A 144,179-nucleotide genomic window follows, 5' to 3' on the forward strand; every position below is an offset into this window, starting at 1 on the left:
ATGGGCTTATCAACATGAGTAGTGAATGGGGTCATCCTAGGGACAATGGGAATTATCATTAAAAACACCCTTGGGTCACTCTGGGGACTACGTAAATTTAACATTAACCACCCTGGGACAATGGAAATTTAACATGGGCAAAAAACCCTGGGTCACTCTAGGGACAATGGGAATTTAACATGGGGAATAGAGTTTGGGTCTGTCTAGGGACAAGGGGAATTGAACATGGGGAATAGAGTTTGGGTCTGTCTAGGGACAAGGGGAATTGAACATGGGAATAGAGTTTGGGCTTGTCTAGGGACAATGGGAATTGAACATGGGAATAGAGTTTGGGTTTGTCTAGGGACAAGGGGAATTGAACATGGGATTTGTTTTGTTTTTTTGTTTTAAAAAAAAATTTAAAAAGGGGTAGGCAATGGAAAGTCAATCTCTTTTCGAGAAATAGGAGTGGCCCTGAAAAGGGCCTTTGGTTTCATCATCATCTTCTTCTTTTATTTCCTCCACTTCTGTAGCCATCTTCTAACTTTTGCCATCATTCCTTTCTTCTTCTTTTCTGTTTCCGATATCCAGTCCGGGTGACCCATGGCTCGGAACTTGGCCTGTATCTTCATCCAGTTGTTATTCAATCTTTCAAACTCTAATTTCTTCTTCTTATTCTCTTCTTCCTTTCTCTCTTTGCTCCATTTTTCTTTTATCTTCATCACTTCTACTTTCATTACCTCTCTAATTAGTTCTTCTGCTTTTATCAACTGGTTACAACCCCACTTTACGTACCACCAGTCAGTCCAATGAAAGCTATTTTCTAGGAAGCTCCTGACTTCTGTGATATGATCCAAGGCTTCCTTTAAAGTACTTACTCTCACGTAAGGTGGGTCAATGAATCCTCTGATTCTTTCTACTTCTTCCTCAATCATTCCCCCTATTTGATCTTTTGCTACTCCAAGATTCTTCACATTGTTCAGGCTACATTCAAATCTTCCTTCCTTATTCAATCTTTCTACTACATAAGTTCCATCCATGATCCAAAAATAGCTATGTCTCAAATCGTTAAATAATTTTGTCACCTCCATCTTCTTTGTTTATTCCTTAGAATGGTTTGAACGACGAATACTGTGGGTTCTTATAGTGAAAGCGCGGACGTGAAGGAAAACATCCCCCTACTTTCTCATTTCATATAATATATTATCCACATAAGTGAAGCAACATTTAACAAACCCCAAATCTACTATTTACACACGCAAATCATTAAAACAAAATCCATAATCTACTATCCACACAATCGTACGTGAGCGGTTACAAAACCCAAACTATACTCTCCACATACGCTAAGAAATAATAAACAAACCCATAATCTACTATTCACACAAACTTACGTGAGCGCTTACAAACACAAACACACAAACACACACACTCACACTATAAAAAAGAGTCAGTGTTTATATTCACACTACTCTACCTACACACATTGGCAAATGGATTGTTATTTCTTTTCTAGAGTATTGGGTAGCCCTGAAAAGGGCTGTTTCTTTTTAACTCCAGATGCACCTATCTAATGCTGGCACCTTCCTGGCCTGGCGCCACACACACATCTTCTTCCCCAGTCTCTTTTCACTCTTTTTTGAGGGAGAGCAGAGGCGGGATAAGTGGCTTCAGAATCCCAATTTTCTGTCTCTGGGATTCTGAAATTTCTTCTCTCCTTTTCCTCCTCTTCTTTTTTTCTTCTTTCCTCCTCCTCTCTCATCCTTCCCTCTTCGACAATGGCCTCCGCGGCCAGTTCATTCAACAGGCGCCTGGCATATTCCAGGTGCATCTGGAGTTCTAGAAGCTTTACAATTCTGGTATTCATTCTCTTCATCAATCAACAAGGGTAGCTAGACTGCCCAGCGAGTTTCAATTTATAGTAAAAGCGCGGACGTGAAGGAAAACATCCCCTAAAACAAAATTGATCTTACCTAGATCATAACCAAAACGACGCGCGGACCTAAAAGAAACACTCACCTTTTTATACTACCCATCACTATTCTAAAAAAATTTCATTAATCACTTCAATATACTATTCACATACGCAAAGCAATCCAATCCATCCCCAAATTTACTCTCCCCACACCTCAAACAGCAAAAAAAATCATGATCTTAATCTACTATCCACACCAACGTACGTGAGCACTTACAAACACACAATCCTATACACAAACACATACCTTCACACTATAAAAAAGAGTCAGTGTTCATATTCACACTACTCTACCTACACACATTGGCAAATCGATTTCAAACTCGATGGGAGCTGAGGCTGTCAAAGAGGAGACGGGGTGAAATTCCACCCACTGGGATTCTTGCATGGTCATCATGGTGGGGGGCATGGCAAACAGATCCAGTTCCGACTTGGAACAAGCGCAAGATTCTCGGTGCATCATTTTGTTCTTTCTCAATAATCGAAAACGTCTAAGTCTCGAACGGTTCTTCTTTTCTTTGTCTTTCTAGCTTTAGACGTGTGAAGTCTGGTGAAAGGGTGTTTTCTTCGTCGTCTCTTTCTGCCTTGTTCTTGCTGAATGCTTGACTCGGTAGCGTGCAGGGCATTTATAGGTGTGTCTCGTCGGCCCAAAAGGTCTTTGCCCGTTTACAGCAAGACATTTTTGCCTGCCCTCATGAAGGCTTCTTTAGGGTTTTGTTTGTCGATGATGACATTTTGGAGAAATTCTTTGCCTTGTGTCAGTGCCGCATCTTCCAAGGCGTGCAATCCGCGTGTCACCATCGGTTTCAAGACTGGGGCCACAACCAACGAAAGGCCGATTTCAGCATATCTCCTAAACCGTGTCCTCGCTGTCGAGCAACCCCTCGGTACACTGGATACATGACTTACGAGTCGTGAGAGAACCGTTTTCGAAAATGGAGTTTCACCGTGACTTTTCCTTTGGTGAATGGAATATTTTGTCCCAGATCTCCTTTTATAGCAATGTTGACCGTGTCCAAATAAGACTTACTGACAGGCAAATAGTGAGGATGGACAAATTCGCGGTGAACGTGGTAAGTGTTTCCACCTTCCTCGTCAGCGTTCGTGGCAGAATCCACTTTGAAAGGAATGACACGCAGTAACGGTACAGAGGTGTGTCCCACCACGTTGTACTCCACCACATCGGAGTACACAAACATCAAATTCAGTCCTTGGTTCAGTTCTACCGGGGCACGAAATAATTTGCTAAAAGACTCGTTGTCGTAAACGATTGGTAATTCGTTTTTCTTGATCATGGCCATTCTCATGTCCATGTCTCCGCCCAACATGTCAAACAATTCAGGACAAAATAAAATGGACAGGATTTTACCCCCTTCAGAAAATTTCATCAAGAAGCAACGAGCTGTTTTGTGGTATTCCATGGTGACACTTTTTTTGACACTTTCCAAAGCTTTCAGAAACACGACATTAAACCTGGAGGTAATGGTGCTCACCAAATGTTGACCACTAAAATAATAGCCTGGGGGAATGAACAAGTGATAGGTGATATACTTTTGATTTCTTGTGCCAGGGGTTTTCTTGTCATATTTGCCATGGGTATCCAAGTACTGTTGCATTTGCTCGTCATAAACTTCCACATCAAAAAAGTTTTGATTGGGAAGGACATTGAGGACTTGGGTCGGGTGAATGATTTCCACTAAAGCCACTTCCCAATGGGCTTCGTGATCTAATGGGATGGCATGAGGTAATTTGGCCGTGTAACAGCACAACGTGTTGTTGGGAAACACCTCCATGGAACTGTCACTGGGTAAGATTAAGTAAAATTGGTTTTGGTGACTCATAATTCCAGAGTTCTGTGGCTGTCCGAGGGGTTACTGGACGTCAGAGGTGTGTCTCCGCCCAAAATGGGGTTCTGCTTGTGGTTGTTATTGGAGTGGTGACTGGCACTGGCACTGGACACAAGGTTCCCGTGGTTCCCGTTCGAGGAGAATTTCAGGGAGGGATTGGGAAGCAGGTAACCAATGCAACTGCTCAATAAAATGGTCCACAATTGTTTGTCTCCTTGTTGCAAACTCAAATTGGCGATGGCTGCCCCGATGACACAATACACCACGAAGATTTGGCAGAAAAAGACGATTTGCGTTTTAGGCACACGTTCTACACAACACACCCACAAGGGTTGTTTTTGTAAATCTTGCACAGAAGAACTGGGTGAAGGAGTGGTCGACGTAGCTGCGTCTGTGTGAAAGGGCATGATGGTCACTTCTTTTTATAGTCGATGACTTGCGAAGCGTCGATCCAAGAATCAAAACTGGATGGATATCCTTTCCAACGTACTTTGACTTCTTTGACACGTCGTTTGCCCACTTTACGGGTTCTGCGTTCGAGAATGCTTTCGATGTCGTACACGTCGTCTTCTTTTTTGGTGACACGTTGTAACTCGGGCAAATAAAACGTTCCTTTGAGCACTTCTCCGTTCATGTCTTCCAATTTATAGACGGCAGGATGACGGCCATGCACTCGTCCAGTGACACGAAACAATTCGGTCGTCCAGTTAGGTAAGTAACCTTTGTCGAAAGTGCGTTTGGTTTTGCCAATGCGCACCCAATCTCCTACGGTCAACTCTCCACTTTTCTTGGGGACAGCCCTCGTCGGGGACGTACCAAACATGCGCTCAAACACCAACACTTCGTTCTCGGGAGTCACTTCTTGCGGGACACGTCCGATGCTTCGATGGTAAGATTGGTTGTACGCTTGCACCAGGTGCGGTAAGATGTCGATGTACTTCAGAGTGTGGTGATGCGTAAAATATTTCCACATGCGTTCTTTCAAAGTGCGTTGAAAACGTTCCACGATGCTGGCTTTGGTTTCAGGATTCTCGGTGGTAAAAAAATGAATGTCACGTTTCTTTAATTCTTTTTGGAAAGCTTGGTTCAGAAATTCGGTGCCTTTGTCCGTTTGCCATCGAAGAGGGTGACGACCACTTTGTTTCAACACTCGTTGCAGGGCTCGCACTAACTCGCTGCTCGATTTGGAAGTCAAGGGCACGACCCAGGCAAATTTGGAAAAGACGCCGATGACACAAAACAAATATTTGTAGCCACGACTGTAGCTGGCCAAATGAGAGACATCGGCTAAATCGGCTTGCCATTGATGATCGATGCCTTCCACTCGGGTGCGACTTCTGGCAAACTTGCGTCGAATGGGTTTGTGTAAAGTGTAGGTAGCTTGGTCTTGTAACCATCGTTGCACTTGAGGTAAACGGAGACTTTTCAGTCGAGTTTTGGCAGCACGATACAATTTTTGAACTCCTGCGTAACCTGCAGGATGGGAGGGATCGTAGTAAATGCTGGCTAAGACTTTTTCCATTTTTTAAGTGTTTGTGTGTTAATAAGACACCCACTCTTGGAGGATGCTACTCTTTTTCTCTTGGGGTATTTTCTTGGATTGCAATGCTTTACGTGTGCGACCGGCAATAGGTGTTGAAGAGGAGGATGTCTGAGCGGGGGATATCGGTTCTTGTTCCACTTCTGTCTTCACTTCTGTCTTCACTTTCTTTTTCTCTTGTGATGAAGAAGGGGTGGCCATCATCTTTTAAATCCATCCAATTCTGGGGGTAGGTGGTGTTGTTAACTTGCGTACTTTTTCTGGTGGAGTTTGAAACCCTTCTTCTTCTTCTCCTTTTTCTGTCTTGGTCACTGGTAGTGGTGGTACTGGCACTGGTGATGGTGCTGAACTTTTCATCAAGGTCTTAAAATCTTTCAGAGTGGGTAGAGCTGTTTCGTCTAAAGCTTTCTGGTGAAAGAGTTGCAGTCGTTGCAAGAGCTGACCGTACTTTTGCGATTTTTCTGTTTCGGACAAATCTTGGCGATCCATCAAGGACTGCAATTCATGTTGTAACTGGGACATCTCGCTCAAATGGGGATTGGGAGGTAAATGCGGGGTGCGTTGTTCTTGCCAACGATGGTACTCCATCCATCGTTTGTAAGGCACTAAAGCTAGTTTTCGTCCTTCCATGGCGTTTTCAAGGGTCGATTCTGAGATCTTGGGACTTCCGAGGGCCTTTTTATCTTGCTCCCACCAGTCCTCCCAACATGTTTCCCAAGACTCCTTTCAGTAAGGGGCCTAACAAGAGGGGTAAAATGCCTCCACATTGGACCAACATCTTCTTCTTTTGACGAATGGGAATTTTCTTTTGAACCATTTGGCGAAGAACATGACGATGTTTGCCTAAGCATTGTTTCTGGTGTTTGGACAAAGGGATCGTGCCTTTCAAGACGTTCAAACAACATTCGCACACGGTATCGATGACCTCTTTGGAGGCTGACTGAATGAGTTTTTTTCGTAGAGGTGGAGAAGCTTTGGACAGGACAGATAACATGTCCCCATGTTTGACTAAACGTGGAGGTAGTCCTTTTCTTTTCTTTCCTTGGGGTTGCTTAGAAGAGGGATGTTTTCTGGAGGGTGACATCTTTGAGTCTTCAGGAGCACCAAAAACACTGATACCCCTACTTGGTCACAGGCCTTTTTTATACTGGAACGTGTCGCCACTGATTGTCTTTACGTCTTATCAGTTTGAGGACAGGCATGACACGTCGTGCAGGGGTACGTAACGGATTAAATCGAGCCAGTTCTTGCTTGGACAAATCCAGTAAACTTTGTAACATGCCCGATCTTTCTTGGACTTTGATTTTGGGAGAAGGTACTTTGTGAGAGGCAGCCACTGCCACTAAATTGGAGGGTCCTGCCACAGGGGAAGTTCTTCTTGGGGTCATCAACGGAGATGTTCTTGGTGTGATCAACGTCTCCAAGTACTCTTCAGTTCTTGGTGTCATCAACGGAGAAGTGGATGAACTTGAGGCTGCCGGAGACGCAGTCACCGCCGTGGCAGGTCGTGGTTTGCGAGTGTAAAGTTGCGTCCTGGCCGAAGTGCCTCTCTTGCGACTAGTTTTCTTCTGTGGACTTTTCTTTTTCTGCGGGCTTCTTTTCTTTTTCCGGGGTGGCGTCTGGTAAGAGGAGGGTCCCGCCACTGGAGAAGTTCTCCTTGGGGACCTGGTCTTTTTCTTCTTCTTGGAGCTTCGTTTGACTTTTTTCTTGGGGAGAAGTTTGCGGGTATTAGGATCCCATCTTAAGAGAGACCGAATGATGACCCCTCCTAGAGTACCGCTCCCTCCAGGTTTCAAAATGATTTGTATTTTGGTTTGAGTGTCGATGCGGGGATCGGCCAGTTCGGTCAAAGCGACCTTGTTTCGATCAAAAAAGCGTTTGGTTTGATGAGGAATCTGAATGATTCCTTGGAGTAATTGACGTGCCGTCACCGTGAACCATCGTAAGACTTCTTTGAGACTAGCTTCTAAGACACGAGCTCGTGTTTGTGGATTTTTTTCTCGACTGATGCCATACAAGGCACGAATCAATTTGACGGGAAGATGCGACTGAAGGGACGTCATGTTCAAAATGTGTGTGAGACAGACGAAAAGGGTCTGAGGTTTTTATAGATTTTTTTGTGGAGTGAAATTAAGTCGAGGACAGAGACGTGTACAGGACAGGCCCTCCGTCTTGGTCCCAGTGGTGAAACAAGTGGGTACGAAATCGCAAATCCTCGGGGGTCGTAGGTTTCAAATCGACGAGTAAATAGGCGTGTGGAGTTTGAGTGGCATCGTCGTACGCCTGAGTCAGCCAAGGTGTCCCTAACTGTTTGGCTAAGACTTGCACTTGCGATTTATCTCGAGGGCTTTTAAACAAGACCACGTAATGCGCATTGAGACTGATGGTGCGATGGGCTTTACTTTGTTGAAACAAAGGTTGGGTGATGTAAACGACACTGGCATTACGGTGATGCCCTTTGCGCGTGAACCACATTTTAATTTCTTCTTCGTATTCTCCTAACATGTCGTCAAAAATGACCAAATGGGTTTGACGGGAGTCAGAGACGATGCCGTCGTCTTATTTAGGAATGCCTTCCACAAACACGATGGAATCGCCTTGACTTTCTCGCAAGAGGCTGTACGCCGATTGCCACTCTTTGTAACACCACACAATCCGCTGAGGTGGTCGATCGATCAAATGATGTTTATGTTCGATCAAACGTTTGACGAATTCGGTTTTGCCTGAACCGCTAGGTCCGGCAATGAGCATGTTAAATGGATGACGAAGATACAAAGCCTCCCAACTGGCACGATCTAAGTGTTCGTCGATGACTTTGACAGTGGAGGAAGAGGGAGCAGAGACAGCAGAGGTAGCCATAGTGTTAGGAATGTCATTTGTGACACAAAAACAAACAAGACGAGAGTTTATATACTTTTTTTCAGAACACGTTTATTGAATGTTTAAAACATGAATACGAAAGACAAAAAAGTACATAAAAGCCAAAGGCTTAAGTACAACGATAAAATGCACATGATAACCATCAACGTGGAATAAACACAAGTGTCTGTACAACATGTTTTGGGTAATGTTCTGACCAGTTCTATGGAGGGGGGGGGTAAGGTCACACAAGTGTCCTCCCGAAAGGGTCTTTCAGGGATGTCCACGACAGTCCTGTCCTGGGTGACGGGTTCGTCTGGTACTGTCACTAACACAGGTTGAAAAGTCGCAAGGCTCACAATCGCATTCCACTTCAGAAGCCCCACACTTGAATTGTGCCTTTCTAAACTTGTTTTGTGTTTCTCTGAAAGTATTCATCTTGTTCACTTGGTCTTGGTAGTCACAATGAACTATAGATCTTGCCTAGGGTTCCTTTTTATATACAGACCAATACCGACGTGTCCATACGGTAAGGTGAAATGATTGGGAAGTCGAACTCGCTTCTGGTACACGATTTGATAGACTTTTTCCAAGGGTCGACTGACGATGTCGTGAGTGGGTAAACGTACAATTTTGGTCGGTTGATAGGTGGTCACTTTAAAGTGTTCATCCTCTCCGGATTGCAAGGCTTCTTTCAATACCCCAAAGTTGACCACACGACTGGTACGATAATTCAGAGTCAATCCTTTCACTTTGCACGTCGTGTGCACTTCTCCTTGTGGGTCCCGGTATTCGTAGCCATAATGTTTTGGACCGCCACTGACGAAACTTAGAATCTTGTCGTCGGGATGCTCGTCTGTCCAGGCTCCTAAACGGTCTCCGATGTCAGGGTGCTGTTGACTCGGGTGATGGATGTAAATGCAACTGTCCGTGTCAAAGTACAGGACACGTTCCCCTAACAGTTCTAAAGCTTCGTACAATTTTAAGCGAGCATGAGCTGTCACGTAAGCCGCAATGATGACATTTCCAAAGGGGTCGTCTTGTACAAAGTCCAGATCTTCTTCGTAATTGACCAAGATCAAATCCTCGCGAACGACGTCCACGTGTTTCATGTATTTGGTTTTGTCGTGAATCATCTGGAAGTAGCGGGAAGGTTCTGTCAAATATTCCGTCTTGGGTAAACACGATCGTTGTGCCATTTTACCCCACAAGCAATTTAACATCACTTTGGCAAACGATCGCCTGCCTTCGTTTTTCTCGATGTGGTCTAAAGAGATTCCTTCTTGTTCATAGTATTTCTCTTTGAATGTCTTTTCGTCTTCGGAAGTGTGACACCAGGAAGGATAGCCGCTGGCTTCTTGTTTCAGTTTCAAAAAGGCATCCACGTAGTCGGCGAAAATGCCTTTCTGCGTGGGGTCACCCTTGTGGTATTGTTGTGTCTTGGGAAAGTGGCAAATTTCGTACACTTCTAACAGTTGGTATCCCATGTCCAGAGCTTTGAACAATTCTACGCTGACCCACGTCCCCGTCAAGGCCCGTTCTTCCTGGGTGTGCTGACAAGGTTGGTCTTGGTTGCACGTTTCGGCACAAGTAAGGCACAAAGGAAACATCAGTTTGCCTTGGCAATGGTGAGGTAGCACGGGATGGTATAGGTTCGTGGGAGGCAAAACTTTACACTTGATCAAGCCTTCGTATTGTCGAATGTTGTTCAGGTCGATGTGTTCCGTCAGCAATTGCGGGTGCCCTGCAGGAAAGTGACAATATTTGCACACGTAGGGATACAGCGAACACACGTCCAAGTATTTGATTTCTTCTCCTTCTCCAGGTGGCATTGGTCCTTCCTCCGTACAAACTATCCCTCGGGTTCAGCGGGTCCATGAACTGGTAACTTTCCACGAGGCGTTTAAATTCGGGATCGGTTTTCATACGGTGATCGTACTCGTGTTCCCACATTTCCACCACTTGGTATCCTTCCTGTTCAAACTTTAGGCGTCGCTGACAAGTGGCCTGGTACAGGTCTTCCATGGTTCGTTGTAAAAACTGATTTTTAGTGCCACGGTCAGGATAACAGACGGGATATCCGTGAAATAAGCAACCGTTAAACTCGTACACGATCTTGGTGTTTTCTAAGTCCCAACCATCGACCGAATACGTTCCGATGATCTTTTCACCCCATCCGTTGCGGGCATGCTGAATCCACTTGTCTTCCTTGTCGCACAAGTAATGTAACCAACGTAGGGCTTTGACCGAGTATTGACGTTTGACAAAGTTGGTCGTTTGAGGACTGATGACAGCTACGGTGTTTTCAGGCATGAATCGTTGTCGATACACTAAGGAACACGCTTTGGCAATGGTGCAAGCTTCTTTCAAAGGATCGACCCCTCCGTGTTCCATGAACAGTTCTCGAAATTTTCCACAGCAACGTCGTAAAATGTCCACGTCGGAACGACAATACTTTAACATTTCTTCCTGAAAGTCGAAAGGGTCGGAGGCGTGAGCCTGGTACCAAGCGTAGAAAGCTTCTCGTTGTTCGGTACGCATGTTGTCGGGGTCGTAATAGTGAGCCTCAGGTAAATGGGGTAGAACGGCGTGTTGATTGGCTTCCGTATTGAAAAAGTGTGGAAAGTACCCTTTAGCCATTTCTGTCATTCCAAACGTTTTAGGCATTCGTCTCAAAGGCATGGCCAAATAGCTCATCGAATCTTTAAACTGCACTTGTCCCACTTGCATGAAAATGATTTTGGCTCCGTTCAAAGTGACGCTCGGTGCCTTGTTCCGTATAATACCTCAAAAGAAACTGTCCATCGTATCCGGAGAAATTGTGAGCCATCACTGTGGCATGACGATGACAATCTCCGTAACGTTCGATGTCCTCTTGGCTCCACGTCTTGTCGATGGGGTCTAAGACCCATTGGGCAAAATCGGCTAACGTGTTCGGTCCTCGAAAGACTTTTTCACGTCCTCCAGGAATCTTGCTGCAGTGAGGGCAATGACTGAAGATGGGTTCTTGAACGCACTTCTCGCACGCTCAATGAGCCACGCAGAAACTAGGAACGTGAATGCCAGTCTCTTGCATGCATTCGAAATCGAAAAAGATGAAATATGCCTTTCTTCTTGTGACCGTCCTCTTTCTCTGGTGGGGGTTGGCATTTTTGCACGTAGCATTGATGTTCCAAGTCCACGATGTGATGACAAATGTGACATTTTTTTTTCCTGAACATACGTGTGTCTTGGTACTGTTGGTACGTAGGCCTTGTCCACACGTAGGGCACAATCTCAGGAGTTGACAAGCACGTTTCTGCTGTGAACCTTGCGTCTTCAGATGTTGTTGGTAACAGGCAGGGCTGACAAACGTGCGCAGACAAGCAGGACAATGTACTCTTTCTTGTCCTTCGCTCAGACAGGGTGGAGAGGTCAAACATCCTGAGCATTTCCATCCACAATGTTTGTGTTGTTCTCGATTTTTATGGCCATGGTCACATTTCTCACAATAATAAACATATCCCAGGAATCCGGTGATACTGGTAATGGTATCGAAATGGTCATCATGATAATAGACATGAATGTATTTTCCATCCTTAAAGTCTTTCCCTCGAAACAACAGAGGTCCGCGCATTTCTTGAGGGTGCACTTTCAAGGTGTATCGTGCAGCTAGGGCATCTTGCAATTTTTGCATTTCAGGAATGCCACAGGGTGTGTCTTTGGACAGTCCGGCTTGTTGTAACAGGAGTTCTGCTTCATTTCGTTGTTTGGCTCGGTCCGATTTTCGAATATTCTCCCAGGCTCTTTTCCATTCTACCGTGTCGTTCTTGTTGGCATAGGTTCGTCCCACCACGATGGCTCGGGCTAAACACATCTGGTCTTGAGGGTTGTTAATTCGGACGAGACTTGTTTTGGTGTTGCGAAGGTCGTCCACCAATAAGACCTTTTTGCGTCCAGTCCCTTGAGGAGGAGAGACGTGGGCCATTGTCAGTGTGGCTTTACCATCGGTGATGTCAAACTGATCATTAGATTGTTGTACGTGTTGAATCTTGTCCATGACTTTGGAAGGGGTTAGTTCTGTGGGTCTGCTAAACTCGATCCAAACAGGGGATTTCAAGATGTCGTGATCTATGGATAGTGTCAAGCGATCGTCTTCTTTGGGTTGACATTGTCGCTTGAGTGCGGTGAGCAAAGAATCCCACATCTCGGTGATAAACCCTTCTGCTTTCTCCAATGGTACGTTGGACTTGAAATCTTTAAACTTCACTATGTAGGTGTAAGCCGTGGTTCTAAATTTTCTAGAGGAGCGCTTTTCCGTCTCTCGAATGGAATAGTACTTTTCAGGGTTGACTAAGGGTGGTGAACTTTGTTTAGAGGGTTCGGATTCTGGTTCACTCATGTCCTCTTCAAAATCACTCGCATGAATTTGTGCCAAGACTTCAGCTCTGGTACGAGGCGATAGATCACGTTTCTGCCTCTTACTTTCTTCTTCTTTCTTCTCGAATGAATAGGATCGTTTCATCTTGAGTGCAAAATGTCAAATGACTCAAGTTTAAACATCATAGACTAATTTATAGTCATGGCAAACCAGCGTATATAAAAGGGGGTGTGTCTTGTCCTTTCACTATTCATTTCACTCTCAAACCGAGCACAACGATGGAAGAGACTAGCCAAATCGAACGTTTCATCAGAGCTTTGCGAGGGGTCATTAGAAAATTCTCTTCAGACCTGCCGACGGACTACTCTCCTTCCTTTCGAGATAAAAGTCAAGATACTTGCTATATCTGTCAGAAGAAAGGGCATTGGTCTTCAGAGTGTCCAGACCGTCAAAAAAGAAAAAAAAACAGGGGCTAGAAAAGACAAAAGTCAAGATACCTGTTATTATTGTCAAGAAAAAGGACATTGGTCTCCAGATTGCCCAAAAAAGAAACAAGAGGAGTCAGAAGAAAAGAGGGATTCTTCAGAAGAAGAGAGAGATTCTTCAGAGGAAGAAAGCAGCCAGGTGAAGAAAAAGAAACAGGAGAAGAAAAGAAGAAGGGAAGAAAGTGAGGAGGAAGAGGAGGAAAAGACTGTGACGGTGAAGAAATTGAAGAAAAAGAGAGAGTAAAAAAAAAGAAACAGAAGAAGTGAATGTAATTTATAAAGTGTTCTGTTGTGATTTGTGAATTGGATTGTAACTATGGAGAAAAGAATACATTAATTATATAAGGTAAGTGTCTTTGAATTTTGATTTTAAATAAGAAGCTACACTCACGCACTCATACACAGACACGTACTATAAGGGTAAAATGTTTTTTTTTTTGTTGATTTTTGAGTTATTGGCAAATTGAAAGGCTATCTCTTTTCGAGAGAAGTGGGTGGCCCTGAAAAGGGCCTTTTTTTTGGTGTAGGGGTGAGTTTAAGCAATCAACTTTAACTGCCTTAAGCCTTTGCCACGGCCGAGGCCTACTTCTGATGATGATGATTGGATTGAAATCACTAAGGGTGGTACGGTAGGCTTAGTCACAGGGTTGGCGTGTTTAGCTCGGGAAGGTCGTATTCTCTTCGGTCGTGATAAAGAAGTCTGATACATTTGTTTCAGACTTCTTAACTCCGCTAAAATGTCCAACAGTACCGTGGCCGTTTGATTTTCACCCTCTTGTTTCTTTGCTGCTACTTCTTCTTCTTCTTGTTTTTTTTTTCTTATCTCTTCTTGTTGCTGTTGCTGTTGCTGTAGGAGAAAAGCTTGTTCCGCTTCCTTTTGTCGTTGTATAAATTTCTCCAATTCTTCTTTCTGTCTCTGTCTAAAATTCTCCACTTGCGGTAATGAAGAATGAGACGAAGGTTCCGGAACAAATTCTTGCGAGGTAAGAAAATCCACAAAATCCCAATGTACCTCTTCTGAAAGTAAGTCCGGGTTCCCTTGGGCAGTCTCCACTGCTGGTGCACCCCAGTGAATCGTTTTCTGAGTTTCCGTCATGTTGAATCACTGTCGCATAGATTGAGTGCACACAGGCGCTAGCGAATCTATATAGACCACGTGACGTCACAGACTGCTCTCTTCGGATTGGATGCGGGCTGACTGAATTTTGTCACGCGTGTTTGGATTGGTCAATGAACTCAATCCGTTTCAATCCTTCCTCTCCCTATAAATAAGCGCACTTCAGCGCAATCACTCACCTGTTCTCGGAGCCTCAAGATGTGGAAAGACGTTCAATCTTCCACCCTTGTGTCAGCAATGATGTTCAGGACGGACATACCCATGTATGTCCGGTCCAAGTGGACTGTTGTCGATAGGACAGATACTAGTCTATGGATGAGAAGAGTTTACATAGAAAGACAAGGATGCCTCAAGAGGGTACATGTGTATGGACCTGCAGTTAGAAGGAGTTTAAGAAGAAGAAGATGTGACAGATGGCGTCTATGTTAATATTAACATAAAACCAAAGGCCCTTTTCAGGGCCACTCCTATTTCTCGAAAAGAGATTGACTTTCCATTGCCTACCCCTTTTTTTTAAAAAAAAATTTAATAACAAAAAAAACAAATCCCATGTTCAATTCCCCTTGTCCCTAGAATAGATATTTTTTTCTAACATGTTCAATTCCCCTTGTCCCTAGACAAACCCAAACTCTATTCCCCATGTTCAATTCCCCTTGTCCCTAGACAGACCCAAACTCTATTCCCCATGTTATATTCCCCTTGTCCCTAGAGTGACCCAGGGTTTTTTGCCCATGTTAAATTTCCATTGTCCCTAGAGTGACCCAGGGTGGTTAATGTTAAATTTACATAGTCCCCAGAGTGACCCAAGGGTGTTTTTAATGGTAGTTCCCATTGTCCCTAGGGTGACCCCATTCACTACTAACATGAGTTGCAAGTGCCTAAAATCTTTTCTCTAAGTCTTACTGCTATGGTAGTAGTGATTGCAGCAGCTGCTGGCGTATCGGTAGTAGTCGATTTAGTAGCTGTCATGAAATATATAAAATTCCTTGGTTGTGAAAGTCTCGTTCTCTTGAGTTTTATCAAAAAGGATTCATACATTTTCTCAGGGTTTTTATTTTCAACTCACGTCATCCTGTTTATCCCTCATTCTTTTTATCTCTTGTTTGTTTTTCTTATCTTTTCGCCATCGCTAGAATATTACTGGCCACAGCAAGGTAACAATGCTGTCACTCAGGGTATACTTATTCACTGCCGGCCCATCCCAGCACAAAATATTCGCCATCAATTTAGCAATGTGTTCTGTATTTTCACTATTTTACACTTGTGAGTCATGGAAATGATCTTGGGCATATATATTGAAAGTGACTTTACACTTCCTGCAGCTTTCCAATTAGTGGAAGAAAATACGTCACCACTGAATGATATGACGCGTTCTGATTGATGGTAACTCAAAAGTCAGTTTCGATCTGGACCTAGCTTTTATATTAGGCACATTCAGCATTGTGTGGTCCATTCTCAAGACAACCAACAGGGATCAGTGTAAATGTAGATTAGTTCAGTTACCGTTTAATACGAAATAAATGTCGACAACCTTGTCATCCGGTTGAATTGGAGAGCAAATCGCTGACGTTAGCAAACTGGTTGGTATTTTGGCACGAACCTTATTTACACTTAGATTATTTCACTTGATTTTGGACAGGTCCACACGGATTGTAAAGTATTTAAACACAATCTGCAATATTAAGTAATGAACTCTTGGTGTCAAACTTCACCATTTATTAAGGTATTTGACACCCACAAACACTACACATACGCAAGATGGTATGTAGGTTGGTGCTGGTAGGCAGGTAGGGTTTAACGACATGTCAACACAACACTGGTTACATGGGTCGAATATAACTTGCTGACGCAACAGCGTCAATAGGTTATGAATGAACTGAATATCCATCACCATTGAGATATCATAACATACGACTTTTTAAGCATCAACATTGAGATATCATAACATACGACTTTTTAAGCATCAACATTGAGATATCATAACATACGACTTTTTAAGCATCAAAATTGAGAGGAGCCAGTAATAAATTTGTTTACACATCAACATCTTGAGGTCTTGTCGTATGACTTGTTTACACACACACTATGAGACAGCTGCATAAAATAGGTGTGCACTCACTCATTTATAAATTAATTAGCTTAAATCTTCGAGAAATAATAATAACATGATATTTTCTGTAAGGGATATATTTAATTAATATTTTCAGCCACATGATTTACAGATTTTTGTTTAGGCCATCCTAAGGCAGATCTTACAACATAGGCAAAACAAAATTTTAATGCCTTTTATTAAAGTTATCATATTGTCAAGAAAGTTCGGGCTTGCATGTATGACACAAAATTCAACACGATCAATTCTTAAGAATCTCCGAAATTCTGCAACTAAAATATTTCCGTATGTTACTCCACAAGCTTTAGAATGAAGGATATCCTCTAATGTCAGCTGTCCTCTTAATGTTGGTGTATAAACATGTATTTCCCCATCTAATATAAATAATGCGAGCACACACACACACACACACACACACACGGGTTTACCATATCCGTGATATTTGCATGCAGCTTCCGTTAACAATTTTAATAGGGGCCCCGAGTGGCCGAGTGGTCTAAAGCGCTCTCCGTTACGGATCACTGCCATCTCACCTCTGTCTGCGTGGGTTCGAGTCTCGGATTCAGCCAATGTGGGTATGTGAGAAAGCTTGCCAGTAGCTTCTCGTGGGTCGGTGGTTCTTTGCTGGGTTTTCCAGGGTTCTTCCTCCACCATTAATACAGGCCGCCATGTATAGCCAATCGTGTGCTGAAAAATGGCGTTAAATCCTACAACAACAACAACAACAATTCTAATCTATTTCATGTGATTTCTTCAAATGTGTTTACTAAATGCTGATTTAAACTAAGTTTCTACCGTTTTCGAAATCTTTTTTTTATCGTTTGGCTATTAATTATCATTTCCTTTACTTCCAAATGGACAGTAATTGACTAAATCATGAAAATATATTCCCGAATTAGAGAAAAAAATATCGTTTAATAAAGCGATTTAAGAAATGATAAACTAAAGGAATGTATGTCGTAAAATTAAGAACAATTTTTTTAATTACTTCATAATACAGTCTCCACTTTCCTCATAGACTCCCGCAGCATATAGCGTGGTCTTCGATACCTTATTATCGTCCTTAGGTTAGTTTTAGTCCGTGACAACATCGAACTCTAAGTTCTGCATAGTTAATATGATCCCTAGTTTCGATTCAACCAGAAACAACATGAGTAATGAAGACGAGTAACCCAATGTTGAATTTAGTCGGCTTTGATAAATTGATGACGTGGTATTGTTGTTCGTGAGTATAAAACTACAGTTGTCTTGTCTAAATCCTTTAGTACATGAAATGGAGTAGTACAGATCGTAATTTTGATTTTCATTAAAGCCTGAAGAAGAAAAAACCACAGCAAAAACGTACCGTATGACAGAAAGCTCCTATGATCTGTTCTGACACCGGACCATTTGGAAAGGGTATTAGAAACTGAAAAATTAATCCTCTGATAACGATTATGATCAGTGACACCGGACCCAGCATTTCATACTGTAAAAGAGACTCGGAACCGGTGTCAGAACGGGTCATCTGAGGAAATTTCGTCAAACGGTATGAACTTTTACCATCAGGCAGTTGTTCATCATTAAGTTTACGTCAGCCACTAGTCCTGCTCTGTAAGATGTATTACATGTTATTTATATTTTGGTCACCAAAACAAAACTATCAATTGATAAGTCTTGTGTTGTAGGACTACATCAGCCACCTGCATGGCACAGGAATGAAGAGTCACACCGGAGCTGGTTTACCATGCATGAAGTTCACTTGGTGATAAATTCGTAAAATAGTAATGATGATGAAGTTGACTTCATGTCATAGCTGTGGAGTTGCAGCTTTAGAACTGTTTTAAAAAGGATCAGTTTCATTCAGTCCGTTAATAGTAAATTAACATAGTCACTTTGATATGATTATTGATCATTAAAATGTAATACTAATGTTGTTCTAAAATTTAATACTAATGTAGTTTTACTAAAGTCTATTCATTCCTGAGTTTTTAATGCTCTGCATCTTTGTTGTTTTCACAGTATTTCTAGACAAAAGTTACTGATTGCTGTGAAATTTTACAGTGGCAGCCTGGCATTAATCTGGGTCAAGAAAAGCAACGTTGGGCTTAATCACTGTCAGCTCCATGGGTAGTACAATTTTTTCTCCCAAAATGCTTTACTTTTATCATGACATCATTTAATCCAGTTTACAGTGTGCCAGATCAGACTTTTCATCAATGTGGTTGGCCTCATAATAATATCCACATTCCTTAGCAATAGTTTTCTCATAAGCTTTTCCTGTATTGGTTATTGTCTTGCAAGGAATATTCATCGATGAGCAGCAAAGTTAACTGAATAATTGCCATTTAAAGTTATGGGTAATCAAATTTTCAACAATCTCATAAGGACAGCTATAGCTGAGGTAGTACTGCATACTTACACGACCTGTATGACTTATACATTAGAAGTTTTTGTTCTGATTTGAAAGATGGGCTTGTGCCCCATTATGTGAGGATATTCAAAATTTGGATAGTGGAGGGAGCTGTTTGCAATTTTACATATCCTTAAGGACAGAGACATGTACCTGCTACTTGAAAAGAGAGAATTTCAGAAAGATTCCTAGTTTCATCTGTATTATAATGCTTGTGTATCAAAAGTCTTTCAAGCAGATTTTTTGTTTTTGAGATACAGTGACTATTATAAGGAGAATAGGTCAGAAAGAAGACAGTTATTAAGTTGTAAAATTAACTATTAGTGTATAGGTAAGCTCAAAGGTTTTCTAAATAATTTATATTTGCTTATCTTTTCTTATATGTAACAGTGTTAGGTCATGTGCACACTAATTTTTGTTTCTCACTGAAAAGGAAGTTAAAAAGATTAAACATTCTAAATTAATTATTTTGTTTATTTCAGGCTGTCATGGCTGGTATAGAGAAGGTTATACAAGAGCTACTCCATGGACAGGCTGTAGTAATTAGGAATGTGGATGTCAACCTCAACAAAGACATAGGTAGGTGGTAATGTATGTTACAGTATTTTATTATAAATTTGTCCGAAGACCAGTTACCATATTATACAGATATTGCAAATACAGTTTATCCTCTGTAATCTAGGCACCAAAAATGTCATTTTCATTAGTACTTTAATTTTGGGATTTATTTCTGATAGGGAGGATGTTTTTTTTATGCTTTCTAAAAAGTGACATTTTCATGATCACTTTAGTAATGGTTGAGCCAGCCGTGGCAGAGCTCTACACCTTGACATCTGTCTGTCCTAGATTAAGCTGAATTTTAAATTTGTTTTGCTTCACAAAATGAGTTGATTTCAACAAAAAGGTGATTTCCTGTTTTATTTAGGTATCAACAATTTAATTTTTGAGCCTGAAATAGCTCTGATTTAAAGTGATTTAAAAACCTGTAATATCCATTAAATTAGTTCCAAAACAAATTATCTAGTGTTAAAAGAAATAAAAATTTCCCAGCTTGAAAGAAAATCCAAGCCTCCTCTCAGAAATTTAAATGGGTGGTCCCGTTTTAGGGATGATGCGTTCTTTGTGCTTTAATCTTTCTTTTTGCATGTTTAAATTCATGGCTTGTAGCAACCACAGAATAGTCAAAATTTGGTACTGAAATGCAAGCAATAATAAATTCACATTCCATTGCAGGTGTTGGGTAATTATTAAATGTTGAATTCATAATGAATCAGGTTGCAGCTAAAATGGTAGTATTTGTAACTAATTCAGAACTGGCAAGTGAATATGGTCAACTGGTTGCCCTCTGGTGACATTCAGAATCATAATATGATAATTAGAAAATGATCTCAGCACATTCTAATTACAAGTACAGTATATACTATGTTTTATGGTAAAGTATACTGGCAATTCAATATAATTCATATCTTAATTCATTTTTTATTGTGAGAGTACCGATTAAGTCACCGTCTTTATGTGTGACTTAGTCTGGCTTACACTAGTTAAAAATGTACAGTCTCCTGTATAATCTCAGACCTACCAAATATCCAGGTAAAAGCCAGATTCTCTGGCTTTTTAGCTCCATCTCAGGATTTTCAGATTCGTGTTTATTTAAAATCTTCAGTTTTCAGGCTCACAAGTTGTGAATAATTATATGGGTACAGATTACACATTAGATTCGTTGTTGAGGTTGAGCGCTTATCCACAAGCAGAAAACCAAAAACATAGCATGGATTTATGATAAAAATTTTATTGGATGAACATATTTTCATCAACCAATTTACACCCTAAATAGTTGTTTGGAGGTGAATTTGGATTTCCTGTTCACACAATTGGCCATTTTTGGGTTACTAAAAATGAAAACAGGAAATAATGATGATTGATTTATCGGCACTTCCATCTTACAAAATATTTTTACAGGCCTACCAAATCTCCAAATGCTAAATAAAAATATCAGAATTTCTGATTGAAAAGTTTTGGCAGACCTATAACCTTTACAGTCAACCTCAGTTAATGGTACAGATCTGGAAAATGCAGACACGGATAACAATTCAATTTATTATGCATTAAAATTACTGTTAAAAAACCTGCCATAACATAAATATGGTTATCATTATTGATATGAAGCTTAAAGTCATTTATCAGTGAATTTGAAGCCAGATTTAGAGAAATGGTTTAGATAACTCCAAATACTGAATTTTAATGACTGGCCTGAGGTCAAGCAGATGATGACTCTTGATAGTTTTGTCCGACAGAACTCGTTATATTATTAAAATAACCATTTGTTTGTTTATTAGTAGAGGCTCAAAATTAACAGTAGTCTGCTAGTCTGGGGCTCGTCAATTTCCTGTCGGGCTAGTAGTTTTCATGATTTCACTAGTCCAATGGCTAGTAAATCTTGACATTGTTTCATATGAAGGACTAATGAAGATTTAGCAGGACTAGTAAATTTCTAAATCTACTTGTCCTGGTGTCTAAAAAAAAAATCTCTTAATTAATTCTTTAATTTGCCTTGAACAAAGCCTTCACGTTTTGTCTTCGTCTACATTAATTTTCTAACCAATGGATGTCTGCTCTAAGTGTCGAAGATGACCAAATTATTAGAGCTTTACAACATAGAATTTGAAATTTTCCAAGCAGGTTGCATTGTGGCTTTAGCATAGTTTGATAGGTACTTAGAGAACTGGTTCAAACCAGAAATATCCAGATTGTGCAGGTTGAAAAAACCAGGATGAACATGGTGGTTTATAAATCACAACTATCCACAGAATAGTAAGATCATAATGTTGATTGCATCCCCACCTGAAAAATTCTTGTTAAGATTCTATACCATTCTCCAGTAGTATTTTTAAAATTTATGTTAATATCCATTAAAATTTACAGCAAATGTGTGAGATTTAAATTTAATACATGATTTATCAATTACAAGTCATAGCAATTCTTCTTATAAGGTTGACAAGTTTTTGTTTTTAAAGAAAATTATATTTTTTGTTTTCTTTGAGCTTAAATTATTTTCAGTCAAAGATTTTAGTGGACTCTCTTTATATAATTGTATTCTTTGTTCTTTTTTGCTTCTTCAGAAGTGAATTATGTGCCAATCACTAAGCAGACCATTTGCTACATTGTCATGGCTGTGGTGATAAATGATGAGGGGAAGGTGTTATTTATTCAGGAGGCCAAACGATCCTGCTATGGAAAGTGGTACCTTCCAGCTGGAAGAATGGAAAGTGGCGAGGACATTGTTGTCAGTATTAATTCTTTAATGTATTCTATACTTTTTACCAGTGGGCTGACAAGTCTTGATCTTTTTTGGCACATCAAATATGCATGTATAAAAATGCCATTTGTCACTGTTTCCATTTTATATATATGTTAACCATATTGTAGATCATATCTTTTAGTGTCATCCATCCATCTGTATGTTCATATGTTTGTCCATGTTTCCTTTATCATTTGCAGTAACTCAAGTTTTCCACAATCTACTGTTAGTAACCTTTTTAAGTTGCTTGCAATTTTGGACTTGAAAAAAACCCTGTTGATTTTGAGTTGCTTGCATTTTGGCCATGAAAAAACCTGTTGATTTTGGGTTGCTTGCATTTTGGCCATGAAAAAACCCTGTTGATTTTGAGTTGCTTGCAGTTTTGACCATGAAAAATCCCTGTCGATTTTGAGTTGCTTGCATTTTGGACATAAAAGCCTGTTGATTTTGAGTTGCTTGCATTTTGGACTTAAAAAAACCCTGTAGATTTTGAGTTGCATGCGTTTTGGCCATGAAAAAAACCTGTTGATTTTGAGTTGCTTGCATTTTGGCCATGAAAAAACCCTGTTGATTTTGAGTTGCTTGCAGTTTTGGCCATGAAAAAACCCTGTTGATTTTGAGTTGCTTGCATTTTGGCCATGAAAAAACCCTGTTGATTTTGAGTTACTTGCAGTTTTGGCCATGAAAAAACCCTGTTGATTTTGAGGTGCTTGCATTTTGGACATGAAAAAAACCCTGTTGATTTTGAGTTGCTTGCATTTTGGCCTTGAAAAAACCCTGTTGATTTTGAGTTGCTTGCATTTTGGCCTTGAAAAAACCCTGTTGATTTTGAGTTGCTTGCATTTTGGCCATGAAAAAACCCAGTTGATTTTGAGTTGCATGCATTTTGGCCATGAAAAACCCTGTTGATTTTGAGTTGCTTGCAGTTTTGACCATGAAAAAACCCTGTCGATTTTGAGTTGCTTGCATTTTGGACATAAAAGCCTGTTGATTTCGAGTTGCTTGCATTTTGAACTTAAAAAAACCCTGTAGATTTTGAGTTGCATGTGTTTTGGCCATGAAAAAAACCTGTTGATTTTGAGTTGCTTGCATTTTGGCCATGAAAAAACCCTGTTGATTTTGAGTTGCTTGCATTTTGGCCATGAAAAAACCCTGTTGATTTTGAGTTACTTGCAGTTTTGGCCATGAAAAAACCCTGTTGATTTTGAGGTGCTTGCATTTTGGACATGAAAAAAACCCTGTTGATTTTGAGTTGCTTGCATTTTGGCCTTGAAAAAACCCTGTTGATTTTGAGTTGCTTGCATTTTGGCCTTGAAAAAACCCTGTTGATTTTGAGTTGCTTGCATTTTGGCCATGAAAAAACCCAGTTGATTTTGAGTTGCATGCATTTTGGCCATGAAAAACCCTGTTGATTTTGAGTTGCTTGCAGTTTTGACCATGAAAAAACCCTGTCGATTTTGAGTTGCTTGCATTTTGGACATAAAAGCCTGTTGATTTCGAGTTGCTTGCATTTTGAACTTAAAAAAACCCTGTAGATTTTGAGTTGCATGTGTTTTGGCCATGAAAAAAACCTGTTGATTTTGAGTTGCTTGCATTTTGGCCATGAAAAAACCCTGTTGATTTTGAGTTGCTTGCAGTTTTGGCCATGAAAAAACCCTGTTGATTTTGAGTTGCTTGCATTTTGGCCATGAAAAAACCCTGTTGATTTTGAGTTACTTGCAGTTTTGGCCATGAAAAAACCCTGTTAATTTTGAGTTGCTTGCATTTTGGCCATGAAAAAACCCTGTTGATTTTGAGTTACTTGCAGTTTTGGCCATGAAAAAACCCTGCTGATTTTGAGGTGCTTGCATTTTGGACATGAAAAAAACCCTGTTGATTTTGAGTTGCTTGTATTTTGGCCTTGAAAAAACTCAGTTGATTTTGAGTTGCATGCATTTTGGCCATGAAAAACCCTGTTGATTCTGAGTTGCTTGCAGTTTTGACCATGAAAAAACCCTGTCGATTTTGAGTTGCTTGCATTTTGGACATAAAACCCTGTAGATTTTGAGTTGCATGTGTTTTGGCCATGAAAAAAACCTGTTGATTTTGAGTTGCTTGCATTTTGGCCATGAAAAAACCCTGTTGATTTTGAGTTGCTTGCATTTTGGCCATGAAAAAACCCTGTTGATTTTGAGTTACTTGCAGTTTTGGCCATGAAAAAACCCTGTTGATTTTGAGGTGCTTGCATTTTGGACATGAAAAAAACCCTGTTGATTTTGAGTTGCTTGCATTTTGGCCTTGAAAAAACCCTGTTGATTTTGAGTTGCTTGCATTTTGGCCTTGAAAAAACCCTGTTGATTTTGAGTTGCTTGCATTTTGGCCATGAAAAAACCCAGTTGATTTTGAGTTGCATGCATTTTGGCCATGAAAAACCCTGTTGATTTTGAGTTGCTTGCAGTTTTGACCATGAAAAAACCCTGTCGATTTTGAGTTGCTTGCATTTTGGACATAAAAGCCTGTTGATTTCGAGTTGCTTGCATTTTGAACTTAAAAAAACCCTGTAGATTTTGAGTTGCATGTGTTTTGGCCATGAAAAAAACCTGTTGATTTTGAGTTGCTTGCATTTTGGCCATGAAAAAACCCTGTTGATTTTGAGTTGCTGGCAGTTTTGGCCATGAAAAAACCCTGTTGATTTTGAGTTGCTTGCATTTTGGCCATGAAAAAACCCTGTTGATTTTGAGTTACTTGCAGTTTTGGCCATGAAAAAACCCTGTTAATTTTGAGTTGCTTGCATTTTGGCCATGAAAAAACCCTGTTGATTTTGAGTTACTTGCAGTTTTGGCCATGAAAAAACCCTGCTGATTTTGAGGTGCTTGCATTTTGGACATGAAAAAAACCCTGTTGATTTTGAGTTGCTTGTATTTTGGCCTTGAAAAAACTCAGTTGATTTTGAGTTGCATGCATTTTGGCCATGAAAAACCCTGTTGATTCTGAGTTGCTTGCAGTTTTGACCATGAAAAAACCCTGTCGATTTTGAGTTGCTTGCATTTTGGACATAAAACCCTGTAGATTTTGAGTTGCATGTGTTTTGGCCATGAAAAAAACCTGTTGATTTTGAGTTGCTTGCATTTTGGCCATGAAAAAACCCTGTTGATTTTGAGTTGCTTGCATTTTGGCCATGAAAAAACCCTGTTGATTTTGAGTTACTTGCAGTTTTGGCCATGAAAAAACCCTGTTGATTTTGAGGTGCTTGCATTTTGGACATGAAAAAAACCCTGTTGATTTTGAGTTGCTTGCATTTTGGCCTTGAAAAAACCCTGTTGATTTTGAGTTGCTTGCATTTTGGCCTTGAAAAAACCCTGTTGATTTTGAGTTGCTTGCATTTTGGCCATGAAAAAACCCAGTTGATTTTGAGTTGCATGCATTTTGGCCATGAAAAACCCTGTTGATTTTGAGTTGCTTGCAGTTTTGACCATGAAAAAACCCTGTCGATTTTGAGTTGCTTGCATTTTGGACATAAAAGCCTGTTGATTTCGAGTTGCTTGCATTTTGAACTTAAAAAAACCCTGTAGATTTTGAGTTGCATGTGTTTTGGCCATGAAAAAAACCTGTTGATTTTGAGTTGCTTGCATTTTGGCCATGAAAAAACCCTGTTGATTTTGAGTTGCTTGCAGTTTTGGCCATGAAAAAACCCTGTTGATTTTGAGTTGCTTGCATTTTGGCCATGAAAAAACCCTGTTGATTTTGAGTTACTTGCAGTTTTGGCCATGAAAAAACCCTGTTAATTTTGAGTTGCTTGCATTTTGGCCATGAAAAAACCCTGTTGATTTTGAGTTACTTGCAGTTTTGGCCATGAAAAAACCCTGCTGATTTTGAGGTGCTTGCATTTTGGACATGAAAAAAACCCTGTTGATTTTGAGTTGCTTGTATTTTGGCCTTGAAAAAACTCAGTTGATTTTGAGTTGCATGCATTTTGGCCATGAAAAACCCTGTTGATTCTGAGTTGCTTGCAGTTTTGACCATGAAAAAACCCTGTCGATTTTGAGTTGCTTGCATTTTGGACATAAAACCCTGTTGATTTCGAGTTGCTTGCATTTTGGACTTAAAAAAACCCTGTAGATTTTGAGTTGCATGCGTTTTGGCCATGAAAAAACCCTGTTGATTTTGAGGTGCTTGCATTTTGGACATGAAAAAAACCCTGTTGATTTTGAGTTGCTTGCATTTTGGCCTTGAAAAAACCCAGTTGATTTTGAGTTGCATGCATTTTGGCCATGAAAAACCCTGTTGATTTTGAGTTGCTTGCAGTTTTGGCCATGAAAAATCCTGGTTTTTTGGCCAATTAAAGGTAGATAAAGTGATTCAAGCATGAATATTAGCACTTGTCAGGCTTGTTTTAAAATGGAGAAAAAAAACACTTTTCCTGCAGTAGCACCTTCAAAAACCTTTCTCAGTGACATTTAGCTATGTGATTTGATCAGCCCTGCTTGCTCATGTTGACCAGACATAAAAAGTGACTTGCATATGTTGACCAACATTGAAAATGGCTTTCATTTGAGACAGCAAAGACACCTATTAATAATGGCTTCAAAAGTTCATAGGTCATGGTTACAGTGACTCTCATATGAAAAATTGTTTCTGCTTAATATCTTTAGTTCTTTATCATCTTCTTTGACCATACTTTTTTGTGTGACTTGATTTCACATGATAGGCCTTTGTGTCTCCCACGTATGAATATTGTTGCATATGGTGAGAAATTGCAGTCCAGATTTGGTATGGTTTGTTGTTACCTCTACTGGTCAAAGACCAGAGGAACTTATGCGATGGCATATTATATGTCACTAGCTCAAATTTGTTATTGCTGTCCTTCACAAACTACTTGGAGGATTGCCTTGAAACTTTGCACACACTTTCATTCCATGGTTTGGTTGATTCTAAATGACAATGGTGCCAGACATACTATATGGCCGCCACAGAGGCCATTTTGAAAATCTTGTCATTACATCTCCTTAATGAATAGTCATGTCAACATTAGGCTTTCATTAAAGGACTTATTATGATGTCTAGTTGGCCTGTAATGTTTGTGATATTGATCCATATGGTTGCCTTGGTAGCCATTTTGAAAATCTTTTTATTACTATCGTATCAAAATGGCATTTACATCAAACGTTTTCTTAATATATCTTGTTGGTCTTAAGTGAACATGATGTCAATCTTATGTCCATTTTGTCTGTAATAATGGTATCTGTTGCCTTTCATGATGATTTTTTTCTTCTAAACTACAGACTGAAGACACAAATAAGCCATTCAATTATAAATAAACCTGTTCTATGAACTAATAATAGTTCAATCTGCATGCGTGATGAAAGCATGGTATTAAGTGAAAGCTTTAATGGGTTACCAAAATAGCATGGTATTAAGTGAAAGTTTTAATGGGTTACCAAAAAGCATGGTATTAAGTGAAAGTTTTAATGGGTTACCAAAAAAGCATGGTGTTAAGTGAAAGTTTTAATGGGTTACCAAAAAAGCATGGTATTAAGTGAAAGCTTTAATGGGTTACCAAAAAAGCATGGTATTAAGTGAAAGTTTTAATGGGTTACCAAAAAGCATGGTATTAAGTGAAAATTTTAATGGTTTACCAAAAAAGCAGAGGTCTTACAATGCAGTGCATTGATTTGTAAGTTCAAAAATCAACTAGTTTCATTTTGTGAATTTAAATTATGATCAGAACAGTCAGATCAATGATGTCAGAGATAATTATGAATAAATTAATTAAAGATTCATATTCTTTATTCATATAGATTTTCTGATGAAATTGGAATTTGATTTAGCCTTAAAGCTCCAGTATCAATTTATTTTTAGCACAATTTTTTTTTAGTTTATCAAATCGCCTTTGTGGCTTGCAGGAATGTTTGACCTCCACTCTATCTCCAAGAAACTTATCATGCATAAGTATCACTTGCACTATTAAGGGTTAATACAAGGGAAGTTTATTTACGTAAAGATGGTTTATTTGTTATCCTGTGTTATGTTGTTTAGGCAAAAATTGTCACAAAAGGCAACATGTATTGGTACCATACAGTTCTTGTTTTCTACCTTGCGTTTTTTTATGTACAGTACATATCAGCATTTATATGGAAATTTCATACTGGCTTTTTGGCTTGTTTTTATATATGACTGCATTCTAGGGATCAGTACCAGAGTATTAAATATAACACCTTTACTTATGATGGATTAGCTGTTTTAGATTTACCTCACTCTTACAATGTTGGTAAGGGGAAACAACTCCTACAACTAAGTTTTATTGATTTGACTACCCCATCCACAAATGTCTGTGACCTTAAGACAGTGTTAATGAATAGCTTTAGTGAGACAAATTATACATTTGTTTTGGTAATTGACACAAACTATACATATTACAATGATGATTGACAGAAATTGTACATAATATATGCTGATTGACACAAATTATACATATTATATGATGATTTACACATATATATTACATGATGATTGACACATATATATTACATGATGATTGACACATATTATATATATTACATGATGATTGACACATATTATAAATGTTACATGCTGATTGACACAAATTATAAATATTACATGATGATTGACACAAATTATTACATGATTGACACAAATTATACATAATACATACATGCTGATTGACACAAATTATACACAATACATGATGATTGACACAAATTATTCAAAATACATGCTGATTGACACATATTATATATATTACTTGATGACTGACACATATTGTATATATTACATGCTGATTGACACAAATTATACATATTACATGATGATTGACACAAATTATACATATTACATGATGATTGACCCATATATTACATGATGATTGACACATATTATATATATTACATGCTGATTGACACAAATTATACATATTACATGCTGATTGACACAAATTATACATAATACATGCTGATTGACACAAATTATACATAATACATGCTGATTGACACAAATTATACATATTACATGATGATTGACACAAATTATACATATTACATGATGATTGACACAAATTATACATATTACATGAAGATTGACACAAATTATACATATTACATGATGATTGACACAAATTATACATATTACATGATGATTGACCCATATATTACATGATGATTGACACATATTATATATATTACATGCTGATTGACACAAATTATACATATTACATGATGATTGACACAAATTATACATATTACATGAAGATTGACACAGATTATACATATTACATGATGATTGACACAAATTATACATATTACATGATGATTGACACAAATTATACATACTATATGATGATTGACACAAATTATACATACTATATGATGATTGACACATATTATATATATTACAGGATGATTGACACAAATTATACATATTACATGATGATTGACACAAATTATACATATTACATGATGATTGACACAAATTATACATACTATATGATGATTGACACAAATTATACATACTATATGATGATTGACACAAATTATACATATTACATGATGATTGACATATTCTTAACACCAGTCTTTACTGCAGATTTGGTTTCCAAACTACTGTACCCCCATAACATAACTAGATACCCTCAGTTTCGACAGTTAAGAGATACATGTAATCCCAACTACAAAAGTGAGATGGAATGCTGGTTGTAGTCCATTAAGTCTTTTTTTTAGACATCAATAACAGTGATTAATGTGTTCTACTTAATGAGCATGGTGTCATTTTGTTGTTCAATTTTTCATTTTGTACAAATGATTGGTAGTTTACACTTAGGAACAAATAATAACTTCAGATACTGTTGGTAGTTGTTGAGCTTGTTGCCAACATAACCATGAAGCTTTCTCATTAAATGAAATAGAGAACCATTTCATGGCATTATATTTTAGACTTCAACATAATAAAAACAATGTGTGTGGCCATATCTATTTTGGTGGATAGTACATTTTGGCAGTATTTATTTTATATAATCATCTCAATTTTTCCATTGCAGAAATAGCCATCTGTTCTGTATTCATAATACTAAACCAAATTATGACTTAGTTCTAATCAACCAAGAATTAGAATTAACTGAAATAAGTAAAAATAATGAAATCATGGTAGCTTAATTGGATTTGTGAACCGAGGTCCATGCTGTGAGATGAACAGCAGCAGTACACTGAGAGACTTTGTTATATAAGGGACCACTGTACTTTGCAAATAATGGCTAAGGTACCACTGTACTTTGCAAATAATGACTAAGATACTACTTTGCAAATAATGACTAAGGTACCACTATACTTTGCAAATAATGATTAAGGTACCACTGTACCTAGCAAATAATGACTAAGGTACCACTCTACTTTACAAATAATGACTAAGGTACTACTTTGCAAATAATGACTAAGATACCACTATACTTTGCAAATAATGACTAAGGTACCATTGTACTTAGCAAATATTGGCTAAGGTACCACTGTACTTTGCAAATAATGACTAAGGTACCACTGTACTTTGCAAATAATGACTACGGGACCGCTGTACTTTGCAAATAATGGCTAAGGTACCACTGTACTTTGCAAACAGTGGCTAAGGTACCATTGTACTTTGAAAATAGTAGCTAAGGCACCACTGTACTGTTCAAATAATGGCTAAAGTACCACCATACTGTGCAAATATGGCTAAGGTACCACTGTACTTTGCAAATAATGGCTTGCTGACAATGTGATAATAATAATTGCTATAAATGTAGTAGAAAACAGAAATCAAATTTTCAAATCTCAGACTTAGAATATACTCAAATATTTGGACTGAAATATCAGAAAGGCTAACTCTAAGAATGTCACAGAATATTTAATTTTCTGAATATTCATGAAATACGAAATAGACAACTTTTGGAATGAAAGTATAATGCCAAAAAATGGAAAATTCAAGTTAGACACTGAAACATGTGCATGAAAAATTTGATTAGTTCCAGGCCTTATTTTATTTCAAAGACTTAATTTGCTGTTTGTTGTAGGGTGGAGTGAAGAGAGAGGTTCTAGAGGAGTCAGGACTGGAATTTGAACCAATCACTCTCATCTGTGTCGAAATGAATGGGGCCATGTGGCACAGATTCATCTTCACAGGAAAAGTTACAGGTGTTGTGTAAAATTAGACTACCAGAATTTAAATGTTGTATTGTCTTCACTATTTGTTTACACTTTTTCTTCATTATATTTTTTAGACGTACAAATAATTATGAGAATGAAATTGCCATCTTTGTACATACATGTATTTTGTGAAATTTTCATTAGAAAAGTTCTCTGTACAAAAATTTAGGAACACAAATTAATTATGATTATGGGGATCATTAGTGTGTCAGAGGTTAAAGTGTATGAAAACTCAAAAGGTGTTACAAATTAGAGAGTATGAAAGACAAGTGTAAAAAAATTGAGGATATGAAATACTAACTAGTACATGAAAAGTTGGTATGAAAACACCATTTAAAACCTGTTCTTTTTGCCAGCTCAAAAGAAATATTGTGTGCAGTTTAATGTATGTAGTCAGTGTATCATGAGTAATTGATGGTTCATATTCTCTCAGGATGTGGAACTCTTTTGAAAATTCATAAATGTCTGAGATATAAGAACAGAATGTTTTCAGAATTGGGGGGAAACAAAAATTATTCACAATACTTTTTTAAAGTAGCATTCCACTATTTGGAATAAACTAACTAATCTGGTATACTACCAGGAGTTTAGAGGAAATCTTACCCTGGATGCACATCTTTAATTATCAAAAGACAAAACAAGTTTATTCCAATCAAACCATTTTTGGTTTGCAAGCGTGTGTATTGTAGATGTTTAAATTCTTTTTTCCATGCCATATTTGTACATACTGTGATTCAATTTGGGACTTCATACTAATAATAACAATGGTAATTGCTGGTCCAATAGAGGACATTATTGCAAAGGAAAAAAATTAAAGAAAGCTGAGACTTTTGTTTTTGAAAAGTTGTACTTAATGGGATCAAAACTCTTGCCATGTAGCATTTCTCATGGGGGAGAAATTGATTAATCCTTGGCATCAGGTTGTCTAATTTGTACTGAAGACATAGTGTAAACATCTAAAATTTGAAACATAAAAATTCTCTGCTTTTTAATAATCACATCAACATGAACATCTGGTGTATATAGTAATCATGTCAGTTTGAACATGGGTACATGTACATTCAGTATTCTATTATATAGTAATCAAGCCATGTTGAACATCTGCTATGTAGTAATCAAGCCAGGTTGAACATGGGAACATGCAGATTCAGGAGTTCAAAATGAAGACGCAGCTGAGTTTCTGCCTTGCATTGTAACTCTTGCTGATTCAACTCCATAGTCAAACCAGCTAAACTCTTAATGCTTTATTAGTCTGTAACATTGAAAGGTCCATAATCTATTTCCAGGAAACGATATGTGTATAATAAAATTTATTCGGACTGTTTCAGGAGGAATACTGAAGACTGTGTTAGAGAAGGATACTGAGTCTTTACAAGCACAATGGTTCAGTCCCCAGCAGATAAAAGATCATGAAATGCCTCTCAGGTGAGCAGAGTTTTCAGCCTTGTATATTAGCCTACTCGAGAATCCAGAAATAGATTGTTGGGGTGGGGTGGTTGGGGTTGTAACAGAAATCCCCAAACACATGATTAGGTATTTAAAAAATCGGGTTAACACATTGAGTTGGGCACAAAATATTTTGTAGTGTAAAAACAGTACTCTTATTTTCAGAGTTTTTCAGCAAAACTGTAGTGTGTGTGTGTGTGGAAAGAGGTGGAAGAGAAGATGAAATCTGCCTTGCAGAATGATTTAGTCAGTTATTTCAACAAACACTAGTTGAGAGTTGATTTTAAACCTAGTATCAAAGAGTCTTTATGTCAGAAGTGGCAGGCATCATGGAATGATGCAGTGAATAATAAACTTCATGCAATCAAGCCAACCCTAGGAGAATGGACTCCTTCCTACAGAAGCATCCATAAAGAGGAGATAGTTATTGCAAGAATTCGAATTGGTCATACATATATAACCCACTCCCACATACTAAAAGGTGAAGACTAACCAGAGTGTCTCCTACAATGAACCATTCACTGTTAAGCACTTTATGATAGAGTGTTTCGTGCGATCATCATTGCAATGTGCATGACATGAAGGAACTTTTTGATACAATAAACATCACTTGTATTATAGAATTCCTGAAAGAAGTAAACATTTACTCTAAGCTATAATTTATGCCATCACCTTGAGCATTTTTATTTAATGTTTATACCATCCCTTAAGTTCAATAGCTTTTCATCTGTCTTTATTAACATACACTGTTTGCATTCCCCCCCCCCCAATGGGAAGCATTATCTATTACCCTTACAATCTTATCGTTTTACTTTCAACTATTTGGTTTTGATATTGCTGGTCAATATGAAACTTTTTATCATTCTTAAATAATCCTACATATAACCTTTTGTATGGCGCTAAATAGCCTAACAGTGCTGATGCGCTATAAAAATACAATCATGCATACATCATACATACATACATACAGTTTAGAGCCTGAATTATGCAGTGCAAATAAGCTTGCTGTACACCTCTTTGGTCCTAGACTAAATCTTGGACTGTGGAAGGCAAAGTGATTAGCTATCACATACTGGTGGTTTACTCCAGGTAATTGACTTATTCATTACCTCCACATATGACTAGTTAAAAGCACTTTGTATAGCTTCCTTGAACTCATGTTACATTGTTTCTAACAGAAAGCTCAAACTTTATATAAAATTACATTTACTGTTGCAGAGGCACTGACATCTTGCGGCCAATTAATATTGGAGTCAAGCGTCACAGCTCAAAAGGCACACATCCCAACTGCCTTCCAGCTATAGCACCTCACAAACATCTTATTCACAGACCTCTTATTGTCAGGGAAAGACAGGATGGGTAATGTACTGTTACTGATATCAAATTATTCTTTGTTCTTAATATCAATCTAATAACAGTTCAGCATAATCTGACTAGATGATGTCTTTTATTAGTTATAGGTATTTGATTTATTAGTCAAAATGGTTGTACAATGACATGTTGTAGTAGGTTTTTAACTACAGTTTGATCCATTGTAAATAATGTATGTAGGTCCATGAATAGAGGTACATGATTCTAAAGTAACCACGTTTCCGTCTGTCCATTTGTATGTCTGTCCATTGGCATCTTTGCAATGATTTCTCGGGAATTTTCAGACAGTGGAGGAATGTCCCCACAGACATTTTTGCAGGGGTGTGGGTGGATTTAAAAATTATTAGGTTGAGTGGGGCAGTCTTTGTATGAGAACAGAACCTATGAATATATTCCTTATAGTTTGATTCAATCTGGGTTAATTAAATAACTTCTGATGCATAAAGATAGACTTACAGTTGTTTTTCAGGGTCAACACAGTGGCATTGAATGTGTTGTTTGACACCATGTTATATGCATTAGAATTACAGTTAATTAGTGAGATATTACCACTAAATATCAGAACTGCATATCTGCCATTGTATAAACCTCATCAAGTGTGCTTGGTTTTTAAAAACAATAATATAATGAGAGTATCTCATTAACTTGCTCAATATGTGCTTGTTTTTTTGCTGTTGATTTACAAGTCAAGTAATTACATGATCAGATGAAACTTTGTTAATGAATGTTAAAGGTTTTTTGCATTCCACTCATGGAAACTGATCACATCATTTTCTCCTGCTCATTATTTAAGGAGGGAATTCATTAAATTTAGGGACAATTTATGCATTTAAGGTATCTGGTAAAAACACAGCTTTTACCTGAACAGCTTATCAAGCATCTGTTTCGATGTACACTGTGACCCTGCTATATCATGCTCCATTATAACACAGATTCAGATATAACATGGTCGTGGTGTGGCTCCCGAAATTTCATATACATGTATTTTTCTTGTACATGAAAAAAAAAGTCTTTCTTAAAAGTACGAGAAAAAGAATCGTAAATAGCTTATTATCAATTTGGGTGAAGAAGTCATGTATGAATATTACAAGACAATCGTAGCGTGGCTTCTGAAATTTTATATGTATTTTTCGCGTACACGAAAAATTATTTTTTTCTACTTAAAAGTACGAAAAATAACATATAAAAAGTTTATTCTGTGATCACATAGGGCTTCGCCAATGTCACAAACTTGTATTTTTTTCCTTATCAGCGGCAAAATATACCATCTGTCGATTTATTTTATTGACGACATTGTTGGCTGTTTAAACTTGTATATACAATAATTGGTTTGGAGTGGAGAAATTCAGAGTCCCCATGAAAGGAAGCCGGAAACTGGATATAAAATGCACTGAAATTTATCTATTGTTACATAAAAAAATTCTTTGTCCATATTGACAAACCATCTAAACGGTGCATTGTTATATCATAATCCGGTTATCTTGACATTTAGCATGAGTACTGTATGTTGTGAGATATCTGCTTTTTTCTTGTTGACATTTCTGGTAACAGTGATCAACCAGACGAGGCATTATCTCGTAATCTATCTTTCATTAGATTTTTGGCCAATCAGTAGTGATAAATATATTTACAAAGACTGACATTTGTATGTTTTATCATCATAGACAAAAATAGTAAGCGATATGGAAATGTGGTGTCAATAACCTAATCATAATAGTGATCTATTTCTTATAATTATTTCAATGCAGATATTAAAGTATGCAGCTTTCTGTTTATGACAGTTGTATCTTTTTGGTCATTATGACACAATTTTTTTTTTAATAGACTAAGTGTTTGGCATGTTTCTGTATGTGGTATATGATGTCTTTACAGCTACAGTTACTTTGACCACTTACAAGGTTTTACAGATTTCAGTTTCTGTACATGTAAATTTATAATTGGCCAATTTTTATATACAATTCTGGAGATTACCTAAATAAGTTGACATGTCAACCATGAAGAGGTGAAATTTAGTTAATGTTAATAAGCATTTTCTCATTATTCTTTAAAATCACATTGGTGAAAAATTCAAAACAATAGCAGAATCATGAAAACTTTCAAGGCAGGAACATTTTTCTGACCTAGTGTGAATGATGAGGCCACTAGTTGAAGAAAGCTATGCAGTCAGCTTCCTTTGATGTTGAGCACTCAAATGAAAACATGGCGAAAGTGATTAATCGTGACAGGTGTTTTATTTGTGCTCATAGAGATGGAAGTATTGTTTTAGTGTTGTTGGCTGCATCAGCTTTTTACTGATTGTGTTCATTATGCCGTAAGTTCGAGTCTCAGGCTCGGCTAACGTGGGTACATGAGAAAGCCTGCCAGTAGCTTCTCGAGGGTCAGTGGTTCTTTCTGGGGTTTTCCAGGGTTCTTCCTCCACCAATTATACTGGCCGCCATGTATAGCCTATCTTGTGCTGAAAAATGGCGTTAAACCCTACAACAACATCATTATGCCTCATTATCATTTATTGGTTGTGTTCATTATGCTTCAATATCATTTAGTGATTGTATTCATTATGCCTCAGTATCATTTACTAGTTGTTTTCATTATGCCATTAATATCATTTACTGGTTGTGTTCATTATGCCATTAATATCATTTACTAGTTGTGTTCATTATGCCATTAATATCATTTACTAGTTGTGTTCATTATGCCTTCAGTATCATTTGCTAGTTGTGTTCATTATGTTCTCAAAATCATTTACAGGTTGTGCTCATTATGCCCTCAATATCATTTACTGGTTGTGTTCATTATGCCTCAATATCATTTACTAGTTGTGTTCATTATGCCCTCAATATCATTTACTAGTTGTGTTCATTATGCCCTCAATATCATTTACTAGTTGTATTCATTATGCCCTCAATATCATTTACTAGTTGTGTTCATTATGCCCTCAATATCATTTACTGGCTGTATTCATTATGCCCTCAGTATCTTTTACTAGTTGTGTTCATTATGCCCTCAATATCATTTACTGCTTGTGTTCATTATGCTTCAATATCATTTACTAGTTGTGTTCATTATGCTTTAATATCATTTACTAGTTGTGTTCATTTTGCCCTCAATATCATTTACTGCTTGTGTTCATTATGCCCTTAGTATCATTTGCTGGTTGTGTTCATTTTGCCCTCAATATCATTTACTAGTTGTGTTCATTATGCCCTCAATATCATTTACTAGTTGTGTTCATTATGCCCTCAATATCATTTACTGGTTGTGTTCATTATGCCCTCAATATCATTTACTGGTTGTGTTCATTATGCCTCAATATCATTTACTAGTTGTGTTCATTATGCCCTCAATATCATTTACTAGTTGTGTTCATTATGCCCTCAATATCATTTACTAGTTGTATTCATTATGCCCTCAATATCATTTACTAGTTGTGTTCATTATGCCCTCAATATCATTTACTAGTTGTATTCATTATGCCCTCAATATCATTTACTAGTTGTGTTCATTATGCCCTCAATATCATTTACTGGCTGTATTCATTATGCCCTCAGTATCTTTTACTAGTTGTGTTCATTATGCCCTCAATATCATTTACTGCTTGTGTTCATTATGCCTCAATATCATTTACTAGTTGTGTTCATTATGCTTCAATATCATTTACTAGTTGTGTTCATTTTGCCCTCAATATCATTTACTGCTTGTGTTCATTATGCCCTCAGTATCATTTGCTGGTTGTGTTCATTATGCCCTCAATATCATTTACTAGTTGTGTTCATTATGCCCTCAATATCATTTACTAGTTGTGTTCATTATGCCATTAATATCATTTACTGCTTGTGTTCATTATGCCCTCAATATCATTTGCTGGTTGTGTTCATTATGCCCTCAATATCATTTACTGGCTGTGTTCGTTATGCCCTCAATATCATTTATTGATTGTGTTTATTATGCCCTCAATATCATTTACTGGTTGTGTTCATTATGCCCTCAATATCATTTACTGGCTGTGTTCGTTATGCCCTCAATATCATTTACTGGTTGTGTTCATTTTGCCCTCAATGTCATTTACTGGTTGTGTTCATTATGCCCACAATATCATTTACTGGTTGTGTTCATTATGCCCTCAGTATCATTTACTGGTTGTGTTCATTATGCCCTCAATATCATTTACTAGTTGTGTTCATTATGCCCTCAATATCATTTACTGGCTGTGTTCATTATGCCCTCAATATCATTTACTGGTTGTGTTCGTTATGCCCCCAGTATCATTTACTAGTTGTGTTCATTATGCCCTCAATATCATTTACTAGTTGTGTTCATTATACCCTCAGTATCATTTACTAGTTGTGTTCATTATGCCCTCAATTTCATTTACTGGTTGTGTTCATTATGCTTCAATATCATTTACTAGCTGTGTTCATTATGCCCTCAATATTGTTTGCTGGTTGTGTTCATTGTGCCCTCAATATCATTTACTAGTTGTGTTCATTATACCCTCAGTATCATTTACTAGTTGTGTTCATTATGCCCTCAATTTCATTTACTGGTTGTGTTCATTATGCTTCAATATCATTTACTAGCTGTGTTCATTATGCCCTCAATATCATTTACTGGTTGTGTTCATTATGCCCTCAATATGTTAGACACTGTCATCTGCACTTACAGAATTTAGTCTATGGATGCACCTCCATGAGAATTGCTCAATCATACCAAAAGTGGATCACTGACCTAATTTTCATGCTTGGGTGACATTTGTATATCTGCTCTTTGTTTGTTACAACCTTTGTGTCTTTAACCATATTAATTTAATAAAACTTTGGTTTGACTCTCACTGATGAAACATTGTATGTGTATACATCTTAATGCACTGATATTTCCTTTGTCCACACTTTTGCTCAGACATTAGCTTAGTCTCACAATAGGTAATAGAGTTTGAATCCAGCCCAGATCAGCATATCTAAACATATATATATAATGAATGATTCTTAAGGGCCCCAACTCATTTGTTATAGCAAATGTTATATGTTGTTAATATTATAATGAATCCATCATTACATTGCAGAACAATAGACGTGTTAGTTTATAAGGACCAAGAGCCGCATATACCTAGCTGTGTAATTGACAGTCATGACCACTCCCCACTTTTGGTCAGTGTGTTCAACATTCTGCAGGTAGCTATCATTTGTAAGTACAACATACACCTCTCACTTGATAATCTCGTGCACAAACGGGTTAAAAAACAAAGACCATGGCATAAACAAGTTACAGAAGGACCTTGGAAAAGTTATGAAAGGGATGGACTTTGCTGCCAGTAAGAAGTGTGTGTTTATGGGGGGGGGGAGACAGGTTAATTAGTGAATACTCATTTAATAATCATTTTTGGTATAATTGTCAATAAGTAGGTTTTTATAATGAAGTTCTTCACTTTTCTGTACAAGTTACCTTTATTTGCAATATATCCAGTCTCTGAAAGCTCATTTAAAACCTTACTCAAAGTGGTTTCAACACAGATCAGTTGTGTACTAGCAAAAGCATTATATATAATATTTCTGCTTTTGGCATCATAATTATCATTATTGTGATGCATGTTAACATCATTGTGATGCATTTTGTCATTATTGTCATTATTGTGATGCATTTCATCATTATTGTCATGCATTTCATCATTATTGTGATGCGTTTCATCATTATTGTGATGTTTGTCATTATTGTCATGCATTTCATCATTATTGTGATGCATGTCATCAGTATAGTCATGCATTTCATCATTATTGTGACGCATGTCATCATTATTGTGATGTGTTTCATCATTATTCTGATGCATTTCATCATTTTTGTGATGTATGTCATTATTGTCATGCATTTCATCATTATAACGATGTATGTCATCATTATTGTGATGCATGTCATCATTATTGTGATGTGTTTCATCATTATTCTGATGCATTTCATCATTATTGTGATGTATGTCATTATTGTCATGCATTTCATCATTATTACGATGTATGTCATCATTATTGTGATGCATGTCATCATTATTGTGATGCATGTCATCATTATTGTGATGCATTTCATCATTATTGTGATGTATGTCATTATTGTCATGCATTTCATCATTATTGTGATGTATGTCATTATTGTCATGCATTTCATCATTATTGTGATGTATGTCATTATTGTCATGCATTTCATTGTTATTGTGATGTGTTTCATCATTAGTGTGATGCATGTCATCATTATTGTGATGTGTTTCATCATTATTGTGATGCATGTCATCATTACTGTGATGAATGTCATCGTTATTGTGATACATGTCATCATTATTGTGATGCGTTTCATCATCATTGTGATGCTTGTCATCATTAGTGTGATGCATGTCATCATTATTGTGATGCATTCATCATTATTGTGATGCATGTCATCAATATTGTGATGCATGTCATCATTATTGTGATGCATGTAATCATCGGCCAATGTGGATATGTGAGAAAGCTTGCCAGTAGCTTCTCGTGAGTCGGTGATTCTTCCCAGGGTTTTCCCGGGTTCTTCCTCCACCATTAATACTGGCCGCTATGCATAGCCTATCGTGTGCTGAAAAATGGCGTGAAACCCCACAACAACAACAACAACATTTCATCATTATTGTGATGCATGTTAACATCATTGTGATGTATTTTGTCATCATCATGATGATGCATTTCATCATTATTGTGAAACGTCATCATGATTGTGATGCATTTCATCATTATTGTGATGCATGTCATCATTATTGTGATACATGTCATCATTATTGTGATGCATTTTATCATTAGTGTGATGCATTTCATCATTATAGTCATGCATGTCATCATTACTGTGATGTATGTCATTATTGTCATGCATTTCATCATTATTGTGTTGCATTTCATCATTATTTTGATGCATTTCATCATTATTGTGATGTATGTCATCATTATTGTCATGCATTTCATCATTAGTATGATGCATTTCATCATTAGTGTGAAACATGTCATCATTATTGTCATGCATTTCATCATTAGTGTGATGCATGTCATCATTATTGTCATGCATTTCATCATTATTGTGATGTATGTCATCATGAGTGTGATGTATGTCATCATTATTGTGAACATGTCATCATTATTGTCATGCATTTCATCATTATTGTGAAACATGTCATCATTATTGTCATGCATTTCATCATTAGTGTGATGCATGTCATCATGAGTGTCATGCATTTCATCATTATTGTGATGTATGTCATCATTATTATGATGCATTTCGTCATTAGTGTGATGCATGTCATCATTATTGTGAAACATGTCATCATTATTGTCATGCATTTCATCAATATTGTGATGTATGTGATCATTATTATGATGCATTTCATCATTATTGTGATGTATATCATCATTATTGTAATGTATGTCATCATTAGTGTGATGTATGTCATCATTAGTGTGATGTATGTCATCATTATTGTGATGCATTTCATCATTATTGTGATACATGTCATCATTATTGTGATGCATTTCATCATTATTGCAATACATGTCATCATTATTGTCATGCATTTCATCATTATTGTGATGTATGTCATTATTATGATGCATTTCATCATTAGTGTGATGCATGTCATCATTATTGTGATGTATGTCATCATTAGTGTGATGTATGTCATCATTAGTGTGATGCATTTCATCATTATTGTGATGCATTTCATCATTATTGTGATGTATGTCATCATTAGTGTGATGCATGTCATCATTATTGTGATGCATTTCATCATTATTGTAATGTATGTCATCATTAGTGTGATGTATGTCATCATTAGTGTCATGTATGTCATCATTAGTGTGATGTATGTCATCATTGCTGTGATGCATTTCATCATTAGTGTGATGCATTTCATCATTATTGTGATGTATGTCATCATTAATGTGATGTATGTCATCATTATTGTCATGCATTTCATCATAATTGTGATGCATTTCATCATTAGTGTGATGCATGTCATCATTATTGTGATGTATGTCATCATTAGTGTGATGTATGTCATCATTAGTGTGATGCATGTCATTAGTGTGATGCATTTCATGATTATTTTGATGTATGTCATCATTAGTGTGATGCATGTTAACATTAGTGTGATGTATGTCATCATCATTGTGATGTATGTCATCATTATTGTGATGCATGTCATTATTGTGATGTATTTCATCATTATTGTGACATATGTCATGATTAGTGGGATGCATGTCATCACTACTGTGATGCATTTCATCATTATTGTCATGCATTTCATCATCATTGTGATGTATGTCATCATTATTATGATGCATTTCGTCATTAGTGTGATGCATGTCATCATTATTGTAAAACACCTCATCATTATTGTCATGCATTTCATCAATATTGTGATGTATGTGATCATTATTATCATGCATTTCATCATTAGTGTGATGCATTTCATCATTATTGTGATACATGTCATCATTATTGTCATGCATTTCATCATTATTGTGATGTATGTCATCATTAGTGTGATGTATGTCATCATTAGTGTGATGTATGTGATCATTAGTGTGATGTATGTCATCATTAGTGTGATGTATGTCATCATTGCTGTGATGCATTTCATCATGTGTGTGATGCATTTCATCATTATTGTGATGTATGTCATCATTAGTGTGATGTATGTCATCATTATTGTCATGCATTTCATCATAATTGTGATGCATTTCATCATTAGTGTGATGTATGTCATCATTATTGTGATGTATGTCATCATTATTGTGATGCATATCATCATTATTGTGATGCATGTCATCATTATTGTGATGTATGTCATCATTAGTCTGATGCATGTCATTAGTCTGATGCATTTTATGATTGTTTTGATGTATGTCATCATTAGTGTGATGCATGTTAACATTAGTGTGATGTATGTCATCATTATTCTGATGCATTTCATCATTATTGTGATGCATGTCATTATTGTGATGTATTTCATCATTATTGTGACATATGTCATCATTAGTGGGATGCATGTCATCACTACTGTGATGCATTTCATCGTTATTGTGATGTATAACATCATTATTGTGATGCATTTCATCATTATTGTGATGCATTTCATCATCATTGTGATGTATGTCATCATTATTCTGATGAATTTCATCATTATGTGATGCATGTCATCATTAATGTCATGCATTTCATCATTAGTGTGATGTATGTCATCATTAGTGTGATGTATGTCATCATTAGTGTGATGCACGTCATCATTATTGTGATGCATGTCATCATTATTGTGATGTATGTCATTATTATTGTGATGTATGTCATCATTAGTGTGATGTATGTCGTCATTAGTGTGATGCATGTCATCATTATTGTGATGTATTTCATCATTATTGTGATGCATATCATCATTAGTGTGATGCATGTCATTAGTGTGATGCATTTCATGATTATTTTGATGTATGTCATCATTAGTGTGATGCATGTTAACATTAGTGTGATGTATGTCATCATCATTGTGATGTATGTAATCATTATTGTGACATGTCGTCATTAGTGGGATGAATGTCATTATTATTGTGATGCATTTCATCATCATTTTGATGCATTTCATCATTGTGATGTATGTCATCATTAGTGTGATGCATTTCATCATTAGTGGGATGCATGTCATCATTATTGTGATGCATTTCATCATCATTGTGATGCATTTCATCATTGTGATGTATGTCATCATTAGTGTGATGCATTTCATCATTATTGTGATGTATGTCATCATTATTGTGATGCATGTCATCATTTTTGTGATGCATTTCATCATTAGTGTGATGCATTTCATCATTAGTGTGATGTATGTCATCATGAGTGTGATGTATGTTATCATCATTGTGATGTATGTCATCATTATTGTGATGCATTTCATCATTATCGTGATGCATTTCATCATCATTGTTATGCATGTCATCATTAGTGTGATGTATGTCATCATTATTGTGATGTATGTCATCATTATTGTGATGCATTTCATCATTAGTGTGATGCATGTCATCATGAGTGTGATGTATGTTATCATCATTGTGATGCATGTCATTAGTGTGATGCATGTCATCACCATTTTGATGTACGTCATCATCGTGATGTATGTCATCATTATTGTGATGCATTTCATCATTATTGTGATGTATGTAAATAATGATGTATGTCATCATTATTGTGATGCATTTCATCATTATTGTGATGTGTTTCATCATTATTGTGATGTGTGTCATCATTATTGTTATGCATTTCATCATCATTGTGATGTATGTCATCATCAGTGTGATGCATTTCATCATTAGTGTGTAGCATTTCATTATTAGTGAGATGCATTACATCATTAGTGAGATGCATTTCATCATTAGTGAGATGCATTTCATCATTAGTGTGATGCATTTCATCATTAGTGTGATGCATTTCATCATTATTGTGATGTGTGTCATCATTATTGTGATGCATTTCATCATCATTGTGATGTATGTCACCATCAGTGTGATGCATTTCATCATTAGTGTGATGCATTTCATCATTAGTGTGATGCATTTCATCATTAGTGTGTAGCATTTCATCATTAGTGTGATGCATTTCATCATTAGTGTGATGCATTTCATCATTAGTGTGATGCATGTCATCATCAGTGTGATGCATGTCATCATTAATGTCATGCATTTCATCATTAGTGTGATGTATGTCATCATTATTGTGATGTATGTCATCATAATTGTGATGCATTTCATCATTATTGTGATGTATGTCATCATTATTGTGATGCATGTCATCATGAGAGTCATGCATTTCATCATTAGTGTCATGCATTTCATCATTAGTGTGATGCATGTCATCATTATTGTGATGCATTTCATCATTAGTGTCATGCATTTCATCATGAGTGTGATGTATGTTATCATCATTGTGATGTATGTCATTGTGATGCATTTCATCATTATTGTTATGATTTGATTGTCAACAGGTTTATTTTAAATGAAAGCTTGTCGCTGCATATCAGTGATTGTCTTAAATAGCTTAATCTGCATGCAGGCAAACATAAAATGTAATTTGCTGAAAAAAGGCATAATGATTATGCCGAAGCATAATGGTTGTATGGGTATGCATATTATTTAAACTTGTTTAATATCAAATGATTTTATTCATATTTATCTCACCCGACTCTAGACTGTATGACCCGTTATGCATCTTGTGTGTCATGTGTTTATCATTTATTTTCAATTTCTCTTAAACCACTAGGCCAATTTCAGCCAAACTTGGAAGAAAGCATCCTGATTTGAACGCCTTGAAAGTTTTACAAATGATACCTATTTACCATAAACTATGGTCACCATTCTAAAAGTAGAAAAACCCTTTAAATGATGTTTTCTAAAAAACCCATCAATAAAATTTGACCAAATTTGAAGAAAAAAAACATACTGGCACAAAATGTGACAGTGGCAATCACTGCATGATATTGTACATTATTTACCAAGTGACAGCATCTGTACATTACAAACCCTCACTTGGTCCTCTTGTATTTCTATTAGCTATAGCAATGGTGTTTGAGATCTCTGTTCTTTGAAATGTGCTTGAAGCATTGTACATTTCACAATTGACAACCGTGACTAATGATCAATCTTGATCATCAACAATTTGATGCATTTTAATAAACTATGGCTATTGAGTTCAAATAACACTGATAAGTGTTTGTATTGTACTTTACAGGATGCTTTTGGCAGAAGCTCAGAGTCTGTGAGTCCCACTATATGTGGATTACTTTCTCTTGAACACTATGGAATACCTGCAGAAGAACATGATGGAATGTGCTACACAACCCTTGTCCAAGTTGAGAAATCTGAACAGGGCTTTCTAGAGACACCTACAAATACAAACTATGAATGGTACAGTGTTCCCTCCGAACAGTTAAAGACAGATTTAAGAACTCGTCTAAAAGAAGGAATGACCGTACCTATATTGTGTTTCTAGATAAACTCTGGGTTCAAAATTTAAAAATGTGTGGAAGACAAAATAAACTGGTAATTATATATATTTAATATTTCTGTTTCAAACTTGTGAAAATGACAGGATATACAAAAACAGCTACGAAATGCAAGTTTTCCTGTTCTACGTTCTCAGTCAACATGCACCAAAAAATACATGATATTTATAACATCTGATGTAGTACAAAGGCGTCATCAAACAATAAAGTTCTTAGTGGCTGATCATGAAATTATTCCAAGCGGCTATGAACAGTATATTTCACAGCTTTATTAAAAATGGTAGCAGTTGTTAATGGCACATGCCTGATAGGCCATGTGCAGTTTGACAAGATTGCTCACAAGGAGATTTGTAATGGTATAACCTGCACACAAAAATATATATCCTTGCCACACATTGTATCTAATCTTGCCAAATGTGCATATTTAATATTTTGTCACCCTCATGCAAGGATGTCAACTTGTCATCTCAGAGTGTTTGGCTTAAGAGAGTCACATGTTCACAGCAACTTGTCATCTCAGATGTGTTGGCCTAAGAGATGCCTGAATTTTACAGCAGCAATGAGACTTATCAATCTTCTATGCTGTGATGATTTAGTATAGTCAGGAATATTGATACAGGGATGATGCATTACATGTGCATTGGTCACAATTTCTTCCTTTGCTTTGACTGCCAAAACTCTAAGAAGTGATAGTAATTCACAGTAAACAACATTAACATCATTAGTTTGCCAGTACAAATTACCTGCTTATGCTATTCCTCCTAGCTTTATTGGCATCATCCTAAGCCAGCTTAAGTCGAGTGTGAATGTTCAACTGCCATTACTGCGTTTTTGGCAATACGTCTTCATGGAAATTAGTAAATGTTCCCTTCATCAATATGAGCCACCCCTGGGGAAAGTAGGTCACAATGACTTTGTTAAGGTTTAACTTGCTTTACATCATTTTGAAATACTGTAAGGTGCTCTGGTGCTCTTATGTACTAATTAGGCATTTTTGCTGTAATGCTTTCTGTCCAAGGCACATAACTCGTATCTCCTTGGGATGACATAATGCCAGCAAGTACCAACCAGCATCAAATTTGGTTAAATGCTGTTGCAAAGTTTTGGGAAAGGCATGTAGTAAAAGTGGCTGTTTCTTTAATGCCAAAATTATACTTGAATAGCCATTATGCCGGAATGATTTTTTTTCAATCAGGTCACAGTTTGCTTCACAGTTATGAAGGAGCCATCATTTGTTTTTAAAAATTGTTCTAATTTGGTAATGTAAGTCATAATGAATAGTGGATCAAAATCATTTGTATAATTTTAAAAGGTCAGTATCATTCGTACATATCTGTTAGACATTTGCCAGGATTGCTATTTCAGATTCTTCTATGCACTTTTGCGATTAAGTCATTTTAAGGTCTTTCAGTTTTTAGTAATGCTTGCCAATATATTTGATGACAGACCAGCATCAATTGTACATAACTTGAATGACCATAACAGCAGGTTACTTTCTCTTAAATCTGGTATCCTGTAAAGTTGTTTTCAAAAGAACTCATTAAAAGTTTGTCTTGTTAGAAATTCTTGCTCTGGTGGATTGGCATAATTTTAATATTTTTAATGACCTTCATCCCAGGATGCTTCCTGTTAAATTCAGTCCACAGCTGACAAGTTTTTAAAAATAAGTTGGTAAATGGTTTTTCTGTGTTCAGTAACAGTTTGGATCAGTTTTACAATACTGAGTGGTTCATCAGATTTCATCAAATTTGAGTGGTTTTTGAGAAGATTGGTTGGCGTCATTGATATAAATTTGAAAAGCCTTCATTCCCAGGTTCTTCCTACTGAACTTAATCACATGCTGTTGAGTGATTGTTTGAGAAGTTGGTTTGTTATAGTTGTTGTTGTTATGGGTTTGATGCCGTTTTTTTTGACACATGATAGGCAATAACAAGGTGGCTAGTATATCTGGTGAAGGAAGACCCGTGAAAACCCTGGGAAGAACCACTGACCCACGGGAAGCTAGTGGCAAGCTTTCAATCCTACCCACATTTGCTGAGCCCAAGACTCAAAATCACAAGGAGGGGACATGTTAGAGATCTGCAAATGCATGCACTTTAGACAACTCATCCGCCCAAGCCCCAAGAGTTGGTTGAAAGGTTTCTATTTTTAGTAACAACAGTCAAATTTCGTTGTGGATCAGCATCGTCTGTTGAAGTTTGAAAGGCCTTGATCCCATAATGCATTCTGCCAAGTTTGGCTGAGCCAGTCCAGTGGAAAATAGCATGGCCTTGATCCCAGAATGCATTCTGCCACGTTTGGTTGAACCAGTCCAGTGGAAAATAGCAAGCAGCCGGGCTTATGCTAGAACTTAACTCTTTTGTAGAAACAAACTGAACTACAAAATCCTATTTCAAGTTTTATTTTGATATGTACTATAACAGTGTTATTAATAATATTGTAAATCAGGATTTTTGAAATAATAAAGCATTATGATACTTTTCTATCAGTTTCAGCTGCATTTCATTTTCACTTTAGATAAATAAACAACTTTAATTTTTATAGCTGAAATGTTTTAATTTCTTTTTTTTATAACTGATCAGGATTGATACACATGTCCAAGTTTGTAATTTACAACCATGAATCAGTCTCATCATATTAAACTGTAACATACAGCACAGTGATGCTTGCGTATAAAGGACAGTCAAGGAACATGACAAAAGTGATCCTTTATAGACAGGTATCATTAAATTAGAGGGCATGTACTCTATATGTGCTTTACAGCTGTGATTCTGAGAGTTGAATAAAATGCGAAAAGTTCTTAGTGATAATAGGATTTCTTCTGAGAAAATTTACTGCAAAATTACATTCAATAAGATAGCAAATTCAGTGCCAAAAAAGTCAGGATCCAGCAGCAGTAAAACTGTTAAAATTCAAAATAAGTTTTTTAACATTTTTTTAACAAGAACTGAATCAAAATGTAAATGCAATAGCATGCATTGGGACTTTTAATCCTGGTTGTTAACAAATAATCTTAAATTAAAATTACACAAACATCATTTTGTCATCCTTGTATGATTCCAAAACACAGGACTTGTAAGGTAAATTGACCTTGACTCAATAATGTAGATCAGCTCAAGTATGTTAGTGATTTTTAAATAAATTTTCTTTATTAAAGTCTGCATTTCACATTGTTGATATGATAAGGATTTATTTAACACATTAACCCCTAGCGATGACTTAACGGGGCAGGAGGTAGTAGCCTACTGCTGAGCTCTGTAGCGTCATGGTCATGCATGATACACTAAAGTGGGTGGTATTATAGAAAGGTAGACAGATGTAGCTCTACAGTGATACCAAACAATCTGGAATATCAAGTTGCACTACAAAATACAGATATAAAAAACCTCATTTTTTGGACCCGACTTTTTCTACCCAAAATATGCCTGTGGTTGGAATCCTATTGTGTGACCGGATTTTATACCTTTTGGTCTCAGATCTAAGGCAAACCAGTATGAACTGCAAACAGACAGATGAGCCTTTGCAAAAAGTAGGATAAGATGGGCATTTGGAATAAAGAGTGGTCTTGATACAAAAGTAATGGCTCCGTTTAGCAAAACAAAAAAAAAAGAACTCCAACTTTTACCCTTCTGCTCATGCACGAGTCAAATAGCCAATGAAAAATGATGTTTCTAACACAACTGGGCAATATGTTATTGAGAGATCACCGGGGATTTGGGGTTTTCGGATCTATTCAGAAATAGCTTTCAAAATGTGTTTCCTACTCGATTTTCAGGTGAAAATGACAAAATCCTTCAGGGGTTAAACATTAAATTCACACAATCAGTAGGAAACCTAGGTGTTACTCTGGACGGTACTCTCACATGGCACCAACATGTCATGAACATATGCAAGGCTGCATATCTTGAGCTAAGACGCATCAACTCAATTCGCAAATATCTTTCAGTTGATGCCACTAAAACACTTGTGTGTTCATTAGTACTTTCAAGACTGGACTATTGTAACTCAATTCTGTCTGGTTAATCTCAATACCTACTCCAGAAATTTCAAAAAGTTCAAAACACAGCTGCTTGGATCATACTTAGAGTACCACGATCAGAGCACACCTCCCCGCTGCTCTGTACCCTACACTAGCTATCTATTCGATCCAGAATCAAACACAAAATTTGTTCTCTGTGCTATGTTTCACTGTCGAACTCTATTCCAACATACCTATCCGACCTCACCCATGTGTACACACCAGCACGATACTTACTCTCCTCTTCTGACAATCGTATACTCATTATTCCCACTATGAAAACAAAGTCATATGGACAGCATTCTTTTGCATACCAGGGCCCAGCAACGTGGAATGAATTGCCAACTGAACTTAGACACAAAGACACAGTGATCCCATTCAAGAGTGCTCTCAAAACTCACTTATTTCGACTGCAAGAACAAACTTAAAGACCTAATAATGTTTCCTACCTGAAATATTCTCAGCATGTTTTTTATTTTTTAATGTTTTTCTAATTTCATGGTGTTTGTTTTTTGTAATAATATTATCATCTTTTTTATCTTACAGGTGTTGTCTAATGTTGTAAAGCACTTAGAGCTTCTAAAGATTAGGCGCTATACGAAGTCCTCATTATTATTATTATTATTATTGTGTTAAGAACACTATTAACATTATACCAAATCTGAGCCAGCTCTAGTAACCCTAATCATTTTTTAATTGTTTATAAAATATTTTGAGCCACCATTTTGTTTGTCAGTCAGGTGACCATCACCCAAGTTGTAATATTTTGATCTGATTGAAGAAAGATTATTATCAGTTATTAAAGCAGTGCAAAGTAAACTTGTGATGTGAAAAAAAATTCTCCTAGTAAAATAAGTTTCTTTGAGGATATTTATCCAATCATTATATCTTAGAAGAACTACTACTATCTTACAAATCCATCCCACCCAGATACTACTTTTAGGTAAAGTCTGCTAGCTATATTTTACTAAGAAAAATTGGTTTCTTCTTTAAATACATTACCCAATCATAATACCTGATGGCAATATTTTACTAGGAAAAATTGGTTTCTTTTTTTAAACACATTATCCTATCATAACACCTTAGGAGAATAGGTAAGAGGTGGAGGGAGGTCCATCCTCTTACCCAGGAAATACCAGCTCTGGTCCTCTAAAGTATGTGATTTCTAGGCTTCTAGGTAACCTGACTGGATGGGATTCCATCTGTTGGGGTGCAGCTTCAAACAAGGAAAAAATTTCCTTCCCACAAATCTAGCAGAAGTCGTTAAGCCACGTTCTTAAGAAGCTGTCAATCAAACTGGAAGATTGACCTATTCAGCTGCAGATATTGGTCCCACCAGATCAAATTGGGCAGTCGACGCTCTATCAATGGATTGTAACTTGTCTCCCTCTTGAACAGTATTTTCATTTAGGTCTGGTTTGTGGATTCATTGCTATTGTTCATCAAGATTGGATATACATGGTGGCCAGTATATTTGGCAGAGGAAGAACCCAGAAAAGCCCCAAGAAAAACCACTGACTTGTGGGAACTACTGGCAAGCTTTCTCACATGCCCATGTTTGCTGAACCAACACTCAAACCCATGCAGAAAGAGGTGAGATGCAAATGATTTTATAAAGGTGAGTCGTGTAGACAACATGGCCACGTGGAGCCTCTTATCATAAAAGACTTTCAGTGAAAACCCCATGCTGACATGGCCATTTGTTCGGGGAAAGTAATGAAAACAAGATTTTTAGATGAACATCCTGGCAACCATACTGTATGTTTGAGCAGCACCATTTTCATTTAGGACCAACTAAACCCCCCTGAGAAACCTTTAAGTAAAAACCTATGTTTATTTGACCATCCATTCAGGAGGAGTAGCAATAACAAGTTTCCCAAGATTGCCACTGTTGCAGCCATTTCGGATGTTTGAGCAGCACAATTTGCATTTTGGACCAAACAGACATTACAAGAATTCTGGTGAAAACTCCATTTCAGTGCAACTTTCTGTCCAGGAGGAATAGTAAGCACAAGATTTTCAATATGGCTGCCAAGGTGGCCATATTGGATGTTGAGTCATCACCATTTTCGTTAAGGACCAACTAGATCTCATGAAAAGTCTTTTCATGAAAAACCCAGGACGACCATACATTTATGATGAGTGGCAATAACAGGAATTTCAAGATGGCCACTGTGATGGCAATATTAGACATCAGATTGGCACCATTTTCATTTAGAACCAACATCATAAGTCTTCTGGTGAAAATACCATGTCAAAATTGCTTTTTATTTAGGAGTAATGACAAGATTTTCAAGATGGCTACCATGGTGGCCATATTGTACATCATATTGGCACCATTTTCATTTAATACCAACTTTATATAAAGTATTCCGTGAAATCCCCATGTCTATATGCCCATCCAATCTTGAGAAATAGCAAAAAGATTTTCAAGATAGCCACTGGTGACAGGAGTTAAATGTCCAAGCAGCACCATTTTCATTTAGGACCAACTAGAAAAAGAAATGATTGTGTATAAAGTATCATGGCAATACTTTAGGAAGAGTTTTTGATAGCAAAGGTGTACTAATTGCAGGCCAGAAAATGGATGTCAGACAATGGACCATCCCATAAGCTAAGTGTCCATTTTATAAAAATACATTTAAAGAAAAGTTTTATTAGGGATAGATTATGAACAGGCATTTGTTTCATGGAGGTGGGTTACACTATTTTACAGAAAACTATTTTGTTCTGGGGGTATACGATAATATGTGACACAAATATCTAATCAGTTGTCCCGCATAAAAATACTAGCAGAGCAAGTCATTACAGAAAACAAAAGACTTTACCTATATACAAATATGTTAGAAATATTTCAGTGTGTGTTGTGTGTGTGATTTGGATTTTTAACGTAGCTTTTAAAAAAAATCAGTCATATCGCTATGATGTCTGCAGTGCAGCAGTTTAAAGTGATGTCCAGCAATGTTGCATCATGCCGCAGACATTTAGTATGACACATTATCCTGACACCAGGCCGATCAGTCCTAACACAAACCTCTTGCTGAGTGCCAAGCGAGGCAGCTGTTAGTACCATTTTTATAAGTCTTTGGTATGACTTGGCAGGGGATCGAACCCACCATTAAATTTCTCTGCACAAAGAGATATACTGTTTCACCTAGAAAAATACAATGGTTGTTCCCATGTCTGTTTTAAAAAACCCAGTTGATACATGTATGATTAAAGTAAAAGGCCAAACAGCATAGCTCATGGTAATTAACTCAATGCAAAAACAAGATTCATTTTATGCTCTGGAATTATCATTATCATGTTAAATTTACATGCTTCAAGGAGTGTTGCAAATGATCTAAATCGATATCTAATTTGACAATTTATAACACTCACCAAACGATACAAGAGCTTGAACTCTTGGCTCACATTTTCCATGATTAACTCACATTAGTGAGTATGGTAGCATTAACCCAGAATGTTGATGGATGATAACAATGCATGCCAGAATCTGGCAAAAGCCAACTTGGATCATGGCCAGGCGAGCTGAAAACATTATTGACATGTTTTCCCCAGAAGTGCCCATCAGCTTTAACCTAATATGTTTGTAAACAGATATTTAAATTTTTTACAAAATGATAAATTTGTTTAATTTGTTTTTATACCTCTAAACTGACAAACATTTAAAGTTGTCATTTATTATTATGTCTGAAGAAAAATGTGAAATGAAAAGTAATTTAAGGCCAATGTGATTGTGTGTGTGTGATTTGGATATTTAACATAGCTTTAACAATTTTTCAGAGTTTCTATTGATGCCCTAAACTGAAGCAACATGCCGTAGACACGTAGCATGATGTCACACCCAGCCACATTATCCTGACCAGTCCTAACACTAGATCCTTAATGTCGAGTGCCTAGTGAGGCAGCTGCGTTTTTATAAGTCTTTGGTATGAGTTGGCTGGGTTCAAACCTGCAATGTTAATCGGGAAGCTTTATATATCACCCTTACCTTCTTATCATTTTGCTTTTAACTGTTTGGTTTTATTATGATTGGTTGACATGAAACCTTTAATCACTTTTAAATAATCTTACATAGAACCTTCTGCATGCGCTAAAAAGCCTAACTGTGCTGATGTGCCATAAAAATACAATAAATCAATCAATCAAACCTGCAACCTCCCACATCCAAGGTGGACACTCTGACCACTAGGCCACTGGAGTGGTCGGGGAGGTACTGATTTTCAGCACCATTGCAATTAGGAAAAATTACACGGATCAATTTGGTTCTGAATGTTATTTATTCCATATTTCACTGACATCTTTCCATTTTAATTCCTTTATACAAACTGACAGAGTAACAAATTAACATTCAATAAAAGATACAATTTTCATTTTCTTTCATGCAAGTTTGTTTTCAGAGCAGTGGCAATAAAGTAAAGCATTTTCTACAGAAGAAGTAATATAATAATATATCATTTACAATCATTTACTTGTATAGTAAAAACCATCAACTTCTTTTACTTGCGACACAAAATATTCATTGGTAAAATCTTTATCAATAATAAGAATATCCCTGAGTCAGCTTGTAAAATGTTTCTGATCGCCTTTCATTGCTACTTCAATCCTGTAAAAATACTCGCCAATGATTGAATCTGAATCCATCTTGCTCATGTGCTTTACTTTTGGGCCTATTCTTTACTGAATACTAGATGGAGACTCTAATCATTATATACCATATACATCCATAATTTATCTTCACCTTGACCTTGATCTCTGTCTGTACTTGTCCTTATAATCCTTGTATCCAGCAGAAGGAGACCTGCCTTTACCAGAATAACCATATCTATCTTCATTCCTATCTCCTGAATGTTTCTCCCTTTTGCTTGTTTTGTAATCCCTCTCTGATGGAGACCTTGACCTTTGTCCATGATCCCTCCTAACAGGGGACTTTGACCTCTTTCTTTGCTTCTCTTTGGAATCCTTGTATCTGGATGAAGTAGATCTGTCTTTATTTAAGTGATGCCTGTCTTCTTCCATCTCTGCTGAGTGTCTGTCTCTTTTGTCCTGTTTATAATCCCTGTCTGAAGGAGACCTTGACCTAATATCTTTTCGTACAGGCGACCTTGATCTTGATCTCTTTTTATACCTTTCCTGATGATCCTTGTGCCTGGGTGGCGAAGGAGAAATGCTACTGGATGATCTTTGTTGTCTTTTCTCCTTCTTCGCTTTCGGACTTGGTGATCTTTCTTTCTTGTGCTTCTTTTCACTTGTGGATGGCTGAAAACAAGAAAGTGTAATGTATCAAACATTTTGAATCATCTCAATTATTGTTGTTTGTTATGTCTTTTTTTGTGTTAATAGGGATTTATTTATTTGATGCGACTCTACTAAGCATCAAAAAATGATGCAAAAGATGTTAATAATATGACTTTATTTCTGTATATATCTTGAAATCTATTTTCATGTTTCTAAGGTCAAACAAAACTATATACTCACTGTCACTGCCCTGCACAGTCAACACCAGTGATTTGTCTTGTGTTGTTCATACATGGGGTGCAAGTTCAGCGTGTCTGTGTGTACGAGGATATGTCTATAAATTATCTGACAGCCCAAATTTTACTCTCACTAGTACTGATTTCCTGTAAGAACCTAATGTGCAATTTTCACTTGAAAAGAAAAAAAAAGAATTTTGAGTTCTTCATAAGAAGAGTGAATATTCTTTTCCAACCACTGACCTCTATAGTTCTGCAGTTTAAAATGTAATTCTCAGTGTATAAGCATGCATGTTATTTTCAGATGAGATATTTTTTGGTAGAGATAAATTCGAAATAAAAAAATCACTCATTCAGAAAGTTGGTCAGTTGAACATACACTACTGTTATACTATGCTCATTGTATTTTTTTGTGGAGCCCATGTTAGTGGGAAGAAAGACATGGCAATCACTTTTCTGACAGCAGTGTTAATGGCATCAACAGTGTTCCATCTGTGTGTATATTTTCTAAACATACCTTCAATATATTCTCATCGTACTTGATATGATTCATTATAAAGCTAAGACAATTCATTTTGTTACACACCCAGTCATTTCAGTGACTTAGGGTCAAGGTTAGAAAAAGAAAATATGCTTTGGTTCAAGTTCTTTCATTTCTTTATTTTGTCTAAATGCTCTGGTTGGATTCTTCATATTTTGGATGAATCAATATCAAGCCAAGACAATACATTTTATGCTACATGTGCTTGCCCATTTAACCTTTGGGTCAAGGTCACAGTTAAAGAGTTTTGATAAAATTATTTTCATTGACTTATATTTCCATAACACTTGATTTTAACAAGATGGCTATTGTGGCAGCCATAATAGGAGTCAAATTGGCACCATTTTCATTCAAGCCTAACTGGACATCGTAAGAATTCTGACCAATCAATTTAGAGATAATATGATTTTCAAGATTTCTGCTGCAGCAGGCATAATGAATGCCTGAACAGAACCAGTTTTATTCAGGACCAACTAAACAACATAAGAGTAAAACCCCATGATGTGTGTGTGTGATTTGGATTTTTAACGTAGCTTTAACAACTTTTCAGTCATATCACTACAATGTCTGCAATGTGGCAGTTTATAGTGATGTCTAGCACTAGGGCATTATGCCACAGACATGTAGCATCATGTCTCACACAGTCACATTATCCTGACACTAGGCCAACCAGCCCTAACACTAACCTCTTAATGCTAAGCGCCAAGCGAGGCAGCTGTTAGTACCATTGTTGTAAGTCTTTGGTATGACTCAGTCGGGGATTGAACCCATGACATCCCGCATCTGATGCAGACGCTCTAACCACTAGGCCACCGGAGCGGTTACCCGTGATGATACAACATTCATTCAGAAGGAGTAATAATAATATTTTCAAGATGTCCACTGTGGTGGCCAAACTATTAATTAGGTCAGTATCATTTTCATTTATGACCAACTAGATATCATATGAAGTCTTCTGGTGGAAACCTTATGGCAATATTACTTTTCATTCAGGAGTATAAATTAAGAGATTTTCAAGATGTCCACTGTGGAGGCCATACTGGAAATCAGATTGGCACCATTTTCATTTGTAACCAAATAGACAATGTAAGAATTCTTCTGCTGAAAAAAATTATGGTAATATTACTTTTTGTTCAGGAGAGCTAGTAATAACACAATATTCAACATAGTCACCATTTTAAGCCATCGACGGAAGAACTGCAATCTACCAACGCTGATGCATTATTTGTTAGTTTTTTTGTTGAACAGAATCTACCTTTATTATCAGCTGGAGACCATGCTAAACATTTGTTCCGACAAATGTTCCCGGACTCGAAGATTGCTTCCAAATTTTCCAATGGAAGAACCAAAAGTGCTGCACTAGTTAAAGTAATATCGGAGAACACCACAGAAAACTTGATCACCAAGATCAACCAGCAGGCAAGAAGCCTGAACTGTTTTGAAAACAAATTTACAATCAAGCAATTTAGGAAGTTCAAGTCTACCACGGTATCATGTCTTGGTAAATAACAATAAGAACAAGTGAAGTTTATGAATACCATAATAAATAGAAATGCCGATACAATTCTGCATATATGTAGTGTTTTATTTTTATTTTGCGATCTTGATATAGTGTAGTATTGACAGTCAGAGTGGATGGAGTTAATGTCGTGGTATTTTTCACTAATTCATGTCCAAATTCACTAAATTTTATCCCTATTTTCATTAATTGCAAACCTGGAAGGTTGGCAGCTATGATGTGTGTGTGTGTGTGTGTGTGTGTGTGTGTGTTCATGACAATCACCCAAGTACTTTAGTTGGATTAGAAATAACAAACTTTGTGCTAATGGCTGGACAGCTCATGGACAACAGACCATCTCATGTACATTTCTGGTATATGATCAGCATAATTATAAAAAGACCCCTGTCCCAAACCATAAAATTAAGTACCAAATAAACTATTATTTTCTCAAAACCATGGAAATTGATACTCCTGGAATTAAATTAATTCAGTTATGTCTTGCATGCCAACCACACTATGATTTACAATATATTTTTTCTGAAATCTTTAAGCTATAATCTTAAGATTGTCTATGCAAATGGTACTGCTGGAAATTAATACCTGCAACTTGCTACCCTTAACACAGATTAGACTCAGAGAATATGTAGTGGATAACAGTGAGACAAGGAAGTCGTAGTCAAGTAGTTACATTTTTTGGCTCTATCAACAAAAGACAAATAGTTTAGCTCAGAGACTGATCTTCTGGTCTTTGTGATAATCCAGACATTTTTCTCACCCTTAAATTATCATTCTATTTTATAAATTAGTCATATAAATTCATTTTGATTCTAAACTTAGTGCTCTTAACTGCTGAAATGCAAACATAATTTTCATGAGACTGGCATGATCAAGCTCTCAAGCCATAGGTTCTCAATAGCAAATAAGGCTCATTGCTCCAATTTATTAGACCTAAGCATGAGATGCGAGATAACCAATGCAAGAAAGAAAAGGGGCTGTAATTTCACAAAATTCTTTATGCTAATTGACCTTTCTCTCAGAGTCACTGTCACTGCTCTTCTGTCTGCGCTCCTTGTGTTTCTGCTTCTTCTTTTTCTTTTTCTTGGCAGGTTCCTCTTCACTCTCTCTTTCTTCCTCAAACACCAGCTCATAACCACTCAACCAGTTAAGGATAAATATGGACTGGTACTAAAATTGTTTTTGAATGTATCTTGCAAAGGACGATTATTCAATAAATAAAACTTGGAGATAAAAAATTCCACTGGTCTGCCTGACTTGATTTGTAGTCAGTAGGTTACAAAGAGTAATTTTTCTAGAAATAATAGCAATTAACTATAGTCACACAATAGCCTTTTGTACTGCAGGATGACTGGCATTTCAAACATTTTCCAAGGTCTAGTTAAATTTACTGGATATTTGTGTTGTACTAAGATGGATTTCTCATATTTACTTTATCCATTAACCTATGATGGACTAGTGTCCTGTCTGGTGGGGTGGAGGATTCATCTAAACAAGGCTAAAGTACCAACTATTAATGGACTAGTGTCCCATCTGGAGGGGTGGAGGATTCATGTAAACAATAGACTAATGTCCCACCTGGAGGGTGGGGAATTCATGTAAAAAAGGCGAAAGCACCAAATATTGAAGGGCTAGTGTCCCATCTTGAGGGGTGGGGGATTCATTTAAACAAGGCCAAACCACCAACTATTGATGGACTACTATCCCATCTGGAGGATTCAAGTAAACAATGGAATAATGTCCCATCTGGAGGGGTGGGGGATTCATTTAAACAAGGCCAAACCACCAACTATTGATGGACTACTGTACCATTTGGAGGATTCATGTAAACAATGGACTAATGTCCCATCTAGAGGAGTTAGGGATTATATAAGCAAGGCTAAAGCACCACTTATCGATGGACTAATGTCCGGCAGGGTGGAAGTGTCATGTGAACAAGGCTAACACCAACTATGTGAGCCACCTTAATGCTTAAAGAAGACGTTATGACCCAACAGCATAAAGGGCATATTGCTCTGCTTTACTCCATGAATATGCCCATCCAAATTCATTTTAGCATCACAGCTCAAACACTATTAACACAATAAAGCAATGACTACTTGAAGTAGTCAAATAAAATTTCATATATTTGTATGCATATCAAGATGCAGTGATTCCGATGCTTCTGACAAGGCCCAGGAAAAATGTCCTGAAGCTTGTAAGAAATCCAGGACAATCCTGAAAATTTCTGGATATGTTAGTCAATGACCCTGACATTTAGATGCATGGCTGCTACTATTAACTGATTGTTATCTGTACACTTATAAAAATGTTGTAGTATTTAATTGCTAACTGTAATAAGCACCTTGACTGACACAATAGCAGACAAGACAGACACAGTAGCAGACAAGACTGACACAAAGCAGACAAGACTAACACAATAGCAAACAAGACTGCAACCAGAGAACATTTTGAAAACTGAAACTCTTGGACAAGAAATTAGAGATACCAGATGTATTAATTTTCTCTATATAGATAGAGTTCTGAACTACCTGCATGGCACAGACTACTTTAAGTGATTCTGAGTTCGTGTATTTGGTGGTGTTCATTAACCATTAGACTGTTAATGCATATAATGCTAATTAATGCATATAATGCTAATTAATGCATATAATGTTAATTAATGCATATAATGCTAATTAATGCATATAATGCTAATTAATGCATATAATGCTAATTAATGCATATAATGCCAATGCTAAAAGGATACTCATTTTTCCTTGACCTGTCTTTGATGGCATACTTTGATCCAATCAAACTGTCATCTTCCTCTTTTCCCTTTTCTTTAGTATCTGGAACGCCTTTGTCTAAAGAAATACAGGGAAATACACATGATTTACCATCATTATTGAGAATATATAGGGTAATCTACAAAAAATACAATCCTTATTGAGGATATAGTGGGTAATACACACTAATTACCATCCTTACTGAGGATATAGTGGGTAATACACACAAGTTACAATCCTAACTGAGAATATACAGGGTAATACACAAAAATTATAATCCTAACTGAGAATATACAGGGTAATACACACAAATAAAAATCCTAACTGAGAATGTACCGGCACAAAAATTATAATCCTTACTGAGGAAATAATGGGTAATACACAAACATTACAATTCTTACTAAGGATATACCAAGTAATACTGAAACATTACAATTCTTACAAAGGATATACTGAGTAATACACAAACATTACAATCCTTATAAAGGATATACTGAGCAATACACAAACATTACAATCCTTACAAAGGATATACTGAGTAATACACAAACATTACAATCCTTACTGAGGATATACCGAGTAATACACAAACGTTACAATCCTTACAAAGGAAATACTGAGTAATACACAAACATTACAATCCTTACTGAGGATATACTGGGTAATACACAAACACTACAATCCTTACAAAGGATATACTGCGTAATACACAAACATTACAATTCTTACTGAGGATATACCGAGTAATACTAAAACATTATAATTCTTACAAAGGATATACTGAGTAATACACAAACATCACAATCCTTACTGAGGATATACTGAGTAATACACAAACATTACAATCCTTACTGAGGATGTACTGGGTAATACACAAACATTACAATCCTTACAAAGGATATACTGGGTAATACACAAACATTACAATCCTTACAAAGGATATACTGAGTAATACACAAACATTACAATCCTTACAAAGGATATACTGAGTAATACACAAACATTACAATCCTTACTGAGGATGTACTGGGTAATACACAAACATTACAATCCTTACAAAGGATATACTGAGTAATACACAAACATTACAATCCTTACTGAGGATATACTGAGTAATACACAAACATTACAATCCTTACTGAGGATATGCTGAGTAATACACAAACATTACAATCCTTAGGATATGCTGAGTAATACACAAACATTACAATCCTTACTGAGGATATACTGAGTAATACACAAACATTACAATCCTTACTGAGGATATACTGAGTAATACACAAACATTACAATCCTTACTGAGGATATACTGAGTAATACACAAATATTACAATCCTTACAAAGGATATACTGAGTAATACACAAATATTACAATCCTTACAAAGGATATACTGAGTAATACACAAACATTACAATCCTTACTGAGGATATACTGAGTAATACACAAATATTACAATCCTTACAAAGGATATACTGAGTAATACACAAACATTACAATTCTTACTAAGGATATACTGAGTAATACACAAATATTACAATCCTTACTGAGGATATACTGAGTAATACACAAACATTACAATCCTTACTGAGGATATGCTGAGTAATACACAAACATTACAATCCTTACTGAGGATATGCTGAGTAATACACAAACATTACAACCCTTACAAAGGATATACTGAGTAATACACAAACATTACAATCCTTACTGAGGCTATACGGATTAATACACAAATATTACAATCCTTACAAAGGATATACTGAGTAATACACAAACATTACAATCCTTACTGAGGATATACTGGGTAATACACAAACATTACAATCCTAACTGAAGATATACAGGGTAATACATACAAATTACCATCTTTACTGTCAGAGGATATACTGGGTAATATACAAAAATTACAATCCTAACATTCATGCGCAGGTCTGGAAATCAAGGTCTAAAAATTGAACATAGATTTTCCATGTCCTGAAAATGTATGCAAATTTTTTAAAAATGAATAAAAAGTCTTGAAAGAGTCTTAAACTTTTGTTATTATGGAAATTGGTAACATGTCTGCTCTTATGTGTTTAGGACAAATGAACATATAAGCTAACAGAATTCCTAGGTTCCAAACTAAACACATCCTTTGTTTTCTAATTATTTATGTCAACAAGCTGCACATTCCAACTCATTCGTTATTGTAGAAATATCTGATGCCGCCGCCACAATAAGTGGGCATTTGTTTTGGTCCTCCATAGTTCAATAACACATGTACCTTTCATCAAAGCAAACGCACTAAAATCTTCAATAAAAGCAATGCACCCATCACCAATGACAGTCTGAACCAAACTTGAATAAAATCAATGGAATCAGACTAATTGTTGCATTTTCCAAAGTGAATGGAACACGTCTATTGTGCCAAGAAAGTTTCCTTTTTACAGGAAAAAAGTAACTTTTTGCTTACAATAGCTACCAATGGCAGCAAAAAATGCAAATTAAATTACAATCTTTTGCAACTGGATGATATGACCATATTGTAAAGATGTTTGTGAAATTTTTTATTTTGTTCACGTTTTGACTTTCCGATGAGTAGTCTCATCCCCAAGGCAGCAAGCTGAGAGTTGTCTCTGTCAGACCAAAATCTAGGCCAACTTGAGTAAATGTACATATATCATGTAAACAACAAATATACAGCCATATGCTAGTGGCAACAATGAATATCATATTGATTTTGTTTAGTGACACATTTACTGACAATGGGATGTAGATCAAACAGGGACTACCATTTTCTATGTGTTTTTTGTGATTTCTAATCAGATGTGACTAATACATGAATTTTCCTACAATGTGACCTATACTAGAATTGATTTTTCATATAAATGTACAGTACTCAATGGGGGGCCCCGAGTGGCCGAGTGGTCTAAAGCGCTCTTCGTTACGGATCACTGCCATCTCACCTCTGTCTGCGGCGGTTCGAGTCTAAGATTCAGCCAATGTGGGCATGTGAGAAAGCCTGCCAGTAGCTTCTCGTGGGTCGGTGGTTCTTTCCGGGGTTTTCCGGGTTCTTCCTCCACCATTAATACTGGCCGCCATGTATAGCCTATCGTGCTGAAAAATGGCGTTAAAACCCCACAACAACAACAACAACAGTACTCAATGCATTATGGATTGTGAAACAACAATTCAAATTATTCATTTACAAGTGTATTTCAGACAAGTTTTGTCTTCATTTAACCCCAATTTCCAGTGTTTATTTTCTCTCAGTGTAAATTCTATTTACTGATGACTGGACACCTCTTACAAATTTCACTTGTATGCAAAATGTGATCTTTTTTCTGCTTCCCCAATATTACTTGGTCCTGAGGATAAATGGGTACTATTGTAGCTGATAAATGTGTGGGAGATGTCTGTGCCATCATTTTGACTGACACTTTGAGAGTTAATCTGCATTTTATATTTCATGGATTATTTCATTAAGTTCTGAGGTGTGCTAGTGAGTTGTTGTTGTTGTTGTTGTTGTTCTAGGGTTTAACGCCATTTTTCAGCACAAGATAGGCTGTACATGGCAGTCAGGATAAATGGTGGAGGAAGAGCCCTGAAAAACCCAGGGAAGAACCACTGACCCACAAGAAGCTACTGGCAGGTTTTTCCACATACCCACGCTAGTCAAGCCTTGGACTCGAACCCACGCAGACAGAGGTGAGATGGCAGTTATCTGGAACGGTGAGCGATTTAGACCACTCGGCCACTCGGGGGCCCGGTGCAAGTGAGTATATTCATTTTAATTTTGTTGGATCTGATTTGATTTGCTATGATTGGACCAATCTTTTTTTGTGTCTGTGTGGAGCTAATATTATTATTTAAAGAATGCTTGGACATTGTGTTTACTAACCCATTGTGGGAAGAAACTGATGACTTTTAAAGCCAGGATAGGTCCTTCTAAAATTAAGACCAAAGCTTTGTGTTGGTTATGCAGGAAATAATTGGATATTTCCAACATGGTGAGATTTCAGTTCATAAAAGCCATATGAAATCATCAAAACACATCAAAGTTTCTTCAGGATCAGGATCTGGTTCCAACATTTTAGTATTTTTAATGAAACCATCTTCTGCCATGGCAGTCTCCCTAAATACAGCTTCATTATGCCAATAACCTTATTAGTTAGGTGTGGACATTTTATTTTGTGGTCTAGAAATGGTATGGAATCTTTGTGTCAACATGTTGAGAACCAATCAGCATTTTCAATTTCACAGATTATTTCATAAAGTTTTGTGTTATACTAGTCACCTTAAAATAAGACCAAAGGTTTGTGTTGACTATACTGGAAAGAATTTGATATTTCCAACATGGGGCTTTCAGCTTAAAAGCCATATGAAATCATCGAAACACATCAAGATCATTACTAAAAGCATGGAGAAAAATGTACACAAAAAGTTTAATACATGTACTTCAGCTCAGGCAAAAACTAACCTCCCTTTTTCCACTTCAATTTTGACACTGACTGACTGAAATCTACATGGATTCTTCTGTCATCTATCAAAACATTGTCCATCTTGAAGAAGGCTTTCTCGCAGTCTTCTGCCTGAAACATCAATTGTATATATAATGAAACATTAAATAATGTATTTCACTTCTGGTTAGATGCATAAATTGAAAAAAATATGAATGATACCTTTTTTTTGGTCAGCCTTTGGTTTTTTAAATGTTTTTTTTATGTTGTTGCCTTTATTTTTTTAAATGTTTTTTTTTATGTTGTTGCTTTTTTGTCTAACTTTGGGACTAGTAGGTGAAAAAGGAATTGAAGATCTGAAAACTGATGTACAATACATGTCTCTACCTTTTCAAATTCGATGAATGCATACTGAAGTGATTCTCCTGTCTTTTGGTCTCTTATGACTTCGCAACTGAAATATAGTAAAACAGAAAGCTAGAGGAATGGTTTGCAATTCACTCATATAAATATACACCTACACTGCCACCCCTCTCAATCCCTACACCATGATGCCTTATTTGGCTGTGATGGGTGCAATTAAAACCACACATTGTTCTCTGGCACTTATTTTATATATAGTTTATTGACAGAGAGAAACCATATCGTACTGCTGCAAGCTGTGGTTGGACTCCTAGCACATACAAATTTTTTATTGTAGGAGTCACAACAATTGCTAAATATAATTGTTTGCATTCACCCATGTATCTATATGGACAATCTTGTGTTTTCTTTAGATCTCAATTTATTAAATATTTAGATTTTTCAAAATATGGTGCAAAAACCATTATAAATGCCCTACAAGGGAACAAAACTTTATCAAACTGTCAAAAATAAAATATAGACTTTGCATAGTAAGTATTATTCCCTGTTGAAAATACATCAATTGTATACAATGAGGAAAATTTACAAACTCTGAGCATTTCATTAAATCTCCATGTCTAGCAAGTGAACAAATCTGATGATTTTGCTAGTTGTATTTTAGCAGCCTTCATATCACCTGGAACTATCACAGTTCTACATCAGGGGTCGGCAACCTATTTTACATAGTGTGCCACTTTTATTTCCAGAATAACTACAAAATGAACGAGCATGTGCTGCCATTAAGGAAGAAACACTTTTAAAATCTAGATTTTTGGCTGTCCTTCGCATGCCACACAAAACATCTTGACGTGCCACCTTATGGCATGTGTGCTGTAGGTTGCCGACCCCTATTCTACATGATCAGTTCACTCTTTCCATATGTTACTAACTTTTTTTCATTAAAGAATGATATATATATATATATATATATATATATATATATATATATATATATATATGAAATAAAATCAATAAAATTAACTCTCTAAACTGGTATCATTTGTTACTGTTATTTATCTATATTTACACTTTATCACCAGTTGAAAAGGAAATTATGGATAATCACACTTCCAGTACAAAATCAATAGTTCAATGATTCATGTATACTGTGTGGTTGATTTGAAAAAACTATGTGACTGGGTTAATGCCTGAATATTCATAAAACTTTCTAAAAACTGAATGACTGTTGGTACAAAATTTGATGAATTCAAATATCACTAGCCCTGCTGTGAATGCAGAGTTAATAAGTAGGCTTCAAAGTATATCAACAGTATATAAAAATCCTTCACATACCATTAGATTCTGTAAATTTAAATTTGATACATAAACTGACTATCCCAAAGGAGATTGCTGGACTTTGCTTCAAGGTAAGTATCTTTTGAGTATTTCAGCTTTCCCATATTTGTGGTAAAGATAGCATCTTTAATATCAAACGATACTTGAAAACAATCCTTTCTAACCAATATTTTAACACCATATCAATCAATAAATGTTCACAATATAGTTGTGATGGTTTATTGACTAAAAAATAAAATGATCTAAATGAATTTGTAGCATGTATTCATATATCTGAAATGCAGACATGATGCATGACATTTTTGCAAATTTTTCAAGACAATTATTGTTCAATACCAATTAAAATCACAGTTAACATGCTGAATTTAGTATTCTCATTCAAATCTAATCATTCGCTACTTCACTATTATTACTTTTTACATTAAACCATTTAGTTAAAAACATGATTATAAATTACAAATTACAAGAATTATTTGAATATTCATGTGTATTTGCTATGAAAATTACATATCTCTTAAATTATATGTATATACAGTACACATATTTAATTAAATTTAAATTTGCAAGCTTATTATTCCTTTTCTTTTGTGATGTATATCTATATTTTATGTAACTCCTGGTACATTATTTTATTTAATTTTCATAATTTTTATTCATAGTTACAAATTATAAAGAATATCTATGTTAAATTTGTGTACATGACCTGGCTCTGTTAAAAACGCAATTTGCATAAGATCCATAAATAGATGTTTAGGTAGGAGTTAACAATTATTATTAATAATCTTAATATTAAGACTTAAAATGGTGCCTATGACATAATTTCTCAGTGACTGATGGGATTTTGATGTTTCAAGATAATTTTGTAACTTCCCATTGGTGTTGCTAGGTCATGTGAATAGGTCCAATTTGATGCAAAATGAATAGTGTATGCTGTCACGTGGGGTCTGTTGTGAGATGCACAAGCTGTTGCAATAAAGTCAGATCACAATTGACGCGAGGGGTGCTTTTTTTTTTAAATGAACGCATAATTTGAGATTTGCAAAAACTGAGATCATCTTCTCTGTAAAAGTTCAGTATGTGAAAATTAAGGGATGCTTCTGTAAAGAAGATTAAAATAAAAAATAATAAAAGTTTCATAAAAAGCATAGGGAAATGAACTTAAAACATAAAAAAAAACATGTGTAACCACCCAGTACTGGCATGAAAATCATTTTGATCACCTTCTTCAGATAGCTTGAGAACTTTGTACAGGCTAGAGGCTTTAGCACACAAAAGCACTTGGCTAAGTGGAATTTTCTTCTTATGCTGATCATCAAGCCACATTGCCAACATCCTTCCCATTATGTTGGGTTAGGTATGGCAACTTTTCTGGTTCGAAAGGGAGGTTCCAGCTTTCACACTAGCTTTTATTTTTTCCGCACTGTCACGTATTGTTCTGCATGTACTTTCATTAAGGTTCAAAGCATGCTTTATCATGGCGGTACTCTGAGCAGCTTCATACCTTTACACTACTTCAAGTTTAACCTCTAAAGAAATAGCCCTCTTTGGTCTCTTCAGACTATCACTAGCTATTCTTTTAGATGCCATCACTAATAACATTCCAAAATTGTAACAAAACAATTTGTACATGTACATACGTATGCAGCACTGAGGCCACAATGAACAGAATGGTGGGGGCATAAGAGCTGGGCATTTTGGGTAATGTTTGCCTGTGATGGTGGCACAATCTATATGTATGAGAGAGATATCTCAAGAGTAGCGAACTTTTTTGCATTTTCCCCCATCTCGCATTATTCGGAATTTACGTAAATTGAGATTGCGATCACACTGTAAATATTGTATATAAGGAGAAAATTAAGCAATCAGTTCATTCCAATTTGTGTAGTCATTCACATCATACTTATTGTGTTCCTGTTGTAAAACTTTATAAGGACTAGTTTTGATTCACTTCATGATACTGTAAGCTCCTCTCACATTGTTTATTTATAACTTTCATAATTAAATTGTCTGTTAATATTTTACAAAACTTGTTGGTGTTGCTTCTTTTTTGTTACTTAAGTTTGTGACCGCAGAGTCCTTACACTTTTATAAAGTGAACAGCTTTTTTAGTAACAACAATAAAATGATTCAAGTAATGGTGATTTTCTAAGCTGTTCTGGACTTTTGTTCCTTTTGCCATGCAGAATGGTTATCCAGGTACCTTATACCAGAATGATTATCCAGACACCCTTTACCAGAATGGTTATCCAGGCACCTTATACCAGAATGGTTATCCAGGCACCTTATACCAGAATGGTTATCCAGGCACCTTATACAACCTTATACCAGAATGGTTATCCAGGAACCTTACACCAGAAAATGACTTGGCAAAAGAAAAATTACTGAACAATATCCATGAACAAAAACCTATATTCACTGGAGCTGTACAAGATATTACATCTTTCCAAGAGAAGATAAAGAGATAGTAGTGAACTTATGTGGTTTTAAACTTGGGCACAAGATTCAATACAGTGAATTAAAAATATCTGCCAACAAGAATCACCAGACAATGTCAACAGATAATCAAGTTAGGCCTAAGAAAAAAGTTGTGGGCTTCAAACATGTTTTCGATTTCTTTAAAAACTTTCTCTGAAGCATGAACAAATCTTACAAATCAAGCTCAAAAAGGAATCAATCAATCATCAAATAATACCCAGCCTGTATTTTGAGGAAAGTATAAAGTCCAATTTAAATGTGAGCACTATGACTCATGAAGAGTGACAGAATGAAACTGCTAAAAAAAATCCTTTGTTTGAATTGAAGAAATTCCAAAGAAAACTAAAGCAAACATGAATATGAAAAAAATGAACAAGCTGAAATACTTAAATCATAAAAAAAACGATTTTGACATTACTCTGTAAAATATGTAACTTAAACAAAAACAGATGAGACAGAAAAGGAAAACCTTCACTTAATTCATTGGAATGCCAAATTTCTTAGTAATATCTTCAAGGATAAAAACATTAAAACATTTTGAAGAATATTGCTGGGTTTAGGTCTATCATCAAGCAAAACAATCCAGGCATTATACAAGACTAAAAATTCTGAAAATTACTCAAATTTTTGTCAACTTAAAAGTTCAGTAATTTTGTTTCTAGTACAGATATTTTGAAAATTAAAACTGTTTTGCAAAGATTTCTTTAATTTAAATTTGTGTAATTTTAATAAAGTTTCATTCATTTTTAACATCTTTAAAAAATTAACAGTCCGGAGTCGCTAACTACATACTATGAAACATCTGATTACCTTTTGATTGGTCCAAACCGTGAGAAGATGATCTCTAGATCTTCATCGGTGGTAACTGGATTGAGTTTGCATACAAAAAGTACCTCATCTGGTGGTGCCACATCCTCATCAGGAATATCACCAACCTGGATGATAATTATAAATGAACATAAATAAACATGGCTAGGATTTATCTGACTTTTTATCCATGTGCAATCTTGTGACCTTACTCTTTCACCCTTATGTCAAGTGTGCAGTCTGATGACAAATCTACTAAAGTTACTAAATCCTGTCCAAATACAACTGAAAAGGTTGCTTCCTTGCTCTGGACAATTCATGATCATCAGTAATTAATGTTGATCACGTGACCTATAATGGTCATGTGATATGAGGAGACTGGAGAAGAAGGCAAAATTGAAATATGACAGCGGAGACAAGACCAAACAGGAAAAAGGGGCTTGAATTACCACACATCTACCCATGTCTCCTCACATCACATGACCATTATAGGTCACACAATCAACATTAATCACTGATTGCCAAAGGTGAAGGTTGTGGTCATGTGAAAATGTACCAAACTGTTCTGGAACCACAAGAACATGCTTCTTGAATAAAGATGGGACTGTTTTTAGGCAGTAGTCATCATGACATAGATTTTTGCACTTTTCTATCAGATTATGATCACTGAAACAGGGGTGTGAAAATGTATTTTGACAGAATTAATGGTATAACCAGCAACAAAAGAGGGAAGTTGTGAATATGTGAATTAAAACTTTAAAGAAATCTACTCAGTTGTAGATGGTTCTGGGTTTGCAGTTGTTTGTTGTAAGAAATGATCGTGGATTTTATTTGTGTATTTTTTAAACATATTTTATCTTCATTTTTTAAGTATACAAATAACTGCAGGTATAATAAGAATGTAATCACCATTATGATTTCTAGATATTCTAAAACTAAAGACAAAAAAAGAATTATTCACCAAAAACAATTACAGACAACATAACATCAGAACTGCAGGAAGTATTCAAACACAGCTATTGTCTGATATGTGTTTGTTCAGGGCCACAGCAGGAATATTTAAATACAGCTGTTTGTTTGATACATGTTTGTTCTCACTCACAGTTACTATGACCTTTAACCCCCAAATCAACAATGATAAGACTACTTTATTCCAAGTTCAAACCATCCATGAATATTGTTAAGTGTAGATTGTGGAGAACAAAAAGTGTTTTTAATGTTGCAGAAATTATTCTGACAAGATGCAAATGGACTGAAGCTTACCATAACATATAATAATATGATGGATGTGTACAAATAAAATGAAAAATATGCTTGTGATATCAAGACCAGAATTTCTGCTAGACAGGTGCAAAACTTGTGGGCTTTGAGTAAAAATTTCAGCTCAAACTCTCTCTGAATAATTTGAATAAAACTACACACTGATTAAACTGATTATACACATTATAATTTGACTCTATCTACACACTATTATTAAACTATTTATACATGCTATAATTTGACTATTTATACACATTATAACTCAACTAAATATACACACTATAATTTGACTATATCAACATACTATTATTAAACTATTTATACATGCTACAATTTGACTATTTATACACATTATAACTCAACTAAATATACACACTACAATTTGACTATATGTACACTATATAATTTAAAAAAATCTACACCAACATCCCAGTAACCCTAAATTTCATATTATACAACGTTTTTCAAGTGTGAAAATATTGGAGTATGTACTCAGATTTATAATTTATATGTAACCAAGGCTATGTCCAACAAGCTCACTGCGACTGTGTAACAAAATGCAATTATTAATGTAAGGTATCAATTGATAGCTCTAGACTGGCATTATCTAATGAGAATAGAAGTTGCTAGTGAACATTTTCATTGAAATCTCAGAACTGTCAATTAAACACTTCAGGTTTCAAACTGTAGAAAGACGAGTCATACTACATGACAAACCGATGAAACATTGTAACTAACCATAGTTAGCAGCTTAGCATTAGCTCTGGCCTCCCTCTCCTCCAGTATCTCCTTCATCTCTTCCTCGGACTTCCCCTTAAATTCATCAATATCCTCATCAGCTCCAATTCGCCCACTCTGTAAAAGAACAAAAAATGTTCCTCGGAATGCTATATATATTACTTTCTGGCAAACTTTGTAACAGAAACTGAAGTTGTTGGACTTATGACAGAAATCTGCTAAGGCCTGGCAAAAATATGGAGTATAATTTTGTTCTGGTCAGGCTGACTGCATTAGATTGGGAGGATGGAAAATGCAAGGATCACAACCATTTAAATGTCAATTTCCATGAAAATTCAATAACATAAAACAGAAAATATATATTTTTCCAATAAATCTTACCCACTTATAACTCTTTACAAGTATGATCACTTCATCATACATACAGCACTCCCAAGCTAAAGTTTTAGCTATTACAGCTCAAAGTTACCTGCCCACATAAAGAGTGTGACCTCCCCTTCTGATAAAGGGACTATACTTCAGTTACTACTGAAGTGGAATTGTACATGCTGTCAGTAGGATGTGACTGTGGAGTGGTTGGGAGGATATACCCATATTGTGTAAGTATTACTAAAAACAAATTTTACTCCAAACAATGGATTTTTTTTTTGCAATATAACCTGGTTGGAGTAATGCTTCCATGTCTAGACATGGCTATTTATTAAAAAAATGTGCCTTACAAATCCAGCAGAAGTCATGTAGTGTCACTAACACGCTGTCTAACAACCTCCAAAGACACTGCTACTAAAGGTCTCAACAGTTTTTGCGATGAAAGCTCTTGAAGGTATTAGCTAAAGAAAGCCAACTCTGACCGCCATCCCACAGCTTGAAAATAATGCTTAGAAATTAGTTGTTCTTGAATGCAATGCTATTGCTGACTGCCCTAACCTCATGAGTCAAATTGTGTAATACCTTTTTTTGATCTTTGGTTAATTCTCTGTAAGCACAGTGAGCAATCAAACATATCCAGGACAACAGAGCCCTGGATGGGATACTGACCTTTCCCTCTTTCAGTGGTAAAATAGACAAGATCTCCCCTTGTACCGGCTTATTCATTTTAGGTACCACTTCAAGCCCATCAATGGGTCCTGTAGATGGCCCTGATGTGAAGGGTTCAACAAAGAATGAAGTTCACCACACCATGAGTTGGAATCTGGGAGGGTGGGACTCTTATGAGTGAAATTGATTTATCTTGATGGAACTGTGGGTAGTTCAGACTGACCAACAATGCATGCATTTCTCTGATCCTGCCTGCTATAGCTAGAATGAGTAGGAAGCAGGTCTTATAATTGAAATGAACCAATGAAGCTTTAGAAAGCAGTACAAATTAGGCCATATTTAGCCAAGACAGAATTAATAACAGATCCCATTTTCGGCACATGACTAAAGCATTAGGTCATGACATATAAAAGTTTGCCTGAAGGCCAGAGAGGTCGATATTTTGTCCTATATTCTTCATTCTGTGGTTATGCGACGTGTCTGAGATTGTGAAACATACTCTTTTATCAAGATGGGTTCTAACTTATCCATCTTGAAAAGCCAATGGAGAAAATGATCTCTGTGCTTTTTTGTCCACATTTGAAACTGAGATGTGTGGCCTTGACATGTGATGGTCTACTGGACTGGTTTCCAATCTGTTTTGTCCTAGGGGCATCCTTTGTTCTTTTGATCTCTCTCATGAAAAAATATGTCCTTGGTCTCTGGGACTGTGACAGATTTAGTTATATTTGCTTATATACTTCTCATGGCCATTAAACAGGTGGTTGGAAGAAAATGGTTGTGGTCTCAGCATGGTGCTCTTTTAAAAAAGGTGCAAGTAAAGATCACTGCATATCTTTCCATGAGTTGTAAATAAACCACTGTTGTCAAGGCAATGGCAAGCATGTGCTGTGCTACTCTGTTCAGTACTTGAGTCATTCATGAGAGACAGACTTTAACGCACATCTGATCGATAACATGGCGGGAGAGGATAAGTTGTTTTCCATCTAATGAAAATTAGTCATTGCGGCCGAGTCAAACATCGAGCATATTTCAACTACATTCCAGACCAACTGAAGTACTTCCTGTCCATTCTTACTGAAGAGGGTTTTAACTTTTCAAGGCTTGAGATGCATATCACTGTAACTCTCGACTACACTGGTGATGGAGCAGGAGGTTCTAGTGGAAACAAGTGAAAGACTTCTTCAATCAATGTTTGGAAAGCAGAGTGTTCTATTGACATGAGGATGAGCAAGGAAAATGGGGCTCTAGAAGAGTGTGGTGATGTAAATGCTTCTTGTACAATCTTATATGCTGCAGGTGAAGACTGTCAAAAGTGACGGTTAACAAAACTATAAGTCTGTACCAACTAATAAGTAACGATTGCTAAGCAAGCCCTCCCTATCCCTAGCATAGTCTTGGACTTTTAATGGACTGTCTTATGGTCACATGATGTTGACTTTGGCATAGGCATGAAAAGGAGCAGTATACAGCCTACTTGGCCATGTTATTGGGAACAGCTGAATCATTTCTCTTGATTGAAGTGGGTACTAAGGTCCTAAAATGGGTCTGGAATGAACAGGGTGCTTTTGTGGCACTATAATGGGCAGGCTGCCCCAGAAGAGTTCCGATGTTCTGATGTCATACTAGACAATGAGATTTCCTCACCTGACATTGAAGGAAAGATAGACTTTGGTGCTGACCTCATGTGATCCAATTCAGAAGGCAGAGTTCGATCATGGCAGAACAGGGCCATTTTATCCTCCAAATGTTGTCAAGTCCCTTATGCAATGAATTATGGAATATGTGATCCACAAAACAGATACCTATTTGCATCATGCAAGACAGTATCCGAGTTTGATTGGCATGCTCATGATTGAACAGCAAGAGAGGCTGGCCATCTCAAGCTTGAGGCATCAGACCTATTGATACTGCCAAACAAAAGTACTGTCTTGTTAAGGCAGCGAAGCAGGAGCTGTGGATGTATGCATAGCTGTAGTCAACTGCAAGATCTGGATATGTTTACTGACTGGTTTACCCCCTGCTTCATCACACTTGTCCATCAGGAATTTACTGACTTAGGCAGTGTAAAATAAAAATTATAACATCTGCAATTTATATTTTTTTATGCTAAGTGGCTTTTGTTTATTACATGAATGTAATGCATTAACAAAACTACAAATAAAAAGCAAAATATATGTACAGTAAGTAATTATGAATACAATTTTTCATCTTGAACGTCAACTTTGACAACTGGCCCAACTGCACAGATCTTTTTTCTTTTATCACCTAGTGTCTTGATCCACTATCTTGTTGGAAGATGACCTCCTGAGACAGGTTTTACAATATTTTATTGCTTAATCAGTCAGAACAGACAAAAAGATTAACAAAAAATAAATGATTAAAGCTCTACAAGTTTCAATCATTGCTACAAACTGATCTCTAACTATGACTGAGATCCATATTATAATAATGTATGCAACTGCTGATTGGACATAGTTCTAATACTGAGACTGTTTGACACAGTTCTAATACTGAGACTGTTTGACACAGTTCTAATACTGACACTGTCTGACACAGTTCGAATACTGACACTGTCTGACACAGTTCAAATACTGAGACTGTTTGACACAGTTCAAATACTGAGACTGTTTGACACAGTTCTAATACTGAGACTGTCTGACACAGTTCTAATACTGAGACTGTTTCACATAGTTCTAGTACTGAGACTGTCTGACAGTGAAAAGATTTTCCTTAATTACAAAATGCATCACTAAAATTATATGCATCATTCAAATTATCTCAGCTTTGAATATCTTGTAGGCCTACTTGTTTTGTTCATCTGAAAGGGTTTATCAGCATTATTATTTCGGTCATTTATTACTGCTACAATTTTAGTTAACTTTGAATCAGCGCTATATAACATTATTGTGCTGCTATGCCTTTGAACCATATACTTACACGGTTATGATTTTAAAGTTAAGCCATATTTTCTTGAAAAAATGCTTAAAAGTATTCTGAGCCCAAAACAGAAGAAGTTTTCTTGTGAAGCAAAAAATCTTTTCATTTTGGTTTGAAACCATAAAACATAATTATGATATTTTATATTGATGCTATTTTGAAGTGCCAAGTGCATATTTTGGAGTATCTTTATTTAGTATGGAAAGTTGTTACCGTCTTCAGATAATAATAACCAGGCCTTGTCAAAGAAACACTTATACAACAATAATGAAAATGGACAATAAAACCCATCTCCATCCAACTTCACTTACTGAAGTTAGCAATCATTTAATTTCACTTTAATTTTAACACAATGCTTGAATGATGGAGAGACAACTGAAAACCCATACTTTCTAATGGATCTATATACAGTGTGACCTCGCTATAACACGCTCCGTTATAACACGAATTCGGATATAACGCGGTCGTGGCGTGGCTCCTGAAATTTCATATACATGTATTTTTCTTGTGCACAAAAATTTTCTTAAAAAGTACGAAAAAAACGTAAAACGTTGCTCATCATTTTGGGATAGAGATCGTGTATGAATAAAAAAATTTATATGTATTTTTCTCGTACACGAAAAAGTATTTTTCTCGTACACGAAAAAGTACTTTTTCTTTCTTCTTATAAGAAGAAGAGAAAAACACTTAAAAATTTTATTCTGGGATCATGTAGGTCTTTGCCAATGTCGTAAACTTTGATTATTTTTCCTTATTGGCTGCAAAACATACCATGTGTATTTTCTATTTGTTGGCGACATTGTTGGTTGTTTAAAATTGTATATACAACCATTTGTTTGGAGTGCAGAAATTCAGAGGCCCCATGAAAGGAAGCCACAAACTGGATATAAAATGCACTGAAATTTGTCTATTGTTACATAAACAAATTCTTTGTCTATACTGACAAACCATCTAAACAGTGCATTTTTATATCATAATCCGCTTATCCTGACATCTAGCATGAGTTCTGTATGTTGTGAAATATCCGCTTTTTTGTTGTTGACATTTCTGGTAATGGAGATCAACTGGACGAGGCATTCTCTCGTAATCTGTCTTTCATCGGATTTTCAGCCACTCGCTAGTAATTAATATATTTACAAAGACTGGCATTTGTGTGTGGATGGTAAGTAAAATTCCTCTTCTTCTCACTCTGAATTAAATCCTTCAGAACACTCATGTTTTCTGTAATAATCTATGTCATCACAACACCTGCGTCTCTATCGTCCGTTAAAACTTTGTTAATTTTCAGACGCATGCGTAGAAGGCAGCATCATGCTGCTACGACAAATGTAAAAAAAAAGTTAAAAAAAATTAATTTAAAAAATCTTATTGGTTTATTCAGCAGGCATGGAGGGACAGTAACTAGAATAGTCTAAACGACGGCCAATTCCTTTTAAAAATGTATCCAGATAAAACAGTTTGCTGAAATTTCAAAGGAAACAGATTACCTTTGAAGCACCGACTGTTATGAAAACGTACTCAGCAAATGGAAAAAATCCCCGTCTCAATCATGCAATTCAATTATTTGATGTTGCCGCCACAATAAGAAATGGGCATTTGTTTGGTTCTCCAAAGCTGTTCTTTAGCAGCGACTTCAAAAGTGCATTCACCCTTCGTCAAAGAAAGCTGACTACAATCTTTCAATAACAGCAAAGAAGTTTTCTTCAAAGGAAGTCAGTACCAAACTTAAATAAAAGTGATGGAATCTGATGGATTTTTGCATTTTCCAACGTGACTGGAACACTTTAACTGTGCTGTGAACGTTTACTTTTTGTAGGGAAAAAGTTTATGCCAACAGCGGCTTAAAACGCAAACTAACTTTTACCGACTTCGAACGTACTTCAAAGTAAATGTGCTTCGTCATTCGTTACGTGATTGTGCTATGTTTTTCCACTGAATTCAGACCAATATGACCTGTTACAAAATTAATGAATATTTTAAAGCTGTGTTTTCATATTTTCGATGGAATTACTTGTATTGTGGATTCAGTGTATATGATGAGGTTCACAGGTGAGTACACTGCATTGATACTCTGATGATGCTATACATTAGACATTTATATATGAACAGTATTAACGTGTATGTACCAATTGAGGGTTCTATAAATAAAGTAAATTATTATATGATGTCTTCTCTCTTTTCGTTATAGGTGTATTCTCATTTATTATGCATTAATTCAAGACAGCAAATGTGCCAAAGAAGCACATATTTTACTGCCCGCATTTATTACCCACCCACCCCCATTTTTTTTTGGGGGGGGGGTACATTTTCTTCAGCTAACTGACTTGGTTGCATATAACACGGTTCGGTTCATAACATGGTCTGATTCTATGGCTCCCAACTACCGTGTTATAGCGGGGTCCCACTGTACCATGTCCAGATCTAAGAGTATCATAAGCAATACAAAAAAAAACAGGTGCCTAGGAATCATTTTTTGGTAACTGTGCCAAAAAATTATTGGAAAAACAGTATTGTGAGTTGGTGATGTGTATTATAAATATATTAAGGACCCAACTGTTCTGAAAAACTCTCGATCTGATTGAGCTGAAAACCTCTAGATTTATCTGAGCTGGAAACCTCTAAATCTGTCTCAGATGGAAAATACTAGATTAGCTCTGATAGAAACTTCTAGATCTGAGCTGGAAACATCTAGAACTAAGCTTGAACCCTCTAGATCCGACTCAGATGGAAACCACTAGATTTAACTGAGCTGGAAAACTCTAGATACCATTCAGATGGAAACCACAAGATCTAAGTGAACTGGAAGTCTCAAATTCTGACTGGGAAGGAAACTTCTTGATCTAACTGAGCTGGAAAACTTGAGATCTGAACTAGAAACCTTTAGAACTAACTAAGCCTTAAAACTCTAGATCTGACTCAGATGGAAACATATGGCTCTATCTGAGCTGAAAAACTCTAGATCTGACTCAGATGGAAACATATGGCTCTATCTGAGCTGGAAAACTCTAGATCTGACTCAGATGGAAATATCTAGATCTGAGCTGTAATCTTCCAGAACTAACTGAGCTGGAAACACCAAGATCTGACTCAAATAGAAACTTCCAGATCTGAGCTGAAGCCTCTAGATCTGAGCTGGAAACATCAAGCTCTGACTCAAATGGAAACATCTAGGTCTGAGCTGGAAGCATCTAGATCTACTGAGCTGAAAACCTCTAGATCTTACTCAGATGGAAATCTGTAGATCTGACTCTGTTGAAACCTGTAGATCTGACTATGATGTAAACCTCCAGATCTGACTGAGCTGGGAATACTTTTAAAACGTTATGACATCATGGACCTTAGTGCCAATGCCAATATGTCCAAATCAATTAGTAAAACACAGGTGTTAATTGCTAAGGCAACGTAAGCTAGGGCAATGATAGCATCATGCCTTGGTAAAAAGACTCTTTCTTTTGCTCCTGAAGAAACTGATGCCTATACAATTCAAAGAAAGAACTCAAACGGACATAATGGCCATTAAAAATACAAACTGATCAAAACTGACAGTGTGTATGACCCCAGAATCATTCATTATAGCATCACTCACATCAAGCTGTTCCTTTGTGGGTTCTGGAGAGCGATCAGGGACCTGCAGACCATCAGGGTCATCAAAGGGGTCATCAAGGATAACAGAGTGATAAATCCTGAAAAATTACAACTGAATTTGTCATATATAAGACTTTCTGGGTGTAATCATGAACTACTAAATGTTAACTTACTCATGAATCCAAAGAAATACATGCAACTTTTATCTCAACTGTAAGCAAAGCATAAAGAAATGACTGCATTAATCATTTTTGTTAAAATGTTTCTTTATAGAACTGCCATTGGTTTCTCTCTAGATCTGGCATGGGCCAACTTCACGCAAGGCATGGGCCAACTTCATGCAGAGCATGGGCCAAACAAGTGACTTTTAAAGCCATACCCAATGAGGTGGCACTCTACAGTTTTGTATTTTGCATCGGGTTAGAATTAAAGAAAAAGAATTTCCCCAGCTTTCCTCATTGGTTATACTGGCTATTTAAAAAAAGACCTTGTATATCTTAGGTATAGTTCCAAGAACCTTTGAGTCCCTTTATTTTGGAATCTGATTGATGCGTGTAATATGGGTTATAGCATATACAGTTTGGCCTTACTCCAAATGTGCACCTTTCTAAAAAGTGCTAGCTCCACATGGTCATTTTCACTTCCTGGATTTCAGAGGTAAACTGTACAAAAAAGAGCTGATAACTTTGTTTACATTTTATATAGTTGGTAATTCATCCATTGCACTTTCAATAGCTGGTATTGTCTAGTCTGGCAAAATTCATTTTCCCTATTTTAATAGCTGCTATGGATAGTGTACTTTAGGCTAATTCAGGCTGATTTTTTTAGCACAAGGGAGCAGTCATTTTACTTAGCAGTGTGCTTAGATCATGTACAATTTCCAAAAGTACAATATCCAAAGAAATATCATCCACATTACATTAATGTAGCATAGAGGTATGCCAACATTCTCTCCGCTGTGCATGTTTCAAATGCATCCAACTTCACCTTACATACATCACTCTCTCAAAAGTACATAATAACTGGTGAGTGCCCCCTGATGAAAGTAAGTGGATAAAACCAAGTTGTGGGCCATAGTTTGCACATGCCTACTCTAGATCATGATGAATTATGTTTCAGGTGACCCTTGTTTTTCAAGAAACTCACATGGCCACAGATATATGATGGGAAATAAAGCACATGCACGTATTTCCCATAATTATTTACTTAAATTGTGAAACTGATGTTTCTACCAAATTCCTCAAATGTATGTCTAATTTTTGTTTCAAAATATGGCAAACTGGAAAGATGAGTTGCTGAAATGTACCATAAAAATAAAATAAACACTTAATTACTGTCAGTGCTCAAAGAAAAATTGTTTAAGACTCAGGCCTAGGGCTGGCGACTTAAATAAACTCACAAGCCTGACTGAAATTCCATAAGCATGGACTCCAATTGCCCAAAATTTCCCCCCATTTCTTTTCATTGTCACACAACATTGCAATAGCTACAATTCGAATATAAATTCAATAGGGTTCAAAGGTGTTTGAAGGTAATGCAAGTGTAATTGCTGCACAGGCATGCTCCACACAGTAAACCTCTGTCAACCCGGAGCTCTGAAATTTATTTTTGTTGGGCTTAGCTGATAGTTAACTTAAATTGGCTTAAAAAATGAATCACACTTGAACACTATTCCAACAACTGAAATAATCATGCTTTGTATTCTATTATGCAGTAAAATTCGACTTCAAAGAAACATTGCCGCTGTTCACAAACTTGTCAAAAATATAATACATATGGCTTAAACATTCTAATTCAAGGCAATAATATGTAACAACATTTGTTTTTGTACACACATCTAGCATCTCTTTGACTTACCTATAATGGGTTGTTCCGCTTTCTGATCCTACCTATGCAAATTAGTACAATGGGCTCACCAACTGCAGCCTTCTAACACATCTCACTAGCTACTGTCAGCCAGTAAGGTAATATGTGAAATGGTGGTTTTTACCTGACCTCTTTGTCTTTAATTGCCACTATTTAAACTGCTCAAGGGATAATTTTACATCAGCTCCAATCATGACTGTTTATGCATGCTAGATATAACAAGCATATGCTGAAAGTGTTTGGCTTTTTTAAAACATTATAGAAAATTGTGCTTTCTCAACAAATGGCCATGTCAGTGAGTTTGTAAGTACAAATTTGTAATTTAAAATTAGATCTCAATTACACGTAGGACAGTGATGATCTGAGTAAATTCCACTGTGTTATGTTAAGTATGTCAACATCTTGAAAATATATTTACACATTTCTTCAGTGTGATCGAAGTTTACTCAAGTAAATCAAACATTTTTTGACAAGGCTGATGGGCACTTCACTTAAAATACAGGATGGGCCCAATCCGAAATAAGAGGGGCCCCCGGTACTTTGGCTATTAGATTTCTTTTAGCATTGGCTGTAGTACTGTTACAGTGGAACCCCGCTATAACGCGATGATCGGGGTCCATAAAATCGGATCACGTTAAAAGCGGGGTCGCGTTAATGCGGGGTTTTACAATATTTAACTTTTTTCCGAGAACATATACATGTATACATGTACAATGATCAAAAGTCCGCTTATCATCAGATGAATATTAACTGGAATGCATTAATTAAGATATATTCAAAATAATCGATGGCTAATATATTTATAGGCTATTACTGTGCATTAAAAACATTTACTAATTTTTATTTGTTTGAACGATAATACAGATTGACCGATAATACCAGACTATCGCTATATCATGAAAAGTGTATCAACACCGTATGCTACCGTGCCGTCGTGGCATGCAGTTCATCCATAATGGATGCAATTTCATTGAAAATCGTACAGATTTAAAATATTCAATAATTTTGTAATAGTCTGAATTCGTCGTGTAAAATATAGGATGAACAAAATATTGAAACCATTTACTTGCCGTCTGATATCGTACGGTCATTGCATGCAGCTATTCCGGGGTCTACATACGGTGTCTGTACAAATTTCATACTGCTAAAATTTTATCATATGCGACAACTGCAAGAATAATTAACAATCAACGCATGATTTCAGCGTGCAAATAACTTTTATTTCAGATTTTGTGAACATCAAAAGAAACATGTGAAAACTGCTAAATTAATCGTTGCGCAAAGTGCAAAGTCAGTGTGGTTCCAAATTTAAATTTCATCATTTCTTGAAAAATATATCCAATGACGTTTGCTTCTTTGCCGCGAACTGTTGGGTTCTAGCAAAGTCAAGAATGTTTCTTAATTGAAGGACTTTGACGCTGTCAACATCTTGTGTTTCCAGCCACCTTAAACTTGCTTCTAAATGTACTACTGCTTCAGACACTTTTGGTGGGGGAGTTGGGGTGCCATCGTCATCGTTATCATTATCGTCACTGGTTTCAGGTTCTAATTGTGCAGCTTCATTCTTCCTGTTGACATTTGTAACAATTTCGTCATCTGATATCTGTTCGTATATAGGGCAGATGTCATCTACTGAATACCAGTTAAGGATATCATGATGACTGTGCTCGTATTTTTTGAGTGCTTCTTCTGCTAAACGTACGTCGTCTTCAGTGAATCCTGTAAATTCAAGCTCATCGTCACTATCATTTTGTGTCGAGGGCGTAAAAGCTGGCCCAAGACCCTTTATCCAGCATCGTTCAATGCAGCGTGCAGTGATAGCATCCCAGGCTTTACCTCCAAGGTGACATACTTCTTTTAAGTTGAGTAATGCCAATGATGTGTCGACGGATGCGTTATTATCTGCTACCATTCCCTTTATCATTTCACGGCGATAATTTTGTTTAAATACGGAAATTATGCCTTGGTCAAGTGGCTGGATTTCTGACGTAGTGTTTTTCGGGAGGTACGAAACTTTGATCTTGCCATCACTGCTGACAAGATTTTCCGTTGGGGGGTGGGCAGGGCAATTATCCAGCAGGAGGAGAGCTTTTTCCTCCAGCTTGAGTTTTCGTAAATGAGCCCGAACATTTGGAACAAATGTTTTGTGAAACCAGTTGTCAAATATGGAGCTATTCATCCAAGCATTCATATTTACATGATGAAAACATCTGGGAGCTTTCGATTTTCCAATCATCAGAGGTCTGACTTTGTGGCTGCCAGACTTGTTAACACAAAATAAGAGAGTCACTCTGTCCTTCCTCTTCTTGAAACCTTCTCGTTGTGACTGTCAGTCTTGGTTGCAAGGGTGCGATCGGGTAACATTTTATAACATAAACCAGTCTCATCGCAGTTGTAAACTTGGTCGGCTGTGTAGCAACCGTCCTCCAGCAACTTTTTAAGCCCAATCGGGTAGGAATTGGCAGCCTCTTTGTCAGCGGAGCGGATTTCCCCAGACACAAGAACTTGGCTGATAGAGTGCCTTTTCTTGAATCTGTCTAGCCAGCCATTACTCGCCTTAAATTTGGAATCATCTCCATTGATACAGCGATCAAATTTCTCTGCTTAGGCTTTCAGAATTGGGCCAGAAATTGGAACACCTTCTGAGCGAGCTTGTACAAACCATTGGTACAAAGCTGAATCTAGGACACTGTCATTAGCTAACTTAACCCTTTTACGCTGTAAACCAGTTTCCTCTTCAAGAATGTTGGGTAGACTACGGAGCTTTCCTTCATCTGTTTTCCACTCTCGCAAAGTGGACTCGCTGATTCCTAGATCTCTGGCAAGCTGAGTTTGTTGTTTGCCCTTCTTTAGTTTATCTAGGGCATACAGTTTCTCTTTAGCAGAAAACGACTTGCGTTTTTGAACTTGCTTTTCCATAACAGTAAAATATTTTTTTATATAAGCAAACAACGTACACAGATAAAGCTCGATAACTAAGTAATGAAGGCCTGCAATGGTTACGAATCACTTTTTATATAAAACAAAATTAAGCTGAATGGATGTACAATTTCATACCCTTTTAATTTACAGATAATAAAGTGGATATTATTTACTTTCAACTGTTTGTTGTTTGATCACACCGCCAAGCACAGCATACATGTTGGCGGCTTTCGTCCTTTGATGTTTATTAAATTGTGCGACTCTTGTATCAACCACAGCTTTGTCTGCTGCTTGGCTGTGATTGCAGTTAAATAAGAAGCCCATGTCGGCTATTGTTTGAGCAACGACTGTATACAGATTTCACGGAAGACAATCACAAAGACGATTTACTGGCTTTACTCATGGATCCGTAATAAGTAACACTTCCGATAATGTTTACTTTGGCTTAACAATTCAAAAACCTAATGAAACCAGTTTTCTCTTCTAGAGTAGAATACGGAGCTTCACCACAACCTGTTCAAATTGATAAATTTCAGAAGCCAAGCGTTGTACACACTATTTCTCGTACGTTATATATATCATATTATTTTAGAATTCATACACGATCACTTCTCCAAAATCACTTAAAGAACCTGGATAAATTGTTAAGTTCCGATCGTTTATTATTAAAAGTCATACGCGAATTCTTCCACCAAATTATAATAAACGTTTTACACACTATTTCTCGTACGTTAAACAAATATTTTCACAGTCCGATAAAAATACACGTAAATGAATTTCAAATTTCAGGAACCATGCCACAATCATATTATTTTAAAAATCACAACTAATCTCATGCCCAAAATGAAGTTAATTTCTTGTTTTGTTTTTTTTACTTTTCTCCAAATTTTTTTTCTCCATGTGTGAATGAATATACGAAATTTCGGGAGCCATGCTACGACCGCGTTATATCCGAATTCGCGTTATGGCGGGGCGCGTTATAGCGGGGTTCCACTGTACTTGTTTTGGGGTTGTTTTTTTTCAAAAATGTGTGGTCATGAAAAAAAATGTTCACCCACCTAATGTCTTGATATGGTCTATGTTCCTTGTCACAATAAGCTTCATTTATCTTCTTGAGTACGTCATGACCCTCTGTAACTTCTCCAAACACAGTGTGTACTCCATCCAGATAATCTAAATTATCTCCAAGAGTTATGAAAAACTGAAGAAAAAGTAAGAAAATAATTGCAAAATTTAAAAAATATACATTGAATTATTGAAATAAATGTAAAATCATTTGAGTAATGTTTAAAATATAAACTTTTCCTAAGAATACAAATGCCTCTTGCCTAAAGTAAAGAACAAGTGGGCCTGATCACAACCCAAGATGACTTATGCCTAACAGCTTGAGAACACAAGAAGATGGGTAAGATACTTTCTATCAAACTTAATCAAAATCTGTTATTTGTTCATAATATGAGGAGCTGAATGAAGGTGCTTCTAACTTTTGTATCTACATAACTTGTACAAACAAGGATCCTCTCCTTGTAATGCTCTTTTTAGTATGGGTCCTCCCTTAATCAGAATCCACTTCTCCCAAAACAAAAACGGTATATATTTACCATTCTGTCCCCATCAACAGAGGCCACCCTTTTTATAAGGCAAGCTTTTTACTGTATATGGATGGCCTCACAAGTGGATGGGGGATAACTCTGTTTTAAACGTCTCCACTGTATAACGCTGTGAAATTTGGTTTAATTATGTTGGAGTTTTAAGAAGAAGATGTTCAGTGTATTTTATGTTATCATCATGACCATATAAGATGGTGGATTCAAAGCATTATGTTATGCACAAAAATCAAAGATTGTCATGCCAGTAAACTAACTGTCTATTAAGTTAAGCCAATTTCTATCTAGTGGTTCTTTTGATTAAAAATCATGTAAAGGGTTTTAACTGTCTATTAAGTTAAGCCAATTTCTATCTAGTGGTTCTTTTGATTAAAAATCATATAAAGGGTTTATCTATTTTTAGCTGATAGTTAATATATACAGTACTTGCTTATAAGCTAATTGTAAGTACAATTGACCCTGATCTGCCATTACATAATGCTCTGGTTGATCAGGGTCTATGCAATTTGTCCTGACAAACCATATAGACCCATATAAGCTGGCACCTTATGTGATGGCAGAACTGGGTTTTTGCACTTTGCAGCTGGACTGGACTTGTAAGCAAGTATATATCTTAACCTTAACAGCACTAATAAATGGCAACAAAGAAAGAAAAATAACCAGTGTTAGGCTATTCCAATATTTAGTAAAACTGCAATTTTTTACACTTCCATTAATACTTTCTGCAAAATCAAAATGGAAAACATGACAGGTGTCTAAGATCTGTCTCTAGATACAATTAACAATGAAATGTGAGTACCAAATCATGTAGTGCATGTTTATTTCATAAAGAAGTAACAATAGCATATAAATCTTATGAAAGTGTACGACAACTACCTGTGATCCATGCATGTTGTTGCCATTATTCACCATGGAAACCATACCAGTTTTTGTGTGTTTAATCCTAGGAGCCATCTCACATTCAAAGTACCTAGCTTGATCACCATACAGCTGCCTTTAAACACAAAAGAGTGAAAAATTCATGATTAAATAACAAAATGGCAGGGATCGTCCTGGGCTTTGCCAATGTCGCAAATTGTTCCTTATTGGCGACAAAAATATCGCATCTGGCGATTTTTTTGGCGACAGACTTTTTGGTTATTTAATGCGTACATACAATCATGGATTTGGACTGGATAAATTAAAAGGGAGAACAAAAGGAAGCCACAAACTTGACTAAGCAATGAATTGGAATCAATCTGTTACACAAACGATCCTTTGTTCGTATTGACAACCCCATCTTTACAGTACATTGTTACATCATAATCTGCTTATGCTGACATCTAGGCTGAGTACTGTATGCTGTGATATAGTCAATCACGCTACCGAACTATACCTACAACTGACCGACTTCTGAAGATGCGAATAGAACAGATACAATTAATTGAATGGCTAATCCTTCTGTTTTTTTTAATACATATACCAACAGTTTTGCTGAACCTTCATAGAAAACCGATAACCTTTGAAGTATATTGTGTATAAATACAAAGCAAATGGAAAAAATCTCAATCACAATTATATTTGTCGCCAGTGCAACATTATCATGAGCAAACGGAAGTTAGACACATGTTCATCATCTCATCCTAAGTTATAAAAATTAACAGCGTTTGGATTTAGTGCAAATTCATCAGACAATACAGTCACTGAACCCGATGACAAACCTTGCAGTCCAACATCATCTACATGTAGTGCTTCAAGTGCAACACCACATTATGATGAACGGGGCAAAAATTCCCAAAAATTTCTAGACAGTTGGAAACTTGGGCGTCCGTGGCTGAGATATGATAAAAAGTTAAAACAGATGTTCTGTGATGTATGTATCAAGGCAAAGTTCGTCAATTCATTTACAACTGGCTGTGATACTTTGAAGAAGGAGTGTGTCACCAAACATGAATCCAGGCGGGGTAAATAATATTTGTGCATTTTACTCATTGACCTTTTCCTTTTGCCATCAATCCCGTGTTATAGCTGCAGAGACTTAAACTCCGCAACAAGAAAAAGCAAAAAAAAACAAGTTTTGCTTAATTAAAGATAATTATTTCTCAAAATACAGGAGTGAAAGAATCCCTACATTGGGTGTGAATTTATGCTTATATATACGGTCCAATATTGCCAGGTGTTGACTCGTGTAAGTTTCTTGTCGAGAAAATTTATACAGTATTCAGTGATCATTCTTGGGATTTAGGAAGCAATTCACTACAAGCTTTGTGAAGCTAGCCATGGGGGGGGGGGGTCATTTAATTACGGAATGCATGCAATCGACGGTCGCATCATACGTCACTTATCTTACATTGCAATGTACAATCATAGGGTTTTATTATTATTAAAATATCAACTAAAGTTGATAATGCATTTTTTTTTTAACGTAACAACAGTCATACATGTGCACAAACGGTGATGCGGGATGCCAACACCATGGAAGCAGCAAAATTGTCCCAAAGCTGCACCAGTTGTGTATCACAGAGTTATTGAGAATATTATATTATAGCTTGTTAACAGTAATATTCCATGGATTTAAATGACAGTAACATAGGGAAAAACACGTGTACAACCTTAATATATTCAATGTGATGTTACTGTAGTACACCGTGATTGTTGTATAAATGCCAATATTTTGTTAATCATATATATATATATATATATATATATATCAGAACATGTATAATTATAAATGAAATATTTATGGCATACAAAATTAATGATTATTTCTATTTCAGGGTGCCACCCAACTCTCAGACCTCAAAGTAGATAAGCACACATTGAATGACAGTCACAAAAGCACCAGTGAGTTTCTGCAGTCGTTGGCCGATGTAATAGTTGATGAGCTGGTTACCGAGGTCAAGGAATCTTGTGTTTACAGTGTCTTGCTTGATGAGAGCACAGATGTTTCAGTACATCAGAATTTGATTGTTTATGTTAGGTACTTAACTAGTTTGGTTGGCAGTGTTGAACCAGTGACACAATTTCTAGGTATTCATCAGCTTCAAACCGCAAACGCAGAATCTATATATTCAGAGTTGTTAGGTTTAATTAAGTCATTTGGTTTTAGTCTGGACAATCTGATTGGTGTATCAATGGATGGTGCTGCAGTCATGTTGGGTTGCAAGAGTGGTGTTGTTACCAGGTTGAAGGAGGCTACTAAAGGTTTGCTTGCAACTCACTGCATTGAACATTGGTTAGCTCTGGGTAACAGGTGCTGCAGCTGACGAGGTTAGATACATGGTCGTTTCAAGATATACTGAATAATATGTACAAGTATTTTGCATATTCCCCCACTAATATGTGTAGGCTTCAGGCAATTCAGTCAGTGTTGGAGTCTTCTCACACTCGCTTGCATCAGGTATTCCACACAAAGTGGCTCAGTTTTGAAGGTAGTGTACAGGCAGTTGTTGATAATTTTCAAGCTCTAGTTAGTGTCTTCTTGGAAGACAAGTCTGCAAAGGCTCTTGTACTGTATAAGCCCATTGCTTGTTTCAAATTTGTTTATACAGCACACTATATGGCTGACATTCTGAGAACTTTGGCAGTTCTGTGTCAAGCTTATCAGAGATCTGATATTGACTTTACCGAGGTTAATCCCCTTCTCCACTCCACTGTTGAGCTTCTTGAAAGTTGGAGGTTGGAGTCTGGTAGTAACATTTCTAGGTTTCTTTCTGAGATTCCAGCAGAACCAAGTTTAGATTTATTAGGTTTGTGTACTTTTGAGTACAAAGGCCATACAATTAGCAATGGTGCTAAGCAAAGGTTGGAGGCTGCATCATCTTGTGCCAAATTTATAGATATTATTATAGACAATCTAAAAGCAAGGTTCACGGAGGAGGGTGATTCGATAGTTTTGAGTGCTCTAACCAAGTTGTTTGATCCCTATTTGTATGGTTCACAGGCTAACAGTTCCATTCTTTCAGAGGTTTCAGGTATTGTTTCAGATTACTTGTCTACTTGTGGGTTAGGTAATTAGTCAGGAGTTGGCTGGCTTTGTGGCTTATGCTAGGGTTCAAGTTCTCTGGAATGGTAAGGTGTATAGAGGTGTTAAGGACTTGATTCAGTTGGCAGTGAGATCCAGGGCAACATACCCTTGTGTATCTGCAGCTGCTGAGAGACTACTGGTGTCACCTGTCAGCACTGTAGACTGTGAACATGGATTCAGTAAGATGAACCTCATAAAAACTGACATCAGAAATAAACTCTGCATCTCATCTCTCAAGAATTTAATGGGAATCAGCATGTACAGATGTGAAAAATTAGACTTTGAAACTGCATTCAACAAGTGGGCAGCCCTAAAATCGCGACGAATCTTCATGTAACACTTTGTAACATTTTGTTAATGCTTGTTGTAATTAAAGTATTAACTAACCCATCTTTTGTAATTTTCATTGCCTGTTACATTAATAGACTAAATTAACACTTGGAAAAATGTACACTACTTGTTCTGGCGACACTTTTTGAAAATTGGTGACATAATATTGAGGTTGGCGATTTTTTTGGCCACAACTTTTTAAAAGCCAGGACCATTCCATGAAATGGTTTCTTGATATCTTCTCTAGCATGATACCAAAACCAAACTAGGGAATCAGAAAAGTCAGCTGAAGCTGTTCATAAAGAGATGAAGTGATATTGTACATGTAGAAATATACAGGTGATGGATTATCAATAAATGGGACTTTGTTGTTGTTGTTGTAGGGTTTAACACCATTTTTCAGCACATAATAGTCTATACATGGCGGCCAGTAATAATGGTGGAGGAAGAACCCGGGAAATCACCGGAAAGAACCACCGACCCTTGAGAAGCTACTGGCAAGCTTTCTCATGTACCCGCATTGGCCAAATCCGAGACTCAAACCTATGCAGACAGAGGTGAGATGGCAGTGATCCGTAATGGAGAGCACTTAAGACCACTCGGCCACCCTAAATGGGACTTGACATGACCTCTGAATGGTCTGAGCTGCCACAAGAATAAGAATGAGAAAACATGTATGAATATAATTTGAAATGATTTGATAAGGGTTACACTGTTTATTGGATATACACATTTCATCACAGTCCCTTAAAACTGACCCAAATGCATAACTTACCTGGACAGTATGATGGGCAGGGGTAATACCATAAATCGCTGCTTTTGTGGTATGTGTGTGATTTGGATTTTTAAAATAGCTTTAAAAAAAAATCAGTCATATTGCTACAATGTCTGCAATGTGGCAGTTTATAGTGATGTCTAGCACTGGGGCATCATGCCACAGAGATGTGGCATGATGTCCCAGCCAGTCACATTATCCTGACACCAGGCTGAACAGTCCTAACACTAACCTCTTAATGCTGAGCGCCAAGTGAGGCAGGTGTTAGTACCATTTCTGTAAGTCTTTGGTATGACTCGGCCGGGGATCGAACCCAGGACCTTCCACTTCCAAGGCAGACACTCTAACCACTAGGCCACCGTTGCGGTACTTTTGTGGTGGAGCATACAAAAAGATAATTGGAGTTAGTAACTGGACCACATAACTGGTTGGTTGAATGGATTAATTTATTAATTCATTAACTGCATGCCATAAAATTTAAATATGTCAAATCCAGACTGAATATAATTTAAGATAGTTGTTAATGTTTGAAGTGGATAGGTGTGTGTGATTTGGATTTTTTAACATAGCTTTAACAATTTTTCAGTCATATTGCTACGTCTGCAGTGTGACAGTTTATAGTGGCGTCTAGCACTGGGGCATCATGCCGCAGACATGTAGCATGATGTCCCACCCAGTCACATTATCCTGAAACCAGTCCTACCAGTCCTAACAATAAAATTTTAATGATGAGCGCCAAGCAAGATAGCTGTATGTACCATTTTTGTAAGTCTTTGGTATGACCTGGCCGGGGATCCAACCCATGACCTCCTGCATCTGAGGCGGATGCTCTAACCACTAGGCCACTGGAGCGGTTGAAGTGGATAGGCCATAAACTCCAGAACTTAACCACAACTTTGATGACATAATACTTATAGCAACTTCTTATCTGTCAACATCACAGGGTTATTATATGGGTTGACTTCTTAAGCTAGTTGGACTTCTTTGGCCAAATCTAATATTTTAACGAATTACAGTTGATTGTCCATGTTTTGTGATTGTATCTCTCTGTCACCGAACTTTTTCCACTAAGCCATTCATCATAAAGAAATGGGGATTTCCCAGAAAGAAGTGCAGTTCAGATAAAAATAAAACAGGCAAAGCAAGTAAAACTGAACATAGGTTCTCTTGTGACATTGTTGAGTTTAAGCAGATTTCATCAGGTTTACATCAGTTACTTTTAAAAAACTTTCCATAAGCTAAAAATACAGGCAATATTATTATCAACGATTTCAGTGAGAAGCTTCTTGTGCCTCTAGGAAGTCAAATTATGGCTGACACAATTGTGACCTGCAATGCTTGCAGGCTTTAAGCTGACTGCTCATCACACAAAGAAAAACAATTGAGTGGAATATCAGCCAATGTAAAGACAAGATAAATGAATCTGAAACCCTACCTAGTCAGCAATAACTTAAATTTAAGGGTCAACCCAGGTGAGGAATTCAGGTGAATGGATCACTTTTGGTCATATCATTTCTCTTTCATTTAGCTATTAATTCTAAATATGACTTCTGCCTTGCTGGAATCACTGCCTAGAATCATTTACCTCCTACCACCCCCACCGCCATGTATGCTACTGTTTTGTGAAGAAGAAACCAACTTTTATACCACTTATTAGATAAACCAGCAATCTAAAAATTTGTTTCCTAATAGTCACTTCCTTTATAAGATGGATGTATTTTATAACAAGCTTGGATGCAACATCACCTCAGTAATAGTCAAAAGAACTTTGCTAGAATTTGTCCAAAATCTTAATGATATAAACTTACATTCAATGTTTGATCAAAATCAAATCTGGTGCATGGCCAACAGAGTGGTAACAAGCAAAAATTGACAGGTGGGCAATGCACAGAAGACAAATGATACCAAGACATAGCTCACTTGGCCCTACACACCATATAGATTTCTCTGAAATAAATGAACCAATAAAAGGTCAAATAAACAACAATATAGGTCCCTTGCTTTATGACATATGGTAAGAACTTTGCATAGAAGGATGAAAATCATTCCCTGTCCTCTAAAATAACACGTCTTCTATTTCATTTAAACCATACAAAGACATTAATAAAACTGTAAGCACTGAGATTAATCTATGGTGTGGACAGGTGTATAGATGGACAGATGCAAAGAGACACCAAAGTGATCACTGTGTCGAACAAAACTCCGACAAAAAAAAGCATCTGCAAGATATATCACATTTAGCATAGAATAATATCTGTTGGAAACTGAATTCTATCTTGGACAGACTAATGCATGGAAAAACATTTACTGCCATTAATAAATACAATATTCTACAAGGCTGTAATACTGTATTCATAAGCCTAAATTTACTTAAAATGTGACAAATGCATATGAGCAACACATGTACTAAAATTCTTAAATCAGGTACATGCATTGGTTTTTCAGTTCTACTTACTGAAATATGGACGCCCCACCTCTCCCGGTCCCTGTTGGGTCACCTGTTTGTGCAACAAGATTTCTCTGAAATAAATGAATCAATATAAGGTCAGATAAACAACAATATAGGTCCCCTGCTTTACAACATACTGAATATTGATGCTGGAAGGTTAAGAAACTGAACACGGCAGACTCATTTTGCACCTCAAAATTTGGTGCTAGTTTTTTTATCCTGGAGCTGGCCAATCAGAATGCCTTCTGGACTTTCTACCAAAATCCACAGAGAAATACATGTACATGGGAGAAATCACTAGAATAAAGAACTAAGTTACCTGTAAAAGAAGACTTGGTAAAATTGAACAATGTCAAAAATGGTATGATGGAATTATCTGCACATGTACAAGAAATTGTTCTAATAAATTCCTATGGTTACCTATGCAGGGTAAGAGATTTCCAAGCGAGCGCACTTGAAACAGGATAAAATCACTTTCAAGGCAATGTCAATCAGAGGTTATACAGTAACTGCAAAACACATACCTGTTCGCAGTGTAGCATATCTTGATCTTGCATTTTATCGATGAACAATTACAAAATGAATGCATAAATTCCTTCATTTTTACATGCTTAAGGCAGACTTGCTTCATGTGAACAGAAAGCACTTTATGTCAATGGAATGCTTATTTTTATTTAAACAAAAGCAAGAATCCCTTGAAGGGACTGATGCTATATCGGCAAAAGAGAATTTGCAGGAATTCATACGATGTCAATTTCTTCCCAACTTCAACTGCTTTTAGCAGCTTTAGCAACTAAGTATGTTAACCATCACCATATTAAGTTTGAAAATAAATTTTTCTTGTATTTGACAACTTTGACAACCAGAATGCCATATATACATTTGTAAAGTCAAAGAACAGTAAAAGGTAAAGACACTAACTGATTTGGAACACAGGTTTGCAGATGTTAGAATACAGTATGGTATACATGCAAACGGTGAGCACTTTGGGACGGTCCTCTCAAGATGGGGACTACTGTACAACCAAATGATTCAGGATGTTTGGTTTTGTAATTTTAATGCCATTTTTCAGCATGATACTTTATTAAAGTGGCAGTATATTTGGTAGAAGACGATCCTGAAAAATCTCCTGGAGGAACCACCAACTTACAGGAACCTACTGGCAAACTTTCTCACATGAGACTTGAACCCGCATGGACAAATCTGAGGCATCAGTGATCTATAAAGGAAAGTTATTTAGACCACTCAACCACCTGGGGCCCCTCCATTCAGATGTATGAATAACAAGGAAAGTTATTTAGACCACTCAACCACCTGGGGCCTCTCCATTCAGATGTATGAATAACAAGGAAAGTTATTTAGACCACTCAACCACCTGGGGCCTCTCCATTCAGATTATGAATAACAAGGAAAGTTATTTAGACCACTCAACCACCTGGGGCCTCTCCATTCAGATGTATGAATAACAAGGAAAGTTATTTAGACCACTCAACCACCTGGGGCCTCTCCATTCAGATGTATGAATAACAAGGAAAGTGATTTAGACCACTCAACCACCTGGGGCCTCTCCATTCAGACGTATCAATAACAAGATTCATGGACATCTTACATATCAGTACTATTTTCATTTAGTAAAACTTACTTACTGCATGATGTGCTAAAACCAATAACAATGTGGCTATCTTTTTAGGTGGTGAAGCAAGAAGTTAATTTGAAAAGCTACTCTCTAGCAGCCATTTTGTTTGGCCAAATCAGCAACATTTTTTGTGTGGCCAAAGTAACAGATCATAAGAAATATTTCAGTGGAAAGCCCAAGTCAATATAAACATTATTTCAGGAGAAGTGACTGACATATTTTCAAGACAGCCTGTGTTGTGCCCATTTGTGTTGTCATATCAGCTCCATTTTCAAACAGTACCAACTTTAGATAGTAAGACGTATCTATCAATTAATTAAATATGACCAAATGCTCAAAGGAGTAACAATAACACGAGTTCATGATGGCCACTACATGGTCAGTCCTACATCATTTTCATTTACAACCAACTACATACATGTACTGTTGAGTCTTTTTGATCAGTTCTATGATAATAAACTGAACACATTTTTTGTCAGTTTTACTTTAAATAACAGTGTAATCAATACACTTTAAATAACAGTGTAATCAATACACTTTAAATAACAGTGTAATCAATACACTTTTACACTAGCAGCTGATTAGCTAGTTCATTTATGAATAATATCATGCGCACAGCCCTATTCAAAGAAGGGATTCAGTCAGTAATTCCAGACAAGCTATTCATTAGTTTAATGGTAAACTTAAGTAAATACAAACAAATATTAAAAAGTACATTTGGAAGATTTTCTCCCTATTTCATCATTAACGAAAACCCCATGTCAACCTGACCATTCAATCAGGAGAGGAAGTAATAAGATGACTTTCAAACTGGATGCCATGGCAACCATCTGAGTATACAAAACTAAAACTGAGTGTTCCAAGTTTCGTTACTTTCCTTTTAATTTCGGAGGTGTTGCGTTAACAAATAACTGCTAATGGATGAAAACTTTGCATAATCTCACTGGGTTTGAACAGTATAGAAAAATATGAACTAAAAGATTTGTGGTTAAGTCGTTAACCCCTGGTGCCAACCTTAAGCATTAGGAGGTAGCACCCTACTTCCGATCTCTGTAGCATCAAGGTCGTTTAAGATATACCAAAGTGGGTGGTATTACAGAAAAGTAGACAGATGTAACCTTACAATGATTCCAAATAATCTGGATTTTCTATCCGCATAACAAAATACTGAGGGAAAAGTGTATTTTTTTTTACTCTATTGTATTACACACAAAAATTGCCCATTGTCAGAATTGGATTTTGTGTCTGGATTGTAGACGTTTTGGCCCTAGATCTAAGGCAGACCAGTCTGACCTGCACAAAGCTGAACCTTTACAAAAAGTAGGATAAGCTGGGCCTTCTGCAAATGCACAAGTGCAATAGCCAATGAAAAATGATGTTTCTAACATAACTAGGCATCTGACTTAATGAAAATCTCTAGGAAGATGTATTTGGTTAAATTCTGAAGTAGTCCCCAAAATGCGTCTCCTATTAAAATTTCAGGCAAAAATGACAAAAAATATTGTGGGGTTAATGAGTTAAACTTGCAAGTGGGAACTCTTTTTTATCAGAATGCATTATCACTGCAACAGGGTGCACTGCCAGAGCATCTAGTTAAATTACCATGCACTTATATGAACTGCAAGCATCTAATTTACCTTGCACTCATCCTGACTGTAAGCATCTCATTTACTATGCACTCACCTGAACTGTAGGCATCCCATTTACCATGCACTCACCTGAACTGTAAGCATCTCATTTACCATGCACTCACCTGAACTGTAAAGCATCCCATTTACCATGCACTCACCTGAACTGTAAAGCATCTCATTTACCATGCACTCACCTGAACTGTAGGCATCTCATTTACCATGCACTCACCTGAACTGTAAGCATTCCATTTACCATGAACTCACCTGAACTGTAAGCATCTCATTTACCATGCACTCACCTGAACTGTAAGCATCTCATTTACCATGCACTCACCTGAACTGTAAGCATCTCATTTACCATGCACTCACCTGAACTGTAAGCATCTCATTTACCATGCACTCACCTAAACTGTAAGCATCTCATTTACCATGCACTCACCTAATCTGTAAGCATCTCATTTACCATGCACTCACCTAAACTGTAGGCATCTCATTTACCATGCACTCACCTAAACTGTAGGCATCTCATTTACCATGCACTCACCTGAACTGTAAGCATCTCATTTACCATGCACTCACCTGAACTGTAAGCATCTCATTTACCATGCACTCACCTGAACTGTAAGCATCTCATTTACCATGCACTCACCTAATCTGTAAGCATCTCATTTACCATGCACTCACCTGAACTGTAGGCATCTCATTTACCATGCACTCACCTGAACTGTAAGCATTCCATTTACCATGAACTCACCTGAACTGTAAGCATCTCATTTACCATGCACTCACCTGAACTGTAAGCATCTCATTTACCATGCACTCACCTGAACTGTAAGCATCTCATTTACCATGCACTCACCTGAACTGTAAGCATCTCATTTACCATGCACTCACCTGAACTGTAAGCATCTCATTTACCATGCACTCACCTAATCTGTAAGCATCTCATTTACCATGCACTCACCTAAACTGTAGGCATCTCATTTACCATGCACTCACCTAAACTGTAGGCATCTCATTTACCATGCACTCACCTGACTGTAAGCATCTCATTTACTATGCACTCACCTGAACTGTAGGCATCCCATTTACCATGCACTCACCTGAACTGTAAGCATCTCATTTACCATGCACTCACCTGAACTGTAAAGCATCTCATTTACCATGCACTCACCTGAACTGTAAGCATCTCATTTACCATGCACTCACCTGAACTGTAAAGCATCCCATTTACCATGCACTCACCTGAACTGTAAAGCATCTCATTTACCATGCACTCACCTGAACTGTAGGCATCTCATTTACCATGCACTCACCTGAACTGTAAGCATTCCATTTACCATGCACTCACCTGAACTGTAAGCATCTCATTTACCATGCACTCACCTGAACTGTAAGCATCTCATTTACCATGCACTCACCTGAACTGTAAGCATCTCATTTACCATGCACTCACCTGAACTGTAAGCATCTCATTTACCATGCACTCACCTGAACTGTAAGCATCTCATTTACCATGCACTCACCTAAACTGTAAGCATCTCATTTACCATGCACTCACCTAATCTGTAAGCATCTCATTTACCATGCACTCACCTAAACTGTAGGCATCTCATTTACCATGCACTCACCTGAACTGTAAGCATCTCATTTACCATGCACTCACCTGAACTGTAAAGCATCCCATTTACCATGCACTCACCTGAACTGTAAGCATCTCATTTACCATGCACTCACCTGAACTGTAAAGCATCCCATTTACCATGCACTCACCTAAACTGTAGGCATCTCATTTACCATGCAATCACCTAAACTGTAAGCATCCCATTTACCATGCACTCACCTAAACTGTAGGCATCTCATTTACCATGCACTCACCATTGTTGTAAGCATCTCATTTACTATTCACTCACCTAAACTGTAAGCATCTCATTTACCATGCACTCACCTAAACTGTAAGCATCTCATTTACCATGCACTCACCTAAACTGTAAGCATCTCATTTACCATGCACTCACCTAAACTGTAAGCATCCCATTTACCATGCACTCACCTGAACTGTAAAGCATCTCATTTACTATTCACTCACCTAAACTGTAAGCATCTCATTTACCATGCACTCACCTGAACTGTAAAGCATCTCATTTACTATTCACTCACCTAAACTGTAAGCATCTCATTTACCATGCATTCATCTTTGTTGTAAGCATCCCATTTACCATGCACTCACCTGAACTGAATGAAACAGGCAGAAATTGTAGTACTTGACCTTGCACAGCTTCAGAAAATTTTGGCAACCTGAACAAAAAATCAAAAACAAGAAATAATCAAAATGCCAAAGAGATTATGTTAGTGCATAGTTGTAGTACAACAATTTCAAGGTTATTTGAAGACAAAAATATCAATGGCATGCCATCAATAAATACTTGCTCTTTGGAAATGGTGTCTAACCAAGACTTAATGGAGAAGTGCTGTTTGCTCACTATTACCGATTCACACAATCTATTTCCCCCTCCCCCCTACCAACACACAAACACCTGTAACCCCAACCCTCTTTTATCTCCACCCTATCTCTGAGACACTCATGTGACATACGTTAGTTAACTGGTATGGCAAACAGTAGTATAGTATTATGTGCACTGATAAAGTGTAATATTCAGCTCTTTCCATATGACCAAATAGGTGAGGCAGGGAGGTATTCTTTTCCCTTTGTTATTGAATATATATATATATATATATATATATATATATATATATATATATATATATATATATATATATATATAGATGAGTTAAATCATAGACTGGGTCAGTGTCACATAGGATTACATATGCCACCAAATGTGTCATTTCTTAACAATTTTAGAGTTTTGCTTACGATATGTCATTGATAAGTCCTTCTATCACAGGTTTAAAGAAACTTTTAAAGATATGTGAACAATACACATTTGAGAATTATATCATTTATAATACACAAAAATCAGTATGCATGGTCTTTCAGTCAACTTCTTTCAAATTACCATCTCCTCCCCCAGTACATCTTAATGACCATGTTCTTCTGAATGTCACCAGTTATACATGGTACACTAAACTGGATTAGCCACCATATGCTGTTTCATTTACATTTACGAGCTTCAACTGACAAGGTTTTTTATAGGAATAGAAAGAGCTGGATTAGTTTTTTTAACATAGCTTTAACAATTTTTTAGTCATATCACTATGATGTTTGCAGTGTGGCAGTTTATAGTGATGTCTAGCAGTGGGGCATCATGCTGCAGACATGTAGCATGATGACCCACCCAGTCACATTATCATAACACCGGGCAGACCAGTTTTAGCACTAACCTCTTAATGCTGAGCGCCAAGTGAGGCAGCTGTTAGTACCATTTTTGTAAGTCTTTGGTATGACTTGGCCGAGGATCGAACCCATGACCTCCCACATCCAAGGCGGACGATCTAACCACTAGGCCACAGCTGCAGTCAGGAATAGAAAGAGGGAAAGTCACTGAAACTTAATAAATTATAAGTAAGCAGCAATAGCAGAACATCTGTAATATGTACTGATAAGAACATAAAGTACCATGATAATACAGCGTTCTGGCTACATAAATTTAGGAACTATTCACTGAATATCAAAATTAGATTGTTCAAATTGTATTACTGCACAATGTAATGTGTTCATCTGTGGACAAACTATAGTGAATGTATGAAAAGAAAACTAGTTATTAGTTACAAATAATAGTTTTCATTATATATTAAGCCTTCAAAGATAGAACAGTGCCTCAAACATGTTTGTAAACTATAACATATTCCATTTTTATGAAGTCTTGAGAAAATGTGTGTTCTCAATGATGCCAAGAATATCAGATACTGAGATAGTAAGAACATTATCTTGAAATATGTGTGGAACTATGACATTCATTTAAATTCACGTATTATAAGTAAGTGGAACAAATTACTCTTTAAAATGTGCTACATAATTTCATTCTTAACAATGCCGGACACTGTCCATTGTTATATAAGTGTCTGTATACTTGTACATAAGATATTTACGATATTTTATGTTTTAAAATACTTTTATTTTATATCTACATTTTAATTTCGATGTAAAGACTACGTACTCTGAATAAATAATTATTATCTTCGTGATACGTTTTACCGCGAAAATAGGTTACAGTTACTGTACTAGCGACGCCAACAACGCTTTCATTTCTTCCCCACCTCCACAATATAAAAGATATAAGAACCTCATAACGATACATGGATATAAAAACGCACATTTAGGCCTTTCTTCTGTATACAGATCAATTGTAATATCGCCCACAGATGTCTCCAATAGCACTGCCATTTTTTCAACGTTGCTATTACGCTTTGATTCTATCTATAATCGTTTGTGTCATACCGATTTAATTTCCAGAAGCGCTTAACTTCCTGATCTATACGCACAGGAGAGATACTTTTGCGGAAAGAGAAGGTTTGGTGTGATGGCAAGGTTCGATCATGCGGTATACTTGAAGCATTCGTCTTTTTTAAAACAACAATTAGATCTCCGCTTTTTTACGGACATCCGCTACCAGTAATGTCAGAAAAAAGCGGAGATCTACTTGTTGGTCTAAATTTTCTATTATTGTTGTTGTTGTTATTGTTGTTGTTGGTGTTGTTGTTGTTGTTATTATTATTATTATTATTAAATCAGAAAACAATTTAATTAAAATTTAAATTAAAATTTTATTGAATATTGTTGAGGCAAATATGTGAGACTATTACAACCCTGAATTATACAATGAAAGTATTTTGTATCTGGTAGAACTTTCTCCAATGTAAAATTATAATGGGTGGAAGGAGTATGTAGTATCATAAAATTAAATGAGACGAAGACACAACTACTGAGACTTCATATTAGGTTAATTACAGATAATAGTCTGAATTAGCTATCTGTAAGTGGGGTTAAATTTTGACGCAACACACACACACGCGCACGCGCGCGCATGCACGCACACGCACACACACACACACTTAAAGCATCATCTATTTAGCTCTATTTCCTTACTAATACTTTTGGATAAATTTCTACATTTTATTGTATAATCGCTGAATATTGCAATGTCGAAATGAAGTTCTCATGGACTTCATATACAACAAAATTACGGGTGTAAGTGTTGTTCCATTTCTCGATTTTGTTTATTATTATTATTATTATTATTATTATTATCACATAAATATAATTGTGACAAAATAATAAAAGCCTACAGCGAGTAACAAAAGGTCTCAGTGTAGATGATAATAATGATGATGATGATGATGATGATGATGCAGTCGAAATAAGTGAGCTTTGAGAGCACTCTTGAATGGGATCACTGTGTCTTTGTGTCTAAGTTCAGTTGGCAATTCATTCCACGTTGCTGGGCCCTGGTATGCAAAAGAACGCTGTCCATATGACTTTGTTTTCATACTGGGAATAATGAGTATACGATTGTCAAAAGACGAGCGTAAGTATCTTGCTGGTGTGTACACATGGGTGAGGTCGGATAGGTATGTTGGACTAGAGTCCGACAGTGAAACGTAGCACAGAGAACAAAATTTGTTTTCATTCTGGATCGAATGTATAGCCAGTGTAGGGTACTAAGCAGCGGGGAGGTGTGCTCTGATCGTGGTACTCTAAGTATGATCCAAGCAGCTGTGTTTTATAGCTTTTTAAAGTTTCTGGAGCAGATATTGAGATGAACCAGACAGAATTGAGTCACAATAGTCCAGTCTTGAAAGTACTAACAAACACACAAGTGTTTTAGTGGCATCAACTGAAAGATATTTATGAATTGAGCTGATGCGTCTCAGCTCAAGATATGCAGCCTTGCATATGTTCTTGACATGTTGGTGCAATGTGAGAATACTGTCCAGAGTAACACCTAGGTTACGTACTGATTGTGTGAATTTAATGTTGGTGTTGCTGATATTTAGTTTTTGAGGTAAAGGATGTGAATGAGAAAGTATTTTTGTTATGATCAGAATGGCCTCAGTTTTATCATCATTCATCTGCAGCTTGTTACATGTCATCCATAATTTCACATCAGAAATGCGCCTCTCTATACCTTGGATGGTAGCATCAACTTCAGTTGGATGGCTAGATTTGTATATTTGGGTGTAATCAGCGTACGATTGGTGAGACACTAGATAATGATCTATGACACTTGAGAGCGATTGAGTGTACATAATGAAGAAAACAGGTCCAAGAACAGACCCTGTGGAACACCACTACATAGATCAACTTGAGCTGGAGTGTATTCCATTTGCAGATACAATTTGTGTCCTGTTGACCAAGTAGGACTTGAACCACAGAAAGGCTGTATCATAAATGCCAAATACATGCTGGAGACGGTGAAGTAATATACCATGGTCTATTGTGTCAAATGCTGCAGACAAATCAATGAGGGTGAGGACTGTAATCTTTCCCCTATCCAACGCAGAGAGAATGTCATTAACTACTTTTAGAAGAGTAGTTTCAGTACTGTGGCAAGGGCGATATGCAGATTGTACATTGCTAAAAAGACTGTTTCAATTTTGATGCGATACAAGCTGGGATAGAACAACCTTTTCTACGATTTTTTATATGAATGGGAGATTAGAAACTGGGCGGTAGTTCTTTAAATCGTTATGGTCTAGTGTTGGTTTCTTCAGCAGAGGCTTTACAATGGCAGTTTTGAAAACTGATGGGAATTCCCCGAATGAGAGAGAGGTATTAATAACATCAGTTAGTGAAGGCAATACTGGATCTAAGCACTCAAGCAGCAGTGATGATGGAATTGGATCAAGTTCACATGACTTTGGTGCACTCTTCATCAGGATTGTATGTACGAAATCCATAGAGACAGGTTCAAATGCTGCTAATGGTTGCCGCTCAAATTATGTATCCCAACTGTATGGTGACGACGAGTCAATTGAAATTATGGTGTCAAACTTATCTCTAATGGTTTGTAATTTGTCACGGAAAAAAATTGCAAACATGTTCGGAAGGTCGACTGGAGAGAAGATAGTTGGAAGTGGTGTAGATTTGTTCCTTGACATTACCTTGTTAGTAGTCTCAAAGAGCTCTTTGCAGCTGTAACTTTCCATGATGTTAGTAGTATAGTGGGCTGATTTCGCTGCAATGACTTTATTTGTGACATTCTTCTTAGAGGTTTCACAGATTTGCTTATGAATAGTGAGTCTGGTGGAAAGCCAAAGTCTCTAAGCTTTACGGCGGTCTCTTTTAGCAGTGCGAAGCTGGCCCTAACACTGCCATACCATGGAGAACACTTTTGAATTGATACTCTGCATTTGGTAGCTGTGGTATGTTTGTCAAGCAATGAACACAGGCAGTTATCGCGTTGCTCTGCGGTAGGAGGTAAGCAAGTTGTTTGGTTAGCTTGGATGTCGTGCATTAGTTTGGTTCTATTTATTATACGGAGATTTCTCTTAGTAGCAGATAAAGGTACAAGGTTAGGGACTGATACGTCAAGATGGCATATAATGCAGAGGTGATTTGATGCAAGGTCATGGGATACCAGGCAGGACCGTAGAATGTTATCATCAGGTCTATGAAGAATCCAGTTTAAAATGTTACCATGTTTATGGGTGGGTTGGTTAACTGATTGAGGTTGAAAATATTAATGGAATCTATGAGTTTTGATGTATTTGGGTTTCCGGGACAGTCAATGTGAAAGTTGAAATCTCCACGAATAATCAGATTGCCAGCTATCGAATTTCCAAGGTCCAGGAGATTCGGAAAATGCTCCAAAAAGAGAGAGTCAGCCAGCTTGTTTTTCTACTAGAAGGAGGGCGGTATAGGAAGAAAAAATGGACTGACCATTGCTCCAGTGTGAGTGTGGTTTGGACCTGTTCAAACTATGTGTGGTCGTCATTAGAGTAAATATTCAAAGTTGGCACATTTCAGCCAACATTATAACCAACAAAGTTAAGACTTAAAGTCATGTGTACACCAACAAAAATACAACAACAAAAATGTGCACAAGATATAACACGTACAGAGTAAGTTTCTTCACTGCTAACAGTGCATTTTGCACTAATTCGCATCAGAAAATGGTAGAAACACTGGAACTTTATTTAGAAGTTTGATTCTTATCCCAATGTTATTACTTAAGAAGATTGCAATCTTCATTCAAATTAGCATGCATTCATCAACTTAATAAAAGTGACTTTAATTATGTTTAACGTATTACATCTTGTTCATCGACTTAACTGTGTGCCGGTATTTTCTTTAATTGCAGACATCGTTGAATAACTGTGTGATTTTAGTGGGAATGACCATTAGCAATGTGCTAATTATTGTTTTTAAAAATGCGTAATTTGGGGTCGAATCGTTCCACGACTGGGATTGAAATGACTTGGGGTCGAAATGTCTTGGGAATTTTCTCAGGGTCGAAATGTCTTGGGGTCGAAATGTTTCGCTCCCCTTACGAAAATCGCTATATATCCCTCCTACACCGAAATGAGACAACAGTTTAGTTTTGCATGGTATGTCCGGTTGTCACTTCATAGAATGATATTTTTCATATGGAGTTTGGGTACTTTTTCATTCAAGTGGCTGAAAAAATTTCGGGGAAAAGTTTTTATCAGCACCGTGACTCTGAATAATAATAATAATAATAATAATAATGATGATGATAATACTAGTAAATAATAACAATAATAATAATAAGAAGAAGAAGAAGAAGAAGAAGAATGCATGCATGTGATATAGACAACCTCTGTGCATGTTGTAAGAGTCGACTACTAATAAGAACAAGTTGCGTTCCGTAAAGATGTTCCAGTCGAGAGGGTTTAGAGCTTTCTAAAAATCTGCGGTTTATATAAATAGGTGACCATTGTATTTTGAGGAATTGACACTTTGGCTGTAATATTGCTTTGCATGCCTTTAGTAAATATCTAAACTTACTTGGGACTTTTAGCTTGGATTGTGTTGATGTGTCGTTAAAGCCTATGCATCCGTAAATATATTATTATTGTTGTTCTTGTTGATGCTATTAACAACAACAACATCATCATCTTCATCAACAACAACAGCAACAATACTACTATAGCAATACTAATAATAGTGATGTAGTAATGCTAGCTTTTGTCGATGTTGCTAGTACTGGTACTTTTGATTCTGTAACTTTTATTAATAACAATAACTTTCGGTCTAGCATTAACACCAAAAAAAGCTATGAGTAATGGAGGAGAAAAGGGAGAAAAAAGTGTAGGAGCAGGAAGGAAGGGAAGAGGACACTGACAACGATATTAGTTGTAGTAGTAGTAGTTGTTGTTGTAGGCATATCGTTTGATAACAACCACTTTATCGACCATTATTATTTTCTGTTCCAGGTGGATTCTGTCTCCGAAAATTATCGTGGAACATATGGACAGACAAAGGGAGCATACATAATTTGTCCTGCATATGTTAGAAAGGAAAACGCCTCCTTTTAAGCACCCACCCCCGCCCCACACATCACCAGTTTGTCAAACGTAAAAGAAAAAGATAGTCGGTATCGGAAATGGATCGACAAATCCGTATGACAGCAAAAACGAAGAACTACAGACCAAATGACGGTATTCCTTTGTTATAGTCTATTTTCAAATTATAACTCAAGAACAAATCCAACTTGAAATGATGCGAATATGAATTATAATAAGTTTAGAATTTACAAATATTCATAGTGATGATGAAAATCATACTTTTTCACTGCACTACTTATTATTTTAAAAGAATAATTGCGTTTTATTGAAGACACGTTATTCAAAGACATAACTTTGAAACGCGGAATAGAATCATACGAAGTATTTAACTATGGCTTTCGTGTGCAGGTAAGTGTTAATGTGTATAAAGCTAAGTTTTTGAGACATTTATGAATGGCAGAGAGATCATATATTGAACCGATTATTTCATTAATTAAATCCGATCAATAAATAACTTTAACATAAAACATTCGGTTTGGTGAAGCATAAAAACGGACGCAAGAATTGGGCAACAGCGTGGTACATGATGTTGCAGATGTAAATGTTAGGTCTTCTCAGGCGCTATAACGCTGATATTGTTAAAATCATTTAGTTATTGTAATATTATTATGTTTACTTCCGCATACCTATTGACTATAGGAAGAGATGATTGTATTGTATCAAGTGTACCATTCTATTGTACGATCCCCGTCATGGTACATTTAAAAAACTGTACAATTATTTCTCCGTATTGCTTGAAAAGATGAATAAATAACGTTACGATTTATAATCAAACCCCATGTCGCGACCTGTCGACTATATGTGTATATATGTATATATATATATATATATATATATATATATATATATATATATATATATATATATATATATATATATATATATATATGTGTGTGTGTGTGTGTGTGTGTTACAATCCGTCGAATATTTTATAAAACCCAATCCAATACCAGGGTTAGGTGTCTATTGAAAAAAGTCAAGAATACTACTGTACTGTTCAACAAAGTTCGTTATTAGCACTCTTCAAGTCATCCAGCTACTGAGTTTTGGACAAGCTCCAAAATGTAGCGGGTGTGGGACCGAGAAAACGGACACGATTCGCCTGTTTCGCAGTCATGCGTACATACCACTAAGACTAAAACGTCCAACCCGTCCTTTATAAAACTTTACTCGACTCTAATCTTACTCGGTAATATTCGATGTATTTGTCTGTCTGTTGTTGTTGTTGTAGGGTTTCACGCCATTTTTCAGCACACGATAGGCTATACATTGCGGCCAGTATTAATGGTGGAGGAAGAACCCGGGAAAACCCCGGAAAGAGCCACCGACCCACGAGAAGCCACTGGCAAGCTTTCTCACTTACCCACAATTTCCGAATCCGGGACTCGAACCCACGCAGACGGGTGAGATGGCAGTGATCCGTAACGGAGAGTGTTTTAGACCACTCGGCCACCCGGGGCCCGCTGTCTCTCTGTCTGTCTGTCTGTCTGTCTGTGTATATGTATGTATGTATGTATGTATGTATGTATGTATGTATGCATGTATGTATGTGTGTGTGTATGTATGTATGTATGTATGTCTGTGGTTTAACGGCACACTACTACTATCCTGGCTTTACAGTACCAAGTAAGTTTTGGTACACCACCCACCCACCCCCACTATAAAAAGGGCACACAAAACAAAGAAAAAAACAAGAGGGGTAACATCCATACAAAAACAAATTCACATTTTTAAATATAAGACGCACCCTTTTAAAAACTCCAGGATCTTCTTAGAATGATATCATCGGACACATTCCAGGGCAAAGGGGCATCAGGCAATGTTATCCTTAATCCAGGAAGAGGGTGGCTGTCCGCCTAACCCACAGAAATTTAGCCCATAGGCTATATTTTAGAAACTAGTGAGATCCCACCCTATATTCATTTGCTAAGCATGAAACGACACATTTATACATGTAACTAATATTAGCCACTGGATCTCTTTACCTCCCTTCAGTGGATTTTGTCCTCAAGAAATAAGTTGGGAATTATAAATATATCTACCCTAAAACCGTTGCATATTTATTGAGTATGGAACAACAAATACAGACACCCTACAGGGCCAACAAGGGGACAACTGGGGATATATCCCCTGGTCTCGGGCTGAACAACACGTTTTAATTTTACAAAAGAAAATTTTTGTTTGAACAAGAACTAGGAGAGGCCCGGGTGTTTCTTATTTCAGGGCCCGTGATCACGTTCTATGTCCCTGACACCCTATTGACATTTGCTTTTGGAGCAGTTGTTACTAACGAACCTACCCAAGAGGCTCAACCATAGCGGTGAGGTGACATCAGGAAAGCGCGAGAATACGCATTTTGCAGCTCAGAATTATAGTTTGATTATATATGCATACTATTACTTGAAATGACATTAAGGAAGCATTAGCTGAAATAACATTAAGGAAGCATTAGCTGAAATAACATTAAGGAAGCATTAGCTGAAATAACATTAAGGAAGCATTAGCTGAAATAACATTAAGGAAGCGTTAGCTGAAATAACATTAAGGAAGCATTAGCTGAAATAACATTAAGGAAGCATTAGCTGAAATAACATTAAGGAAGCATTAGCTGAAATAACATTAAGGAAGCATTAGCTGAAATAACATTAAGGAAGCATTAGCTGAAATAACATTAAGGAAGCATTAGCTGAAATAACATTAAGGAAGCATTAGCTGAAATAACATTAAGGAAGCATTAGCTGAAATAACATTAAGGAAGCGTTAGCTTCTTCGACGTTTCAGTAAGAGGATGATATAAAAAGGTTATATATTCATTTATTATTATTGTTATGTATCTTCAATTTGTATTATGTGTTGGTTTTGTATTGTGTGATTGACTTTTATTGAAAGAGTTGCCTACATGTCTAATGTCATTTAGGATAACAATGTTAACCAAGTTTGAGTTCTGTATACAGCCTCGATTCCGACCAAAGAATTTTCTAGCAACAAAGTTTGTTTCAGTTTGATGGAAATTTCCATTAAGATGGCAGAGTAGTGGGATCTATAAAACACTGTTTATAACTTAGAATATTTCTGGAAATTAACTTTGGACCCTCATCGTAGTTCTTAAATTATGTCTTATGTTTTTATATTGAAGTTTATTATATTGGAATTACTCATTCCTATGTTATGTAGTTTTGCTTTAATTTATATTTGATTTGATTTAATTTAAGTGTTTGTTTGGTTTGTTAGTTTCATTTTTTAAAATTCCATTGCATGCTATTGTCATGTAATTTTATTTACTGGATTTGATATTTTCCAAAAATTAGTTTGACCTGACTTTTTTTCGTAAACCTAATAATAGAAAAGTTGTATCAAATGGGGACCTAGCTCCTGACATCGATTCAGAATCAGTAAGAGATGAAGTAAACAACTTTGTAAATTTTTTAAATATTTTTTCTTAGAGCAAAAATCATTGGTTTTAGTCGAAGCCATACTGGGAGTATGTGATGTTAGGCATGTAAAAAGCTTCTACGTTGTTCTAGAAATTTGATCATGTGACCCTCATACGGAAATCTGTTTTGCGTCTTAAATTAGTGTATAAATTTTCTAAAGAGAATTTAGTCAGTTAGGCTATAAACCATTAACACTTAAAGGTGTTTTGTTGTGACCAGCTTGAGTTGAAATTCTTTTTTATATTTAAGTGCTCATACAGAATTCTAGGACAAAGACATTTATTGAAATTTTATTCGGAATTCAAAACTGGAATATTATTTTCATTGGTTCATAAAGGAACTGTTGACACACCAGGACAACACTGACCACAGCATACGTTATCGACCTCCATCTTGGATATTTTTTATCAGGACAGCATACGTTATCGACCTCCATCTTGGATATTTTTTATCAGGACTCTAAATCAGATTCATTTAGAAAATTTTATTTCTAGGACTTCTATGTTTTAATCCTTGGATTATTTTTGGATTTGATTCATAGAACCGTAAGTTCCTTTTCTCATGTTTACCTTGTTTTTCTAGGGAAATAAATTATTTGTTAAATTTTACAAAGCTTGTTGCCCTCACTCTTTTCTTGTTACTGTTTTAAAGAGCCTAAAACGTAACACCTGCCTTAAGATCTGAAGTGGGATCAGTCTTATTGTTGTTTTAAATTTTAATTCAAGAAGATTTATGTATTTAAATTATTCACTAGAATTACAAAGTGCCAATTATAATTTTCTGACTAAATTACAATTTTATGATTAATGTGAATTCTTTCAAAAAGATTTTGGATTATGCCATTGTGATACATCGAGACGGTTGTTATACTAGCACAGCCGAGGCTAATGTCACATCAGCACATCATATAATTGAATTTCATTAGGAAAACTGCTGCAGTTCATTCAGAACTCTATTCTTTTGGAATTATGATAGAACTTTTAGGACTATTTGGGGATTTGATTCACAATACTGTGTGTTCTTTTTAAATTTTGACTTTTTATTCTAGGAAAATACATTATTTATTGAAGTGTACGAAACTTTTTTGTTTTCTCTGTATTATGTTATTTAGTTTCAGACGATAAAGTCGTCACGCTATAATTATTTCAATCCTCATTTGGGTACCAACGTTTCATTATTTTCACTTATTTGTCTGCTGATGACACGTTTGCTTCCCGTGAAAACCAAGAGATCATTTCGTCGTTGTCATTGCGATACCTTTTTTACCTTTAGTAATAGCATAGGTGATGTTTTGGCAAGTAGAAACTTCATTTATTGCGACACTTTGTCTTTTTATTTAATTGTTACTCCATACATTCAGAAAATGGATGGACACTGGAAAAGAAAACAGTGATTTTCAGAGAAACCGTGTAATGCATGTCACGCTGACCTCGAAACCAAATAAATAAATAAATTAAATAAATACAGCTTTCAACTTTAGTTGAAATTTGCCTATAAATAACCGTGTTCAGTTCTCTTCCACTCAAATGTTACCATACGAAAAGCCGGCAAACTCATAAGTTCCTATGTTTTCCTAAACTGATCACTGCTATTTAGGCTTTACGTGCAACATGCACTGACCTCCAAAATTGAAGAGTTTGACCACGTGCAATAACTCCGCATTCCCGAAACTTAAAATTTGACAACATAAGTGCTTTTACGAGCATGGACAATTATACGTTTAAAAAAAAATGCTGCTCAGGGTAACACATTGTGAAAAACGATTTTACTTACTTTAAACTACGATAAAAAAATTTAAAAAAATAATTAATTTTACAAAGTGATCTCAACAAATACGTAATGGGGCCTATTATGTGAAAATATTTTTTTAGGCTCTGAACGTACTTACGTACCGACTGAACTGATTCGTGTAGAGATAATATCCAAATCTGCATAGCAAATCGCCAATTAGCAGATTCGCTTACTTGTGAGCGATCATTTTAGTGGCGTTTTAGTGTCAGCTTTTTAATGTTGATGGTCAATTGCCTAGGGCTCATTGATTCAAAAGCTCATAGGCCCTGAAACTTTTTACAATACTATATTTTTTAACGTCGAGAATTATGTACAAATGACTTTATTAAACATTTTAAAAGCGTTTATGATTCAATGAATTAATAATTGACAATTCACAAGCTGTCTGAGCCAGCCTCGACATATATTAAATAACTGATAAAGACCTACATATAGATTTTTCACCAGATGAAATATTAAAAAAAACACTTCTTAAATCATTGAAAGAAATAAATCAAATAGCTAGGTATTATACAAATGATTGTTAGCTTGCTTGATGCTATTGTTAATTTTCTTGTAGAGCTTGCTAATGCTACTCTCCCAAATGGTCATTGCCCACAATTATCTAGTAAATGCGTTATGGTACATATTCATATGAAAGTTAATATTGATGAAGTTAATAACTATGGTGGTATAACACTTATAAGTAAATTGGCAAAAAATCATTTCAATATTTAAATGAAAGATGTAAAAAGGGTACCATTAAAAAAATAATTGAAATCGAATGTAGTTTTCGAAAATGAATATAATTTAGATTGCATATTTGTTCTCAACATAATTATTTACACGTTGTTGAGTTCTTATTAAAAATGATTGTGTACATTTATGGATTATGAGAAAGCGTTCGACAAGATCCACTGCAATATAGTATGGCATAAATTAACCAGCAATGGCGTTGTTTAATTTATGGTACAAGCTTTGCGTGCTATTTATAATTCTTTAAAATCTTGCGTAAAATATAATAATAGCTTTCAATGTTTTTTTTGAGCTCACAATATGGCTTGCAACAAGGAGAGCCTCTTTCACCTATCTTGTTTGTACTTTTGACAACAGGCATAAAGCATAATGTGAATGTAGATCATGTTTTCTCTATAGATAATATTTTTTCTATGTTTGTACTATAATATGCCGTCGAGAAATAATTATTGCAAAAACTGAACAGTACTTTCAAACCATGCTGAATAATTCCGAATCATATGCCGGTTATTGAAATCTTAAGTATAACAATAGCAATGCATCAAAATTATAGCTCTTGAATGAAGCAAACAGATAACTCGATCAATATATTACATCGGTGAATGATAAGAAAATAAGCATTCATTTAAATATCTATGTTTGCATTCTTTAAAAATTGTCCCTGTCAAGGAACACAAAAATACCTAACTGTTCAGAGCCTTTAGCTTTTATTTAATTTAGAAAAATTATTTGAATACATGTTTGCCACCCCACACCTTTAGTAAGACAGTTTGCATCCTCACACCGGCAGTAAGACATGTTTGCATACCCACACTTGCAGTAAGACAGTTTGCATCCTCATACCTGTAGTAAGACATTTTTCATCTTCACATCTGTAGTGTTGTTCTCCCAACGAGTACTCGCTGTTGCAGAAACTATTTTGAACAGAGCTATACAAGTGTCAAACAAAAGAAAAAATGGTGAAACCTACGCAGGCAACTACGACATGGGACAGACGATTATGGTATTTAAATAAGTTGGGATGTTTTTCGTTACATTTGTTTTATGTACTCCATTACGATGTCAACCAACTGTTAAAGAGGTTATCGTGGTACAAGTAACTATACACATCCCTCCCGTTATTAACTCGGGGATCGTCCAAGCACAATGTATGGAAAACGTGATCTTAGTGCCCAAATTTCGTTATAAGACGATTCGGATCCGACCTAAAATCTAATCTATTTATAACAGTGTAGAAGACACAATCAGAAATCAAGACAATCATCCGACAAAGTGCATGTTCACAATTTGGGAAAATCTGTGTGTGTGTGTGTGTGTGCGTGTGTGTGTGTGTGTGTGTGTGTGATTTGGAATTTTAACGTAGCTTTCATCTGCATTGTGACAGTTTATAGTGATGTCTAGCACTGGGGCATGATGTCCCACCCAGTCATATTATCCTGACACCAGACCGACCAGTCTTAACAATAACCTCTTAATGCTGATCGCCAAGCGAGGCAGCTGTTAGTACTATTTTTGTAAGTTTTTGGTTGTTGTTGTTGTAGGGTTTAACGCCAGTTTTCAGCACACAGTAGTCTATACATGGCGGTCAGTATTAATGGTGGAGGAAGAACTCGGGAAAACCCAGGAAAGAACCTCTGACCCACGATAAGCTACTGGCAAGCTTTCTCACATAACCACATTGGCTGAATCCGAGACTCGAATCCACGCAGACAGAGGTGAGATGGCAGTGATCCGTAACGGAGAGCGCTTTATACCACTCGGCCACTTGGGGCCCCTGTAAGTTTTTGATATGACTCGGCCGGGGATTGAACCCACGACGTCCCGCATCCGAGGCAGACGCTCTAACCACTAGCCCAACGGAGCAGTTAGGAAAGCTTTGTCAAAATCGTCACGTCATTCAGTGTAAGTATTAATATTTATTTGAACATTAAAAACAGAAGGCAAACATTATCTACCATTAAATTGCAAAATTGTTAGCTACAAGTATGAGAATACAAACATGTCTTACTGCAGGTACGAAGATGCAAACATGTCTTACTGCATGTGTGAGGATGCAAGCATCAAGCAGCAGAGGGGGCGAATCCGACATTTTGTCCAATCGTCATTTGGCTTAATTAATACTTTCTGCAACTCAACGATCTAGTGTCGTCAGCGCCTGGTAAAAAAAAAACGACGTCGTCGTCGGGGGATCGTCCAATCGTCATTTGGTTTAATTAACACCTTCTGCGCGTTGATCCCCAGCGTCGTCAGCGTCCGGTAAGCACATCGACGACCGCGTCGATGTCATCGCCCCCTCTGCTGCTAAGTGGTTATTTACAATGAAAATTATTTACAACTAACCGAATATTTGGTCAAGTCCAATACGATATCGTGTCCGAGGGTCATGTAAATTTATCGTTACAAATCCATGTGGGGTCGACTGAGCATGACTAAAAAAGTTTCGAAAAACATTAAAGTCCATGTCACCGCCGCACCATGTCTGCCAAATATTTCGTAGCGTGTGTGTATCAACGCCGTTGAATACAGCAAGAATATTACAGTTGTCTCTGATTACTTTTGGAATCTGAGTGTATCGTTGAGTGACATATATCACGTCGGTGTTTTTATGCCTGCCTCTGGAAAATATCCTAGCTGGGTTTTTTTGATTGTCTAACATAACATCATCGTACACGACTAGATTGTTAACGTCGCCATCAATATCATCAATGCCTGGTGCATCATTGATATCTGTAATAAACTCAATAACATTTTTTTCAGCGATCGCTGATGCATTCTCGTTGAAATCTTTCAACACCTCGTAGCATCGTTGATCATCTACGCTAGGAGCAACCAAATACAACTTATCCCACTTCATCCATCTCATTATTAAATTGAGTAACAATTGCGTCTTGCCCGATCCAGATGGTCCGATGATAATCATCCGGATCGAGTTTGGTAACGCTGCAACATGCTTAACTGGTTCTCTTGTTTTAGTCGCCGAAAAATCAATTATATTCATATCTCTATACATAAATTATGGATCTATATTGTGTGAAGTGTAGAGTACGTACTGGCACAAATGATATGACAACCGCTACAACAAGAAATAACAGATCGGCCCTTACTGGTAAGTGTGCACAATGCGGTACAAAGAAATTTAGATTTATTTCTATTAAACCCGGGGATGTTTTAAAAAAAAGCGAGGAGGTGACATCGCAGCCAGGTTATCAAAACTCCCCGGAACCCCGTGGGCAAAGTATCCAGGAGAAAAGCACCTCCCAGGATATAGCTACTGTGGCCCCGGAACACGATTAGATATCAGACTCGATGATCAAAATCAACCCAAACCCGGTGAGTACCCAATAAATGCTATCGATAAGGCGTGTCATGCTCATGATGTTGCTTACAAAAGTAGCGATCTGCAACAGCGTCATATCGCGGACGTAAAATTAATTCACGCGTTAAATGCTATTCCTGATAAATCCGTCAAAGAAAAATTGGCTTCATGGTTGGTAAAATCGGCTATGAAAGGTAAATTAATGTAGGGCGCTGGTAATTAATAACAATATGGAATCCATCTATTATTCTCCGAGAGGATACTGGAAGGGGAAGGCCGCAATTGATAAGCTTGCAAGCGCTGCAAAGGTAACAAAGGCCACTGCGGCTAATTGGTTATCCAAACAGGCTATATGGCAAATCTATCTACCACCGCCTAAACAAATCAACTTCTCGCGCTTTGATGTCAGCGTACCTAATGAAGTTCATCAGGCTGATATACTATTTCTGCCGCATGACAACGGTTACAAATACGCGCTAACCGTAGTTGATGTTGCGAGTCGATACAAACAAGCGGAACCGTTAAAAACAAAGTCAGCAACTGAAGTAGCCGATGCGTTTGGGCGAATTTATCGAAGAGGTCCTCTGCGCTGGCCAAATCTATTACAAGTTGATCCCGGTAGTGAATTTCGCGGCGCTGTTTTATCAACGCTGAAACATCATAGCGTCGCGATACGACGAGGTCATACTGCGCTACATCGTGATCAGGCAATTGTTGAACGATTCAATCGGACTCTTGCTGAACGGTTATTTGGATATCAATACGCGAAGGAATTCATCCAAGAAAAACGATCTCGTGAATGGGTCAAAAGGTTGCCAGGCGTAATTGCCGCGTTAAATAACGAGATTACCCGAGCAATCAACATGAAGCCCAGCGACGCGATTAAATACGAGTATATACCCAAAAGATCAAAAATAGATAGCGTTTCCAAGCCGATTCTCGGCGATGTTACCGTGAGATATCTATATGAACCAGGAGAGCTTGAAGGCGGTAAAAAAAGGGCTACTGATCCTATCTGGAGTGTTACCACACATAACATATCAACGATAACACGATCAACTGGTAGACCACCGATCTATAGACTGGATTCAACTGCCCCACAGCGCGGATTTACACGCGAGCAACTACAAGTGATACCTGACGATACTCAATTGCCCCCGCGTGGTCTTAACTAGCGCCGTTGCGTCTATTGCACTCAAGACAGGTCAATCTCACATTGTTTTTGACGTGACCGAGACTGTTATCGATCCTGTCCACGGTAAATTGGCGAGCGTCTTTATCCGAATAACGCCAACGCATTACACAATTACAACTCGCGCAGTGATTATTCTGTTGTTGTCGTAACGCAATTATTAATTCGGCGTCAATATCAAAACGCCGCTGTTTTTTTTATCCTGTTGGCGGTAACCCGAGAGTTTTCTATCAATGACGCTTGCATCGATGGTGACTTTGTCGCCGGCTTCGTCGGTGGCTTCGTCAATAACAATTCTTCGAAGCTGATTTATTCTCCGTACTCGGGACACTGCAAGATAGACTAGATTCGACCATTCGATGCGATTATCAACCATCCAAACAATTGTGTCCGTGATGGTTAGTCCCTGCGAGGAATGTATTGTCGTTGCGTATCCTAGCGTCCACAGGGATTTATCAGCACGTAGCGCGTCCTCAACGACGCTGATATCAACGAGCACGATATCATTCAGCACGAGAATTTGTTTTTTTGTCCCTGACGCTGTCGGGGCCGGGATTTCAACTTCAATGTTCTGTCGCCGTGTATCCGCGGGTCTATAACATAACGGCACTGGACGCGTTGGAAACTTTTCCTTATGCAACGTAAACAACCTCCGCTGAAGTGTGTCTCTGACTATCTTTCTGCTCGCTACAATCAAATCGTTTGGTCTCCATGTTTCCCAGAATTCATTTAACGGCGTTTCCGGAATCACCTCGCGGATTATTTCACACTGAATTCTATCCGGCTGTAATCTGATTAATTTTTTAACCTCGCGCAGTTGTTCATCAAGTGCTCGGTAATCAGTATCGGTTTCTTCATAATAGTCCACGAACCCGCTCAACCAATCATGTGGACCCTCGCCGACAAATGGTGGTGGTTGGCCATGATCCCCACACATGATTACCGCTGTATTCGCGAGCAGCAACCAATCAAGAAACATTTGTAAAACGTCTAACGAAACAGTACATATCTCATCCCAGATGATAACCTCAGGAATAAATTTTTCACCCATTCGATCAGGAGTCCACTCACCGCCGCTGTATCGAAAAAAGCTGTGATAAGTAACGGCGTCAACATTTCGTTGTTTTATCTCTCGCGCTAGTCTATGGGTCGGTGTAAGCACGATTATACTTGCCCGCGTTCGAAATAATTCAATTGCCCGAGTCGTCTTTCCTGACCCGCCACAGCCGCTTAAATAAACTGTTTTGTGTCTACAAATTGGATCAGAACACGGTGGTGCATTAGACCATTCTGACAATTTATCACCGCGTAGGTAATTGTTTTCAACGGTGACATCTGCTGACGCGGAATAATCGCGTCGTATTTCATTTTTAATTCTCCATGTACCCCAACTCTCGTCCGGACTAGTAAACTCGGCTACGTTTCCCTTATACTTTACGTCTATGTAAAATGAATCAACGGCTACTCTAACCGCGGTGTCAGGAAATCTATTTATCATCGAGAATAAATTGATAGCGGCATAACCCAGCATAGATGCCCTCAAATGTGGGTATGCTGGGCTGTCTCCATCGCTGTAGGTAACAACTGTACCCAACCTTGTTCCATTGGACAAGAAAGCTGCTTCACAGTTCACGTATCTATTTTTCGCCACTGCGTCCTTGATTACGAAATCATATTCTGCGTCATCTATAATCAGCCGTGAGCAATATCGTTTGTAGTCGCAGTTTTTTCCACCTTGTGTGAACTTACCAATTATTCTTCTACCGAGATCTTTTGCCTCGCGGTTTCGTTGGTTGAATATTCTCCTGGACCATTCGATGATATATTCCTCGTCGGCATCGATGTGTTTTCTGGACTCGTCAATTATGCTATCTAGACGCTCCGGTTCTGGTAACCAGACTTCAGTCTGCGCCCGGTATGATATAATCGCGTCACTGACAATCAACGATACAAGCATGCTACAATCAATCATATACCGTAGCAGCGCTATTGGCAACCACTTTTTTTCAGCCATGTGTCTACCGATCCAAATATAGCAACAGCGATGAAGTCCTGCCGCGAACTCAAATGATACTACGCGAGCGAATCCGGTTAAATCAAAATCAGGCAGTGGTCCATTAATAGCAACACGAGTCATTTCATGTCTGGGGTGTCCAAATCGTTTGAAATACTCAGCGGCGGATCCATACCCGAGAAAACTCGCTGGATAACAGGCAACCATATCAACCGAGATCATAGCGTCGCGGTTGTATTCAGTGTTCCATAGTCCACCGTGATAGTATTCCAAACAACTGGATTGTACATCCGGCAGAAATTCCCTGCGCGTTGGTCTCCACGCATTTTTCCTTGCTGCAACATGAGCCGCAACCGATGGAATCGTAAAACAATTTGTTAGCAGTTGTTCATCATGCTCCTCAAATTCTATGGCGGTTTTTTTCATCCTGTTGTGAAATGCTTCAGTGCGATATAATTCACCGTTTGGTCTTACAAACTGATCAAAGGTATCCGCATCGTTTTCAGCGCTGCGAAGTAACCACATTGATACAGGGTCGTTTTTACACAAACAAGCAATAGCATCAAATAGTTTCCTCTCCGCGAGAAAACCGTCCTCTCCCAAAAATTCCCCCGGGATATACTTTACTGTTCTATCCCGTGGAAATATTGTGATCGCGGGCGTCCATGCGTGTTCGTTATGATCAATAATTTTGATTGGGGCCCCATTTGATTTATACTTCGATTCGTATAATACTTCACCGGTTATCGTTGTAACGGTTATTGGAAATCTCAGCGATGTTTCTAATCTCGCTATGTCGCTGATGGTTGCTCCACGCTCTTTTACGGTTAGTCCCCATTGGTTGATTTTGCTACGTCGTAAATCAGTCAATTTGTTTCCTCGACATGCATTTGTAAAATGCTCTATTATTCGTTCTGCTACACAATTTATCCCCGTTGACTGTTTCATTGGTTTCAGTTTTCCGATATCAGGTTTCTTATTTAACGGGTATATTCCATAAACAACTGCTGTTTCAGGATACGCTCGTTCATAGTATGGTCTGTCAATTCCGGTTAACAACCCCGGCTTGGAGTCGCGGCTGACAATGACTGTTTTCTTGTCGCTGAGAACTGGTTCAAATTTATCACGTATGATCCAATCACCTGATTCCACCCGGACAATGAATTTTACTCTGAAGAAATACTTTTTACCGTCAAGTTGTGATATTATCGTTGCTGCGCGGTTGTCGTTCATGGTAGCATCAACAACGCCATCAATTCGAAATGTTGACCAACTATGAGATGCACCATCACGCTTGAATTCATTGATACAATCGCGTATTTTATTTAACAGGGTTTTATCGTTTATTAACGCTTTTGGTACGTCCTTGAGGACTCTATCGAGATTAAACCTAATATTTTTCCAGGGCTTAATTGCTGCTAATCTCTCGAACTCATCCATATAATTAAAACAAGTATTTAAATAAAAGAATATAGTATAATGAATAAATGCAAATGGTTGATGATTGGGTCGATAACCCCGTGCAATAAATCATGTAGAGGTGAATTCTGCGGGTATCATTTACAAAGCGTTCGTAATGGTTCTCTTGGCCCCCTCCCGTGCTTGGTTTGCCACGTTGGTGTAAGAGGAAAATCGCAGTTGTGTATTAATTGTGGCGGAAAGCGATACAGGGAACTAAAACGTTATTACGACAAGCGAATTAAAAACGCCGTCATTGACCCCACCGCCGACTTCGTCATCAAAACCCCCCAAGACTATGTTGAAAGATTTATAATTAAACCAAATAATAAATTAGACAAGTAGTATTATTATACAAATGGACCAAGAATTTCAGCCGCATCCCCTGCTCGTCAATTACGAGGCATCTCGCGACGGCATTGTTAGAAACCGCAGACTGAAAAAACCAGTTGGATGGAAAAACAATCACGGGTATTTAATGTTTACTGCTGGAGGGAAAAAATATCTCTGTCACAGAATCATCTATGAATGTTTCCACGGATTGATCAAAGATAGTCTCGTTATTGATCACATTGATTCTAATTATCAAAATAACAGACTGTGTAATCTGCAAGCTATCTCTCAGAGTGAAAATATTAAAAAAGGCCAGACTGGTAAGTACTCAAAAGCAGCAAGAGGCGTCAAATCATTTGATACGTCAACGCACGAGGAAAAAATATTTCAGTCAATGAATGAGGCGGGAAAATATTTTGACATTTGTAGCGCCTCAGTACGATTTGTTGCAGAACGAGTATATCAAACAGCTTTCTCAAGTAAAAACGGACATAGAATTCGATTTTCATATCTGAAGGGGGATAACTCGTGAGGGTATGACGAAGTCGCCATGATAGAGTTATGCTGTCACGTGATTTGCAAATAGTCGTCTGTTTCAATGTAAATGAGTTACCTATGCGCGTTCACCTGGAACGCACCACGTGCTTATATTTTTTAAAAACTCGTTATTTGTTAGGTGCGTCCGTAGTCCAATGCAAACATGTTTGACTATGAAACTCGAGTCAACAATTTACGGGTTCGCGCCTCGCAGCGGGCAATTGCCTGGCGGGAAACGGTCAGATGTTTTTTTTTTCTCTATATAATTGGGGGGTAGGGGATAAAGCCCCCTTCGTTGAAGTTCAAAACGAACCAAAACGCAACCCACACTATCATTCATAGTGTGCGCGGTTGGTTTTTTCCAACTACGCAACCATGATTGATTTTTATGGGTTGCGTTTTGGTTCGGTTGAGTGCAAACCACGCCCCCGTCATTGTTTGTACTGTCCATGTATGCCTGCAATCTGCCACAACACTCGAGTGGAAATTTACGGCATTGTACTGTCCATGTATGCCTGCAATCTGCCACAACACTCGAGTGGGGATTTACGGCATTGTACTGTCCATGTATGCCTGCAATCTGCCACAACACTCGAGTGGGGATTTACGGCATTGTACTGTCCATACAAAAAACGGGGTCAAAAATGACCCCCAATAATTTTATTAAAATTTTTGATATTAGAAATAAGATGTTTATAAGAATATGGATCCCCAAGACATCAATAATATATTAACTGAGATTTCAAAATTAAAAAATCAAGGAATTGTATTATCTGATAGGCTCAACAGCGAGGAAATATTATCCGATTATGAGGCTATAAACGAGCAATCGAAGCGGGGGCGTTTTACGCTAGCCCGCGAGTATTCTTTTATAAAACGATTACAACATACAATTAATGAGAACCTGTATGGCAATGACGTAAGCGTATTCATTGGGTTATTCACTGCCGTTGAAACAATACGAAAAAAACTCGGGCAGCTTTATGAAAAACGCCGCGAGATCTCTAGTAAGATTAAAAACATTAGGAGGATCATAGACGAAACCCCTGTGGGGAGCCTCAGCTTGAAGTTACCTGTGCCCACGTCGCGTGACGAAGTCGGCATACCAATGTAACATTATATATATGTGATGTACACAATGACACGATATATTTCTGCCACCATGGAAAGACTCGGCGGAAAATTTTATTTGAAATTGCGGATCAATTTACAATAATGGTAGGTGAATCACTTACTACTCGGCTAGCCAGAGAGCGGCTAGCAGCGCTTATAAAGTTTATACCGTTACGAGACAGAGTGAGAGAGAAACTTCAAACGCGACAACAAATGCAAACTGATTTTGCTGTTGGAAGTGAACAGTTATTTGCCCCGGTAACTAAAGCGACTAAGGATGTTACGGCGGCAACTGTACCCGTTCTTGGTGCGCTTGAAAAGATAGCGGCAGAGACAAAACAAACAAAAAGGTCTTTAGAAACACTCCCTGCAAAAATAGCGGCTGCTACAACACGGAGGCCACCACCACTCGCTATAACCGAACCACAAGAACCTTATGTTACAATGGCCGACGAGGAAGAACTAGGTGCTACTGCGAAAGAACCAGAAGAAGAAATACCGGAAGAAATACCGGAAGAAGAAGCACCGGAAGAAAAAAAGAAAAAGGAGAATATACCCCGTAACGTATTTACAAAGTCCGCAATAGATCAAATTAGAGCCCTCGACGGCGATGAAGAATTATTTAAATTTACTGTTGCAAACCTTGATAAGAACCCTCGAGATAAGTATGTCAATAGCGGTTACGAGGAAAGTGTAAATTCGACGGAAAAATGGACAAGAATGGTGTATTTAGCGAGTAAACATAAGAATTCGATACCACGTGGTGATCCCGATTACAAAGCATTCCTCGATAGGGTTAAAAAGGCAAAACCAAAAAAAGGAAAAGGATACTCTGTTGGTAAAGAATCCTACGGCGTTACCTGTCCTGGTAGTGTTCTCAGTGATATATCACGGCTGGAAGTACTAATCGGAGGAAAACGAGCCGGAAATAACTCTCCGGAAATGATCAATGAGGCCGCTGATATTTGCAAGCGTTTATTTGCAGGCGGTATCATGGACATTAATGCATATCGAACGCTCATAGACGAGCTTGTGGATGATTAATTGGAAAACTGGTGTTTTTAATAAGGATGATCATACATTACAACCATGATAAACCAGTACTCGTCTACGTGGTAAACTCGCGATTGCCTGTTTACCGCGCGTACTATGGAGATGGTCTCGGTAGCACCATTGCGGGGTTATTTACAAGAATGGCTCCAAAAGTAGCGCCGTTAGCCAAACAATTAGGAATGAAGGCTATTGATGTTATTCGTGATAAGGGAATCAGCGCTATTGGAGATGTTGCCGGAAAGGCGCTTTCAGCCGCGCGGAACAAACTAATGTCGTTGGTGAGGAGAAAAAAACAGAAACCACCGGTGATGCCATCAACGACAGTGATGCCTGCGAATGTCAGTAAAGTAATAAATAACGCCGTGGAAGAAAAACTAGAGTCGTTGGCGGCTCAGTCATCCGCCGATGCGTCAACCAACGCGATCATTAACGCGATAGCGGAAAGTGGTCTACGACGAAAAAATCGCAATTGAAAACATCAACATGATAAATAATAAAATGTTTGCGCGTACCGCTGATCCCGCGTTTGATATGGATGCCCCAGTGCGCAGGGATGATTCTGTCCGTGATTATCAATTTTATTCTTATTATGCAGCGCAACCTGACCTACGATCGCGAATTGAACTTCAAGTCCAAGATACCAGTAAATACTTTCTGCCGTGTGAAGCGTTTATCGAAATTGAGGGAGAACTCGTGACAAATGCCGCCGATAATGCACCATACGCAGATGACCATCGTGTTCGAGTTGGCTTCGTCAACAACGGTATCATGGCGTTATTTGAGAGCGCCAGATATCTTATTGACGGGCGAGAAATTGAATCAATAGAACGCGAGGTTAATGTTGCAACGACGATAATTGGGTTAGCGAGATACTCGGATGATTATACAAGATCGGCAGGCCCATCTATGATGTTTGCGAAGGACACCGCTAATAGCGCTGATCATATTCAGTATATCAACGTGCTGACGGCAAGAGATACCGCAGTTGCTGATCAAGCTGAAGCAAATAACCCAGACCGCAGAGCAAGACCAGGCGCTGATTTCAATATTATAAAAAGTCTTAACGGTAATTACAATATGGGATTCGCAGCACGAGTAGGAATGTTGCAAGGACCACACCGAAAGTTTTCATGGGCGATTCCACTCCATCACATATTCGGATTTTGCAGAAATGTCAGGAAGGTTATCTATGGGGCTAAGCATACAATCGCGCTGACGCGAAGGGGCTATGATAACAATGCAATATGGCATGCTGCTGGCGTCGCTGCCGGTAAAGTCGTTTTAACTAAAATGGCATTGTGGATGCCGGTGCTCACTCCATCAGTTACCACGGAAGCACGATTGTTAGCATTTATGGAACAGGGAGGGAAATCGCTGTTGAGTTGGCTAGCGGTAACAACTGATGCTAAAGAGGATAACGTCGCCGATACGTTTACATGGCACTTGGCGTCAAAACAGGGTGTTTCAGCCCCGCGTCATATATTCATAGCGCTACAGAATAGGGAACGATTGGGTAATCAAGAACACAGCCATATGATATTTGATCAATTAGGAGTCAGGGATGTTTCGCTGAGAATAAACGGACAACAGGAACCATCCGAGGATATACAGCTTAATTACGGCGACAACCATATCGCACGTGTGTACCATCGATTGCTGTCATATATGGGTCGTGATCAAAACGTCGACACCGGTTTGCAAATATCACAACTTGATTTTAAAAACCTGTATCCGATTTATTATTTTTCGTTGGAGCATCTTGATTTAACGAGACAATCCGTCGTTGATATACACTTCCGAGCTCGTATAGCCCCGGGTAATGTTAATTATAGAGCGGTTGCTGTCATTCTCAGCGATAAATCAATGCTGCTAGAAGGTGTTGGTGGACGAATGAGAATCGTTGATGCGCCAGTGGAAAACATGTAATTGAAAGCACAAAACGCGTTTACAATAAATGTCGTATAGTGTCGTCAGTGTAGAGTTGACTGATGGTCAAGTCAAGAAATTACGATCAAAGTCGGCTAAACAATGCGGGGCCACAATAACGCTGAAGCCGTCACAGATGGCGGGTGGTAATCATAAGATATCGTTGACGGCGCGTCAAATAAAACATTTCAATGATGCGATGAAGAATAAAAAAGGTGTTCAAATAGATTTTTCGGCCTCAGCGATTCAAAACATGGAAAAGACCGGTGGGATATTTCCGCTGTTAGCTGCGATTCCAGCGTTGATTGCCGCGGCCGCACCAGCAGTGGCTAAGGCGGCGGCGTTGGGGGCCGTTGGTACCGCGGCGGGAATGGCATTAAAGAAGGCAACCGGGAAAGGCTACAAAAAAAAACGACCCGTAGCCGGAAAGGGTCTAAGACTACCGGGGACCCCGTATTCATGGTACTCGGGAAAGGGTCTAAGACTACCGGGAACCGTTTATTAACGCAGGAGTCAATGACTCCCATGTCTAATTTTGATTTAATAGATGCCGCCGACTCGTTAGCGATAAAAAACTTCAGAGGTGTTTTTATGAGGGATCAATTACCGGCGGCACCAAGGAATATTGAAACCGGCATAATTAACCTCGATGGGTCCTCCGGAGCGGGAACTCATTGGGTTGCATACGCGATTGATCCGCGTGCGATCGTCTATTTTGATTCATACTGGTTAGCTCCGCCGAAAGAGTTTATGCGGTATATCCGGGCGTGTTCAGCCCGGGTTTTTTATTCCACGCTGCCAACACAGCGATTAAGCGACCCACCGATATGCGGCCGTGAGGTATTGAACGTACTCGCGGCGATTTCATCATCGCGGAAACCACCTCATGTGGTTGTAAACGAATACACTAGTGGGGTCGTAGAGGCCCGGCGGGTTAATTAGAAACGCTGTTTTTTTTTACAATAACGATGATTGATATTTGGGGACGACCTATTTCGGCGCCGAAAGAATCCACGGAAACGGCCGCCGCCGACATAAAAAAACTAATCGAGGATGAAATCGCTGATACGTTGAATCTAACAAGTGTTGACCCGGGCGAAATAGTTGTATTTCAAGACCGCCAGGGTAAATTGAAATCCAGTAATGTGTCGCTGGATGACGTTTTAATACGACATCCTAATGTCGCCAATGGCACTATCGCGTTGTATACCGGCGACGGACGACTCAAACCGGGTAAACATATATCGGAGGTGATGAATGAGATAACATTCGTTCGAGACAAACTTACATCGTTGAATATATCTATGATCGAATTCGACGCGCGGGTGAAAAAATCTGTCACCGATATACAACTCACTACCGCTAGTTTTTTTGGGACCCCGACGGTAACCGAACCGAATCTTGCAACAATAAAAAATACTATTTCGGAGTTTACAACGCTGTCGGGCCAATTTTACACGTTACGAAAAAATGTTAACAGGATCGATGACAACTTTGATAAATTCTTTGGTAAAAAAAATACCAAGCTGGATGAGATTACAACAACTATAAATGATATCACTGCGTATAGACAGGAAATATAAACAATCAAAACTAATGTTGCAACGAGCAAAGGGAATGTAGACGCGCATGAACGAGAAATAGGAATAATCGGCGCTAATGTTGCAACGATCATAAATAATGTAGACTCGCATGGACGGAAAATAGAAACAATCAAAACTGATGTTACAACGATCATAAATAATATGGACGCGCATACACAGGAAATAGGAACAATCAAAACTGATATTGAAGCGAACAAAAAGGGTGTGGACGCGCATACACAGGAAATAGGAACAATCAAAACCGATATTGAAGCGAACAAAAAAAATGTAGACGCGTATTGGCGGGGAATAGGATTAATCAAAACTGATGTTGCAGCGAACAAAAAAGGTATAGACGTGCATACATATGAAATAGGAACAATCAAACTTGATGTTGCAGCGAACAAAAAAAGTATGACCGAGAATACACGGGAAATAGAAACAATCAAAACTAATGTTGCAGCGAACAAGAATAATATAGACGCGAATTTGCGGAGAATAGAAATAATCAAAACTAATGTTGAAGCTATTAAAGACGGACTACCGAGAATAACAGAGCAACTCGAAACTAATATTGAAGCAAACAGAAGGAATATGGACGCGTATGGAGGGGAAATAAAAACAATCAAAACTGATGTTGAAGCGATTAAGGACAGACTACCTAGAATGACAGAGCAACTCGAAAAAATTAAAACACCTCATGGGATCATCGGCAGTGGCGTATACACGGTTCAATACGGATCATTCGATTGGACTCCTACGCGTAATGCAATAGATGTCACCGCAATTGTTAAGGGCATTTATCGATTGACATTGATTTCGGCGATGCAGTTCAGTATATCATCGCCGAGTTCATCCGGGTTGAATTCTCCACGATGGTCCAGTTGTACAGCTCCGCGATGTCAAAAATCGAGGATTTTCAACTGGAAGCCGGAACCACTTCAATGGGCTCTGGTTGTTGAAATTAGACACTAAAAACAACGAATAATAATAATGTCGCTGAACCCCGAAGGGTTTCAGTTGCTTCAACGGATCGCGGAGAACACCACTCCAGTACAAACAAGTATGATATCGATAACGTCAACGAAACCCGAATTCAGTGTGAACTTCCCATCGCCGGTTCCAGTGAAGGAAATGGCGCTGGCAAAATTGCGAATATATCACAGTTGGCCTAATATTCGAGCGGACGCATTTAACGGACAACAACCTAATAACTCGCTGGTTTTTGCACGGACAAATAAACCCGATGGGACCCCAGACTGGAAGGAGGTTACAATACCAACTGGGTCATACCAAATAGAACAAATCAATAAAGAATTTCAACGCAGGATAAAATCGATCACAGGAAAGGAATCAAAAATCGCTATTACGGTTCATGAACCGACGTTATCGTCGACGATTGAAATAAGCACACCGGGGTATATGGTTGATATCTATAACAGTTCAATAAGAACCATACTAGGATGGCCTAAGAATCCACCTCATGAAATCCCCGCGGACTTGCACACGAATGAGCAATCGTATCATGAGATTGATCCCACTTATCAAATTGATTTGCCTATTATAAAAAGCGTGTTATTATTACCCAGTAGGTTTACATTTCAAGACAGGAATACCATGCAATGGATATTTTCGTATAAGGAAACTCCTAAATTGTCCGACGCGGCCACAATTAGTTTAAGTGATATTAATAGGTATTTTATCGAGATTAATCGTAATTACCAATCACAACTAGAACAGCTACGGAAAACAAAAGCACAAAAACACGTTGAGGCGTTAAATCAACTTATATCAGACATGGAATATATCAATGAATGGATCGTTAAAGCAATATCCGATAGCAGCGATGATAATAAACAAAAATTCCTAACCGAGTATAATATCGCAGAAGCCGATTTACCTGATTTCAAGTTTCCAGGACTAAGAAAGTCTCTTAATGATTTTCTCAGTCCATCAACTCATATCCTCAGACAAGATAACGGAGATGATGGTAGGCATATTGCTCCGTACAACGTAAATATCGCATCGGTGATAGCAATTAATCTAGTGTGTGATGCTATCGAAGGAAGTTACCAGGTAGATACCAAGCAATCAAATCAGGCTCAACAGGGGTATATCCTTTATTCATTTTCACCAACAGCCCCTCTGGGATTTTTAATCGTTGAGAGTCCGATTAATCCGGTCTATATGCGATGCCATGATCGGTTTTTAACGAGAATTAATTTTAGAGTTACCGATCAGTCAAATAACCTAATTGATCTACAGGAGGAGGAGTTAGTAATCACTCTGTTTGTAAGATCATAGCAGCAGGGGGGGCGATGACATCGACGCGGTCGTCGATGTGCTTACCGGACGCTGACGACGCTGGGGATCAACGCGCAGAAGGTGTTAATTAAACCAAATGACGATTGGACGATCCCCCGACGACGACGTCTTTTTTTTTTTACCAGGCGCTGACGACACTAGATCGTTGAGTTGCAGAAAGTATTAATTAAGCCAAATGACGATTGGACAAAATGTCGGATTCGCCCCCTCTGCTGCTTGATGCTTGCATCCTCACACATGCAGTAAGACATGTTTGCATCTTCGTACCTGCAGTAAGACATGTTTGTATTCTCATACTTGTAGCTAACAATTTTGCAATTTAATGGTAGATAATGTTTGCCTTCTGTTTTTAATGTTCAAATAAATATTAATACTTACACTGAATGACGTGACGATTTTGACAAAGCTTTCCTAACTGCTCCGTTGGGCTAGTGGTTAGAGCGTCTGCCTCGGATGCGGGACGTCGTGGGTTCAATCACCGGCCGAGTCATATCAAAAACTTACAGGGGCCCCAAGTGGCCGAGTGGTATAAAGCGCTCTCCGTTACGGATCACTGCCATCTCACCTCTGTCTGCGTGGATTCGAGTCTCGGATTCAGCCAATGTGGTTATGTGAGAAAGCTTGCCAGTAGCTTATCGTGGGTCAGTGGTTCTTTCCGGGGTTTTCCCGAGTTCTTCCTCCACCATTAATACTGACCGCCATGTATAGCCTACTGTGTGCTGAAAACTGGCGTTAAACCCTACAACAACAACAACCAAAAACTTACAAAAATAGTACTAACAGCTGCCTCGCTTGGCGATCAGCATTAAGAGGTTATTGTTAAGACTGGTCGGTCTGGTGTCAGGATAATATGACTGAGTGGGACATCATGCCCCAGTGCTAGACATCACTATAAACTGTCACAATGCAGATGAAAGCTACGTTAAAATTCCAAATCACACACACACACACACACACACACACGCACACACACACACACACACAGATTTTCCCAAATTGTGAACATGCACTTTGTCGGATGATTGTCTTGATTTCTGATTGTGTCTTCTACACTGTTATAAATAGATTAGATTTTAGGTCGGATCCGAATCGTCTTATAACGAAATTTGGGCACTAAGATCACGTTTTCCATACATTGTGCTTGGACGATCCCTGAGTTAATAACGGGAGGGATGTGTATAGTTACTTGTACCACGATAACCTCTTTAACAGTTGGTTGACATCGTAATGGAGTACATAAAACAAATGTAACGAAAAACATCCCAACTTATTTAAATACCATAATCGTCTGTCCCATGTCGTAGTTGCCTGCGTAGGTTTCACCATTTTTTCTTTTGTTTGACACTTGTATAGCTCTGTTCAAAATAGTTTCTGCAACAGCGAGTACTCATTGGGAGAACAACACAATCATGTTCATGCCACCATCTTAATTTTAGAGTGTTACTTCTTTTTTTGTCTCAAGGAAATGCTGGTTTTTAGCATTTGCACGCATATTTCGTGCAATCCATATTCATGTTAACAAATAATCTAGCGGTGGTCCAGCAAATTTATGTGAATATCTGCAACTGTAGGCCGATAAATCATCCCTTCACCCGTGATGATATTGATTTTCGGGTAAGGGGCTGATACCACCTATTCATTAAAAGCTGCTTACAAATTTGTCTCCACACATCGATGCATATTTTATAGACTTACCGGTATTTCTCGTGACTATGTGAAGGGTTATTTTGGTGACATGTAAAGTATATTTCCTGAGCAAATCATATGTTTGGTGACTTGTAAATCCACATGGAATAGCACAACCATCTATTCTGTGGCCATTTTGAATTTCGCTTTTGATATGACTTACCAATTACCGGTATGTGTCTAAAGTGTACGCGGGTTTGTTCCGGAATGAACTGCATGAGCTAAATTGCATATTTTAAAGAACAGGTGACATCAGACCCACAATCTCGTCCATCAGTATCAACAGAGGTTCGTGGAGTTGATTTGTCGGACTACTGCAACTGCAGCTGAAGTTAACTGTCGATTTGATGGAAATGGACGAGAATTCTGCAGTTGTAGCGCGCAAAAGGACATACTAATCCACTCATCTTCATTACCAAGTTCATGTTACATGTCGTATTTGTGTAGCGTTGTCATATTTTACGTCATAAATATGTGTGTACAATTTCGTATACACTTATGCAACTTTAAGTAACCGGAATCCTGCGAATACATATTTTGGGGCTCTGCTTTCCACATCGGAGTGGGTGTTTCAAAATGGAGACTATAAATTCGAGACGTAACGCCTCTGGTATTTCATGACGGGAAATTTTATGTACATGTATTAACCCAAATGACCCTTTTAGATTGCACTGAATCAGTTAATTTACAATAAATGGCGCGATAAGGTAGATAGATCATTCACTCACACTATGCTTCCATTAAGCCGTGCATCCTGGATCCAGTCACGTTGATCGGTTTTATGTCTGATGTTGGAACCACGTCACTCGTAGATATGGCGGTCTAGTGTCTGTTTTGTTTTGGGTTTTCTTTACTCAGTGTTGTCGATTTTGGTGAATTCCTCTGGGCGGTTTGATTAAAAAGCTAGGTAGCCCGTACAATTGTTCAAATACTGTATATTTTCTAACCGTTATTAAAATGAAGAGAAAAATAATCGGTCTTTTCTTGTAAATTTATTGCTCTTTTGAACTTTTACAAATATCTTATATTTCTGGCTCGTTTTGTTGGGACTACAACGCTGAAAGTTCATAGTTTTGAGGGTGGGGTTCTGTGGCTTGGACATTATGTAAAAATGTATGACTGAATGAGGTTTTCTTCGTAATTGATATCTGTGGGTGGCGTGTTAATTTTTAAAAAATCAAATCCTAGGATAATAAGTTTCATGCCCGTGAAATTGTTTTAAAAAATATGTTGGTTGGATGCAAAAGCACGTTATAAAATATCTGGGAGGGAGGTGTTTTTTTTTTTTTTTTTTCAAAATGATATTGAGTGCAAAAAGGATATTTACCGGGAAATTGTGCAACATTTTGTTCGTGGTGCAAAAACATATAGCTCTGTGGTCTGAAAAGTATTGTGAAAATGTTTTGGTGCTGAGCATTATGTCGGGGGGATAAAAATTTGTTTTTATTTTTATTGTTTGTTTTAAAACTTACCTTGCATTAATGTCTTCTACCTATCCTAGTTACTTCCTACAGAGATAATATGGGTATAGTGTTCTTGTTCTTGTCCTTTTTCTTCTTCTTATAATAATAATAATAATAATAATAATAATTATTATTATTATTATTATTATTATTATTATTATGAATGATTTTTTTAGTAAAAGTAATAAGAATGAAATTCTCTCTAAATTTTATTAAAAGTAATTTTTCATTACATTATATTGAAAGTAATTTTCTATTAAAACATATTGAGATAAATTTCATTTATTTCTATATTACAACTATATACTATTTTAATAAAGATTGCGCCCTTATGAGCAAAGGCAAAACTCACTTGCACTCACTATACATTTCTCTTGCATCGAAAAGTCAGCAAAAATTACAATCGGTATCTTGTGTAGGTCGCTGAACTAACGAATTCCTAAAATTATCTTTGAGTGAGTAAGCAAACCGATGTGGCAAAATTGTCCATCTAATAACCTACACAGGCACGGGTGATACAGTAGGCAAGAGATGGGAGCCTAGATCTGATTCGAAATGAGCGAAAACTAGTCTCTTGACGAATGTCCATATTTGGCCGTAAGGATGCATTCAAGACTGCGTATAAATTAAGAACAGGCTCGAGCAGAATTAGTTCGCTTGTCCAGAATCAGAAAGAGTATGTCTCTCATTCCAGGCAAGAATAGGCACTTTTTAATATTTGAGATTTTAACATTAAAGTTCATCTTTTTGCAAAATTTGTCTGAGTTCTTCTATTTTATATTATAATGTAATGCAATGTTTAATTGTTTTAAAGAATTTATATTCATTTGTATTTATAGCAACTATTACTGAGCAAAAGGAATTCGCCACCAACTTCATGTTTATCTTTAATGTGGAAAAAAAATATTCTATAAGTAATAGAAAATAATGTTTAGTATCCTATTCCATATTAGTACTCTATTTTAAATTTAGTAAAATCATTTCTTCACAATGATTGTTGCATTAATAGCAACAACTGTATTTTTTGCTCTTTGGCTATCATGAAGTTAATCGAGATTTAACTATATGTATTATGTTCTAAAATGCAGAAATTATACATATGTATGAAGTTAGTATGCTTGAAGGAAAAGTGTACTCATATATATATATATATATATATATATATATATATATATATATATATATATATATATATATATATATATATATAATTGAAACAAAATTAGTAACTAAACCGTTATGAGTGACACTTCTCCTAAGAGAGCATGAACTCTCTCTCTCTCTCTCTCTCTCTCTTCATGGGCACAGACATTTCTTAGCATATAAGTAATATTTTCTCATAACAAGAAATGGGAAGAAGGTTATGATACGCAAAAATCTTATCATATTATTATTATTATTATTATTATTATTATTATTTTGCAGGCACTTTGCAAAGGAGCTACTCAGAGGAAGTTATCATGGATTATATACAAGAGGGTAACAAAAACCTAAATTTTGTGCATATCAATCAAATACTTCTCTTATCTCTGTCTGTCTGTCTCTCTCTCTCTCTCTCTCTCTCTCTCTCTCTAAATGAAACAATCAGATAACACGGACAATTGGAGAATGGTTTGTTTAAAATATTTAAGAAAACAAAATCAAATTTAATGACCCACACATTATGGTCCACTTTAGAAATTCCGTACTGGAACCTAAAACGAATCGCTATTGCAATGGTATGAAACTAGTGACAAAATACCCTAAAAACAGGAAACCTAATTTGCACTGAAGTACACTCTCTGGTCTAGAGCGTTTTTCCCTCTCTGGTCCACTTCTCCGTCTCAACCTGATATAAAAAGAAATAGATGACTCCAAAGCCTCCGCAAAATGTGGCAAATAACAGGAAGCACTTCCCAATGACGCTGACCCTTACTAGCTATATAATCCATGGAATAGAAACATGTATGTGCAGCACTTTTCCTTCAGGTATAGGATACAAGGAACAATAGAGAAGCAGACCAAACACTCGTCACAGTGGCGTCCTCGCAAAATGTCCAGAAAGAACTGCTTTTAAAAGATGTAAAATAAAATGAGCGATGACATTGAAATTCTAAACGGTACCATCCGAATTGATGAAACTCAACAGATGACTATAGGCTGTCGCTTCAGTCCGAAACAAAAATGGCTAAATCATGTGAAGAATTTGCATCTCTGAGAGCAAAGCATATGAAGATTTGTTTTCTTTTTCGAGGAGATTTCATTCTCCCATATGTTTAGCTAAAGAAAAAAATTACTTTAAAGATATGAATGTATGCTTATGTCATGAAATTATGCTCTGATATTCCTATAAGAATCGTAACCTTATGAAATCTTACTGGTCACAAAACTGATATATATGAACGAAAATACACTCTTTACGAAACATAAACGAACAGTTGAAAATACAACATTCAATAACGCATATGAAATTTGGATTCAAAGTCGTTCATAAAACTAACAGGAAGTAGTTATGTTGCACTATAATAGGGTGTAACACAATAAATTATTCTTTACAGCGTGTTCTTCCCAGCCTGCTGACAAATCTGCCCGAACCTCGCTTTCGCGAAATGGTCAAAGCATGAGACATTGACTCCTCCGACGCTGAGCTGGGTCACACTTGACTTCCACCACTGGTTCCAACGAATAATTCTGAAAATGAGCTGGAAATATGCACAGCAACTGAACCATGTAATACACAAGCCAGAAAAGTCGAGCTTACTTTGGCACAAATATCACATATGCATACACAAAAGAAAAAGAAAATAGAAGGCTAAACATTAAACTGTTCAAAGCTGAGAATGTCTATACAAGAATCTATCAGCTACAAGAATAATAACAAGGCATTATAAGAGGCTATATAGCTCGTGTCTTCGTTTACTATTTACCACATACATAATCCAACAAAACTTGTCAGTTGAAATAAAAAATTATCTAACAGGAAACAGACTCTATAAAATCCGATACACCTGTATTATGTGATTTTATTCTGGCCTAAGGCAAACTCATGAAAATATTCCAAATCATTTAATATAACTATTATATCTATCAACCACAGATGATACAAAAAAGGAAGAACGTACACAATTAGTACATACCTCTACTGCCCAAATATATATATCATGGAGGAGAAAATATACTGACAAATCATCAGTGTAATGTGACTATCCTAAAATTTAGTACACATTAAAATGAATTTACCAGTTGATTAGTAATATTCCTAATTTATCTGCACCTTATAGCATCGATCCAAAATGTTCCAATAATTTGTTGATTTTTTTCTTCTTCTTTTGCAAGGCTTCCTGCATCATCAAATGCCAGAGCTATGAAGGAGATGAAAGTCTACTGGGAGAATAACAGAAATAAAGATCGCCCGATATCTCCACACATTTCAATCTACCAGTAAGTCTCCTATGTAATCTTGATTTGTGTCTAATCTAGCCTAGTTTAAAAGGCGTTTGTCAGGTCAATATTAGTTAATCTAGAATGTGTGTGTGTGTGTGTGTGTGTGTGTGTGTGTGCGCGCGCGCGCGCGCTTTTAAATGTAACCATATATTTCGTTCACCTTCGATTGGTTGTCCGGGTGTCTTGACCTGGCTAATGATGATAAGACAAAGAAGTTAAGGCTTGCAATGATCTAAGGTCACCAAAGGATGTTGCCATATTGAAATTGACAAGCACACACACATTAACTAAGGTAAATGAAGGGTTAGTTCGGTCATCATAATAATAGTTAGGTTATCCTGTTTTAAAGTTCGAGCTTGAAAAAGGGTGGGCATCCACCCCTCTTTATACATGACCTGAAAGTCGCTTTAGCTGAGATTTTGGAGCATCGGGTTCTTAATCCAATTGTCGTTTGTTCGATACCCGACCAGGCAGACTCAGATCGGCTGCATTTTTGTGTCCCTGGGAAGGGCACATAACTCCCATTCCTCGGCATGATATAGCTTCTAAACCAAGAAAACAAACAAATATTATGCATTAGCTGCGATTGGTCAGGTCAAAGCCAGATTTGGTTTACCCATACTGCAACAGTAATATCGCGTTGAGAAGCCATTAGCTCTTTTCCATTTATTTGTAACATTATTTCTATTATTATCATTATTATTATTATTATATGATAATCTCTCCGTTTTTCCTTGTATCTATGTGCATTATTTATATTTACTGTTTTCTTTTCTTTCTGTTATCCCCATTGTTTTAATTGTTTCTTGTTCGTCTTTGTTCTTAATCATATATACATCTTTTAGTAGAGTGCACGATATTATTTATTTTTAAAAAAAACATAATTGTGCGTGTTCGTGAGAAGCAAATGACTCCAAGGTTTGTTTCTTTTTCTTCATATTGTTTTGCTTATAGCTGTTCTTTTGTATAGGTCTCCAGGGCCGGATCTTGCGACGGTCTGTTGTAATGTCCGTGCAAAGCCATGTGACATAACGAAGACAATTTACATGAGTTATCTCTGATGTTGGGCGCATTGGCCATTTCTCTGTATGAGACATCAGACTCAAGTCTCCCCTTGCTGATTATAATTTATTTATTACAGGTTATAACATTTTATACTTGTCTAGCAGAAGACGATTATTTTCAGTCAAAATACCCGTTATATATTCCTATCACTGGATGATAATTTCCCAGTTCTTGGTTGTATTATAATGAAGCTATGTGCGTACTTTTACATCGTCTTGTATTCTTCCATGAAGGCATTTAATTCATGAATGGATGGCTTTTTCATCTCTGCATTCTTTATATTTTGAAAGAATATTTCTTATTTGTATGTTATATTCATAACACTGCTGATAGCTGCATTTGGCAACTATTTGCATGAGCATCACAAGTCTGGCATTTCTACTTTTGATTCATGATAGATTAATTATTACAGAAACAATCGTTTGGTGCTTCATTTCATCCCACTCTCGTATGCCCCACCTGTGAGATTTATTTTTTGAGTCCCACCCAGGAAATAGATCCGTTTCTGGCGATGTCTGGGTCTGCCTGAGGTCTTCTCGACAACTGGGGGAAAATGTTCAGCAAGGTGCAAGTGCCCTTTTCCATGTCAGTACATATTAGCAACAATATCTATAGCAATACGCACCGCTTCCCACCAGCCAATGCTACCGGTAACGTCTTGTGTCTGTCTGTATATGCAAGTGCCGCATTCTCGCCAGCGCATGGTAGACCCAACGCCCCTATCTGACTCAAACCATTCTGGACTGGAGCCAGTGAAACAACAGATAAGACTGTTGATAACGCTTTGTTTGAATCTCCAATTGGCGATGCGTTAGGATCTACGTTGATTTACTTCTCTGAAAGTGGTTAAGATGAACTTGAAGGATTCGAATCCAGAACAAACAGGCAGCAAACAAATTCGATACCGCTGCTTACTAAATCGTTCCTGTCTTCATGGAAGTTTTGTTTTGTGAGCATATAGATGAAGTGTAGAGATTCGTTGCTTAGTAATTTCTATATCAATATGATTTGTATTTTTCATTCTCCTCATTCCTTGATCCTCATCTTGTATGTTTCACGTATTTTCCTTATTGTAGTCCAGTCTTCTCATTCTTTACCCCCTCACGTAAACATTGTGTACAGAAAGACAAGTCTGCTCTCATTTTCTTTATTTGTATGTTTCCATAATTTACCACATATTGACCTTTGCAGATATAAAATCTCTTCATTCTTCTGACTTGAATCTTATAGTAGAATACATTCTCAAAATTTCATTCATTACACTCGTTCATAACAGCTTTCCTAAATGTCGGGAAGGTATTTCTCACCGAGTGAAAAGCATCACAGTCGCCTCTATGCTTCGTTTTGCATTCTATCTAAGCTGATGACTGATATTTGCTTTTTCTTTTCTTTCTATTCGAGCCCATTACTTTAATTGTTTCTTGTTGTATATATGGTTGGTGGTATAGGTGTTTTAGCTATCTTGCCAAATATTATCTAAAAGTAAATTCCATTTCACTTCAAAGAGTCTTCAGCTTTGTGCCAGAAGCTAAGAGTTCATGTGCCAAAGACACTTCTTCAATTCACGTGCAGAGCAAGTTTGCATAAAATATTGGAGTTAACGATAATGTTACATAGAATGATGTTACATAGAAGGCTGTTGCAGAGAATGATGCTACATAGAATGCTGTTACATAGAATGATGTTACATAGAATGATGTTACATAGAATGTTGTTACATAGAATGATGTTACATAGAATGCTGTTACATATAATGATGTTACATAGAATGATGTTGCATAGAATGTTGTTACATAGAATGATATTACATAGAATGATGTTACATAGAATAATGTTACATGGCATGAAAGTCGAAATCATGCTAAGACTTTAACTTGTATTTTATATCAGCTTTTATTTCTACTAGAAATAGACTAGAAGAGTTTATGTCATGGTCTGTTGTCCTTCATCATTCTTCCGATATCGGTCTTGTAACGTCCGTACCTCGGTAAGCACAAGTTTGTCATAGTTATTACCTCTGTTCCCATGAAACTTCACACACACACACATGCGCACACACACACACACTAAAAGGCTTATTATGATTATGGTCCTAAATGAAAACGGGCAATCAGACATCCCCTGTAGTCACCGGGCAGCCATCTTGTCTAGTTGGTCCAAAATGCTGCACGAACCTGATTAGGCCACCACATTAGCCACCATGACAATTTTGTTATCGCTGCTCCACCTGAAAATCTTGTCACCAATTCTGCTGAATAGATATTCATAGTCATATCAACAAGGAGTTTTCACCAAAAGTTTATACTTGGCTAGTTTATCGAAAATGACAATGGTGCAGATCTTGCATCAGTTATGGTTCCCATCGTGGCGAATTTGAAAATCCTATTAATCAAGAATATTAGATATAGTTTCAACACTCAGCAGTCAAAAAGTAGAAATACTCTTACCTTGAATAAGCTCTTTCTGGAGGGATCAGTCCTGCTATTGGGACTCTTGATTAGGATGTGCTTATATATATATATATATATATATATATATATATATATATATATATATATATATATATATATATATATATATATATTAACTTCCAACATTTTACCCTATTACACGTGGGTAAAAGTATAGGATGATCAACACTAATATATATATATATATATATATATATATATATATATATATATATATATATATATATATATATATATATCTTGGCCATTTCTCTCGCTATATTATATAATTATTTATGTTGTCCATCAGTAAAATAATATGTTGTGTTCTTTATTGTCTTCATAGCCTAACTAGTTAAAGAAATTCTCATTCGTGAAATAACACCAGTGGCATGGAAACCTTACAAGCATTTCCGCAACTGCGGGTGGTTGGGGAAGGAGTTAGTCCTGTTAAAGGACCACAGTTACATTCAGACAACATTCTGACTGAGAGAGGGCCTCATAATGAACTGGTGCGGTTGTGTGTGCATAGTTCCTTGCTACGTTACTGAATAATACACATTAGTCAGACTGGTCCGGTACGTTTAGAGCAGTAAGTAAATTGAGAGTACTGGGATTTTTATTTCTTGAAATTCTTCAATGAAGGCAAACGGGGGGACAAATTGTACTATTTTATATTTGGCTTTGATCCCACACTCGCATTTCGCTTACTATTGTATGACGAAATGGCCACCTCCCCAGTATCCAGAAAGCGAGTCCTTTGTGACTCGTTTCGTACGAACTCCTTACTAAAGTTAACCAAAAAAAATTAAAAAAATTACAGGCCGATAAAAGTAAACATGACAATTATTCTCATTTTCGTTTTAGGACCCAGCTAACTTGGACACTGTCAGTCACCCACAGAATAACTGGAGCCATGCTCACTGCACGTAAGTATGCAGTTATGTACTCATCAGCGCATGTGCGTTGAGCCTCTCTCTGAAATGCAATTCCGGAAGGAGAAGAAGATGCCTTTTCTGCTTGTTGCATTTGATGTTTTCTCTTTGCTCAGACTTTCTAATGCGTATAATAAATATCTAGTGTAAAAATAATGCAGAAGACTGAAGAATTATTCCATCCACGTAATACTTGTGTCATTGCTTACTTTTGGAATTTCCATCTGAATAAGGGTTGACATTTCTGTGAAAGAAGCTGGTAAACAAAATATGTATTCGATCATAATATGTAACTTAGGAAATCAGCTCGTGCGATGTGTACCCCCTTCAGTTGTCCATACTATTCTGGTTGATGAGGCCTTCATTCCAAGTCATAAAAGTGTTTCATTTTGATTATGAATTCCTCGTTAACCATATCTGCTTTTCTGCTTTAGAAGAGATGAAACAGAACAGGTAATACAACTTGAATATTAGTTCTGTCCCTGTAGGCAATACGTTATATATTATCTCAAAATAATTACATTTTTTTTTCAGGATCGTATTTCGTTGAGTTTTGCCTCTGCTGAATGATTATATAGTCACACACATTCTGATATTTTGAAATTTTAAAACGGCTGTACCTCTATAACATATTTTATCATGATATCATATCATCAATCACCGATATAAAATTATCGTCTGACTTCATCACAAGGTCTCATTCCGTGCCGCAACCATCATGATTATTTATTTATTTATTTATTTTTTTTTTTTTTTATTTTTTTTTTAATTAACCCCGTAATAGGTTGACCAATGGGTCGGGGAACCATCCCAGGGTCACCTTACAATCAAACATTTCTGGTTATCAGATAATCTAGGGATAATAAATATAATCTACAGAGAAAGTAAAAAAGAAAACACACACACACACACACACACGCATATACACATGCATATGGCACACAATCTAGGTGACATGGCCTTTGTGATATTACAGTATTTTGTTCCTGAAAGAAAGATCAAGGCAAGCAACAAATAAAAACCAGATTAAAGAGTGGCACTCTAATGGAGACATCTGACACAAGTATGAGTGAATCAGCCTTGAGTACAATTCAGCTGGACTTGGATGAAATAAAGCAAAGTCTCAGAGGGAGCATTTCAAAAGCAGATTTTACATCTGCTATTGCTGACTTGGTGAAAAAAGATGACCTAGCAGAAATTGTTACAACTATTGTGAGGAAATTGTTAGAGAATGTGAAGGAAGATCTGAGAAAGGAGATAGTAGCAGAAAGTGAAAGGGTAGTAAAGGAGAGGACAGGAGAGTTGATGGATAGGGTGGATTCACTGGAATTTGAAAACCACCAATTGCTAGAAAAATTACAAGAAGCAAAGAAGGAAAATGATAAAATGAGGATTGATATGAAAGATTACGAGAGGAGATCAAAGCAAGCAAGTGCAGCTTCAAACCAATTCGAACAATATTCAAGGAAGCTGAACATAAAAGTTTTAGGGCTGGAGGAGGAGGAAAATGAAAGTCTGAGAGAGAGTATTCCAAAATTGGTGAAGGAAGTCACAAAAATTAATTTAGATAACAGGGACATAGTGGATGTGCATAGGATTCCAGGTCGACAGGGACAACCAAGGCCAGTGTTTGTCAAATTTTGAAGTCTGGATTGTAAACTTCCAATTTTCAAGAAGCGGAAGGATTTTCTGCAGTACAAAGGAATTAGACTGGTAGAGGATGTAACCAGGCTGAATACTGAACTTATCAATAAATTATCTAGGCATCAAGAAATTGACAGTGCATGGTACTTTAATGGCTCAGTGTATGGTAAAACCAAATCAGGAAAAAGGATAAAATTTGACATTGTCATGTTTATCCCGACCCAGAGTAGCCCAGTTTGAAACATGTATAATCAAGGTAATTCTGACGGGTCATTCTTTGATGTCGAACATTGCCGAAGGCTAGCACTAATCCGTTACGTAAGACTGTTGTGGCTAGAATAGAAGAACCGGACATCGGAGTTGCAAAGTCACAGACAGCCAATTATCACCTAGGTGTCGAAATGTTTCCAAGATCAAAAGAAATTGCCTGAAGAAGTGGGAGTGTCCTAACTTCTTTCCCCTGCAAACAGACAGACAGGTTGAACTGGCCGCTAAGACGATTGGACAGGGGCACAGCGCCACCCAATCAGAATCGAGATGGGGGGGGCGAGACCTTGATTTGGGTAGAATGATATCCCTGCGTTTTCCTGCAAAAGTTAGTTCGCTGAGAGAAATTACCCAGAGAAGAGGCTAGCGTAACTCCGAATAGCCATTCGTTATTGGCGGGAAAATCTTAGAGCGGGAAATTCTAAGTACAGAAAGCTTCAAAAGGTCAGTAGATATTTGTTCGGTCTTTGTGGAATGCGACTGCATTTTAATTGTAGGTCGTATGTATACTTTATTAGTACTAGAATCGTAGTACGAAGAATTACTTTGTTTTGTTAATATGTTTGCATATTTTGAAGAAATGAGTTGATATTTGTAAAGAATTATATAGCTTGCCAGCCGTCGTAAGAGTTAATATTGTAATTTACTATGTGGGTATTTTATAGTAGACTAACACATATGTTCATAGGATTATAGATTTTGCCATTGTTGAATATTTGTAATGTACAGACATGCGTCTGATTTTGTCAGATTGTAGTACGATGAGATTAAATATATATGTGTATATACTGACGTGACGCAATGTATTGATGTCTGTATAACAATTCGCTGATACTGTGTTATTACGCCATTGTTTACCCTGCAAGAAGTGTGTGGGAATTTCGATGTGTATGCATGCGTGGCCGAAACAGTGACAGATATCTGATGGTTAATTGTCGTTATAGTGTGAGGTGAGGTTCGATAAAACATTTGTTAATGCCTTGTGGTTTTTCACAGGAAGCTTTGAGGGACAGACCAGTTTCAGTTTGGTCCCGTAGTCTCAGATAGAGAGACAGAGGAAAAGAGAAGAAAGGAGAGAACTCAGGACAAGTTGAAGTCTAGGAGCGAATTGGAGGAGGAGATAGTAGAGACGGAGGAAAGGAGAAGAAAGGAGAGAAGTCAGGAGAAGTTGAAGTCTGGGAGCGAAGTTGGAGGAGGAGATAGTAGAGAGGGAAACAGAGACAAAGGAGGAGTTAGAGGAACGGAAAGAAGGAAGAATCAGCGGGAATAGATGAGTAGATGCAAGGACAGGGGGAAAATCGAACTCACACTGTAAATCACGGGATGAATTAGGCTGTCACTTGGTCGAGGGAAAGACGAGTGATTGGAAGTTATCGTTTTTTTAAATTATCACATTTATTAAATTGTTATTGATTGAATTTCATCTTCGTGTTCTCTATAATTTAACCGTCGGCATTGCTGACTGGGGGCTCAGAGCTGTAAATCTACATCATCACTAATTTAACTTTCTAACCTAACGAGCCAGGGTGGAACTTTCAATTTAATTTAATTAAATTATATTGGGAGAACCCCACCCCAATACGACAGAACGTCACAGTGGGCGCTTCGTCCGGGATTTGAATTAGACATAAATATTATTTTACGACCTAAAAGTTTATTTGTTAGGAAGTATTAGTGAACAGTGTGAGATATTTTCCATCCTATGTATTTTGAATTTTTATGATTTTCTCATCTTGTGTTTGTTATATTTGATATTTGCATGTTTGGTAGATCTTTAATTACTTGCAGTAATTGTGAAGCAAATATCGAGCAAATATCTTACCTGAACGAAATTAGTTGTTGTTGACAGGTAAGTATTTGGCTGGGAACTTGTAATATCTGTCCATTGTTAGTAAGGTCGAGACAAGGTATCACTTCCTATTAGTATAACAATATGGCTACAGAAAGGCAAATGATAAAGGAGTACCGTGCCATGGGTTCGGAAGATCTCGGCTACGAGGGAGATCGCCTGGCGGCATTTATTGAAGAAAGAATCAAGGAATGGAAGGCAGAAAAAGCAGCAGACCGAGAGCTGGCCAAGATAGCAGCGGACCGAGAGCTGGAGTTGGCCAAGATATCCGCGGACAGAGAAACCCAGAAAGAGCTGGAGCTGGCCCGGATAGCCGCCGAAAGAGAAACACAGAAAGAGTTGGAGCTGGCCAGGATATCAGCGGCCACAAAAGAACGAGAGCTTGCTCACACTCTCGAAATGGAGAAGGTCAGGTTAGCCGCTAGGGACATAGATCGGGACGACGCTAGCACAAGTTCTGGAGGGACCGGACGACCTTTCATCGACCACCGAATGGTCCAGATAAGTATGCCGCGGTTCAGCGATAAGGAGGAATCTATCGACGATTTTCTTGTTCAGTTTGAGAAACTCGCTCACGCTCATA

General features: G+C 37.2%; 4 protein-coding genes across 13 annotated transcripts in view; 3 read left to right on the top strand and 1 right to left on the bottom strand.

The window, feature by feature from the left end:
- The first annotated feature begins 17,402 nt into the window (after positions 1-17,402).
- LOC149786660 (8-oxo-dGDP phosphatase NUDT18-like) lies at positions 17,403-48,532 on the top strand. Of its 3 annotated transcripts, XM_089977186.1 has the most exons (9): positions 17,403-17,497; positions 18,274-18,381; positions 19,147-19,243; positions 21,784-21,947; positions 30,997-31,117; positions 32,458-32,554; positions 33,794-33,934; positions 39,006-39,114; positions 45,716-48,532. In XM_089977186.1, the coding sequence occupies exons 3-9, from the start codon at positions 19,153-19,155 to the stop codon at positions 45,974-45,976; spliced, it is 984 nt and encodes a 327-aa protein (XP_089833312.1). In that variant the 5' UTR covers positions 17,403-17,497; positions 18,274-18,381; positions 19,147-19,152; the 3' UTR covers positions 45,977-48,532. The 3 variants fall into 3 exon arrangements, with proteins under 3 accessions (XP_089833312.1, XP_089833310.1, XP_089833313.1); XM_089977184.1 differs by lacking the exon at positions 18,274-18,381; XM_089977187.1 differs by lacking the exon at positions 18,274-18,381 and having other exon boundaries at positions 39,006-39,127; positions 45,716-45,850.
- Positions 48,533-54,271: 5,739 nt separating this feature from the next.
- Positions 54,272-100,905, bottom strand: LOC149786661 (peptidyl-prolyl cis-trans isomerase-like 4). The gene is made up of 13 exons (XM_089977188.1): positions 100,791-100,905; positions 98,743-98,810; positions 93,252-93,316; positions 86,562-86,679; positions 85,137-85,279; positions 79,292-79,388; positions 71,728-71,844; positions 69,733-69,857; positions 65,137-65,203; positions 64,770-64,881; positions 60,291-60,387; positions 58,553-58,679; positions 54,272-55,269 (listed from the first exon to the last, which is right to left on the bottom strand). Exons 1-13 carry the CDS (start codon positions 100,858-100,860, stop codon positions 54,748-54,750), a joined length of 1,728 nt encoding a protein of 575 aa, XP_089833314.1. The 5' UTR covers positions 100,861-100,905; the 3' UTR covers positions 54,272-54,747.
- LOC149786662 (E3 SUMO-protein ligase KIAA1586-like) lies at positions 86,686-90,028 on the top strand. Its single transcript, XM_089978073.1, has 4 exons — positions 86,686-87,633; positions 88,442-88,922; positions 88,958-89,638; positions 89,814-90,028. The coding sequence occupies exons 1-4, from the start codon at positions 87,526-87,528 to the stop codon at positions 90,026-90,028; spliced, it is 1,485 nt and encodes a 494-aa protein (XP_089834199.1). The 5' UTR covers positions 86,686-87,525.
- Positions 100,906-106,327: 5,422 nt separating the features above from the next.
- LOC149786663 (succinate dehydrogenase cytochrome b560 subunit, mitochondrial-like) overlaps positions 106,328-144,179 on the top strand; it is a 66,573-nt gene continuing 28,721 nt past the window's right edge. The window contains exons 1-4 of one of the 8 annotated variants that reach the window (XM_089977193.1): positions 106,328-106,352; positions 133,389-133,442; positions 135,279-135,383; positions 139,769-139,830. In XM_089977193.1, coding sequence (XP_089833319.1) covers positions 106,336-106,352; positions 133,389-133,442; positions 135,279-135,383; positions 139,769-139,830 — 238 coding nt within the window. In that variant the 5' untranslated portion in view covers positions 106,328-106,335. Of the gene's footprint in view, positions 106,353-133,311; positions 133,443-133,496; positions 134,140-134,500; positions 134,673-135,278; positions 135,384-139,768; positions 139,831-144,179 lie in introns of those variants that run through there. The other 7 variants (XM_089977196.1, XM_089977194.1, XM_089977195.1 and 4 more) reach the window with 7 other exon arrangements.

This window comes from Sinohyriopsis cumingii, chromosome 12, assembly GCF_028554795.1.
Source record: "Sinohyriopsis cumingii isolate HCF-2022 chromosome 12, ASM2855479v2, whole genome shotgun sequence".
Classification (NCBI taxonomy): domain Eukaryota; kingdom Metazoa; phylum Mollusca; class Bivalvia; order Unionida; family Unionidae; genus Sinohyriopsis; species Sinohyriopsis cumingii.

Coding starts and splice junctions, on each gene's coding strand:
- LOC149786661 (XM_089977188.1), bottom strand. CDS start 100,860: ATGGCAGTGCTATTGGAGACATCTGTGGGCGATATTACAATTGATCTG. Junction 79,389..85,136: donor AGACCATATCAAGACATTAG/GTGGGTGAACAT, acceptor GTAATTTTTCAG/GATTTATCACTCTGTTATCC. Junction 69,858..71,727: donor ATGCTAAGCTGCTAACTATG/GTTAGTTACAAT, acceptor ATTATCATCCAG/GTTGGTGATATTCCTGATGA.
- LOC149786660 (XM_089977186.1), top strand. CDS start 19,153: ATGGCTGGTATAGAGAAGGTTATACAAGAGCTACTCCATGGACAGGCT. Junction 31,118..32,457: donor CTTCACAGGAAAAGTTACAG/GTGTTGTGTAAA, acceptor GGACTGTTTCAG/GAGGAATACTGAAGACTGTG. Junction 32,555..33,793: donor GATCATGAAATGCCTCTCAG/GTGAGCAGAGTT, acceptor TTACTGTTGCAG/AGGCACTGACATCTTGCGGC.
- LOC149786662 (XM_089978073.1), top strand. CDS start 87,526: ATGTTCTGTGATGTATGTATCAAGGCAAAGTTCGTCAATTCATTTACA. Junction 87,634..88,441: donor ATGAATCCAGGCGGGGTAAA/TAATATTTGTGC, acceptor TTTCTATTTCAG/GGTGCCACCCAACTCTCAGA. Junction 89,639..89,813: donor CATTCTTTCAGAGGTTTCAG/GTATTGTTTCAG, acceptor GTGTATCTGCAG/CTGCTGAGAGACTACTGGTG.